The sequence below is a fragment of the Bos mutus genome, chromosome 13, assembly GCF_027580195.1.
Source record: "Bos mutus isolate GX-2022 chromosome 13, NWIPB_WYAK_1.1, whole genome shotgun sequence".
Taxonomy (NCBI): Eukaryota; Metazoa; Chordata; class Mammalia; order Artiodactyla; family Bovidae; genus Bos; species Bos mutus.
Window position 1 is genome coordinate 47,141,972 of NC_091629.1, and position 130,891 is coordinate 47,272,862.

The window sequence follows — 130,891 nt, forward strand, 5'->3', positions numbered from 1 at the left end:
CCCCTGCTCAAGAGGGAGGAAGAGAAAGGAAGCAGGAAAGAGAGTCCCTAAGAAGAGAGGGACCACAGGAGACAGATGTTTGGGAGGCCCTGAGCAGAGAGGGAAGCAGGCAGACCCCCACGCAGGTAAGTGCTTGTGAGACAGCCACACCTCAGAGCTCCCCTGGCCTCAAAGGTGTGGTGAGCAGCAGAGTGATTTTCATGTGCCCAAGAGCAGGGCCTTCAAGGGAGAGATCCAGAAGCATCATCACCACCAACCTGCCAGCCCCATATGGCCCAGGCAGAGCAAAGCAGCGAGCAGAGAAAAGCCAGGCACCAGAGGGCTTTGCAGTCTGAACTGTAAAGAGCACCATGGTTGCCAAGGATGGAGGGATGGCCAAGCAGAGGGACGCCCCCTCCCACACCTGGGCACCTGTCAAAGCCCACAGCAGGTTGGGCCCTGCCCCAGAAAAAGGCAGATGGGGGGAAACTTCAGACTCATAGAGACTCATAGCAGGCTCTGTCTTGGAATGAATAGGTAGTCAGCCACCCAGGAACCCCAGCTGGCCTGTGAAACTGGAGAAATTGCTGGGGAGGCCGTCCTGGGGGCTGATTCTCTACCATACAGCCCAAATTATGGGGGAAGCTCACCAGTCTCCTGCAGGGTCCCTGATGGTAGGAGGAGGTGGGAGCCCAGAGCAGACCACTTGTGAGTTCTTTACCTGACTCCTCAACCTGTTTTACAAGCCTCACCTTGAAGGGAAAAAGTCGCCCACAGGAGCCCCCAGTGCAGGAGCCATCAGGAGGACTTTAGGCAGGAGGGCAGGACTGTCCTGGTCTTGGACCTCACCCTTGATGTGTATATGACACACCTAAGATAAGGTGGAGGCTGGAACACGCTTTCCCAGAGAAGACGCGAATCTTTACCCCCAGCCCAGAATTTTCCCACCTGTGTGTGATCACATTGCCCGGCGCAAGGTAGATACTAAGCGCAAAATGATTGAATGGAGACTTCCTCAGGACCCTGGCTTGCTCGTCAGCAGGAATGACCTGTCCAAGCAGGAGAGAGCCTCTCCCTCGAGCCTTAGAAGATCCTCATTCCTCTCCTATGGCTTTACCAGATGCATGTCACTCTGCAGTCTGCAGACACTGTTATCCCATTAAATCTCGTGATAACACTGGGTGCTCCCTGATAGACTGTGAGATCACTCCCATCAGCCAGCAGGGCAACACCACTTCTGATGCTAGAAGTCAAGACAGGGGCTCCAAAGACCACCCTCCTGCTCCCTCCACCCCTATGGTCCCTCCCGCTGCCACCCCCATCCCAGGCCTCGAAGCTCAGCTAAGGAGCAAACAGCCCAAAACACCTCCTCCGCTCACCTGCTTGGTGACCTAAGATCTTCCCCAAAAAGATCCCCCCTGAAGGTCTTCTTAAGAAATACATCTTTTTAAGAAGTGATTTTCAATTTTTGAAGGCTCATGATCCATGTCTTCAAAGAAAAGCTTAAAAGAAATCTGATACATAAAACAGATGACAAGGGAGCTCCTCTGATAGAATGAGACAGGGGGCTTGATCTCTGCCCTCTCTCGTTCCACTTTCTAATCCCCAAAGTGGGCACCTCTGAGAAGCCTCTATGCTCCATGGAGTAAAGTCACTGAGTCACCCAGGAGGGAGGCCACCGAGAACCAAGAGTGTTGAGGGACATGACACAGGATGGACGTGTTTTGACCAACTGGGATAGTAGCCTAAAGAATGGGGAGAGATTTATTGAAAGAAAGAAAGGGGCCCAGAAGGAAGAACATGGAAAGCACTGACTCTTCCCCACCCCGACCACTACTCCCCAGGTAAGGGCTCTGATTCCTCCACACCCAGTCCAACGCCTGGTCCAATCCTGTGGTCCTGACCACAACTCCCCAGGTAAGGGCTCTGATTCCTCCACACCCAGTCCAACGCCTGGTCCAATCCTGTGGTCCTATTTTCTAAATAGTTCTCAGATCCATCAACAGTACCACACTGAACAAGGCTTCCACCATCTTTCACCTGGATTATTCTGGCTGCCTTCCCCCTGGACTCCAAGTAGCAGCCAGAATAGACTTTTCAAAACATAAACCGAATCATGTCACTTCCTGGTTAAAACCCTCTAATGGTTTCCAACTCAGAAGAAAATCCATGGTCTTCACCACGGCCCACGAGGCTCCTCCTGACTGGCCCCAGGTCAGCCCTCCATCCTCCTCAGTTTCGTTGTCCTGTGAGCTGCTCAAACACACCAGATCTTCCCTATAGCAGGCTGACCCAAGCTGTTCCCTCTCCCTCAGCCCCTCACCCTGTCTTGGGTGGTTTCTTCTCATCCTTTAAATCAACTTAGGAACCATCTCCTCTGAGAGGTCCTCAACTACTGCCATCTCAGGCTTCATTTCTTTCAAAACTCTTAACACAACTTGTCCTTTATTTCACTGAATTTTATTGGTCTGTTTACTTGGCCTGTGTCTGTCTCTCTGACTATAAGTCATGAGGGGAGAGACCATGGCTCATTAATGCATTCATGGTGCCTGGTACATAGCTGGTGCTTAATAAATGTCTGAGGAATACATAAATAGATGAACTGATGGATGGATGGATGGCTGAACTCTCCTTGCCTCACATAAGGCTGTCACTTTACACACTCAGAGCCACCGTGTCATCTGACTCCCATAATGCCCCATAAGAGAAGCAGGCAAGGAACTGATAGCTGATTTGACAGTCAGGGAGAGAAAATGAGGCTCTGAGAAGTCGATCCATTCATTTATTCGACCATTACTTCATTTGTTCCATGTTTACTGCACACTGAGTGGAGACAGGGATGTACAAGGTGAGTGAGACATGCCCCAGCCCCCAAGAATCTCACAGACCAGGGGCACGAGAAGACAAACGGCACGTCCTAGGTCAAGGCTTTGGTTTCAGGCACATCTGTGCTTGAATCCCAGCCCTGCCACTTTTGTAGAGGAATAGCAGCTTCTCTGAGCCCCAGTCTCTTCATCTCTAAATGGGGATGTGGGTGATGGTAATGTGCTGCCGCTGCTGCTGAATGCAGGTTGTTGTAAGGATGGAAAGCATTTTTTGAGTGCTTATTAACAGGGGTTTGGTGGTTGTGGTCGCAATCTTGTATCTTTTCAGTGTGATTTCCATGACATGATCCTCTCTCCATCTCAGGCAAAGCTAGATCCATCTACCCACCCCAACCCCTACACCCGTAAAACCCAAGCTGGCTGATATGTAAAATGCCATTAGAGAAACACCTATAGCTATATAGGGAGCCAACTTGTTGCACTTTCAAGCAGCAAAATGTAGCCCATGGATGGTAAAGTCACTCAGTGAGAAAGCAGCAAAAACAATGTGTAGCCCCTCGGGGAATGAATGAAAAACTCCTCTAGGCATAGACACATTCAGCTTTGACCTATTAACAAAGCAGAGACCATAGGCCTAACACATTGACATCTGTGGGGCAATTGGGTGGAAAAGAAACAGAGTCAAAACAAAGACATCTGCAAACATGTCTTAAATACTTAACCTTTTGAAACCACTCATGCATCTGTGACAAGATATATTCACACGTATCATTGTGGTAGGATGTGTCAACAGAACTCTGTCCTCCCATTGAAAGCAAAAACTCTAGTGACATTAAAATGTCTCTATGCCTGCCTTAATTCTGGTAAAAGCATTATAAAGAATCCAATATTTCAGTTAAAAAAAAACCCCAAATCCATATTTTCTTATAGCAAATAAAGTATAAATAGTTGCCAAAGTCTAGGAAAACGGTATAAAATTTGAAAGGTAGACCAAAAAAAAAAAAAAATCCTGAAAAAAATGATGCAAAATTATATGATGATGATGACGGTAGTAAATTATGGAATACTCATATATGCCAAGGGGCTTCCCTGGTAGCTCAGACAGTAAAGAATCCACCTGCAATGCAGGAGACTCATGTTCCATTCCTGGGTTGGGAAGATCCCTTGGAGAAGGGCATAGCAACCCATTTCAGTATTCATGCCTGGGAAATCCCATGGACAGAGGAGCCTGGTGGGCTACGGTCCATAGGGTCGCAGAGTCAGACACGACTGAAGTGATTTAGCATGCCCACACGCATATATGCCAAGCATGGTGCTAACTGTTTGATTTATTCACCTCATTTGATCCACAAGGCACCCCTATGAAAGGGACAATATTATCCCTACTTTATGCACGAGGAAACGAAGGCACAAAAAAAGTTGGATGACAGCCCAAGGCCACAGAAGAGTAAGTAGCTGAACCAGGATTCACAGACAGGCCTGTCTGGCCCCAGAGCCTGTGCACAGAAATTTTGCCTCTTTCTAAAACACTAACCTTTCACCTTTGATAAATCACAAAGCTCACTGAAAATCTCATGAAAGATATGTACCCTACAAATGAAAATTAACCCAAATTTTACAAGCAACCGAAGAGTTCAGGGAGGTAAGTTCCCTACAGGAGGCCTCTGTGAATTCCCATTGCTGGCAAAGATCTGAGAGCAAGTGCACAAGAGAAGGAAACTGGGGAAGGAAAGCCACACATGACTGACAAGTCCAGGGGACTAGATGACACAGACAAGCATATATTCAGACAAACATACAAGCATGCACACGGCTCTATGCAGGTCACTAAAAAACACCTATGGGACTTCAGTGGTTAAGAATCTGCCTGCCATCGCAGGGGACATGGGTTCAATCCCTGGTCCAGGAAAATACCACACGCTGCAAGGTAATTAAGCCAGTGCACAACTACTGAGCCTGCAAGCCACAACTACGGGAAGCCCATGTGCCCTAGTGCCCCTGCTGTGCAACAAGACACACCGCAATGAGACGCCCAGACATCGCAACTAGAGAGCACCCGCGCTTGCCACAACTAGAGAAAGACCACACACAGCAATGAAGACACAGCACAGCCGTAAGAAATGAATACATTAAAAAAAAATACCTCTGAAAGGTCAAAACTCTGATGCCAACCATGGCTCAGCCAGTCCTATTAAGACATCTTCACACAAAGGTCATTAAGAATTGGTCTCTGCCTTATCTTCTGGAACTGTGATCCAGCCAAGACTTGGCCGGACTTGAAAAGGCCCTGCTCTTCAAGAATCAGCAGGTCAAATCACGTAGAGCTTGGGAACAAACATGTCCTTGTGCGTAGCCTGATAAACCAACCATACCTGCCTGAAACACTTTCCCATGAATCCTGGATTAGCAGAATTCAAAGGCTGCCCCACCTCCGAAAGTTCAAGGAGGGAGCGAGACAAAGACCTGGGAGGCCCCCAGGGCCTTCAGAGACTGCATTCCGGATATGCCCCTTCCAGACCATGGAGTTGGATTCATTCCTTGGCACCAAAGAATCAATGGAAGCACCGATATCAAAGTTCACACCCACCAACAGGCATGACAAATTTCACCGAAAAGATGATTCCGTTTCCCTCAAAGGTCCAAGAAAAATAAGAGCCAGGACAGTCGGCTTTGTCTTCTGCTATCACCAGCTACACGTTCTGCCCTCTGAGAAAAGGTCAGCTGTCACTTGTTCTAGGCATCCGACATTTCAGCAAAGACGAAAACGGGACCTTTGGCAACTGGAACTGGAGCTGAGCTTCACAGTACGAGAACAGGAAGGTTGGAGAGCCCTGCAGCAAAATGCTGAGCCTGCCTGAAGTCAGGGCCCAGCCCAACCCCCACCCCAGCTCCCACTCCCCACTTAAGACATTAACCACCCCATGAGTCCAAATCACCCCCTCTCCCCGACTCTTACATTGTAAAGCTGTGGGAACACCACAGCATGATCATGCCAGGACGGCACCCCATCACAGAACATGGAGTGCTAGGAACCTAACAGATGACTGGGGCTTCTCTAAAATACAGAAAAAGCCTGAGGCCCACAGGATAGGCTTTAGAATTGAGGGAGCCATTAAATGAGATAATAAGTGAGAAGTCTGGGCTAGAGACTGGAAAATCCTGAATACAGATGAGCTCTACAGCAATCTCCTGATACCCTTTAAGCCTCATTCCTGCATGCTAAGTCACTCAGTTGTGTCTGACTCTTTGCCACCTCCAGGCTCCTCTGTCCATGGGATCCTCCAGACAAGAATTCTGGAGTGGGTTGCCATGCACTCCTCCAGGGGATCTTCCCAACCCAGTGATCAAACCCACATCTCTTAGGTCTCTTGCATTGGCAGGTGGATTCTTTACCACTAGCGCCACCTGGGAAGCCCTCAAGCCTTGTTCTGGGGCAATTAGGGAAAGAAAAGGGGGCTGAGCAAATCATGTAACAAGCATGTTTAAAGCTCCCAGGCCTGCTTTCATGCTCTTGCCCACTTAAGACACAGTGTACTTTCATCCTGCACCCATCCTTCTCTCCCAAATCTCTGCATGTTTGGATCCTTCATGTCACACATTTCTGATACAATAATGTCAACTGACGTGGAGGCCATCCCTGAACGCCTTGCCTAAAGGGACCCCACACCCTCTCCCTCAGATCCCCCACTGTAGTGAAGGTCACTCAATGCTGAGTGCCAACTATGACCAAGGCATGGCACTGGCACCATGGAGTGACTCTCCCAGACTTCAGCCGTAACACCTAAAAGCCTGCCAGGGCTCGATAATGTATTCATTTCCATTAAGTCTAATGTACAATCCCTGTGAAGCATTACGGCAATGCCATTTCCTGACCAGTAGGACATGCCCAGCACATGTCCAGACACTCAACAGACAATACCTAAGAAAACCAAGAGTGCTGACTCATCCCCCACCCGTCTCAACCAGCAGGGAATGCAAACCTAGACCGTGAGGGGCACTGAAGAGAGGCGAGGTTTTGGGCCCACTTCTGAGAATCCGTCTGTCCTAATCATCCTAAGAATAGATATATTAAAGCACGCGATGAAATACAGATACTAATGAAGCGGAAAGAAAAAAAAATACTAGAAAAAAATAAAAAGGAAATATTCGAGCCAAGTATGAGATCATTAGGGGTTTCCCCAGTGGCTCAGTGGTAAAGAATCTATCTGCAATACAGGAGACTCGGATTCAATCCCTGGGTTGGGAAGATCCCCTGGAGGAGGGCATGGCAACCCACTCCAATATTCTTGCCTGGAGAATCCTATGGACAGAGGAGCCTGGCAGGCTACAGTCCAAGGGGTCACAACGAATCAAACACGACTGAAGCAACTTGGCACACGCACTCGTGAGATCATTAGAAAGTTTTCCAAAATTGTAACGATATACAAAAAATGCTTTTGATGGTACTAATTTTTCAAAAGCAAAATAAAAATTATACTCGGTATGCAAAAAAAAGAAATACCAATGCTGTCACTCAGAATCTCTTTTCCCTTCTTTGTATTTCTCTGAACTTTCAAATTTCCTGCCATGTGCTATTTGCATCTTATAAATAGAGAACACAATGCATATGATAGGAAGAGAAGTTATTCAATGGAGGCCAGAATAGATAACTAGTGGGAAGTTGCTATAATAGCCCTGTGCTCTGTGATAACCTAGAGGAGTGGGATGGGGGTGAAAGGGAGGGAGGCTTAAGAGGGAGGGGATATATATAGTTATGACTGATTCACGTTGTTATATGGCAGTAACCAACACAACAGTGTAAAGCAATTATCCTCCAATTAAACGTAAATAAAATTTTTTTTTTAATTTTAATGGTGAGATCCTGGAGAGAACATCACAGGGTTGTGATGTTGAATTTTGAGAGTTCTTTACATGTCCTGGACACAAGCCCAACTTCAGATTCTCTCCCAATCTGTGCCCACCCCCACCCCACGTGGCCCTGTTTTTCATTCTTTTGCCAAATAAAACTTTGTTCTTCTTTTTCAGAATTGTTCTGGTTATTCTAGTGCTTTGGGTTTTCAATATTAATGATAGAATCAGACTGTCAATTTCTAAGAAAAAGTCTACTGGAATTTTTCTTGGGATTGCAATTTGTAAGGAATGCATTTCTTAACAATATTGCACCTTCCAACCCATGAACACGTGTCTCTCCATTTTTTTTTTAAGGTCTGCTTTGATTTATGTCATCAACTCTGTAGTTTTTGACACAAAGACTATTCAGGAACAGGTTTTGAGGGATTTATACCTAAGTAGCTTATTTTTTGTGCTACTGTAAAATATAGTCTTCATTTTAATATACAGCTCTTACTTGTCAATATACAAATGCAATTGATGTTTGTAGTTTCACCTTCTATCCTATTGTCAACTTAAAAAAAATGCACAACATGAGAGTTGCAAGTTAAGTTTTATTTGGGGCACTATGAGAACTGCAGCCCAGGAGACAGCACCTCAGATAACTCTGAGAGACTGTTCCAAACAGGGTAGGGGGGAAGGACAGTATATATGTGATTTTGGTAAAGGGGGACTACATGAAATCAAGCATGTCTATTTCTTAGAAAGCTTCTTGTGGCCACCTGTTGCAAAGAGCCAACTCTTTGGAGAAGACCCTGATGCTGGGAAAGACTGAGGGCAGGTGGAGAAGGGGGCGACAGAGGATGAGATGGTTGGATGGCATCACCTACTCAATGGACATGAGTTTGAGCAAATTCTGGTAGATAGTGAAGGACAAGGAAGCCTGGCGTGCTGCAGTCCACGGGGCCACAAAGAGTTGGACACGACTTAGAAACTGAACAACAACAGTAATCAAAGAATATACTTTGATTTTTTTAAGTTTGTTTTATGGACCAGAATATAGTCTGTTGGTGAATGCTTCATACAATCTTGGAAACATTGCATTCTACTGTTGCTGGGTAGATTGTCCTGTACAGGTCAGTTGGTTCAAATTAGTTGGAAGTGTTGTTCAGCTTCTCTATGTGTTTGATTTTTCTGTGTACTTTTTCCATCAACTGAAAGAAGAATGTTGGTTAATCATTGGTTAACTTGTTGGTTAATCAAAGAAATCTCCAAATGTAATTGTGGGTTTCTCTATTTCTCTTTTCATTTCTGTCAGATTTTCCTTCATGTGATCTGTTGTTAGATATAGACATGTTTAGGATTACTATGGCTTCTAGGTAAACTGACTCTTCTATTATTATATAATGTCTCTCTTGATCCCTGATACAATATCTTGTTCTAAAATTTACATTGGTTTGATATTAAGATAGCCCCTATAGCCATACATATATATTTCCTAATCTTTCAAATTTTTCTTTTTAATCACACTTATACATGCCCACAGTTTAATGTCCTTCAGACACTGGTTGCATCCCCAAGCTGTTATCTGTGCTTCTGACCAACCAGCTACAAACTGAAGGTTCCCATGACCCCCTTCCTTAGGTTTGATTAACTGGCTAGCACAGCTCACTGAATTTAAAGTAACTCAGTTCATAAACTCAGTTTACAAAAGGATATGATAAAGGATACAGATGAACAGCCAGATGAAGAGATGCAGGGCAAAGTCTGGGATGGTCCCAAGCCCAGGAGCTTCTGTTCCTGTGGATCTGGGGTGCATCAGCCTCCTGATGTAAATCTGTTTACCAACCTAGAAGCTCTCCAAATCCTGTACTTCTGGGATTGTATAGGAGGCTCCTCAATTTGGCATGATCAATCATTAACTTCATTTCCAGTCCATCTCCCTTCTCTAGAGGATGGAAGGTGAGGCTGAAATTTCCAACCTTCTAATCACGGCTTGGTCTTTCTGGTGGCCAACTCCTATCCAGAAACCACCCAGGAGCCACCATCCAGTGTCACTTCATTAGAACAAAAGATGCTCTTATTGCATTTATCACTTAGGAATTTACAAGGGTTTTAGGAGCTCTGTGCCAGGAATTGGAGGCAGAGACCAATATACCTATTTTCTATTATCTCATGAGCTCAAATGAAGCCCATTTATCCAGTCCTCTAGCCAGAATAATGGAGAAGGGAATGGCCACCCACTTCAGTATTCTTGCCTGAAGAATCTCATGGACTGAGGAGCCTGATGGGCTACAATCCATGGGGTCACAAAGAGTTGGACACGACTGAGTGACTAACCCTTTCACTTTCACATGACTTGGCTCCCATGGTGGCTCAGACAGTAAAGTATCTGCCTGCAATGTGGGCGACCAGGTTTGATCCCTGGGTTGGGAAGATCCCCTAGAGAAGGAAATGGCAACCCACTCTAGTATTCTTGCCTGGAGAATTCTATGGACAGTACAGTCCATGGGGTCGCAAAGAGTCAAACACAACTGGGCAACTAACACTTTCACTTTCAGCCAGAATATAGAGGAAATCTTATGGAGATTTTGTAGTCCAATGTGCTGCACACTTTCAGCACAGGGGCTCCCCAGGAATCAAAGAAGAAAACCTAAGGGAAAAAAGGAAGTTTATGCCTGAAAAACTTTACCTCCTTCCCTTACCTATTATTATTTACTCTCAGAGCTTTGGGGTATTTTCCTTTTATATTCTGTTCAGAGATTTAAATTGTGATTAGTGGGCAATATAGCAGGTGGTTGGCTTACATCATCTTGGCTCATGCATAGCCAAAGAGCTCATGAGTTCTTCGTCAAGACAGACCACATGCTGTGACATAAAACAATACTCAACGAATGCAAAAAGTTTAAATACATAACCACAATATCATTAGTTAAAAATCAGTAACAGATCGATACATTAGGAGACATGAGGATGATTCTAAATTAGACTACAAACCTCTAAGTAACTCAAGGGACAATGAAAGCAAAAGGAAAATTGGAAATGTTTAATTTTTTAATTGTTTTATTAATTTATTTTTGGCTGCACTGGGTCTTCGTTGCGGCATCCATGGGCTTCTCTTGTTGCAATGCACAGGCTCAGTAGTTGCAGCACACAGGCTTAGCTGTCCCGAGGCATGTGGGATCTCAGTTTTCTGACCATTGGAAGGTGGATTCTTAACACTGGACCACCAGGGAAATCCCTGGAAATTTTTATAACAGAGTAGTCATGAAAAGACAACATACCAAGAATCAAAGGTAACACTTGCCAATATAGTCCTCCCTTACAGTCATTCTACCCCTCTTCTCTCCTCTAGGACTAGGACTTCTGGGATCCAGTAGAGAAAACAGAGGGAGGTGGCAGCATTTGCATCAGAACTGGGGTCTAAAAAACATTAAATCCAGTGTCATAAGTGAAAACCCCAGAAAAAATAACTCATACAAAAATGAATTGAGAGAGAGAGAGACAACTGGAAACAGGATGCCCCCAAGTTGACCTGGTTCATTGTGACATCTTCATATAGAAGCCGTCAAGGGCTGGCACTTACCCAGCCTCCTGTGGGGCTAAGTCTCGGCCAGACTGGAAAGGGCCTACCCTCCAAGAGTCAGCAGGTCAAATCACTGAGAGCTTGAGAACAACCGCATCCTTGTGTCCCGCCTGATAAACCTCATCTGAGTGAAACACCTCCCATGGATCCTGGATTAGCAGAATTCAAAGACTGCCACATCTCCTAAAGTTCAAGGAGAGAGAGACAAAGACCAGGAGGCCCCATCAGAGGTTGCATTCCGGATATGCCCCTTCCAGAACATGGAGTTGGGTTCATTCTTTGGCTCCAAAGAATCACTGGAAACACTGAAATCAAAGTTCACACCCACCAACAGATGTCACAGATTTTCACGTAAAAGGTGGTTCCATTTCCCTCAAAGGTCCAAGAAAAATAAGAGCCAGGACAGTCGGTTCTGTCTTCTGCTATCATCGGGTACACCTTCTGCCCTCTGAGAAAAGGTCAGCTGTCATTTGTTCTAGGCATCGACATTTCAGCAAAGACGAAAATGGGATCTTTGGCAACTGGAACTGGAGCTGAGGTTCACAGTATGAGAACATACTGTGGAGGTTGGAGGGGCCCTGCAGCAAAATGCTGAGCCTGCCTGAAAGCAGGGCCCCAGCCCAATCCCCACCCCAGCCCCCACTCTCCACTTCAGGCATTGAGTCCAAATCAGCCCCCATCCCATGAGTCCAAATCACCCCCTCTCCCCGACTCTTACATTGTAAAGCTGTGGGAACACCATGGCATGATCATGTCAGGATGCACTCAATCAATCACAGAACATGGAGTGCTAGGAACCTAATAGATGACTGGGGCTTCTCTAAAATACAGAAGAAGCCTGACACCCACAGCATAGGCATAGAATTGAGGGAGCCATTAAATGAGATAATAAGTGAGAAGAAGTCTGGGCTGCTGCTGCTGCTGCTGCTGCTAGAGACTGGAAAATCCTGAATACAGACGAGCACTACAGCAGGCTCTTGACACCCTTCAAGCCTCATTCCTGGGGTAATTAGGGAAAGGAAAGAGAGCTGAGCAAATCATGTAATGACCCTGCTTGAAGTTCTCCTGAAAAAGCAGTTCTAGCTCAGGGTAGCACGGAGCACGCCCCTGGGCCGAGGCTCATATTTGTTTCCCTTCACTGGTGTCCAGCGCAGGAGTAAAACCTATACTTGTCTCCCGGGCAGTTTTCTCTGCCTTCAGCCAGGAATCTTTCCTCCCACCTCTTGAACTAGTCAAGTTCTTACCCATGTCAGGTTCTTTGTACTTTTCCAAGCCCCAGACCTCTGCAGGCCTGGACCCCTCATATTTCCCCCATCAGGGATAAAATGTCACTCATCACCTGACACCCTGTCCAAAGAGAACTCACTCCCTCTCTCCATCTTTTTTTTTTTTAATATCACTATCAGAAGTCAACCTATTAACAGTGTCCCCCACTAAGGTGTGAGCTCCGTGAAGGAGAACCTGTGTGTCTGGCCCACGACCTAGTCCCCACAGCCTACCTCAGTACATGGCAAAGAGAAAGTACTCAGTGATATCCACCGAATGAACGCAGGCATGAACACATGCCAAGGGTCACTGAGAGCGTCACACTTTACTTCAGGGATAGGAAAGAACTCACTGACGATCCCATCTCCCTGGCTCACAGCAGAAAGTAACAGTGGGTTTGGGGGGAGATTTGATATCTATTAATAGCAAGAAGATTTGAGTTCAGATCCTAAATCAGCTGGACTTCTTGGCGTCCTGAGGCACATACATAACCTCCTCTCTAGAACTCAGTGTTCTCATCTGCAAAAAAAAAAAAAAAAAAAAACAAGGGCATGGAATGGGCTAGACCAGTGGTTCTCAAACCTGGGCCACTCGCCTGGACCATTTGTGGAGGCTTTTTCAACAAATTTCTTCAACTCAACCCTGACTTATTAAAGTATTTAAGAGTTAGGGAAGGGAGGATCCAAGAATTAAAACTTTTAACAAGGACCCCCACCCCCAGGTGATAATGATCCCTGCAGGGACAGCCAGTTTTCTCCACTAGGAAAAGAGGGCAGGGCCAGGCCCACACCTGCCCTGAAGACTCCCAGAGAACCTTCCAGATGCTCTGCCCAATGCAATCCCAACTAGTGAAGCTTCCAGAACCAGCTTCATTTGCTTCAGACCCTGATCCATGATCATCCACTCATCTGTGGGTAGGTTGGCGAGTGTCAGTCTCTCTCACTTGGACCATCAGCTCCATTAGGGCTGGGACCCTGTGAGTTGTACACCCTTCTACCGCCTCCAGGAAGAGTGTATATGTGTTAGTCGCTCAGTCGTGTTTGATTCTTTGCAACCCCATGGACTGTAACAGCCTTCCAGGCTCCTCTGACCATGGAATTCTCCAGGCAAGAATACTGGAATGGGTAGCCATTCCCTTCTCCAGGATCTTCCTGACCCAGGGATCGAACCCAGATCTCCCGCATTGCAGACAGACTCTTTACTGTCTGAGCCACCAGGGAAGCCCCCAGGAACAGTGCCTGGTACAATATATATTTGTGGCAATATAGGAATGAGTGAGCACACAGGTCCTTTATGGTAGACAGCTGAGAGGCCTAGAGAGGCAAATACACTCAGAGAATCTCCAGGAGAGGGCTCACCATGATGTTACTACCCAGCTCAGTTGGACTCAGAGCCCTTTATCATGAAGCAGCAGATAATTAGCATGTTACAGGGGACAAAGACTGCCCAGTGAGGGGCACGTAAGAGGCAGACAATACTAGATGAGTGCAGGGGAATTTCATGTGGCTGGAGAGCTGCTTAAACCCAAGAGAGAGGGACCATCTAATCCCTTTGAACTGAATTCTTAACCCAGACTCTTTTTTTTTAATTAAAAAAATTTTTATTTATTTCTTGGTTGTGCTGGGTCTTCACTGCTGCATGTGGGCTTTCAATAGTTGTGGTGAGCAGGGGCCACTCCCTACTTGTGGCACACAGCCTTCTCTGCGGGGGCTTCTCTTGTTGAGGAGCACAGGCTCTAGAGTGCAGGCTCCGTAGCTGTGGCCCACGGGCGGGGTTGCGCCGAGGCATGTGATACCTTCTGGGACCAGGGATCAAACCCAAGCTCCCTAGAGCCCCTGCTCCGCAGCAAGAGATGCTACAGCAATGAGCATCCCATGCACTGCCACTAAAGAGTAGCTCCCACTTGCTGCAACCAGAGAAAAGCCCAGACAAAAAAAGATAATTAAATGTAAAAAAAATTTTAAAGCTAACAGGCCTGTGAAGATTAAAAAGAAGGGAACAGTTACTTGGCCTGCAGAACATCTCAGAAAGACACAGACAGACATCAAAACCATTAGCAGGTGCTGATCTTGGAAGTCAGCCTGTATCACATCACCCTTATCAGTAGGCTTGGATGGTGTCCCTACATGTCCAAAGACTTTTCCGAGAGACACTGGTCTATAAAAATGGGATGGAGCTTTTCCTCTGACAGATCGGAGGCAGAAGCAGGAGTAAGGCACCTCCTGAAAACTTGTGCCCACCAACACCAACCGATCGGCACCGGACGAGGTAAGAACTCTCAATAAACAATACACAAGAGAAAAGGTCAAAACTCCAGGAGGGAAACAAGCATAGGCCAGCTCGTCAAAGGATAGATGACTTGGGTTCTGTGTTTTGAATCTCTTTCGCCATACCACTTCCCGGCTAAAATGTACATTACTCTGCTTAGCGCAGTAGGTGTTAACAGGGGCCTGTTAGGCAACTGCTTTTAAAAAAATGGGAGATTTATTACTAGAATTATCAGCAGGCTCCTCTCAAGACAATGTCTAACAATACTGCCATCAACTCAGTCACAGGCACAGAATTTCTTATTTTTCCCTCACAAGACACTTACATGTTTCCTGAGACACTAATTCTAACTCCTCACTGATGAGGATAAAATTAAAAATAATGAAGAGGTGAGTTTTTTCAAAAGCCAAACTTATCCAATGTGAAGGATTGTCAGTGGATTCCCATATGTCCTTCCCAACATTTCTGCAATAGCGGTTCTTCCTATGGTGTCAGTAAGTAACAGGCAGCTTGACTTGGGCAATGCCGGCACATGGCGAAAGTTGACAAGCCCAATTTTACAAAACTTGACTGATTAGGAAATCCAAACAGAGAGGAGCTCAGAGTCTACTTGCTTCACTGAGGGGAAAGGCCCCAAGACACAAACCTCCATGTTACCTAAAACATGAGCAAAGAAAAAGACAATAGACTCCTGGGAACAGAGGAATCTGACCAGCAGGGGAGGGAAGTAATCTCCACTGGATCACACAGCTGAGCTCAGAGTCAAACAGGGCTCTCCTGCCTGGGTCTAGACCCTGCCTTCTCATTAGCACTGAGGCTCCTCCGCTGCAGAGGATGATAATAATATTGTCTGGTGCCAGATTCGCTGGGAGAATTGTTGCAGATGAAGGGCTTAACACAACTGACCAGTATGAACATGAACCAATACTCACTAAGGAAATACCTATGGACACATCCCAAGAAGTAGAGTGGAGATTTACGCAGCTTACACATTCACAGTCACTAAGGCTGCTCAACGTCAGCCAAGAGGAAGATGCCCCACAGCCAATGGTCAGCGGGAGCATCCAGTGCCCTGCCCACAGGAGGGCCCCAAGAAGTGGATGAATAGGTTAACTTAGTCATTCAATACACACAGGTGAGCTTCCTACATTATGGCTGCCACCAATATCATAGTGTGGACTGACCAGTGCCACCATCAGACAAAGCCAGCGGCTCTCCCAGAACAAGGGAATGGGCTTTAAAAAGAGAGAAGCCCCGAAATGGTCTCACTCATAGGGAGATGACTCCGGCCTTGGTACACTGAGCTAACACGCTAGGATAGCCCAGTGACCAAGTGAGTGGAGGCTGCCAAGCCGAGGGCTGATTCCTGGGGTGGTTTAGTCCTGATCAGGCAAAACTACCAGCTGGGGGCAGACAGTGGGTAAAGGTGAGCATACTGGCCACTCTGTAAACGCGAGTTTCACCAAGTAAAAAATGAGAACACAGGCCTTCCATCTCAGCACTGTGTGGAGTTTAGAGCAACTGACATCCATTCACACTCCACAAAGGGACCGGCATGTGATAAGCTCACATCAACAAGGACACTGCTATACATTAGCTGCCTGAAAACAAGCAGAGACCTTGACTACCACAGGAGTGACAACACTCGCAGCTTGATCATTCAAAACACTTGAGTTCCCCAGCTGGTGACTCAGATCACTGAAAGGCTATTTGAATCCGGAAGACTGGTAGGAGAATGTGGGACCGTACAGTTAAGATCTGGGCAGGGCATGGCCTGTACTTAAAGGGTGCCACCAGCCCATAGATACCTCTGCGCAAAGTTAAATAAGCTGTAGAAAAAGGGGCCCTTCCTCAAGATACTGACTGTCATGGGCTAAAACGCCGTCCCTCGAATACGGTATACTGATCAGAATATTGACAATGTGAGTGGCACCTTCCTATAAGAGCTAGGACCCTGGCATGTGCACAACCAATACAAATATACTGGCAGCCCTGTGGTCCACTGGGAATGTGGTGTCTGACTAAGCCCTCCTTTGCAGATATCGGCCACAAGATGCTGACCCTGTGGGCCTTGGCCATCATGCTAGCCGTCCAGGCAGGAGCGCTTGACCTATCGACCTCACCTTCACAGGTGGGAGCCCCTCCTGACAAAATAACCTCTGGGTTTCCCGTTCATTTCCCGATCAGTGTGCCTGACCCACAAGTCCCCAGAATTTCCTCAATCAGAAAAGGCTCTCTACCTCTGAGACGTGCAGCTGGGACCTCAGGAGCCAGATGTTCACCCGTGGCCAAATACCTTGTGTCTAGCAGCAAACTCAATGACTGTAAGTAAGATTCGTTTTACCTGCACAGCTTTGACTTTCTACCCCTTCACACATGCTTTTCATCTCCAAGCCCAAAGGCTAGTTACACCTTCTGGACAGGTGGTTCTGAAATAAGAGGTGATAGCCGTATCACCTTTGGGGCTTATTACCAATCAGCTGCCTGGACCCCACTCACAGACATTCTGGTGCAGCAGTACCGCCGCGGGCCGGAGGGCAGTTCAGACAGTGCTACACGTGACAGTTGTAACCCATCAAACAGCGACTTGGTGGTAGAGGCTGTTAATTTCACTGTCAGACATAAAAAAAAAAACTTAAAAGATATGAATATAGAATTAACACCCTTGTGGGGGCTTCCCTGGTAGCTCAGTGGTAAAGAATCTGCCAGCCAATGCAGGAGATGTGGGTTGGATTCCTGGGTCAGGAAGATCCCCTGGAGAAGGAAACATCAACCCACTCCAGTATTCTCGAGTCGGAAATCCCATGGACAGAGAAGCCTGCCAGGGTTACATTCCAAGGGGCCTCAAAAGAGTCAGAGAAGACTTAGTGACTAAACAACAGCAACACGCTTGTACCCACCACTGAGACGGAGGAATAAAATGGGCCATAGGACTGAAGACCCCTAGGCTCCTACTGGGGCTGCACTGCTCCACCCTCCATCTCCTCTCCTGAGAAGGCCTCTGGCCTGATTCTTTTCCTCCTGCCATTTCTTTATATTTTATGATGTGGATATTCCTTCTCAAGATAAATACTTGCACTAAGTGCTATAAAGTTTTCTAAAGGTGACCTGCTTGCACTGTCTCTCAAACCTAAACGTTTCTGAGGTAGTTCATTCGTGCTGTAATGAGAAATTCTGGTCCGTTCACTTTTGCTGCAGTATTGTACCCAGTGAATCCTCCATGATTCATGCAGCTAGTCGATTTCCTTTTAAAAACAAAATTGCAGTATAGTTGATACAATGTTTCAGGTGTACAGAAAAATGATTCAGTTTCTTATATATATATTTTTCATAGTCTTTGCTATTATGGTTTATCATAAGGTTTATCATAAGATATTGGCTTCCCTGGTGGCTCAGATGGTAAAGACTCTGTCCGCAATGCAGGAGACCTGGGTTCAATCCCTGGGTTGGAAAGATCCCCCGGAGAAGGAAACAGCTACCCACTCCAGTATTCTGGCCTGGAGAATTCCATGGTCTGTATAGTGCATGCGGTCGCGAAGAATTGGACACAACTGAGCCACGATCATTTTCACTTCCATAAGATATTGAATATAGTTCCCTGTTGTATACAACAAGCACATGTTGTCTATCCTTTCCCCCACCCACTTGGTAACCATAGGTTTGTTTTCTAAGCCTGTAAGTCCAGTTCTTTTTTGTAAATATTAAGTATGTTCACTTGTATCATTTTTTTAGATTCCACATATAAGTGATATCATGCATTTGTCTTTGTCTTACTTCAGTTAGTTTGATAATCTCTAGATCCATCTGTGTTGCTGCAAGTGGCATTATTTCATTCTTTTTTATGGCTAAGATTCCATTGTGTGTGTGTGTGTGTGTGTGTGCGTGTGTACCACATCTTCTTTATTCATCTGTCAATGGACATTAGGGTCACTTCCATGTCTTAGCTATTATAAATATTGCTGCTATGAACATTGGGGTGCATGTGTCTTTTTGGTTTTTTGTTCGCTTGCTTGTTTTAATTTCCATTTCTTATTTATTTGGTTGTGCCAGGCCTTAGCTGTGGCACACGGGATCTTCAGTCTTCACTGCACCATGCACAATCTTTAGTTGCAGCGTGTGACCTCTTAGACACAGCATGTGGGATTTAGTTCCCCAACCAAGGATCAAACCTGGGCCCCCTGCATTGGGACTGGGGAGTCTTAGCCACTGGACCACAGGGAAGTCCCAGCATGTATCTTTTTTAATTAGTGTTTCTGTCTTTTCTGGATATATGCCCAGGAGTAGAACCGATGGGTGAAATGGTAACTCTATTTTTAGTTTCTTAAAGAAACTCCATACTGCTCTCCACAGTGGCTGCATCAATTTACATTCCCACCAACAGTGGAACCCTCTCCAGCATTTATTATTAAATGTAAAAGTCTACATTTATAAATGTAGACTTTTTGATGCTGGCCATTCTGATTGGTGTGAGGTGCAGAACCACACGGATGGAGAACAGGAGATCCAGATCAGTGAGCTCCATTACCTCTCTAGCCACCTCCTGCCCTACACAGCACTTAAAATCAGTGCTCGCTCACTTGGCCTGCCCCCAGGGAATCATGCTGCAGGTTCCATCATATACCCCTGGTACCCCTGAGGCAAAACTTGGCCTCAGAAAAGAGAAGAGCCTGCCCCAGGCCACTTGACCTTCAAGGGGCAGAACCTAGACTATATGTATATACTCTGGGCTGCTAGGCTCAAAAGCTAAACTAGGTCCTTTCATGCCATGCTCAAATTGCTTTAGAGTAACATACTCAATACCAGGTTGGTCTCAGGTAGGTGCTGCTGCTGCTGCTAAGTCGCTTCAGTCGTGTCTGACTCTGTGTGACCCCATAGATGGCAGCCCACCAGGCTTCCCCATCCCTGGGATTCTCCAGGAAGAAACACTGGAGTGGGTTGCCATTTCCTTCTCCAATGCATGAAAGTGAAAAGTGAAAGTGAGGCCACTCAGTCATGTCTGACTCTTAGCGACCCCATGGACTGCAGCCCACCAGGCTCCTCCATCCATGGGATTTTTCAGGCAAGAGTACTGGAGTGTGCTGCCATTGCCTTCTCTGCAGGTAGGTGCTAGTAGAGGCTAACTCCTAAGAGGGGACAGGTATGTTTCTGGAACACCAGGCTGTCCTTGTAGGGAGCAGTGGCAGGAATTGATATTTCGGGGAGGCATGATATTAAATGCCTATGGGTCCCACAACTCAATGGTGCTGGCTCTCCAGCTGGAAAGCTTCCTCTGGCTGAACCGGCTGGGCAGCTAGCAGCAGGATCATTTCTCTCGACCCTTTTCAGATCTGAATGCCACCCTGACCCCGAAGATAGAGAACATGCTGAAGTGCGAGGAGATAAATCTGGCCGGTGTGTTGGGAGAAGTGATATCCACAGTGTCCAACTCTGGCCTGCTGTCTGTGTTAGATCTTACTTCATCCCTTGATATCCTTGGAGGTGGTGGCCTTGGTGGTATTCTGGGAAAGGGGAGCAGCAACAAGTCCCCAAAGCATCCCCAGTCATTGCTCTCAGAAGCCACTGGTGCTGTCAGTGACCTCGGCCAGGGGGCTCTGGGCAGTCTGCCACTCCTTGGTGGAGAGAATGCTGTCAAAGAACTTGTTGACAGCACTGGTCTCTTGACTGGTGACAAACTCAAAGAAACCACTGAGGGCATACTGAACAGTGTGGTGCCAAAAGACATCAACAGTGCGCTCACTGGCCTGCTGGGAAATATCGACTTGGAAGATCTCTTGTTAGGGTAAGTGCTTCCTTGACCCTAATGTCTGGCACAAGACAAAAGCTACTGTTTGGAGATACCAATGTTCAGCCCCCAAAAGGGCAACCACGTTTTCATGAAGCAATATTTTAACTCGGTGCTGAAAGGCTATACTTTTGGGGGGAAATATGATCAAGATTTGTTGACCTTAAAGAACTGGGCCACCTTTTTTTTGAGAGTGGCAGTGATGTCTGTGGAACTTCCCCCAAGAGCCAGAACTATTATGTTTAAAAAAAAAAAAAAGGAAGGAGGAAAGAAAGAACCAAGTGGGTAAGGGGGCTGGGGAGTCCCAGAGATAGATGGGTGGGTAGGTTGTTAACTGCCTGCTTCAAAGGTGTTTCTCTTGTTACCCAGACTGATTCCTTGAGCCAGGACTGACACTTATACTTGATGCTGTCACTTTACAGATTAGAGGTTGAAAAAGTGACTGTGGAGAACATGACGTCAACCATGACAGGCAACGGAATCCTTGTCCACGCCGTGACTACTGCCTTCATAGGTGGAAACGGGTGAGCCTATTTCCAAATCAGTCAGCTGGGACAGGCTGGACTAGTGACTTAAGATCTAGTGTCCAAGAGCCAAGCAGAGACAACAACGAGTAAGGCAGGATGGTTGAGGATGGAGCGAAAGGGGCACCAGGCCCAGCTGCCTCTCTCCTCCAGCCCCGAGGAGCAAGGTGGCAACATAACACCACAGCACCCCACTCTCAAATAGTACTACAATAAAAGCCAGAAATCCAGATCTCCATGTGAAATCTGCATAATTTGATAGATGAGCAATGAAGACAGAAACCATGGAGAACTCATTTCATATCAACATGTACACTGGTCTTAGGGGAAATTCAGTTCAGTTCAGTCGCTCAGTCGTGTCCGACTCCTTGTGACGCCATGAATTGCAGCACGCCAGGCCTCCCTGTCCATCACCAACTCCCAGAGTTCACTCAAACTCACGTCCATCGAGTCGGTGATGCCATCCAGCCATCTCATTCTCTGTCGTCCCCTTCTCCTCCTGCCCCCAATCCCTCCCAGCATCAGAGTCTTTTCCAATGAGTCAACTCTTCACATGAAGTAGCCAAAGTACTGGAGTTTCAGCTTTAGCATCACTCCTTCCAAAGAACACCCAGGACTGATCTCCTTTAGAATGGACTGGTTGGATCTCCAAATATGCCTTCCAAATAATCTTGACCCTCCAAGGAGAGTCAACTCACTCTACAAACACTTTGCTAGGAAGCTGAGAGGAAACAGAGATGGTTAAAATGCCCTCAGGAAACTAGAGATTTAAACACGCATGCGTATACACATTCACTCATCCACCTAATGGGTAGTTAATAACCGCTGCTCTGTACCAGATGCTGTGTTGGGCAGAGGGAAGACTAAAGGCAGGCGGTCCCTGCCTTCAGTGGATGTCAACATTTGGGGGAGGGACAGGTTAACAGAGGAGGCCCAGGGCACCCAGGAAAATGTGAGAGGGGCAAGGGAATCCATACTGGGAAGGAGATTTCTTGGACTAATACATTCATATCCCTGATACTTATCACTGATTAAGCTCCAGCCAGGCCCTTAACTGAGGTAGTCTGAACTCATGAAGCCTCTTGACAACCTCATCAGGAAAGCAGTCCTGTTTCTAAACTAGAAAACCAGTTTAAACTAGGAAAACCAGTTATAAACCTTGCTCAAAGTCCCTCAACCAAACGACGGCAGTGACAGGATTTGAGCCCAGGTGTTCAGCTTCCAGAGTCCATATCTGTGACCACTACAGTTAACAGTGTCAGGGAGAACCATCTATCTTCTCCAAAATATCTGACTCAAAGAAGACCAGGCTCTGGAAAACTGTGGGTTTTTCCTGTCCGTTGTCACCCACACAACAGACAAGTGGGAGTGCTGGGCACAAAAGTGAACTTGTAATGGGCATCTTGTTACCAGTCAGCCTGGTGCCACCCAACAAAAAAAGACCCTTGAAGCCTGGTTTGGAGGGTGATTTTGACAATGTTTATTGAATACCTTTGAACCAAGCTCTGAATTCTATGCACAGGAGATTGGCCAACGATGGGGCATACTTATTGGAAAGCACCGAACTTACCCTCACTAAAATAACCTGGTGATTCCCAAAATGCCTATCGCTTGGCTGAGTGACATCTTGCAATGGGACCTGGGTTCACCTGCGTCTTGTTCTCCACAGCCTAGCAGGACCTGTAGTCAGCATACTGGGATTTCAAGTGCATGCAGATGTAACTCTGGAAATTGGAATTTCCAGCAACAACACACAATGTGTCAGCCTCCTAGTCCAGGAGAAGAACATCGAAGTCAAGAACGTCAACCTGCAGATAGCAGAGGTGTATGTGAGACCATTTTTTCTCATTTTCTGGATCAAGTGGCCTATATGTCAGGATATCCTTGCTTGTACCACACCTAGAGACCAGCTCAGCCAACCCAGTGGTTTGAACCATCAATAAAGGAGGCCCAGAGAAGGGCCTCTGCTTGCAAATGGCCCACTGGGCCTGAGCACAGCCTTCTCTCACTCTGCCCGTGTTCTCTTTGCTAAGCATACTTTTGTACTCAGTTCTATTTTCCTGCATAAGCAATCCATTCACCTAGATCAAAATTCAAATGACTCAAAAGCCATACAATACAAGTCTCCCTCTCACCCATATACACCGGCTAATTATCCTTCCTGGAAGCAACCAATGGATCCAATTTTTCCATTGGCTTTCAGAGATATTATTTGCTATGCAACAAACATGCATGTGTATACACACACAGAAATGGGCTGGTTTATTATATACAATTTTCTGGCCTCTGCTGATATTTTTAAAAATTGCTTGGAATTGGCCATCAGAATATAAATAGCTTCTTGATATTTTATGGCTGTCTAGTACTCCATTATGAAGATACACTATCACTTACTTAACAGATCCTTATCAAGGAATAATTGTTTTTTTTCCAGCTACTAACTTTTGTACTCAACCGGTGAATAAGTTCCCAGACAAGTCTGTTTACCACTGTCATGGTAACTGAAGGATAAATTCCTCCCTGTGAGATTGCTGGGTCAGCCCTCTGGCTTTGGTAGTTTTCTTAGGTATTCTTCCATCTTCCTTAGTGACTAAAACTGAAGGCAAAAGAGCTTAGGGAACAAAGTAAATAGCAGGACATCACTGCCATTGGTTCGTCAATGGATGTTGGGCAAATGTTAAGGATCACACAGGTATACACGTGTGATACGTGTTCTCCACGTGTATCTTCCCCAGGGTCACAGGTGTCTTGCCTCTGCCTCTGCCCTTGGATGATACCATCTCTCAATTGCTGACAGTAACTATGAACGAGAATGTAAGTCGTGGGACGGGGAGGGCACTGCCTCGGAGGTCTATGTTGCTGGGGGACACAGGAAGAGGCCCTTACCTCAGATACAGTCTGGTGCTAGAGGGACATCAGGCCTCAAGAGGCCTGTTTCTACGGAAGCATCCCCTGCCCCACCCCCAGCCCCAAATACCCCAGTAGCAGGATAGGATAATGCTCCAGGTTGGGGCAGGAGTAGGGGAGGATGAGCTCTGGCAAAAAGGAAACCAGGAAGTAGGACAGGGAGAAGAGGAGGACAGACGGAAGGGGACAGGAGGACAGGACTGCTGCTCTCCCTTGGCAAAGCTAACGATGAGCCCTTTAACAGATTGAAGGATCAAAATCATGTGGCATTGAGCTCAGTGACGTCAACGAATGCAAGAACTGTGAGTACAAACACCAGACCCCCACCCTCCCCAGCGGGGCTGCCCAGGTCAATGGAGGGAGGTGGCCCAGGCTCCTTTGGATCCTATAGGTGATAGGAGAGGACGGAGCTGTAAGGTGCATCCCCAAGCACCCAGGCTGGAAATGTGGCAACTTAGCAGCTTCGCTGAACCACAGTGACTCATTCTCCAGGACACAGAGCCCCTCTGGAGTCTCTGGTAGCTCCTCAGTCCCAGTGGTGTGCAAAGTACACAGTGTGGAGCTTGAGCAAGGAGCACCCTCACACCAAGGAAGCTGGGAAGCAGAAATTCCCTCTCACGTCTCCTAACATCCAGGAGACCAAGATAACAGGACGCAGTAGGATGGCAGTTGCCAAGACAGTTCAAGCAGGAACCTGTCGACATTTCCCAGGACCCAGAGCAGATGAAATATGGGGCCTGGGCAGCGAGACTCTTTTAGTTGTCACATCACCTTCCTCTCCATAGTCTCCTCCTAGACACATGTGAAAAGCTAGTGAGGCAGCAGGTTTCTGCCTGGGACCAAGGGAGAGGGAGGCGCCCAGGGCACAGCCTCCAGGGGACTGCGGCGCCTCCACAGGCTCTCTTTCCCTCTCACCTGCAGCTACTGGCTTGTTCAACTACCAAGTCAAAAGTCCCAGGATTTCTGCAGAAGGTCTTTCAATCCTCTACTGTGTAAGTGTTCTTTGTGCTTATGAATGGGTTCTGTAAGAGGGCTGGAGACATCCCTGAACTCACCAAATAAACTCCAAATCATGACAAACCAGTCTTCCTCCCTTCTCCGATCCCCAGACCTCCACCTGGGGCGATCTCCAGGCTTCTACCGTAACAGCTGAGTGCCTGCTACATGGGCCAGCCGTGTTTTCCCTTCCAGTTACGTCTAATGCACAGTGCCTGAGATGCATACCCAACAACGACAACTTTTTCTTGACCAGTAGGATGTACCCAGCAGCGGTTAGATATTCAACAGACTATATTTAAGGAAAGAAGAAGTGCAGACTCTCCCACCCACCCTCTCAATCACTGAAGGAATGGAAAACTAGGCCATGAGGAGTACTGAAGAGAGGCAAGGTTTTGGGCCCACTTACTCTACTCGTGGGATCCCTCTGCACAGACATCCCAAGTACAGATATATTTAAGCACAAAGAAATACAAGTATTAATGACAAGGGGGGAAAAAACTGGAAATGAACTAGAAGGAAATAACTAAGCTAACTATGAGATTATTAGAAATGTTTACACAGTATGAAGGTACGGTTAATTTTTTAAAGCAAAATACAAGTGATATTATGTACAGGCAAAGAAAGACAATAAGGTGAAATATTAGTGATATCCACTTAAAATCTTTTCCCTTCTTCGTACTTCTCTGGACTTGTCAAACTTCCTGCCATGTGCAATCTGCATTTTATAAACAGGGCACAATGGATACAAAAGGAAGAGGAATCATTCAAAGGAGGCAGAATTCCATAGATAAGATGAGCCTTGAGGGTGCTTGACAAGACAGTCATTGCAAGCTTGGGAGAACTGTGAGTTAGGTACAAACACGCATATACACACACATATTACCTGAGGCAACATTGAAATGGAGGAACTCGCTGGAAAATGAAGACATGTAGCTTCTCTTGGAAAATCGGAGGTCTGGGGGACCGAGGGGCACTGTTTCAGGGCTAATCGGCTGGAGACGGCAGTGCTTCCTCCTCTGTAAGGGGCTCCTCTCTCCCACGACTCCCCTACAGTCCCGCAACAAGGGGGCAGGGAGGTCACCTGTGCTTTGTCTTCATGCTCGTCCACTGTGGGGTTCACACGGGGCCACCTCACTCCTCAGCATCACAGACGGGCCTTCAAAGACCCTGAAATTGATGGCAGTCTCACACGATAACAGGGATGTTTCTCTTGTTCTCTCTCTAGGCCTACTTTAACCAAAATAAATCCCCTGTGCCTGGAAGCCATCTTCCTCCAGATCCTAAAAATGTCAACACTGCCGTGATTTTGTCCCAAATGATGCTCAGGGAGATTGTCACTAAAAGCGCCAAGGAGAGCTCTGTCAAGGTGAGCCTCATCCACATGGCCCTTCGACCCTCCTGTTTGCTTAAGTCTAGCCTATCAACCTCTAAGTGTGAGAAGGTAGAAATGCCAAGTGGGTTCTGGACTGCTCTTCCAGAGATAAAGACGAGGAACGCTATGGGATACAGATTTTCCCTTAATGATCGTCTAGTTGGGTCTTGTATATAATGCACTAGGGGAAAGGAGAGAGCAGGGCACAGGGGGAGCAGGAGCTCTGGGAGGCAGAGCTGCTTCTCTCCATTTTACAGGCAACCAAAGTGAGGGAAGCAACTTAACCAACACTCACAGCATGTGCAAGGGAGTGGGTTTATCTATAGGAGGTATTCACTTGCTTCCTGCCCAGAAAGTGGTAGAAGGCAGGTAGTTATAACAAAATCATAATCTTCAGTACTCTCTATGTGCCAGGCTCTATTTCAATGCTTCCTTAACACAGTCTCCCAAAATCATCAAGTGCAGAGCTATCTGCTACAAGAGCACAGAAAGAAATGGGCTCTAAAATGGATGAGGAGTAATAGAAACACGCTTCTGTGTCATGGGCCCCACTGTCTTTTCGAGAAAGGAAATAAGATAAAGGGAGATGTCTGGAATGAGATGGTGTCTGTGTGCTCATATCAGCTATGGCAGCACCCAGCAAGGTGACCAATGCATACCACAGGATCCATAAAAATCTGAATGATGGAATCGAGCAATGCATGGATATCTCACCATACAACATCCTGCAGCCCTCTCCCTCTCCATACTCTATAAACGATGACTTCTTTACCACAGATAAACAACCTGGAAGCGGCGATCACCAAAATCGTTTACCACCACCTGCCGAACAACAAAATCAATGCCGCCTACTGGGTCACTATAGTGAAGGATGGTGAGAACATAGCCACTGGGCAGACGGTGAGTGCTGAGTAACAAATCGGGAACGGCTGTGAGGAGGAACAAATAGGAGCAGAGGTCCCATGGAAAGAAGAGTGCTCTGGGGGGGAACTACTACCAAAACTCTGGGGGTCAGAGTGCCTGGGTGTCCCTAGGAGGAGGAGGCCAACCAGGCTGGTGGGCTGTCTCCTAAGACCTGGTCGCCTCCACGCCAGGCCTCACCTGTCACCTTGCTGGTCATATCACACCATGACACGTTTGCTGAGTAGCCTGGTGAAGGTATTTTCAACTCATGTTTGTTTTATATTCATGTAGGAAGTCACCATCTCCCATGCAAGTGAGATTTCAAACAACAAAATCAAAACAACCATCAAGACTGACAGGTACGGTCTATAACTACAAACTCCTCTTGCCATTCATCAGCATAGGATGCAATATCAAGAAACCAATTCAGAAACTACTGTATAGGCACAGGGAGCTCAAGCCGGTGCTCCGTGACAACCCAGAGGGGTGGGATGGGGCGAGGGTGGGGGTGGCTCAAGAGGGAGGGGACATACGTATACTTATGACTCATTCATGTTGTTGTACGGCAGAAGCCAACACAATATTGTAAAGCAATTATCCTCTAATTAAGAAAAAAAGAAGAACCCAATTCAAATCACATGCAAAGAATAATGGACAAGGCCTTTGAGAAATACTTGGATTATTACAGGGAAATCAGAAAGTTTTACTCACATGCTGTTATGCACCTTAAATCTGCTCTTTCTCCTCTGTATTTATTACAACATTTTATAAGTGACTTCAAGAAGGAACTGAGCTAATACCTAAACTCTACTTTAGAATTGGTTAATAATTGTTATTTGGAAATAATTTTTCCTTGTCTTTCCTGACAGTGCTAAACACAGCGTGATACCCCCTGAGGCTGTAAGTCAATCTGATTTTTCAAAATATTTATCTATGATAGGTGAGAAATTATTTTCAAGCCAGGCACTCAGGACTCTACAAAAAAAAAAAAGTCACGCAGATTGGATCACAGACGCAATGTGGAGCAGGACTGCAGGTTCCAAACCTAGGTTCTCTCTGGGAAGCTATTAAAACCCGGTTCCCCAAGCTCATTCAGTGACCTCAGTCAATGACCTAAAGGCAGGCCTAGAATCTGTGCTCTTTGTGTTGGGTGATTCGGATACACCAGGAAGTCTTGAGGATCCACAGAAAGGAAGAAAAGATGATGTGGATTCTAATTACGCCTTGGCTCACCAGAGCATCTCACTACCCCCACCTTTATGACACTTGATCTTCCACACACATAAGTATACTTTCATTCAACAAACATTTAGTGAGCGTCACTACATGCTGCTGCTGCTGCTGCTGCTAAGTCGCTTCAGTTGTATCCAACTCTGTGCGACCCCATAGATAGCAGCCCACCAGGCTCCCCGTCCCTGGGATTCTCCAGGCAAGAACACTGGAGTGGGTTGCCATTTCCTTCTCCAATGCATGAAAGTGAAAAGTGAAAGTGAAGTCGCTCAGTCGTGTCTGACTCCTAGCGACCCCATGGACTGCAGCCTACCAGGCTCCTCCATCCATGGGATTTTCCAGGCAAGAGTACTGGAGTGGGGTGCCAACATGTATGACCCTAAATCTGTAACATGAAACAATGGTGAGGTCCCAGATTCCGGGAGTGATGCTCTAGTTTAAGCAGGAGGACAGGGACAGATTAAAACCATATATAAATTAAGCCCCATCATTAAGAGTCTGGTAACCACACACTGGCTGGAGGCACACAATATGCACTCAGAGGCGAACAGCCTTATGTCTGTGTCCCAGGTGTCAGCCCTGAGACAGGGGGATGTCAGCTGAGAGGTAGACTTTGGGAGTCAGTGTAAGCCTGGGTTGCTTCACCTTATCTGTACTGGGCCAAGCTCTGTGCAGGGGAAGGATCACAGAAGGCATGAACCCTGACCTCATGTAACTACCCACCTAACAGGGAACAGAGACTGATGAAATAGCTATCAACTGACCATGAAAAAGACAGAGGGCAGAAAGCATGAACTGGTAGGCAGACCATGGGTTCACTGAGAAAATGATGCCTGGACTCAGCCCTGAAGAAGGAGCAGGGGTTTACCAGGGAGCAAAGGTGTAAACCAGGTAGAGGAAACAGGACATTCAAAGGGTAGGCAGCGTGGACTTCTAGGCCTGTTGAGGGGAATGCAAAAGAAGGGAGGTAAACAGAGCACCAGATCCAAGGGGACCCAGAACAGATCCCGAAGAGTACAGTCCATCCTCCGAAATACTCAAACGGCATTTGGCCTGAGGGCACACAGCTGCATCTCAGTGCCTACAGCAATGTCTGGAACATGACAGGAACCCAAGAAACACTGGCCAAGGAGCCACCCAAGGCATCAAAAACCTACTTGAAAGGCCTTTGAAAATCCCCAAAGAATTAGAGGCCTGAGGGATAGATTGAGATCCACCTCCCCACATAGCCTTGTCGAGTACCAGGAAAAAAAAGAGCCCACATGTCCAGAGGAACCCAAGACCACTTTCCACTATGTGAGGACGAGCTGGGAGGCTAGCAGATGTACTAACAAAAACACTCCACCCATCTCTTTCAGGAGGAGGAAGAAAGAGGTGTGCTACGTGAAGTTCTGAAGAAGCTTCTATTTGCTGTTACCAGTACGTGGAACTAGTAACATGAACACCAGAAAAGTCAGTGTCACTGAAAGGCAGGGACGGGACAGCACCCTGCAGCCTGTGCCACAGCAGCGAGCAGAGTATCATCTGGTCATTGCGGGGCTGAAGAGCACGTTTTTATTTTCAGATAGGGACCGCAGCATCTTGAGATGGCAAAACGTGAAAACCAAATCAAAATGTTTCTTCTCCCGGTCCAAATGAAATCCAGCCCACTGGGTGTCTTCAGAACAGCATTATGCCACTTAGAGGAAAGAAACATGGGCCTCGTCACCTAGTCACATAGATAACAGAGTTTGAGAAATTTAGAAGTATGAGTTCATAACCCTGATGATCATCAAGAGATAGAGCACAAAATGCCATCTAAGCATATTAATGATGAACTCTAGAGGGGTTGATGTATTGCAAATGAAATCAAAAGAGCAAGGATTAATTCTTCTGGTTTCTTAAGAGAAAGAGGGCAGACATGCCAGCATCTCTCTTGGTTTCGATTATACCCATCAGATTTCCAGTTAGCTCTAGGGTCCTTGAGAACTCACCCTCACACACACACAAGACTGGGAGAAACTGTGTCTTAACTCAGATCCCTCTGCTGAAGGGGCGGGGGAGAGATTTCCCCTAGAGCCACACTCTGCCCAGAGACATTCTCCAGTTGACTGTGGCTAAAACAACCCACCCTAGCCATTGTTTCTTTCAACTCACATCATAAGATGTGCCTTCTTTTTTTCAGGAAATGTAAATCAATGGAATATTCCACTAGGAGTAATCCCAAATTCTCTAAACAGTGCCAAGCTTCAAGTGCTTAAATCGGTAAGAGAAAGAAATACAAACATTTTCCTTTCACATTAAAGTCCACTCTGCACCTCAGTCTTCAGAGTAATGAATAAGGCCAGTGGGCCCTGGCATCAACGTCTGTCTGGGCTGCCTTACCAGCTCCATTCAGTCTCCCTAGTCTCTCCTAAGCAGATTCATTGCCTACTGTCCCTTTCGTTATCATGTAAGTTCTAACCCTGAGACTGGAAACACGTGCACACATGCCCAGTCATGTCCAACTCTTTGCAACCCCATGGACTGTAGCCCACCAAGCTCCTCCGTCCATGGGATTTTCCAGGCAAGAATACTGGAATGTGTTGTCATTTCCTCCTCCAACGGATCTTTCCAAGCCAGGTATCGAACCCATGTCTTCTGCATCGGGAGGCAGATTCTTTACCACTGGGCCATCGGGGAAGCCCTGCATCCCCACTACACATTCCCGATTCCTCCACACCGCCGCCTTGTGACTGAAAAGCCTCTTGTTCTTTACCACCCTGACTCAGACTTCCCCTTCTTCCCATCTATCTAACCTCACACTTAGGGAAAAGTGAAAAGAGAACTTGCTTTCTGAAAAATAGTTAAAAGGATGGAACCTTTATGTAAATTTGCCACCAGGAAAACAGTGAAAGAGGGATGGAACTAGAGAAGATATACCAGAGAGTAAAGAAGTTTAGAATCTCCATCACCCTTACAATGTTCCATTCTTGATAAACATGTCTAATGAGTATGCCATCTGACTGGGAAAACATTAATTTCTTTCATGTTGGCTCAAATTTCAGAAGCCTTACATTCCGATTTTTACTTAATCCCCCAAAGTCCATGAATCTGTGACCAAATCAATTACTACAGTGTAGAGGCTGGTAAAATCAGCACTTGCCTCAATGTTAGCTTTCTACCTCCTACTCTTAGGCTCCGTAACTATGAGGGGCCTGGACGTATCACTTTGCCTCCCGCATTCCGCCTGAGTTAAGGGACTGGATCAGATGAATGCCAACTGTGTTTCAGCTGCAAGTGACAGGAAGTTCAACCAAAACTGGTTCAAGCAACAACACAGAGTTATTGGTCCTAACACCAAGGATGGTGCCAACTTCAGAGGTGGCCCAAATGTGACGCCAGAATCCATCTCTTGACTCTAAATGCTTTGGGGTGGGCTCTATTTTGGCTCCGCGCTGGGGGTCCCTCACTATCAGGAACTTCACCCTATTTCTGGAATAACAAATGAAAGTCATCCAGAAGTAACATCTGGGGCTCCCATTGGCCTGAACTGTTCCACGTCCCCATCCTTAAAGCCAGTGCTGTGGTCAGGGGGATGGAGTCCACTGGCTGGCTCAGCCTGTGCCTGCACCAGCTTATGTATTTAAGAGTATAACTCGCTGTCTTTTGTCTCCCCCCAGAATGATTTTCAAGCCACAAACTAAACCCAGCACCGGAAGCCAGGGAATGTTTCAGAATGAAAGCAAAGACACTCTGTAATCCCTCTCTATGAAACACTGTGGAAAAGACATCCTTTGGACTAAGGAATTAAGTAGAGTTAGTGTTCTCAACATGTCCAGCTATGCTTTGGAATTTCACCAACAATACCCTGAATTAACAAGTGTAAGAAAGGCAGGAATCCAGGGATAGGGGGGGACTTTTCTAATTATCTCACCAATAAATAACCTGTTTTCATGCAGAAAAAAAAAAAAGTGACATGTCTTTAATTCTTACAAACAGGAGTTCCATTGTGTGTTTATGACTAGTAAAAGCACTTCTTACTGGGGACAAAAAATTAGTAATATGAGTGATGAGGCCACAAAACTCAGGATTACTTTACAGAGTGCTCTAGGGAACAATCCTGACAATGATTAAGACTTTTCTTCCCATAGCTCAGGCCTCCCCTCCCCAAACACCAAACGTTCTCTTCTGCCCATTGGCCCAAGACGAAAATCACACAGGGGCTAGGCTCCAACTTCCCCATCGTCACATGTTAAAAACTGAAGGGCACAGTCCAAATGCTAAAAGCTGGGTGGAACAGAGCAGATAAGAGTCCGATAATACCATAAACAGGGCAGCAAAGGATCTAGATCCCAGCTCAGGGACTACAGGCCAGGCCAAGTGGCTGAGAGGAAAGCCAATCAATGTTAGGTCAGTAAATGCAGAGAAACCCAGAAAAATACACAACAGGGATAATGAGAAACACAACTCTGAACTCTATACCAGGCAGAGACTCTCTGCCCTATGCCAGTGTCTTGCACAACTGTGTGCTCCAGAACCAAAACAGCTCAGGTTGTAGACACAAAAGATCAGAAAGGGAAGCAAGGCCAGAGACTGGGCGTGCCTTACAGCAAGGACAGCACCGCACAAGACAAAGACCCAATCACACTCTTAATGGGTATGGGGTTCTATTCTGGAGTGATGGTTTGGAACCAGATAGAGGTTGTAGTTGAACACTGTGCCACTAAACTATCTCCTTTACCTTAGTTAATTTTATGTTATGTGAATTCCACTTCCATTTAAAAACAAAAATGGGACTTCCCTTAGAAGGTGAGGGTTTGATCCCTGGTCAAAGAGCTAAGCTCCCACATGCCACACCAAAAAACCAAAACATAAAACAGAAGCAATACTGTAACGAATTCAACAAAGACTTAAAAAAAAAGGTACACATAAAAAAAATTTTAATAAATAAAAAACAAGAAGCCTTCCAAATCACATTAGCAACGAGTATATCAAGTACCCAGATGTTGATTTCTATACCATTCTTTATCAAAGGAACCTAATCAGTCCCCTTGGAGAAATGGCTAATTCTAAGACTAGAGACAAAATATGAAAAATGACCCAGAACAGCTCAGATGCAAGGAAGAAGGCACTCATACAAAGGCGGAAGTGTGTCAAAGGGATAGAGGGCCAAAAGAAAGAGCTTCCAGAGCTGAAACAATTTGGCCAATGAAATATATAAAGGAGTATTGGATTATTGATCCTGGATATTCATTAGAAAGGATGCTGAAGCTGAAGCTCTGATACTTTGGCCACCTGATGTGAAGAGCCAACTCACTGGAAAAGACCCTGATGTTAGGAAAGACTGAAGGCAAAAGGAGAAGGGGGAGGCAGAGGATAAGATGGTTAGAGAGCATTACCAACTCAATGGACATGAAGCTGAGCAAACTCTGGGAGATAGTGGAGGACAGAGGAGCCTGACATGCTGCAGTCCATGGGGTCACAGAGAATCAGACATGACTTAGTGACTGAACAACTGGATTATAACCCATAGAATAAAAAAAATATCTAGCAGCCTATACTAATATAAATAAATGATTCAGTAAATATACAGGTGAGAACAGGCAAATCTCCTGTGCAGAAGAAGCCAAAATGATTTACACAGCTACTGCACCCTTGAGGAGGGAGGGCATAGCTTCCATTCACTAAGCTTCAGCTGCACATGGCGACTTTTCTCCAAAGTATAGAAAGGGGAAAAAAGAGCAACTGTACAATGAAAAAATCTGACAAACTACCTGAAGCCAGGTGATCAAGGTTAGTATAAACAGTGATAAATCATATTACTAGTATGTACCCTTATGATGGAATGAGAATGGTATTTTACCTTTGTGGTCTTCCTTCCCAAAACACGTAATTCCAATCTAAACATGAGAAAAACATAACAAATCCCAACAAAGGGACACTGCAAAATATCTGACCAGTTCTCCTCAAAACTATCAATGTCATCAAAATTACAAGTCTGAGTCAAGAGGAACCTAAAGAGACATGATTGTAATGTGGCCTCCCAAATGGGATTCCGGAAAAATAAAAAGAGATTAGGGGAAAACTGAAGCTGTCTGAATATGGTATGGCCTTCAGTAAATAATGCATCACTACTGATTTATTGTTAACAAATGAACCATAATAAAGTATTAGAATAGGGAAAACTGGGTACAGTGTATAGAGAAACTCTCTGCACCATTTGTGCAATAATTCTATAAAACTATTTAAAAATTTATTTAAAAACATGAAACAAAACATTAACAAAAACTAAGAAAAATCAAAGGGCACAGGAGCAACCTGAAAGAGCTCCCAATGCCCAAACTGGGATCAATTTGAGCAAAATTAAATATCAGAGTATAAACCAAAATATAAACACCCATGAGTCCATTCTGACATAAACGATGGAATAAATACATAAATAGGGGGAAAGAGGCATTTTTCCTGTAGAATTCCAAATAATACATATAAATAACCCCCCACTTTGGAGTTTGGGCTTAATCCCCACCATCTAGTAGGTGACAAAAGATTAACTTCAACAATGATGTTATATCATGTACACTCTGGTATGATTTGATAATAAAGGCACTAATCATAAGAAAATAGCAGAAAAATCCAAACAGAACTTGTGACTAGTACTCTTCAGAAGCGTCAGTGACGAAAAACAAGGGAAGACTGAGTAACTTTCCCAAATCACAAGAGACTAAGGAGACATGACAACTAAATGCAATGTGGTATCTTGAATTAGATATTGGAAAAAAAAGGTACATTCATCAGAGGAAAAGCTGGTGAAATCTCAATGAAGTTTTGCTCTTAGTGAATAGCAATGTGCCAATATTAATTTCCTAGCTCTGACAAATGAACACTGTGCTGTGTGATGACTTAGGAGAATGCTCTATGAACTCACTTTGCAACTTCTCTGAAAGTCAAAAATATTTAAAAATTAAAAAAATTAAAAACCATCCAATGCCTCCCCACTGTATTTAAATAAAACCCATCAGGCCTCAAAGGTTCTGGACAATGCACCTCAAGCCAACCATTCCCATCTCATCTCATATTAGACCAGTCTGTCCCTCCCTGACAATATCTCATCAACACTAAGCTCCCAGTTTTTTTCAACTCTCCCAACTCACCACCAAACTCTTAAAGATGACACCAAGACCTGCCATCCCACATACTCTTCAGGAACCCAGCCACTTCCTATTAAGAGGAGGAACCTAATTTTCCTTTATTTAAATCTGAGTGCAAATGTGAGTTTCTGAAAATCAATAGTAACTCCTCTTTCTTTACCCTGTAAGATTCAGAAGTGAATTAAGTAAAACAAGAATTATAAATCTATGTTAAGGGGTACACAGTGCATTAAGATGTATTTTAGAACAATAACAACAAAAAGGGATGGAATGGTACCCTTCAATGTTTTTGAATCCTATTGAAACTAAATTAATATTAATTGGGCTATTAATAAATTAAGATATTATAATCCTCAAAGCAACCATTAAGGGCTTCCCAGGTGACACAGTGGTAAAGAATTCGCCACAGGAGATGCAAGAGATGCAGGTTCAATCCTTGGGTAAGAAGATACCCTGGAGCAGGAAAGGGCAACCCACTCCAGTATTCTTGCCTGCAAAACTGCAGGGACAGAGGAGCCTGGTGGGCTACAGTCCATGGGGTCCCAGAGAGTTGGACACGACTGAGTAATTAGCACTTTCACTTCTCACTTTCACCTACTATACATTAGGCACCATTCTTTTTTCAATGATTGTCTGTTTATTTATTATTTATTTTGGCTGTACTGGGTCCTAGTTGTGACATGGGAGACTTCTTAGTTACAGCAGGCATGCAGGATCTAGTTTCCCAACCAGGGATCCAATCCAGGCCCTCTGCATTGTGACTGCAGAGTCTTACCCACTGGACCAGAGAAGTCCCAAATGCTGGCCTTTTCCGATTCAGGAAAAAAGTAAAAGGCAGGAAACTGACCAATTACAGATACCTGTTGTATTGTTTGAATTATTTACCACATGTATGACTTACTTTTTCATAAAAAGTAAAATAAAATTTCCAAAAGTTTTTCATGTCTTCTGAATAAAGACTGAGGTGAAGAGCCATAACAAATATTTCTTGAGTAGAAGATGGATTTTTTTAAAATATTTATTTATTTTTATTTGGCTGCGACAAATCTTAGTTGCAGCATGCAGGATCTTCAACCTTCATTGTGGCATGTGGGATCTAGTTCCCTGACCAGGGATCGAACCTGGGCCCCCTGCATTGGGAGCTCAGAGTCTTAGCCACTGGACCACCAGGGAAGTCCCAGAAGATGGATCTTGAGGACAGAAATCAACTCCCTCAACCATGCCAACAGATACGGAACAGGTTCCCAGCCTGGGATTCCCAAAGGTTGCCATGCAGGTCAGTGGGAAGGTGTAAAAAGGAGATCATAGCCAGACACACAATAAAGGCCTCGGCATATCCTAATATACACAGTGTGTTTTAGAAGCAAAATCTTTCAATGATCACTCTTCATCTGTTAAGATTTTACTGTGTTCCACAGACAGTGCTAAGTTCCTCCCAAGTACAATCTCACTGAACTCCAGATGAGATAAGCATTGTATTATTATCCTCATGTCACATGAGAAAATCAAGGCACAGATAAATAATAAAATAACTACTCAAGTTCACACAACTCTGAAGCAATGGAGCAGGAACTTAGACCAAAGTCCTTCTGACTCCAAATATTCTATACCACCATCTTTTGGATTTTTTTACATGATCCCCACAGAATGACATAATCTTGGCAGATTAAGGAGCCAAGAATGACTCCTCAGAGCCTACTAGAAGGTAATGATGTTTTCTAAACTTCAAATGCTGTCAGAACTGAAGGCAAAGAATACTCTGACAAGCTTTAAAAAAAAAAAAAGGGTCCATGAGGGAATTTCTCAGGTAAAATAGTGAGGAGATAGGTAGCTGAGTCAATGTTATCAGACCAAAATGTTAGAAAGATCTAGAGCAGGTTTTCCTAAGCAAATGGTTCTCTCCACCTTCCCTGCCCCTTTTGTCTCCAATTCCTAGGGTACATGAGAGAAAACCAGAGAAGTGTTACAGTCCACAATAGAAACTGGGTTGGAAAACTAGGGAAAATCTCAGAGACACTCACCAAGGCAAAAATGAAGTAAAAGTAGATAAAAATGAACTACTTTAGGTAAATTTAATGACTGTAAAAGCTGTTCACAAAGCAGCAAAGAAATGCATTTTCCATTTCATAGAAAGTTGCTTCACCACTTGAGGCCTGGCTCCAAAGCTTCGTCTTTCATTAGTGACCACTCGTATTTCTCTTCCTGCCAGAAAGGATTGACATCAACCACTCAGGTCAGCAATATGCTGTAGAGTCCTTCAGAGTGGTCTTGCAGAGAACATGTCCTTTAAGTGTCTGAGAACTGGCTGAGGTGATCTGAAAGAAAACCAATCAGAAGAAGGCAAGGTAACTGGGACTGAACTACAGGGACTTATGTGAATGGTCTAAAGGAGAGGCCACCAAATGGAATCTAATGGGAGATGACAGGCCAGCATCTCGAGACTGCACAGTTCCTCTCTGCCCCCAGAGACGTCTGATACAATACTAATGTATATAATTTAAGACACAGCATGGTTCCTCTCTGCCCCCAGAGACGACTGATACAATACTAATGTATATAATTTAAGAAGTCCAAAATAGGTCAGTCCCAAACAGCCACTACTCCCTTTTCTCTTGGGAGATGGTCTTCCCCGGAGGCAACCATAAGGTTCATGTACGAGCTGCCTAACAAAGACATGCATGCATGGTAAGTCACTTCAGTCGTGTCTGACTCTGCGACCCTATGGACTGCCAAAGTCCTCTGTTCATGGGATCCTCCAGGCAAGAATACTGGAGTGGGTTCTCATGTACTCCTCCCGGGAATCTTCCAGACCCAGGGATCAAACCCGAGTCTCTTGCACTTCCTGCATTGGCAGGCAGGTTCTTTACCACTAGTGCCACCTAGGAAGCCTACCACAGACGCTGCCCTCCCAACCCAAGGCAGCTGTGATCCAGGCTGTATCAGTCAAACACCTTCCTAAGACATTTATTGTGTCAAGATGCATTACTACGAACAAAGTTAGTGTACATGATGGAATTCCAGTTGAGCTATTTCAAATCCTAAAAGATGATGCTGTTAAAAAGTGCTGCACTCAATATGCCAGCAAATTTGGAAAACTCAGTAACGGCCACAGAACTGGAAAAGGTCAGTTTTCATTCCAATCCCAAAGACGTGCAATGCCAAAGAATGTTCAAACTACTGTACAATTGCACTCATTTCACATGCTAGCAAGGTAATGCTCAAAATTCCTCAAGCTAGGCTTCAGTAGTATATGAACTGTGAACTTCCAGAAGTTCAAGCTAGATTTAGAAAAGGAACCAGAGGAAGAGGGATCCAGAGATCAAATTGCCAACATCTGCTGGATCACTGAAAAAGCAAGGGAGTTCCAGAAAAACATCTATTTCTGCTTTATTGACTATGCCAAAGCCTTTGTGTGGATCACAATAAACTGTGGAAAATTCTGAAAGAGATGGGAATACCAGACCACCTGACCTACCTCTTGAGAAATCTGTATAAAGGTCAGGAAGCAACAGTTAGAACTGGACATGAAACAATAGACTGGTTCCAAATAGAGAAAGGAGTACGTCAAGACTATATATTGTCACCCTGCTTATTTAACTTATATGCAGAGTACATCATGAGAAATGCTGGGCTGGATGAAGCACAGCTGGAATCAAGATTGCCGGGAATAACTTCAGATATGCAGATGACACCACCTATATGGCAGAAAGTGAAGAAGAACTAAAGAGCCTCTTGATGAAAGTGAAAGAGGAAAGTGAAAAAGTTGGCTTAACGCTCAACATTCAGAAAACAAAGATCATGGCTTCCAGTCCCATCACTTCATGGCAAACAGAAGGGGAAACCATGGAAACAGTGACAGACTTCTTTTTTTTGGTCTCCAAAATCACTGCAGATGGTGACTGCAGCCATGAAATTAAAAGATGCTTATTCCTTGGGAGAAAAGTTATGACCAACCTAGACAGCATATTAAAAAGCAGAGATGTTACTTTGCCAACAAAGGTCTGTCTAGTCAAGGCTACGGTTTTTCCAGTAGTCATGTATGGATGTGAGAGTTGGACTATGAAGAAAGCTGAATGCCAAAGAACTGATGCTTTTGAACTGTGGTGTTGGGAGAAGACTCTTGAGAGTCATGGACTTCAAGGAGATCCAACCAGTCCATCCTAAAGGAAATCAGTCCTGAATATTCATTAGAAGGACTGATGTTGAAGTGGAAACTCCAATACTTTGGGCACCTGATGCAAAGAACTGACTCATTTGAAATGACCCTGATGCTGGGAAAGATTGAAGGTGGGAGGAGAAGGGGAAAACAGAGGGCGAGATGGTTGGATGCCGTCACTAACTCAATGGACATGAGTTTGAGTAAACTCCTGGAGTTGGTGATGGACAAGGAGGCCTCGTGTGCTGCAGTCCATGGGGTCACAAAGAGTCGGACACAACTGAGTGACTGAACTGAACTGATGAAGATAAAATGGGTTAAGGCCCAAACAGTGACAAGAGCAAGGCCGAGGGAAGTTGCTTTCAGCACTAGTGAGCTTTTCAAGGAGGTGACCTTTAAGAGAATTTGGAAGGTTTAAAAGAAGGCAGCCAGGCAAAAATCAAGACCCTCCTAAGTGACACAGCATTTTCAAAGTCCCTAACACTAGAACTAAGTCTGAGAGGCAAAAAAAGAGGCCACCAAGACTAGAGGAAAGAGAATAAAAAGAGGACAGAGGACATGAGGTTGGAAAGGTAGCTGGGAAAGACCATAAAAGGCCCTGGATACCCTGTGGCTCCAATGAGAAACCACTGGAGGGCTTACGCAAATGAGTGAGTGATCTGATTTAGAAAGATCAAACTGACTGCTATGGGGCAGGAAGACTGGAGGAGGGCAAGAATGAAAGCAGGAATACGAAGCCTCTGAAATACTCAGGTACTGTTGGTGGGAGTGCAAAACGGTATAATCATTTTGGCTCTTTCTATTATATATACCCAGTTTCCCAGCAACTTCAAACCATATACCCTATAGAAATGCACTATAACGCATACATAGCAGCTCTATTCATAATAGCTCCAAACTGGAAAACAACCAAAATGGCCATCAAAAGTACAATATATAAATTGTGGTATATTCATATAATATGGATAAATACTATCATAGATGAACTGCACAATATCCGTGTTATCAAAAATCTACACTGTATGATTCAATTTTATATCAAAAATAAGCAAAACTGAACTATGGTATTAAAAATTAGGATGGAGGGAAGAAGAGTATGGTAGGAACATGAAGGGGGTTTTGGAGGTTCTGAAAATATTGTTTTTTGATTCAGGAGCCAGTCACATGGATAGGGTCACTTTGTGATGATTCATCAAGTATTAAGTACACTTTGGAGCAATTTTCTACATTTATGATATGCTTCAATAAAATAATTCACTTTCAAAATACAGAAACAAGAAAACTTATGAAAAGGCTGCTCTAATCTAAGCTAACCAAGAAGACAGCTTAGAGAAAGAAAGAGACCCAAGATACATTCCATAGGTAGAGCTGAAACAGATGAACTACTGAAGGGGAGTACAAGAAAATAAATATCTAGAATGATTCCTATATATTTGGTTTTAGCAACTGAGTGGTGCTATTTGCTGAGATGGAAGAGGCTTCAAAAGAAGAAAATTGCAGGAAAGTGGGAAGAATTCATTCTATTTTGGCCACATTAAGTTTAGGACACAAGAGAGAGAGAAGAAAAATGCAAATCTGGAGAGGATGTGAAGGCATGGAAGCAAAAAGCACAAGCAGCAGTGTGACAGAAGACGCAGACACTTCCTACACAGCCCACACGAGCAGACCGCAGGGACAGGCGGAGACGCGCCGGAGTGGGTGCAAACAGCAACGAGACGGTGAGACGTCACGCGACTGCATCTATTTTCTCTACACAAGATGAGACAAAGACATAGCTGCGACTAGGATTTAAAGACATGAGTGAAGACTTAGGGAGAATGAAGAGTTCTGATCAGTTCAGTTGCTCAGTCGTGTCCGACTCTTTGTGACCCCATGAACCGTAGCACACAGGCCTCCCTGTCCATCACCAACTCCTGGAGTCCACCCAAACCATGTCCATTGAGTCGGTGATGCCATCCAACCATCTCATCCTCTGTCGTCCCCTTCTCCTCCTACCCTCAATCTTTCCCAGCATCAGGGTCTTTTCAAATAAGTCAGCTCTTCGCATCAGGTGGCCAAAGTATTAGAGTTTCAGCTTCAAAATCAGTCCTACCAATGAACACCCAATGATCTCCTTTAGAATGGACTGGTTGGATCTCCTTGCAGTCCAAGGGACTCTCAAGAGTCTTCTCCAACACCACAGTTGAAAAGCATCAATTCTTTGGCGCTCAGCTTTCTTCACAGTCCAACTCTCACATCCATACGTGACCCCTGGAAAAACCATAGCCTTGACTAGACGGACCTTTGTTGGCAAAGTATTGTCTCTGCTTTTTAATATGCTGTCTAAGTTGGTCACAACTTTCCTTCCAAGGAGTAAGCGTCTTTTAATTTCATGGCTACAATCACCATCTGCAGTGATTTACTGGGAAAATACTGTAAAATTAGGATTTCAGGGCCATGCTGAGCGTTCAACTAGAACTTCATGGAATAAATGTGAACTGAGTGCAGTTGGTTTCTGTGAAGAGACCGTTTCTTGTCCCCCAACAGTTCTCCTCTTCCTCCTCAGTAACAGAATTACCCATTTTTAACTGGGCATGAGGTCTTTCAGAATGAAGACCATACTTCCCAACTTCTTTGCAGCCTTTTTGTGCAACTTCTGCAAAGTGTCTTGAAAGGAAGAGGGCAAGCCCTTCACCTCTCTTCTTCCTGCTTCCTACAAGCTAGGATATGGACATGGTTGCTGCAACAGCCATCTTGAATCATAAGATGACCATGAGAATGGAGGCCACACAGAGAAGAGCAAAGGATAGAAGCAGTTGAGACCCTTGGTGATCATGGAGCCATCACAATCACCAGTCCTGGACCTTCATATATCTAGATTTTTATGAGAAAGAGAACTTCTGCTTATTTAAACCAGTGTATTCTGAGTTTTTCAGTCACCATCATCTGACTTAACCTATGTCATACAGATTAACTGGGTGCTCTTCCCCAACAATATTCAGCTGTTTTCACGCAGATACAAAGTAAGCAGATAATCATTTTCACCAAGGTTGGAGACTAGCCAAATAAGCACCACAGAAGAAAGGGCAACAAGAAAACGGAATTTATGAGGAAATGGTTCTAGTACAGCCCAGAGACTTTCTCAGTGGAGAGAGATGAGAAGAGCAGACACGAGTGACAGAAACAGCCAACAGAGCCCTGGTTCCAGTTCCTCCTTTATCTTGCTCCCTCCACTAAATCTTACTTGTCGGGTTTATTATGTCACTTTGGAACAACAACAAGAGTCCCAAGTATCACCTTTCTGTCTTTCTTGACAAATGCAATTTTTCCATTTTACAGAAGAATATCATCATTCTAACATTATAACCCAACCCACTAATGTCATCCCTTTTATCAAGTAACCTTTATCTATAGTAGAAAGAGAATAGGAAGAGGCATGAAAAATCAACTTGAAAATCAAAGAAGCAAAATTCAGAAGATGAAGAAGAAAATAAGACACTGTCAAAAAGAAAGAAAGAACAAGTGGAAAAGCCTATGAGAGACTTTCCACATCAATCAGGTGGCTACCTAGTAGGAATTCCTCTCCTGAGGAAACCTCTAGGCAATGCTGAAAGTAAGACAATCCCCTGTTCGAACAAGGCCAGAAAGGAATGAGATCACAGAAGTCCCCCACCTACAAAATCACTGATTTTATCAGATGGACAGAACAGAAAAGTTCTGAGCGCTGGTAAAATTTCCAGGCCAATCTACAGAAGTTACACACCAAGGAAATGAGACTCCGTCTGCTGCATACCATGAGCCATGGCTCCTATGATGATTCAAGCGGGAGGTGAAGTAACAAGGACAGAAGAGTAGAGGGTGAGGCACCAAGGAACAGGGCAGAGAATATAACTCTGAATGACATCAGTAGAAGAATCACCCTCTTGCCACCTCTCTTTTGCAGATGCCTCAGAGATCAGTGTTGGAAAAGTACTTGTGCTCCTGCCCACTTCATCAGCACATGTCCTGCCAGCCTGGACACATTAGCCACACGTCCTGGCACTGGGGCAAAGTGGACATGAGGAAAACAAAGGAAGATGGCAGTGGCAGACCTGCGGTAGTAAGAGAAGGAAGAGAAGAGAGAAGAAACTCAGGAAGGGGGAATGTCTTCAGTGAAATGAGAGGAAAAAATCCCACAGCCATTCAACTAGACCTATAGTCCAGGGAAGGGAGGCAGGAAACTTGTAAGTTAGGAACGTCTGGGGCATCAGAGACCTCGAAGGGAATGCTCTTCTCTGCCAGAGAGAACTATCAACTCACATAAGAACTTACTCTTCCTGGCCTCTCTCCAGCAGAAAACTACTGGCTACTGTTATTCCAACCTCACTAAATTCCCAGAAATAATCCTTTCAGGGCAGGAGAGAAGAGAATAAAACAGAAGGCCTAGTCAGGAGTAGTCTAAAATTTAATTCAAGTGCCCTTGCATTGGTGGGGTTGAGAAGAGATTTTTATCTTACTAAAGAATTTCTCCAGGAAAAAAAAACTTCATTCCCTCAAATTATCCAATCCAACTCCCATTTCAAAGTGCAAGTCAAAAGCACAAAAAGAACCCCTTACCTTCACTAGCACATAGTCCCCAGGCTGAGCTCGGACCCTGAGCCCAGAGTCAGTGGCATCCTCCATCTCTACATCAGCAAAGATCACCTTAAGGTTTCCATCATTCCGGCCACACAGGTCAGCAGCAGAGCGTTTACTGGGCTGCAAAAGGACAGAGGAGAGGTTACGAATTTGTCAGTCATCAGTTGTTGGTCTGTCTCAGATCCCCAAGGGTCTGAGCCATAGAGCGCTTTTTAACCAAGGAACCACCTAAGACTAAGTGCTTCACCGCTGCTTTACCAACGAGGTCAGTAAATGGCACATGACAGAAAATAAAGTTTTGCTGACAATATGTCCATTTAATAAATGACTCGATCAATGAGTCTTTGATTACAGAATTACCTTTCACAGGAATGAACCTCCAACAGGCTTGATGCCAATGGCTTTTGGGTGATATATTCAGTAAAATGACTCTCACTTCACAGAGTTTCATAGCAATCACTTGGGAATGTTCTCGGGTTGTCTGGCCTGGGTTACAGGTCTCAGTGAATAGAAGACTGGAAGCCAGAGCCTCCATTATAACACGTAAACGACTGGCCCAGGAAAATAATAAAATCAGTATACAGTATGCAGTTCTGGGTATTAATCCCCAGAACATACACAAGCCTTTCTCTTCCAGTCATGAGGAAGTGACAAGAATGAAATTCATCCTCAGGCCTTAAATAACCAGGAAATTGGACAAAATACATGAAAAACCTATTTTCTGATATTGGACAACAGACTGTGTAAAACTATGATCCCCAAGAGAAGGAAAACAAATGGAGAGAATCACCCCTGCGTTCTACCAGAAGACATGTGCCAGACCAGAGAACACAAAGCTGGGAGGGAGACCTCAGGCAGAACATGGTGGTTCTCTCTGAACTGAGGAAAAATGGATCAAAGTCCAGGGAACCTGCAATAGCTAGAAACTGCAGAGCAAGTTCTAGAGAAGAGGGGGTGAAAAGCCATGAAGTCAGACAAAGAACTGGTTAGCTGAGAACTGTTTAGCTCCCAGATCTCACACTGGGCTGGGAATCATTTGATCTAGCAACAAATAGTCCTCATTGACTCTTTGGGACATGCAGCAGCAACTCTAGAATCTACAGCCACATCTAGTACTAAGGCCAAACTTTTCCTAGAATAAAAAAACTTTTCTAGCAAAGATTAAAAACAAACCTTAAAAGGATCAGACAAAACCACGAGTAATGAAACTGCTTTTTAAAACAAAGCCCAACACAAATCCCAGGCATTCAAAAATAATGTCCAACAATACACTGTCTAACATCCAATCAAAAGTCACTAGATACGCCCAGAAGCAGAAAAATGTGACTCATAATCAAGAAAAAAGTCAATGAAGCAGACCAAGAAATGATGGCAATGATGGGGTTATCACAAAGATATTAAACCAGCTATTATAATTAAGTTCAAATACTAAGTTTCAAAAGAAAACAAGAACGCAGGAGAGAAATACTAGATGTTTTTAGAAAAACCAAATGTAACTTATACAGATGAAATATACATCTGAATGTATTAATTCAATACATAATAGCAAATGAGACACTGTCAAAGAATAACAAAACTGAAGACAGAGTAATAGAAACTGAATTATTCAAAGTGAAGCACAGATATAAAAAAAAAAAAAGATAGGGAAAAAAAAAACCTGAACAGCCTCAGTGACCTACGACACAATATCAAGTGGCTGGACACATGGGCGATTGGAGGAGAGAAGAAAGGGGAGGCGGTGGGAGAAAGCAGGAGGGGTACAGAAAAATATCTGAAGAGTAATAAACGAAAGTTTTCCAAATCTGATGAAAAGTATAAACCCACAAATTATGTAGCCTTGATATATTCCAAACAAAACACAAACAAAGCCATGCCAAAACACATTAAATTTCAACAAAGTGATACAATGACAACACATGTGATACTGAACTGAATCTTTTTCTTATAAATGACGGGTTCTTAGATACGTGGAGAAACTTAAGTGAGGTCTAAGGACTGGATGGTAATCATCTAACAAGCTTAATTTTCTGACTCTGATGGTTGTACTATAGTTATTTAGAAGAATGCTCCTGTTCGCACAAAACAAACACTTTAATGTTTGGGGAGTTGGGACCATCAGAGCAACTTATTCTCAAATGCTTCAAAGAAAAAAGTTCTTTGTACTATACTGCTACTTTTCTGCAATGTTTGTGACGGCTTTACAATAAATTTTTTTAAAGAGACAGCATTCATGTTCCATGATTTGAACAAACCAACCAAGAGCATTTATAAGACAAAGAGGGAAACTAGAACATTGACTAGATATTTGAAAATAATAAGAAACTACTGTTGGGACTTCCCTGGTGGTCCAGGAGCTACGACTCTGCACTTACAATGCAGGGGGTCCAGCTTCGATCCCTGGCCAGGGAACTAGATCCCATACGCTGCAACTAAGAGTTCACATGTCACAACAAAGATCGAAGAGTCCTGTGCTGCAACTAAAAATCCCACATGCCACTAAAAAAAGACCCTGCATGCCAGAACAAAGACTGAAGATCCCAACTGAGTCTCCACACAGCCAAATTAATTAATTAAATAAAATTTAATTTAATTTAATTATAAATAAAATAAAGACCCAAAAAAAAAAAAAAAAAACCTTGTTTTGGTTGAAATAATTACCATGTGCTCTCCATGGGGCCAATGATGTCATGGACAAAGATTAGTAACCTGAGTACTTATTCATTCAATCAAATGGCAAGTACACTATTCTGTACCAGATCTTGTACGAGGAGAACTGGGGTTACAGTAAGACCTAATTCCTACTGGACAAAATGAGGACTGCTAATAGACACGTTCATGTACGGAGATCTTCAGAATCATAGCTGATACCCTAAATAGCAAAGCACTTATTAAGGCAAACACTTTGGGGATATTTCACCAGCTCAGTATCATCAACCAACAGCAACTGCTGGACCAGACCATAGGAAGATTCCTAGCCCAAGCTGAGCGGATGAGACTCCCTCTCCTGGAAATTTGAATTGGAGCTGAAAAACACAACGTTGGTCTGTGAATAGCTGGAACTATATACCATGAAACACAGAACTATAGGGCTGCTGTACTCTGCCACACAGATGAAGAATCAGGAAAAGCTGACCTGAGGAGAGAAGGAAGTCTGAGCCTCGGGGCTTCCCAGATTGGGTACGGACGGTACCCTCCAGACACCTGGCAGTATTCTTGCCATTGGGCTCCACAATATCCTCCTGAAGTCTTACACAAAGCAGAATTACTTTTGGCTTGAACAAATTTTCCACAGTTACTCATTACTGGAGAGCCTTAACAAACACAAATAAGCAATTGGTGATTCTGAAGCTGCCATATCCTAAGGCATGGAGCAGGACTCGCTCAACTCAGGACTTGTGAGGAGTCACAGAAAGGGCGCTGCCTCTCTCCTTCCCCTTCTCTTCAAGAGCTGAAACATGCAGCCTCACAGAAGGTCAGGTTCTCTAACACCCCTTCTTATCCTAACTGTTTAGTGCACCAAATGATGGCTAGATTCCCAAGCTTGACCATGGAAGACTACAGAAGCCCAAACTTTCTGAAACGCAGTATATTTCTAAGACAGTGTGATTTTTTTAAAGGACTGAAAACAGACAATAAAATTGGTTCTCAAAATACACACAATACTGCTTCCAGAAAGATGCAGCAGAAAAACTTTTCCCCAATCCTTCCACTAAATACAAAAATATCCTTCAGGAATGAAGAAGAAATCAACATTCTAAGATGAAGGAAAACACAGAGAATCTACTACCAGAATGTCTAAAGGAAGTTCTCTAAGCAAAAGGAAACAATAAAAGAAGGAACCTGGAACAACAGGAAGAAACAAAAAACAAATAATAATATGATAACTTGCTAAGAAAATCCCAAGGAACCTACCCAAAAAACTCCTAGGACTATTGAGTTCAGCAAGATCATGGGCTACAATATAAAAATTATTTTTAAAAAATCAATTATTTCTACATACTAACAGTGAATACATGGTCACCCAAAATGAAAAATACAATAGCAATTACAATAGCTAAAAGAAAAATGTATAAATCTAACAAAACATGTACAGGACCTATATGCTGAAAACTTCAAAAACTGATAAGATAAATCAAAGATCTAAATAAAGGCAGATATACTGTGCTCTAAAAAACAAAAAGACAAACAAACAAAAAATATACATATACACATAGCCTCACCCCCTCCACCAGCACCAGCTGCGTACAACCCACAAAGGATTTGTTGGCTTTTGTTGCTTCTTCTCTGAAGACAGTGATAAGTTCCTCCAAACGCCTTAATTTTACCTCTTCTGGAATATCATCCTTCAACCTGTGATACGCCCGTGTTTTCTATTTGAAAAAAGAGAGATGGAGGTCACCAAGGACTTGTAGAGTCCATTTTTAAGGCAGACATGCTCATCCAATCTGCAATTTACAGACACATCTACAGGAACTCAAGCCACACCATGACGGTTCTCTAGTTCAGAGGCCTTCTAAGAGAAAAAGGTAACAGTGCAATAGTCATATTTTTACAAGGGTTAAACTCTAAATTTAGCATATGAAAACCATAGACTCAAAAATTGTTCTTGATACTTCTATAGCACACATATATTAAATAATTCATGTACCAGGTTTCTGAGCAGCAGTTTTATAAAGACACAAGATGCAAAGCAAGTAAATGTTTATCAATAAGTAACCTGTGAAATAAATTATGGTTTATCTACACAATGGAATATTACACAGCTGTGAAAAAGAATGAGATAGCTCTGTATATATAGTTATGATTGCTCTCCAAAATATACTCTGAACAGAAATAAGCAAGGTACAGATCATCATGTATAGTGAGTTTGCTGTAGAAACAATACATATAAATATACTTATAAATACACGAAATATCTCCAGAAGGTTACACAGTAAGTTGCTAAGAGCAGTTGCCTTCAGAGAAGGAACTGAAAAACCAGGCAATCTCGGAAGAAAAAACAACTACTTTGCACTGCACACTACTTTGATGTTTTGAATTCTATACCATGCACATGTATTACCTAGTCAAAAGATAAAAGAAAAGTTATCCTTGAAAAACTTTTAAATCATCCAAAATCATAGTGTACATACATCTTTATATATAAATATATACATACACACGTTTACACGTATCTTTATTAACACAAGCTCATAATAGAGCTGGAGAACCACAGAACTAAACAAGAGGGAAGTCTATACACCAGAGTCTGGACATTCAAACCAATCTGCCTAACTCTAATGCTCTAAGAGAACTACCAAATCCAGAGGGAAATGAAGAACTGGTAGACAATTCTACAACAGAATTATTTTACAGAGCTTACTCAATTCTGTCTTATTATTAACAATAATAATTTACCTCTGTTGTGCACTCAACTACTAAATAGCACTATTTTAAGTGCTTTATATATAATTGAGCTAATATATTGCTTCAAAATAATCTGATCAGGTTGGTATTAACATTATTCCCTTTCACAGATGAAGAAAGCAAAGACTTTTTCCAAGGTCACATAGCCATTAAATGGCAGAGGCACAATTTGACTGTTTGTTCTTACCCACTATGCTACTTGATGAAGTCTCTATGACTTTCACTCTAATCTAGGAATTATTAAACAGATTCCTAAATCAACATTCATAAGCAATGCCTGTAGGACATGCTTCCACCACACACTGAAAACTCATCTCCAACTCTAGAGTTAAAGAGAAATTTCTCTTGCACATTTGTGACTCCTGATATGAAGCAAATTGGAAGCCAACAGCTCCTCTGATGCTTTATCCCTGAAACAATCTGTAAGAGGCATCAATACACACACTGGCCCACGTACACTGTCTATAGAAACCTTGGCAGTGGGCTTTAAAAGACATGAATTCGCTTGGGTGATGAGAGACAGCTGAGTGACATTCACAGCTCAATCATTCATCAGACAGCTTTTCCCTGGCCATGGAAGTCCCTCAGTCTCCAGCCCAAACACAAACCAAGTGACCCCTGAGGTGACTGGGAAGATGACAAGAGACCCAAGCAATTCATTCCTGCTATCAAGAAAATAGCAGGCAACCAAGACTACTCCTCTCTGCAAGAAATACACATTACTCGCCCTTTTCTTTCTCATCTCCTTCTGCTTTGTTTTCCTGGGAATTGTTTTATAAGAGAAACTCTAAAGCAGGTATCAGTGGGTTCACTTGGCCTAGAAAAATGGAAATTAAAAATGGCTGAGGATGAGACTTCCCTGGTGGTCCAGTGGTTAAGAATCCTCCCTGCAATGCAAGGGACATGGGTTCAATTCCTGGTCAGAGAACTAAGATCCCACACGCCGCAGAGCAACTAAGCCTGAGTGTCACAACTACTGAGCATGTGAGCCACAACGAGAGAGTTCATGTTCCGCAACAAAGATCCCATGTGCCACAACCAAGACCTAATGCAACCAAGTATATAAACACTAATAAATATCTTTTTTAATGGTTGAGTATGGCTGGGAGGGCAACACGGAGCTTCCATAAAACAAATCACATCTGTAGGCCAAAAAAGTTCTGCATGTTAGTAAAGGATTTGCAGTTTCTTTTAAAGAGAACGGTGTCCCTCCTCCTTGCACTTTCAAATTCTAAACAATACTTCTAAATATTCTAATAAAGGGTGGACTCAGTGATAAAAAATTGCCTGCCAATAAAACAGACACAGGTTCAATCCCTGATCCAAAAGATCCCACATGACACGAGACAACTAAGCCCATGTGTCACAACTACTGAGCCTGTGCTCTGGAACCCGGGGGCTACAACTCCAGACACTCTAAGAGTCCATGCTATACAGTGAGAAGCCTGTGCAAGTCAACCAGGCTTCTGGTTGTGTCTGCTCGCCACAACTACAGAAAAGCCCGTGCAGCACAGCCAAAAGTTAATTAACCAATTAATTTTTTTTAATATTCTAATAAAGAGGAATACTAGCAGAAGCAGTTGTTTTTCAACTCAAATTGCTGAACTATGTAAAAGAGTAAATAGGTTTATTAGAAAAAAAATAATGAATGTAAGATCCCTGTGGTTTCTCAAGCAAAGCCTTGCTGTCACTTTCTTTTCTTCCAGCAGTTCACAATCAATCAGAAACTGGTCAGGAATGATGTCTCATAATTAGAATGAGCTCTTCCCCCAAGTCCAGGACTCACCTGTCTCATGCTATAGGCAAAGAGGAAGCCTATGTTGTACTGAACTTCCCGAAGCAAGGACACTGTCTGAAGGTGATCTTCCTCCGTCTCACCACAAAAGCCAGCAATGAAATCACTGCTGAGGCTCACACCTGTGACACACGACAAATGACAGCATGTCACTGTCACAGCTTACCTTCGAGAGAGGCCGTGGCACTCGGAGATTTCAGAGGGAGGGCTAGTGACTATACAGCCTTCCCGGAGCTATTTAACCCAAGTGGCAAGTGAAACAGAACAATCAATACAGAGCCAGGAGGGACATGACTGCTCATCGACAAGATTCCCAAGCCAAAGCCTGGCTTCTCAGTCTACATTCCCCTCAGCTTCATATCAGAAAAGGTATTTTTCACTTCAAACATTGGATTGAGGGACAGGGACACAGTAGGAGTCCATATTTTCAAATCTGTCCTGCTTTTACTTTTTTTTTTTTAATCTCTTATATTGGGGTATAGCTGATTTACAATGTCAGCTTTAGGTGTACAGCAAAGTGATTCAGTTATGCATATACATATTTCTACTCTTGTTCAGACTGTTTTCCAATATGGGTTATTACACAATATTGAGATCACTGTGCTATAGAGCGGGTCCTTGTTGCTATCTGTTTTATATATAGTAGTGTGTATATGTTAATCCCAAACTCAGAATAACTCTCCCCACCACTTTTCCTCTTTGGTAAACATAAGTTTGTTTTCAAAGCCTGTGAATCTGTTTCTGTTTCATGAGTTCATCTGTGTCACCTTTTTAGATTCCGTATATAAGTGATATCATATATTTGTCTTTGTCTCTCTGACTTACTTTAGTATGGTAATCTCTCAGACTATCCATGTTGCTGCAAATGGCATTATTTCATTATTTTTATGGCAGAGTAATATTCCTGTGTGTGTGTGTGTGTGTACACACCACATCTTCAGCCATTCCTCCATCAAGGAATGAGACATTTAGGGTGCTTCCATGTCTTGACTATTGTAAATAGTGCTGCAATGAACACTGGGATGCACTTATCTTTTTGGATTATGTTTTTTTTCCAGATACATGCCCACAAGTAGGATTGCTGGATCATATGATAGTTCTATTGGAGAAGGCAATGGCACCCCACTCCAGTACTCTTGCCTGGAAAACCCCATGGGCGGAGGAGCCTGGTAGGCTGCAGTCCATGGGGTCACAAAGAGTCGGACACGACTGAGCGACTTCACTTTCACTTTTCATTTTCATGCATTGGAGAAGGAAATGGCAACCCACTCCAGTGTTCTTGCCTGGAGACTCCCAGGGACGGGGGAGCCTGGTAGGCTGCCGTCATGGGATCACACAGAGTCGGACACAACTGAAGCGACTTAATACCTAGTTTTTTAAGGAACCTCCATACTGTTCTCCATAGTAGTTACACCAATTTCCATTCCCATCAACAGTTTAGGAGGGTTCTCTCTTCTCCACACTCTCTTCAAGATTCACTGTTTGAAGACTTTTTGATGATGGCCATTCTGACTAGTGTAAGGCGATACCTCATTGTAGTTTCCCTCTGCATTTCTCTAATAATTAGCGATGTTTGAGCATCTTTTTATATGCTTTCTGGCCATTTGTATGTCCTCTTTGGAGAAATGTCTATTTATGTATTCTGCCCATTTTCTGACTAGGCTGTTTGTTTTTTGATACTGAGCTGCACAAGCTGTTTGTCCATTTTGGAGATTAATCCCCTCTTGGCCGCTTCATTTGCAAATATTTTCTTCCATCCTGTGGGTTGCCTTTTTGTTTTGTTTATGGTTTCCTTTGCTGTGCAAAGGCTTTTAAGTTTAACTAGGTCTCATCTGTTTATTTTTTATTTTCATTACTCTAGGAGGTAGATCCAAAAAGTAGTGCTGTGGGAATTCCCTGGCAGTCCAGTGGTTAGAACTTGGTGCTTCACTGCAACAGCCCAGGTTCAACCCCTGACTGAGAAACTAAGATCCTGCAGGCCAAGCAGTATGCAAAAAAATATATATATATTGCTGTAATTTATATCACAGAGTGTTCTGCCTATGTTTCCCTCTGTAAGTTTTATAGTATCTGGTCTTACATTTAGATCTTTAATCCATTTTTAGTTTATTTTTATGTATGGTGTTAGAGAATGTTCTAATTTCATTTTTTTATATTAGTTGGTGCAAAAGTAACTGCAGTTTTTGAATTTGCTGTCTGACATGAATACATTCTGTATAAATGTAGATGTTACAAATAATTCTAATGTGCATTTCTTGCTTTATGTTTTTTTTGGGCTAATGATTTATTATATTTTTTATTTTTATTTTTTATTTTTTAGACTTAAAAAGTTTATATTTATATAAGTTTATATATAAAAATTTTATATTTTAAAAATATAAAAATATATTTTTAAATAAATTTTTAAATTTAAAAATTTAAATAAATTTTAAATAAATTTAATTTTTTAATATATTTTTATTTTAAATTTTTATATTATATAAAAATTTTATTTATATAAAAGTTTATATTTATTTTAGACTATGGAAATGATGTTAGACCAAAAAACCAATTCAAGCAATTCTCTTATTTGAGTTCAAAATGGCTCATAAAGCAGCAGAGACAACTCACAACATCAACAACGCATTTGGCACAGGAACTGCTAACAAATGTACAAAGGAGTGGTGGTTATGAAGTTCTGCAGAGGCGATGAGAGCCTTGAAGATGAGAAGCATAGTGGATGGCTATCAGAAGTTGACAACGACAACTTAGAGAAATCATCGAAGCTGATCCTCTTACAACTTCATGAGAAGTTGCTGAGGAACTCAGCACTGACCAGTCTATGGTTATTCAGCATTTGAAATCGGAAAGGTGAAAAAGTTCGACAGGTGGGTGCTTCATGAGCTGACCTGAAATTAAAAAACCATTGTTCTGAAGTGTTGTCTTCTCTTATTCTACACAACAATGCCGAACCATTTCTTGATCAGACTGTGATATGTGACAAAAAGTGGATCGTATACAAGAGATGACCAGCTCAGTGGCTGGATCAAAAGGAAGCTCCAAAGCACTTCCCCAAGCCAAACTTGCACCCAAAAAAGTCATGGTCACTGTTTGGTGGTCTGCTGCCAGTCTGATTCACTACAACTTTCTGAAGCCCAGCAAAATCATTACATCTGAGAAGTATGCTCAGCACACTGATGAGATGCACCAAAAACTGCAATGCCTACAGCCGGTATTGGTCAACAGAATGGGCCTGCTTCTTCTCCACAAGAAAACCTAACTGCATACGAGACAACTAACACTTCAAAAGTTGTGCTACAAAGTTTTGCCTAATCTGCCATATTCATGTGACCTCTCGCCAACCAACTACCACTTCTTCAAGCATCCTGACAACTTTGCAGAGAAAACATTTCCAAAACCAACAGGAGGCAGAAAATGCTTTCCAAGAGTTCATCGAATCCTAAAGCATGGATTTTTATGCTATAGGAACAAAGAAACACCTTGTTGGCAAGAATGTGTTGACTGTAATGGTTCCTAATAAATATGTATCTGAGTGCAGCTATGATTTAAAATTCAGTTCATTATACTAACATATAGTTGTCCAATACTCCCAGAACCATTTATTGAAGAAATTGTCTTTTCTCCACTGTATATTCTTGCCTCCTTTGTCATACATTAACTGACAAAAGGTGTGTGGGTCTATTTTGGAGTTTTCTGTTCTGTTCCATTGATCTATTATTTCTGTTTTTGTGCCAGTACCATACTGTTTTGATGACTATAACTTTGTAGTATGGTCTAAAGCCAGGGAGCCTGATTCCTCCAGCTCTGTTTTTCTTTCTCAGGATTGCTTTGGCTATTCGGGGTCTTTCTGTTTCCAAATAAATTTAAAACTATTTGTTCTAGTTCTGTGAAAAATGTCATTGGTAATTTGATAGATTGCACTTTTGATAAGGACTGCACTGAATCTGTAGATCGCCTTGGGTAGTACAGTTGTTTTGACAATACTATTCTTCCAATCTAAGAACATGGTGTATCTTTCCAACTGTTAGTATCACTTCAACTTCTTTCATCAATGTTTTATGCTTTTCAGAGTACAGGTCTTTTGCCTCCTTATGTAGGTTTATTCCTGGGTATTTTCCTCTTTTCAATACAGTGGTAAATGAAATTGTTTCATTTCTCTTTCTGATCTTTTTGTTCTTAGTGTATACAAATGCAAGAGATTTCTGTATATTAATTCTGTATCCTGAAACTTCACTGAATTCACTGATAAGCTCTAGTAGTTTTCTGGTAGCATCTTTAGGATTTTTAATATATAGTATCATGTCATCTGCAAACAGTGACAGTTTTACTTCTTCTTTTCCAATCTGGATTTCTTCTTTTTCCATCTCTGATTGCCACAGCTAGGACTTTCAAAACTATGTCAAATAAAAGTGTTTTGTTCCTGATCTTAGAGGAAATGCTTTCAGCTTTTCACTCTTGAGTATGATATTAGTTCTGGGTTTGTCATATATGGCCTTTGTTATGTTGAGGAAGGTTCTCTCTATGCCCACTTTCTGGAGAGTTTTTATCGTAATAGTTGTTTCAGTTTTGTCAAAAGCTTTTTTTCCACATCTATTGACATAATATGGTTTTTACTCTTCAATTTGTGTGGTGTTTCACACTGATTTGCAGATATTGAAAAATCCTTGCATCCCTGGGATAAATCCGATTTGATCATGGTATATGATCCTTTCAATGTATTACTGGATTCTGTTTGCTCTTATTTTATTGATGATTTCTGCATCTATGTTTGTCAGTGATATTGGCCTATAATTTTCTTTTCTGGTGGTGTCTTTTCTTCTCTGGTTTTGATATCAGGGTGATGGTGGCCTCATAGAATGAGTTTGGGCACATTCCTTCCTCTGCAATTTTTGCACTAGTTTCAGAAGGGTAGGTGTTAATTCTTCTCTTAAATGTGTGATAAAATTCATCTGTGGAGCCATCTGGTCCTGGACTTTAGTTGGAAGTTTTTTAATCTCAGTTCAATTTCACTACTTATGACTGGTCTGTTTATATTTTCTTTCTTTCTGGTTCAGTCTTGGAAGATTTTACCTTTCTAAGAATGTGTCCATTTCTTCTAGGCTGTCCATTTTACTGGTATACAGTTGCTTAAAGAAATCTCTTATGATCCTTTCTATCTCTGTGGTGTCAGCTGTAACTTCTCCTTTTCATTTCTAATTTTTTTTAATGAGCTCTTTCCCTTTTTTCCTTGATAAGTCTGGTTAAAGGTTTATCAATTTTGTTTATCTTTTCAAAGAATCAGCTTTTAGTTTCATTGGTCCTTTCTATTGCTTTCTTTGTCTCTATTTCATTTATTTCTGCTCTGATCTTTATGATTTCTTTCTTTCTAACTTTGGGTTTTGTTTGTTCTTCTTTCTCTAGCTGCTTTTGATATAAGGTTAGGTTATTTCATTGAGATTTTTCTTATTTCTTGAGATAAGATTGTATTGCTACAAACTCCCCTCTTAGAATTGCTTTCACGACGTCCCACAGATTTTGGATCATCATGTTTTCATTTTCTTTTGTCTCTAGGAATTTTCTGATTTCCTCTTTGATTTCTTTGGTGATCCACTGGTTGTTTAGTAACATTGTTTAGCCTCCACATGTTTGGGTTTTTTACAATTTTTTTCTTGTAGCTGATTTCTAATTTCATAGAGTTGTGGCTGAAAAAGATGCTTGATATGATTTCAATTTTCTTAAATTTACTGAGGTTTGCTTTGTGGCCCAGCATGTGATCTATCATGCAGAATGTTTTGAGTACCTCATACAAACATATACTTTTGAAATGAAACACAACATTCCAACACACTTTAATTATCTTAATAATCCAATAAGGTGAGTACTATTAGTTCCACATTATAGAAGAGGAAACTACAGCCCAGAGAACGTCCACACTATCCTGTCCCATCCAAATGGAAGTTTTAGTGAAGAACACATTAATTAGAAATTTGTAAAACAATGTAGACACTGTCAACAGATCTAAAAAACTACAGAGTAAAGGGGTATCCAACAAGGACCTACTGTATAGCACACAGAACTCTGCTCAATGTCCTTGGCAGCCTAGATGGGATGGGTTCGAGGGAGAACACATATATATATACACATACGGCTGAATCCTTCACTGTTCACCAGAAACTACCACAACACTGTTAACTGGCCCCAGTACAAAACAGAAGTTTAAAAAAAAAGATATCAATTGCTCCAAAATCAGAACTAATTTAGACCATAACTTTGCTGCTAACGAGCAGAAACAAGGTCTCTCTCATGTTCAGAAACATAAAAACTCTAGAAAAGGAATCTCTTTAGATTGAGGCCACAAGCTAATTCATATCTCTGAGTATTTCTAGCAAGACCAAGATATTTGGTCAGAAAGAAGTAAGAGAAAGAGAGAAATGAAGAACAGTAAAAGAAGTGTTGAAGGCGACACCATGTACTTCCACAAGTGTTGCCTGTATCCAACCAAAAAGACTGGGGGTCACTGGTGAAGTAACATGCCCAGCAAAATATGTTTCTTAAATGTACCTGGGATAGATTCTCTGATATGATGAATTAATTCCACATAAGCTTCTCTTGAATACCTGCAATAAAAAAACAAAAAGAAAAAGCTCAAATGAACCAATCTTCTTTAAATGAATGCTATAAGAAGATAATACTATGAATTACTTCACATAATCACTTTACATTCACACAGGACAGTACAAGAGTAAGTTAAAATATTCTAAAGAGCCCTTCAGATCCAAATCCTGTACTGTAACCTAATCCAGAGCCTATAAAATTTTAATTCAAGAATGCAATTTTAAATAGCCATTTTTATGTAACTAAGAAATGAAGACAAATTAATACTTAATATTTCTAAGATTCTTTGCCAATGTGGAATATAAGTGGAATATAAGGTAAATCACTAGTTCTATACAGTGTCATCTGTCACTTTCTCCTTTCAGTCTTATCTTTGCTATACTATTTCCAGAGTAAGTAAACACACAGAAGCTATAAAGATTAAAAGTCTCAGTGTGCCACACAGTAGGTGCTTAATGAGACACATGTTAAACAAATGAGTGATCCAATCCTCAGTCTATACTTATAGAATGAACAAAGCAAGTTATAAAGTCCATCAGTTTACTCATGTGATAAATCTTTACTGAGCAGCTACCATGTGCCACACACTATCCTAGGTTCTTAGACACTGCTTGGTCCTTAAACATGGATTGGTATGGAACACCCCTCCCCAAGCAAATCTGACCCCCTCCGCATGGCCTCCAATACACGGCTGCTTCCACTCTGGGCTGGTAGGTGGATCTGTTTACAGATGTTGTCCCTCTCACGAATCAGTTGCAGAACCTGGTCAAATATAACACACTAAAGGTCATCAAAATCTCACCAAAGAATCACAGAAAGGAATACCACTCCCACTGTTTCTCCACCAAGGTTAATTTTTAAGAATTAAGAGGCTGACAAAACCAAATATATAAACCACCCAAATTCTTTACTTTTGCTCAAGCCTTGTTCCGTCTGTCCCAGACATTTCACCTGATGGTATCTCTCTACTTTTACTACTTTTAAAGAGTGAAGAAAGCAAGCAGAGGTCAGATTCAGGTCACGAGGCTATACAAGGACAGTGCCAACACAGATCAGAAAGGAAAAACAGCATTTGTCTCACCTAGCTTATAAACTAATTAGCCCCTTTAAAAGATACAATCAAGAAACTAAAACCAGGAGAAAATACTTGAAAAAATGTATTGACAAATGATTCTTACCAAGAGTACATAAAGAACGTTCACAACTCAATAAGACAAATATTTCAGAGGGGAAAAAGTAGGGGTGGGGCCAAAAGACAGACATTTCACCAAAACAAAAAACTTTCCCAACAACGCAAAGCAGGCAGTGATTATTAACCATTTTACAAATGAAGATGACAAGTTGAAAAGGTCATCTCTACTGGTAAAGAGTTAGTGACAGACAGGGAAGCCTGGCGTGCTGCCGTTCATGGGGCTGCAAAGACTCGGACAAGACAGCAACTGAACTGAACTGAACTGAACTGGTAAGGCAGTGGAAGAGCCAGGACTGAACTCAGCTCTGTCTGAGGCCAAAGTCTAAACTGTTTGCTGCTGCATCACATTGCCTCCCTACCTGCCCTCCCCTTACCATCTTGTAATAAAACCTCTCTGCACAGCCCTCACGGTCCACTGATGGCCTCACTATCGATCCTACACCTTCCTCCACCTTGGTGGACTTCAAATCTTTCCATAAGGGGGTAGATTCAGAGGGCAACACAGTAACACACCTCAGGATCCCCCGACCTCTGAGGACAGATGCCTCTGCCACACCCTACTGGCTCCAACCTCTGGCATTCTTAGGGACACTGATGTCAATCTGGCACAGTAAACTATCAATACTCACCTCATCAGGGAAGTCCTTAGGGTGGGGAGAGGTGAAACGAATCCTCATTTCGGGATCTATTCTGGACACCTGATCCAGAAGATGAGCAAAACGAAGGCCTCCCTGCTTGGCTTTATAGTTGGTGGAAAAGCCACGGCTGAGGTTGGTGGACACTGCATTGTTGAACTGGACCTCTGAATTGTCCCGAAAACTATTAACATTCTGACCAAGGAGTGTCACTTCTTTCAGCCCCTGAAAAAGGAAATATAAATATATTGGAAGCAATTTTAAAACTTGTATGGCAGCGTTATGCCAAATCTCCAACTAAAATTAGCTAAACCTGCCAAGAGTCATCCATAAATATACTCCCTCTTTAACTCAATAATTTCATCTTGGGCATCGTGTCCAAAGAACTGAACTTCAGGATAAAACCATATGTAAAAATCTTCAAAGCATTTTTAAAAATAGCAAAAAAGCTGGATACAAACCCAATATTCAAAAATAACAGCTAATTTATAACACCAAAAATCAAATTATGATACCATTCTGTCCTTTGAATGTTATATAATCATTATCTATGCAGTACTGTTGCCAAAAATATTTAGTCTAAATCCAATCAAGCTTTTACACCTAACTTTCAGTTTACCACAATTCAGGGGAATATTTTAAATAACAACATGAGGAAACAAACAAATGGAGATATGTCTAATGCATCGTTTAAGACAAAAAACAAAAAAGTGAAAGGACTGTTTTAGGTTAAGAGAGATTGAAGGTATATTATATACAATCAAATGAAACTATATAAATCTTAATGGGATCTTGGCTTAAAAATAGAACAGTAATAAGACATTTTTGGATAATTAAGATATTTTGAATATGGGCTACATGTTAGAATATACTAGTTAACTGTTTCCTACTTATGATAATGGTATTATGGTTATGAAGGGAAAAATTCTTCCTTCTGAGAAGATGCATACTGACAGATGCAGGGCAAAAGGGCCTGATGACTACTACTTACTCTCAAATGGTTCAGAAAAAAGTATATTTATATATCTGCAGAGATAGGCAGATAAAAAACATACGACAAAATGTCAATAATCAGTTTATTAATCTTTCAACTTGTCTGTGTTTGAAAATCTACACTGTAAAATTTCAGAAAGTAAAAGAAAAATGGTTGCTATAAAGACTATTTTTTATTATTTTATTTTGACATAATTTCAAACTTACAGAAAAACTGAGATGGTATAAAAAACGCCCATAAACTATTTGCCCAGACTCAGTAATTGTTAACATTGTGCCTCATTTCTTTATCATTCACATTTACACATCTGTTCTCTCTACACACACATCAAGCCAGAGAATGGTGGAGCCCAAATTCAAAATCACTTCATTCATGCTCTCTCCATTCTACCGTACTCCCTCCTAAGGAAACCTCTCTGTGGATCTGCCTAAACTTTGTGGGCAGCAACCCAAGATGTATACCCAGGAATTTCTTTCTGGTCAGGTATGGTTCTAAACATGTACAGCTGAGAGACAGCACAGGCTGTAAAACTATAGAAAAGTTGTCCTCATCCTCCAACAAACACACTCACAGCCAAAAGGGCTGGAAGATTTCTCACCTGCTCAGAAAGCTTCCTCACTTCCTCCAGAATGGAGGCAACAGGCCGACTCCTCTCCCGGCCACGTGTGAAAGGAACGATGCAGTAGCTGCACATGTTGTCACAGCCTCGCATGATCGACCTGGGGAGGAAAGCGCCAGAACTCAGTAAAGGAGCAGGACGATCTGGTCCAACCCAAGGAGAAGGTCACAGCTCCCTTGGCATTTATCCTTTAGCTCTGAATTCTCTTGGCAACATGCTCACACAGGACCAATCTGAGATCTAAGAAGCAACAAAGCAGACATTTTTATCTTTAAAAACTATTAGTTGGGAGTTCCCTGGTGGCCTAGTGGTTAGGATTACAGGCTTTCACTGCCATGGCCTGGGTTCAATCCCTGCTCAGGGAACTGAGATCCCACAAGAAACATGACACGGCAAAAAAAAATTATTATCTGATAATCACAGGATGTAAACCAAACTGTAACTGTACTGTGGTTACCCCAGGGAAGCACAGCAGTGGAGGAAGGGGTACAGAGCTTGCACATTTGGACTTTCTACTGTTCATATTTACATATTTTTGAATTCCTTAAATCCAGACCAGAAAAAATAAATATTACCAAAGAGTACATAACGAGTAGAGACCTGGATTTAAAATGTAAGGTTCTGCATCTCTCACTCATTCCTGATCCAAATGCCAAGTATCTAAGCTACATCACTCTCTTTCATTTGTGTCCTATATATGAAAGCCTCAACTTATCTTAGGGAAACAATTATGGATAGCTATGTATTGAAGATGTTCACTGAAGAACTCGAATAAATATTAGCTATTAATTTTTTTATTAAGCATTCCAACAACAGAGTATTGGATAGCCATTAAAATGAGAGGTTGCAAACTTTTTCTGTAAAAAATCCAGATAGTAAATATTTTAGGTTTTATAAACCATACTAATACTGTAGTGGCAAAAGCAGTCACAGGCAATATGTAAACAAATGAGCATGACTGGATTACAATAAAACTTTATTTACAAGAACAGGCTATAAGCCTATTCGCCAATCTGTTACAGAAAATTTCCTAACAAATGTTCATCATTTTAAATAAGAAAACGTATAAAACCAAGTATATCAAGAGCCAATTTTTATGAATAAATACATACAAAGCATACACACGCAAACACAGAGGAAAGAACAGAATGATATACACCAAAATGATAATAGTGTTTATCATTAGGTGGTAAAACGTGTAAGTAATTCTTACTCACTTCTCTATGTTTTTCTATCTTTCCACATATTCTTCAACAAATATGAACTATTTTGTCATCAGATCTTTTAAGTTAAAAGATTAAGGGATGGACAAAAGGAGCAGTTAAGCCCAAAACATTTTCTTAAGTAGAAAAAGTAAGAGACGGGAGGGTAGAAAAGAGTCCATATAATATATATGAATGCATGTGCAAAGAATACTTCTGAAAGGATTATATAAGGAACTACAAACACGGCTGCCTCAGAGTTAGTCTAGGAGAGTGAGGATGAGAGTTCTGAGGAGTCTTACTATACCATTTTTTGTCTTTAGTTTTACTATGTGCATTATTTTTTAATGTAATAAAGGTAAGATGTTACTTTAAAAGTAAGGAAAGAGAAGCTGACTCCCCATCTCCTGGTCAGTGACTCACACGAAGGCAGAGGTAGCACTGGGGCTCGTCTGGACTGGCATGACGTCAGCATAGGTCTCATCCAGAGACAGCAGCACATTGGCAGCTTGCTGGCCTGACTCAGCAACAGCCAGCAATCGAGGAAGGTCCCTGTAGGCATCTGGGCCAGCCAAAATATCTACCATTTTCTCCCTGTTGAGGATCTCCTCCTTCAGTCTCTCAGCCATGCAGCCTGGGAGGGAAAACAAATACGCTGAGACCCGTTCCCAAATTCATCTGGTCTCACAACTTCTTTCCAGTACACATTCTCTCCAGGTGGATCAAAGGCGAAAGCATAGAAACTTCTCCAGGAATTTAGCATCACTCCTTAAATTTGCCCAACACTCTATACCTCTGGAACCTACGTATTTCTATATAAGAAAACCAGGAAAAGGGCTCTACAGCAATTCAATTACGTGCCTGACAAAAATTAAACCACCATCCAAAAACATTTCTAGACATGAACCACCTCTTTTTTCAATTGAAAATTACTTGGTACTATAAATAAAAACTATTTTGTGTCAAAAACTTATTTTTTTAAATAAAATTCACCTATATACAACTGCCCTTACACTCTTTTTCTTTCTTGTTGCCCATGTGTACGTGTGTGCTCAGTCGCTCAGTCGTGTTCAACTCAGTGACTCCATAGACTGTAGCCCACCAAGCTCCTCTGTCCATGGGATTCTCCAGGCAAGAATACTAGAGTGGGTTGTGATGCCCTCCTCCAGGGAATCCTCCCAACCCAGGGATCGAACCCACACCTCTTGTATCTCCTACACTGGTAGGTGAGTGCTTTACCCACCTGGGAACTCCTCCTATCACCTGTAATACTTATCAAAACCTGTAAAAAATGAGTTATCATCTATGCTGGCATCTTCCATAACCAAGAAAACCATTGCCATTAGTAAAAAAATAGAATTTGAAAGTCCATTTTCTTAATAATACCCTTTAAAAACATTTAAGAACAATTCTTGATTGTATAATCATGTTTATAGCAGCATCATTCACAATAGCCAAAGAGTGAAAGCAACCTATGTCCATAAACAGATGTCATACATACAATGGAATATTACTCAGCCTTAAAAAGGAAGGAAATTCTGATACATACTACCACCTGGATGAACTTTGAGGACATTGTGCTAAGCCAGTTACAAAAATACCGTATGATTCCATTTCTATGAAGTACCCAGAGCACTAAAATTCATCAAGGCAGAGAGCAGAATGGCAGTTGCCAGCAAGTGAACTGAGGGAGGAACGGGAGAGTCATTACCTAATTGGTATGGAGTTTCAGCTTGGGAAGAAGAAAAAGTTCTGGAAAGGGATGGTGGTAATGTGTGCACAACCATGTGACTATACTGTATACCACTGAACTAACTGTGCCTCTGGAAGAGGTTCAAAAGGTAAACCTTTTTATGTTACATATACTTTACTACAATTTAAAAAACAAACTATTTTGGAGATTTCTAACACTCCAAACAGATATATGTAAGTCCTATGATGAAGGAACTGAAATGGAACAAAACATCCTAGCTAATCCGTCCATCTTTCTGCTTCACTTAGTACATTAATCTGTGTAAAAGAATAAGCTCCAACCTTTGTTTTGATCCATCATCAAGAGGACTTAACTATTCCACAATGGACACAATCTATTTTTAAGGTTAAATACATTGACTAAATTCTGGGACCACAAAGGTACCGAATATTTATTTTTGAAATATGCCTCCCAGCTCTCTAGATCAGAGCTGCCCAATAGAACTGTCTAAAGATGAAGGAAATGTGCTTTATCTATGCTGTTCAAACTGGCAGCTACTAGTCAAGTGTGACTAATAAGCAGTCAATATGTGGCTAGTGAGACTGAAGAAATGCATTTTTAATATTATTTAAGTGTAATTAAATTTAAATGACCACATGTGACTAGTGGCTATCATATTGGTCAGTGCATAGCTGGATCTTCACTTGGGCATGTTTTAGGAGTCAAGATGAAAGAGATCTACCTGATAAATTCAAACTGTCCCTTCAGACTCCAAACTCTCTCCTATCCATTACTCTGTGCTACCACAAGCCACATTAGACTAGGAAGGACAGATCACTTGCTGAGTACCTGTTATTTTCCAGGCACTAAGAAAAGCCCTTTTATGAGCTTCATCTCATTTAATTCTATAGCTTCTGACATTAAGTACAAGGGCTGAATGGGATGTATAAGACTGAGAATCTAGCATCTAAGGGAAACTCTAGCGTATGAAGCTACACAGTGCCCAAGTCTCAAAAAGCTCACAAAACCTGCAAATTACCAGATACCTAGAATCCCAATCCTCAGAGGCACTCGGGAGCGGAGACGTTTGGACTTCAGGGATTTGAGTTGATGTAAACGATTCCAGATGGTCTGTTCAGCCTTCTCCCTACAAAGATCAAAAAAGGTAGACCTGAACCTGAAAATCAACTACAGAGCAACCTAAAAGAGCATGACAACGGGAGGAATGGGAATTCCCTGGTGGTCCAGGGGCCAGGACTCCAAGCTTTCACTGCCGAGGGCACAGGTTTGATCCCTGGTCAGGAGCTAACATTTCACAAACAGTGCAGCCAAATCCATTCCTAAGATGAGTCCTCCCTACACATCTGCGAATCCTGACGAGCCTTTAAGCCAAACTTAAAAACAACCTATTTCACAAAGACTTCCCAAACTCTCCTTGATTGGAGAGTTTGTTCTCCTATCACTTTAACTATTCTTTTCCCTGTACTCAGCAATTTCTCCTTTTTACTGTTTTTTTTTTAGCTAGTGCTTTCTGCCAGATGTTAGAGCTGTTTGCGTATCTGTCTTAGTTCCCATATCAGACTAAGTTCTGTAAAGTCGGGCTCCATGGAGGAAAGGTTCATTTCTGAATCTCCCAAAGCGCCTAGTTCAATGTCCTGCAAGACTCTCAGAAAAAAATGCTGGATTGACTGATTATACAGCCAGCTGAGGAAACAACACTAACATGCCATGTACACAGGAACAAAGTAATAAGCAGGGTATGTTCACTTGTGATGGATGCCACCCATCTCTGTCAGAAGAACTCTGTCCCTAGCCACTGACTGGACCTAGCCCTTATGATGTGAGGTACAGCATAAACATGTGCAAGAAAAACCCCAGGAAATGTTGGGCGACTCAGCACACTCTCGGTTTCCTCATCGATAAAATGAGTTCAATAACAGCACCTACTTCAGAGGGTTGTCATGAGAATCAGTCAGTGCACATACAGTGCTCAGCACAGGACCTGACGCAAGGTATACGCTCAGCAAATGCTGACATTCTATCAGTAATATATTCACTTGGAAAACTGCAAACCTGCTGCCTCATCTCCACGGGTTGGGTCACCCTGGCACTGCTGGCTCTGGCATTTTACACAAGATTTATTCACTCTCTAGGTAAAGAATAAATTCCCACCTGATAGAACATGTGACGAGGAGAATCACATCAGCCTGGGTAGAGAGCAAGGAAAAAAGGAAAATTATGATCTTTAAAATCAGCCTTGTAGAATCACTGCCCACAGTCCATTATTTTCCCCCAGATTATGGTGAAACACACATAACATAAAATTCACCATTTTAACCATTTTTAAGTATACAGTGCAGTAGCATTATGTACACTCACACTGTTGTTCAACCATCACTACCATCAACCTCCAGAACTATTTCACCTTCCCCAACTAAAACCAATAGGCATTAAACACTAACTCCCCATTTGCCTTCTCCTCGCAGCCCATTTTCAACCTAGTTCCTTGCCTGAGGTGAGCACCACCATAAAAGTTTCAAAAATAACTGCAACAGAAGTACACCTCAGTCCCATACTCCTCACTTCCCTCAAAGGAACTCATTCTCACAAGGCCACAGCCTGTTCCTGAAACTCCACCTAAGAACCAGCACAAATGCAGAATCTCGCCCAGGCCCAGGAAACAGGGAAAAAGGGAAATGTGTATACCTCCTGAAGGTTACTGGTCCGCAGGTAGCCACTCTTCTGTAAGATGGACCAGGCTATCTCTGTGTCATTCACATTCATCTGGCAGCCATAGGTCTCAAGGTAGACTGCAACGAGAGGGCAATTCCACAGGTAAGAAGACAAAAAGGGACCACATGTCTCAAAAGGCTGCCTCCCCAAACGCCCCAGAAACACCTGAGGCACCTGGTTAGTCGCTTAAGTCCCCTGATGCCTCAATTCAGAGACACCATTAATTGCCAGATGTACCCCCAAACTATTAATAATGAAGCCTTTCAGAACAAAAGAAATACTTCATTATATACACACACCAACTATAAGTCAGATCATTTAAAAGTGGGGAAAACATGCTCTTAAGACTCAGGAAATAGAGTTATACAGAATGAGGTTCTCCAGCCTCTAGAGATAACAGTGGTGGCTAGAGGGTCAATAAAGCCACAAAATAAAAATGAGGCAACTTCCTAAAGTAACTCCAAACATATCAAAGGAAAGTAAGTATGGCTAACATGACATAAAACACATCTGCACAAAGTTTTAAGAACATCAATTTCACACCCAAGCAAACCCTTTCAAACTAAATCCCTCTATCAATCCCTATCCCACCAACACACTTAATCCACAAACCCAAATAAATTCTAAATGGAGCTAAGAGCTAAAGGACAATCACATGAAAACCAATAGAAAATAGCAGTAATTTTTTAAAAAATAAACAATCAGGAAATTTTCTAAACGTTCCTTGGCTCCCTTTCTTTGTCTAAAAAGAGAAAACACCAAACTTATGTCAGCGAGAGACAGAAGGGAATAACAAATTTTAAAGGACTACAAAAATCTGAGAAGTCGTGAGGTATACAGGCTCCTCGATTTACCAATTCAATGCCTAGACATTTACTCTAGAAAAAAAATTTTGAAGAAGCAAAACTATCTCTATACGTGTGAATATGTGTATCTGTGTGTGTATACATACAAAAGCACTTTTAATAGTGTTATTTATAATATAAAAATTTGTGAAACAACCCAATGTTCCAACAATTGGAAAACATCATGGTACAGCATGTGGTATTTTGCAACAACTTTTTAATTTAATTATGAAGACTGGTATTTGGAGGAATATTAAATGAAAATAGCATATTACAAATAATTTGCACCATATGAATGCAACCAAATCATTAAGAGTTATAAACGGAAGCTTTTTTTTGAAACAGTGCAAAAGGGGAGAGGTCTGGTTGTCTCTTGATGTCTTTTGAAATGTTAACACATTTTAACTGAGTGCATTATGTTTTCTAAGAAAACCTCTGCATAAGCATAATGATTTTCTATAGTACCAATTGCAAAACCTGCCTTGTAACTTAGGATGATCTAAAACTCAGAACAGAGATTGCAGGGTTTCCAAAGGTAACCAAAGAGAGGACTCCCCAGGACTTCCACCCGCAATTTGCGTGTATCAGAACTGTTAAGTTTCTTTATATTATTGCTGCTTGGTAGAGGCTGATGATTCCATAACTTAGCAGCCTTTCTACTCTGTTAACCCAACCTTCTACTGAGTTAACCCCGTTAACTCCAAAGCCAGGTCTATAAAAGATCGGTTAAGACTCAGGCCATGAGCACTGAAAGGGAGTAAAGCAGGAAGTCCAAAGAGAAGTAAAGTTAAACCAACCTCTTCTCTGCCTTCCTAAAAGTTCATCCACCGTGAGATACGGGGGTGGGTCCTCCACTTCTGAAGAGGACGGTTGCTCTGGAGGAACTGAAGCACTTCTTAAAAAATCCTGAAACGTCGGTCCAGTGGCCAGCCTGGAGCTGAAATCCTTCCAAACTCCATCCTCCTGCTGCCTCTGTGGACTGGGACATGCAAAGCTGGGGACACTGCTGTGTGCCCTGCAGGTCCTGAGCAGCAGCCAGGACACAGAGGCCAAGGGCCCCCGCCTCAGACACCTCCGGGCTCGGAGAACACACTGAAAAGGATGCATGGCACTGAAGGAGCCCACAGTCTGCAAGCGGATGACAGACATCGCTAAAATTATTGAGCACTATTCACAGGGCACTGCTCTAAGCATTTGACATATATTAATACATTTAATCTCATAAAAACCCAAGAACGTACTCTTAATAATACTGTCCTCTTAATAATATTTTAAACGTGGAAAAACTGAAGCAACTTGACAAATATCATAAAAAGTGCTAGAGATGAGATGCAAATTCAGGCGGTCTATTTTCAAAAATAGACTCACTCAATACTCTGTAATGATCTATATGGGAAAAGAATTTTAAAAAGAGAGCATATATGTACATGTATAACTGATTCACTTTGCTCTATACCTGAAACTAACACAACATTGTAAATCAACTATATTCCAATAAAAATTAAGAGGAGTGACAGAGATGAAATGAGAAGCCTTGACAAAATAACAAAGTAGCACCTTGAGCCAGGAACAGTTCCAAGGACTTTAAGTGATTAATTCTTTAAATCTTTACAGCAATCTTGAGTAACACAGGCAACAGACACTATTATTATCCCCATTCAGAGAGGAGGAAATAGACACAGAGAGGGTGAAGGACTTACCTAAGCTCCCACAGCCAATAAGCAGCAGGTGGGGATCCAAATAAAGGTCTGAATTAACATAAAGCTGAAGCTGAAGCTCCAGTATTTTGGTCATCTGATGAGAACAGACAACTCATTGCAAAAAGTCTCTGATGCTGGGAAGGACCAAGGGAAGAAGGAGAAAAGGGTGTCAGAGGATGAGATGGCTGGATGGCACCACCAATCCAATGAACATGAACTTGGGCAAACTCCAGGAGCTGGTGAGGGACAGGGAGGCCTGGCATGCTGTAGTCCGTGTGGTCGCAAAGAGTCTGACATAAATGCCACTGAACAACGACAATTACTACAAAGACTGTGCCCCTAACCACCCTGATACACTGCCTCCCCACATTGTGAAAACTACTTAGCATCTTCCTCTGTCTTCCTTCAAAAGGAAAGTATCTGACATGGGGGCACCATAGGCCTGATCAGTGACTCCTTCTACCCTCCAAGAGTTTCACATTACTGCCTTCAAACTTCCCACCCAGACCCTCTCACACATGGCTGGGAGGCATAGAAGATGGCACAACCTTTACAGTGACCATTTTGCCACCTTCCATCAAAATCACAAACATAACAATTCCTAGATAATTAATAAGGACCTACTGTATAGCACAGGGAACTCCACTCAATATTCTGTAATGATCTACATGGGAAAAGAAATTTAAAAAGAGAGCATATATGTACATGTATAACTGATTCACTTTGCTCTATACCTGAAACTAACACAACATTGTAAATCAACTATATTCCAGTAAAAATTAAGAAAACACACACACAAACCTTTGACCAAGCAGTTCCATTCCTAGGTATTTATCCTACAGATAGACTCTTGCGTATACAAAATAACCTATGCCTAAGGATACTTGATGCAGCGGTGTTTCTAACAGCAAAGAAGTGGAAAAGATCTAAACGTCATCAACAGGGGACTTTTATATAAGTCATAGCACATCCATACAATGGAATAAGATGCAACTGTTAGAAAGCGAGGTTGAATGACAAAAGCAGGGAAGTAAAGTGCTATACTAGATACAGTAGGCCATCCACAGATCCGTGTAGGAAAGAAAGCATGAAAATTCAGGTACATATTTGTAATGCACACAGTATCTCGAGAAAGAGTGAGAAACAGTGGGTGCCTGATCTTCACTAGCTTCTAAGCTTTTACACGTGCTGTCTTCTCTGGATGTTACATCTTATCTCGACTGACTTAACCATCTCCTACACTACTTTTAGTTTACTTCCTCTTGGACGCCTTTCCAGGCCATCACAGCCAAAGTCTAGAGGTCCTCCTCTGGGTTCCCAAACACTTCTCACTATCACAAGACTCATCACACCTTGCTGTTAATTGCTGCTTATCCCTTATAAGCCAGAGGTCCCTGAAAGCAGGAAACAAATCTCATTCATTTCTACATCCTTGGTATCTCCCATTCTAGTAACATGGCAGGTGCTGTACATGTAAAATGAGACAGACGGGGCTTGTTAATTCTCCAATCTGATCACCTAATGTACATGCTACCAGCACTTAGGAGCAATGCCAACCTACTTTCAAGTGACAGAGAACAGCAGACTTTCAGTGTGAGCTTTAAAGTTACCTGTTTCTGCCCCTTACTTGTGTGACCCTGGGCAAGTCAAATACCTATCTGAGTCACCAATTCCACCTCTGTTGAGAATTAATGATATCAAAACCTAACTTTGCATACAGTAAGTCTTCAGTAACCGCACCTTCTGCAGCCCACACCTCCTTTGTTGGTGGATATTGTTGTTGTTGTTCAGTGTCTGACTCTTTGAAATACCACGGACTGCAGCAAGGCCACTTCCCTGATGGTGGATATAGAACATTGTGATTAAGGTCTTAAGAGTAAGCGTCTGACCCAACTGCTTCACCAGGTAACTTCGGGCACCTGGAATCAAAGTTTTGGGACCTTCCATTTCCTCATATGTAAATGGGAATAACAGTACCTATTACAGCATCTATCTCCATGTCTTTTGTGAGGATGAAATGTGGTAATACAAATAAAATGCTTACATAGCACAATGTAGGCGCCTCTGTGCGGCGCTACATTAATTTGTAGTTGACAAAAACGATGTCGACGATTTCGATAGCCTCTTGTCAACATAAGCTAACAATCAAGCATCCCAAACCTTTTACTGGGTGATTACAACGTGATAGGCGGTGCTAGGCGCTTTCCACGGATTACCGTATTCGATCTTCACAGCAAATGTGAGGCAGGTTCTATCACCCCCACTTTTTCACAGGTGACAAAGCTAAGGTTCAAGGGGAAGAGAGGTGACTTGTCCAAGGTCACAAACGAATAGGCAGCGAAGCTAGGGTGAGAATACTCAAGAGTCTGACTCTAGGATCCGCGCCATAACCACCGCCCCATTCTCCCCTTGGACACTGCGCATTCCCGGGGCACCGTGGTCCCTCTAGACCCAGTCATGGGCCACAGGCGAGGGCGCAGGCCACCTTAAACGCACGCCGCTCACCTTCCGCAGCCCGACAACCCAGCTTCCAGCCGCGGATTGTCCTCTGGATCAGCAAGCTCCCGGCTAGTCCGTCTGCGGCTGCGCGCGCATACACGCAACTTCCGTTCCGCCGCAATTTCGGTCCAGGGTGTTCCGTCCGGCAGAAGTGCGTCGTCTATAGCGTCCGGGGTGGGCCTTTTCTAGTTTTGAAAATCCTCCGCTGCTTCCCTGAACCAAGTGGTAACCCCTAACCGGCATATGGCAACGGAGCGCTTGAAACGTAGCGAGTGCGAGTTAGCTATGCTCTAAGTGTAAAACACACTGAATGTCGAAGAAAGAAGGCCAACTGTCTCATCGATAATTTTTATTTTGATTCAATTCAGTTCAGTCGCTCAGTCATGTCCGACTCTTTGCGACCCCATGAATTGCGTGCTGAGATAATATTTAGGACCTATTGGGCTAAGTAAGTATATTATTTAAGTTAGTTTCAACTGTTTATTTTTCCTTTTTTTTTTTTTTTAACTGTGGCTACTGAGAAATTTTTAATTATTTACGTGGCTCACTTTCTTTTTCTGTTGGACAGTGCTGCGCTAAAGACTTCGCAATTCACGTTTCCAGCATAGACCACCCCCTCTTGCCGCCCCTGCTGGAGTCACAGACCCAGAGTTCCACTGTCTATGGGGCACCTCCCCTTTGGGTACGTATCGACCGCCTCTAACTTAATACAGAATTCGTCATTTCTACACACACATCCTCACCCAAAACCTGTGTCTTCCCAGTCTTGCCCATCTCAGACCCAAGCATCCTCCCAGTTGCACTAAGAGAAACTCATTTTTGTTTCTTCCCCCTCAGTCTCTACAGAAAGTTCTGTCAGCTCTAACTCCAAAATGTCTCAAATCTGTCACTTTCTATTCTCCCGTTCTACCCCTGTTGCAACTTGTCTCAGGCAACCATTATCTCATCAGAACCGGCTGTAATAGCCTAACTGGTCTCCTTGCTTCTGCCTTTAACCTAGTCTCCTACTGACTTCCCTGGTGGCTCAGATGGTAAAGCGTCTGTCTACAATGAGGGAGACCTGGGTTTGGTCCCTGGGTCGGGAAGATTTCCTGGAGAAGGAAATGGCAACCCACTCCAGTACTCTTGCCTAGAAAACCCCATGGACGGAGGAGCCTGGTGCAGGCTACTGCCCATGGGGTCACAAAGAGTCGGACACGACTGAGCAACTTCACTTTCTTTCTTTCCTACTGACTTATCTCCCACACAGGGCCTAAGGGAATGTATTTGTTTTTATCCTGAGGTCACAGGAATTCGCTGGCAGTCCAGTGATTAGGGCTCTGCCCTTTCACTGCAATGGGCTAGAGTTTGATCTGGATCCCTGGTAGGGAACTAAGATCCCGAAAGCTGCCCAGCCCCACAGGAAAAAAAAAAAAAAAAAAAGTCAGATCACATCACTCCTCTGCTGAAAATTCCCAGTGGCTTGTCATTGCCTTTGCAATAAAATCCAAATTTCCTACTGTGTCCTAGGACCTGCAAGATCCAGCTACTGCTTTCTTTTACTTCTCCAACCCATTTATTTCTTTCTTTTCCTAGCATGATCTCTCTAGTTGAATATACTTCAACTACATAATTTTATTTTGCTTCTTCAATACCCCAAGCACCTATTTATCTCAGAGCCTTTGTATTTAACTAGCTTCTTTCTGGAATGTTCCCCCAGAATGTTTCAAGGCTGGTGCCTTCTCGTCCTTCATGTCTCAGCTTAAATGCCAGCTCTCCAGAGAGACCCTTTCTGACCATCCCATTTAAAATGCTCCCATTATTATCACATCATTTTCTTTTTTTTTTAATCACATCATTTTCTTCACAATACTTGTCACTATCCATAATGATAGCATTATTTGCTTACTTAGCATTGCCTAGTTCCTAGACGTTCAGCTCCCTGAGAGCAGAAACACAATCTGTCTTGTTCATTGCAATATCCCCAGGATCTAGCACAGATCCTGACTCATTGTATGGCTTAATAAGTATGCGTTGAATGAATAAATGACTGCTTTATGTATTAGTTTGAGTTCCCCAGAAGCAGACCTTGTGTATTTGAGTGCATGCAGGTGATCTCAGAAGACACTGATAAGGTAGTCAGAAAATGAGACAGAGAAGGGGAGACATCCAATAAAGAATGTGTTACCAAGCCAGTTACTGAAGTGGGCATCTGGGTCTTAATTCTGTTGCAGAGATCTAGGAAACAGTAAAACACAGATCTCAGAATTATTTCACCCAAAGGGGTAGTTATATACTAGCAGCCATGGTGGAAGTATACTCCTACATATGTTAATGGGGAGGCTGTGGTTTGGGAGAAAGCCCTCTGACTATAAGATGCAGACAATGGCTCCAGCCACTCTGAATTACTAAGACTCTGAGGGCCCTGACAACCCCTGTTACAACTAATCTCTTTGATACCTGATTAGAAGTCTATGAGACTTGTTGGTCCATTTTTAAGGTGAGAAAACTGAAAAGACAAACAGTCATGTGCTGAAGCTCACACAACTAGTATATGGTGGACTGGAATCCACCCACAGGCCAGTCTGATCCAAAAGTCCTGTCATCAGCTGACTAGTTCCAAGTCAGACTGGCTGAGTTCATATTAAGGCTCCAATGCTTATGATAGCCATGGCCAAGTGAGTCATCCCTGCTGACTTTCACTTTCTTTGCATATAAAATGGCTGCTGTGTGGGAAATATGCTGCACTGCGGGAAGAAGGGTGAGGAAACAAATAAGTAGATCATTTAGGAGCTGTGGCAGCTGTCCAGGGATTGTGGAGTCCTGGGCCAGTGTGGTGTCTCGGGGCAGTGAGGAAAAAACAAACCCGGATTTTAGAAGTTTGAAACATACCATAATAAATTTCAGGGGCTTCCCAGGTGGCATTAGTAATAAAGAACCCTCCTGCCAATGCAGGAGATGTAAGAGATGCAGGTTTGATCCCTTGGTTGGGAAGATCCCCAGGAGAAGGGTATGGCAACCCACTCCAGTATTCTGGCCTGGAGAATCCCATGGACAGAGAAGCCTGGCAGGCTACAGTCCATAGGATCACAAAGAGTTTGAAACAACTGAAGTGACTACGCACGCACGCGTGCATAACAAATTTCATACTGTCTCATACTGCCCTGGGAGTTGATGCTCATTCATCCTGGGGTCCAAAAGGAAAAACATAGAGTAGACCTGAGCCCAACCCACAGTCCGGACCAAAGCCATCCAGCCAAGCCCAGCTTTGAATAGTCAAACTGCAGTCAACATGCAGCCCCAGAAGTGTGAAAATAAATGCTTGTTTCTGGGGCAACAGAGATTGGGGTTGTCTGATTTTTAGCATGCTCCTTCAGATGCACATCAGCTTCAGGTCTCCTCCTTAGAGAAACCTGCCCTCACCCTCAGAGATCAGGTCCCCTCTGGCCTCTCTGATATTTCCATGTGTCTACCCAATCAGAGTCACACATTTGATTGTGAGAGCTTCTGCTGAATTTCTTTCCCCTGCACATGGGGACCTGTCAGGCTTGCTCCCAGAAAAGCAGCTCCTGGCCCCAAGGATTAGCACAGACTAGGTGTGCACTATATATTTCTTGAATAAACAGTGCATTGACAGTGGGCAGATTGAGGTGGGCAAAGCTGGAATATCTCTGCTTACGTGCATTTCCCCAGGGAAATAATTTCAGTTATGGGAAAACTTTAGTATATTTGGAAATAACTTGATTATGTGAATCTAATTTTTTCAACTGTAAATTTTATGAAAATACCAATCGAAGGTTTCTAATGAAAATTTGACCTCTGAATAGAGATGTAGGTATAAAATACACAGATTTCAAAGGCTTACTAAGACAGAAAGAATGTAAAACATTTCATTAATGAATTTGTACATTATGTACTGAAGTTCTAACAGTTTGGCTCTATTAGGTTAAATAAAACATTATTAAAATTGTTTTCACCTATTTTTTCTTACTTTTTAAAAGTTGGCTACTGGAAAATTAGTAATTACTTACGTGGCTTGCATTATATTTCTAGTGGATAGTGCAGGACCAGAAAGTCTCTAAGGTGAACAAGAGGTCAGAAGTCGGAAAGACATCGTTTGAATCCAAGCTCAGAATTTCATAACTGTGTGACTTTGGGCAAGTGTCTCTCCCCCTCTGAGCCTGTTTTCTTACCTGTGAAATGGAGATTGTTGTGCTTACCACATAGGTATGTGGTGAGGACCCCGTAAGGAAATGCATGCACAGTGCTGAGCAGATAGCACGCACTCTCCGAATGTACGCTACAATTACTGATGTCATGGTGGTTTTCTGTGGACAGTGCAAGCAATTAAGGCTCATATGTAGCCAGCTGCCTGGTACAGCTTCCAAAGAAACATTCCAAGAAGAACACGCCAAGCATCCTCTCTTCTGCAGGAAACAGGCCAGAGGCTCTCAATGATGGTTTTTAAATACGTCCACAAATTCTTTGACATTCCTTTTTTCAAGAGGTAGAGCCTAATTCCTCTCCCCTTGAGAGTGGGCTGGGATTAGTGACTCACTTCTAATGAATAGAGCAAAAATGACAGTATGTGACATCCAAGACTAGGTGATAAGAGGCACAGTGGATTCCTCCTGGTTCTCTCGTCTGTGTCACTCACTCTGGGGGAAGCCAGCCACACTGTCATAATGAGGTGACTATGGTGAGGAACGAGGGCTTCCTGCCAACAACCATGAGTTAGAAATATTGAAAACAAATCCTCTGACCCCAGTCAAGCCTTCAGATGAGTACAACTGACACCTTGATGATAACCTCATGAAAGATCCTGAGACAGAAACAATCCAGCTTAGCCCCTCTCAAATTTCTAACTCCTCAAACTTGAAAGATAATAAATGTTCATTGTTTCAAGCTGCTAAATTTGGGGGTCATTTGTTCTGCAATAGTAGATAACCAATAGACTCTTTTTCCACCCTACGGTTAAAGGTCTGCTCTTCTCTAAGGAAAGGGACTCCAGTCTTCAGTCTGGTCCATCTTGGGACTACAAGGGCCACCACAGGACCCACAGGCCAAGGCACAAACCACAGACACTGGGCCAGGCTGCCTGTGTGCTCACAGGCTGTTTATTTATCCAAGAGTAAGGAGGAGAGAGGATGAAGAGAACCTGATGCCCCAAGGTGGTGGAGCTGAGGGGAGAAATGAATGAAAGGCTTCTCTGTCTCTTGCCATGGGCCCCAGGGAGCTCCAGCTTCAGGTGGGGCCTCTGGGGACAGTTTAGGGGCCTCTAGGAAGGCCAGCAGTTGTTAGCTGGGGTCAGGATCCCCAAAGGGGCACATACTAGGCTCGGAATGGTTTCTGTGTACACAAAATATCTCTCCACGAAAGGCACTGGTGGGGGTGGGGGGAGCTGCAGGGACACTCCCCCATCACTGGTGAGATCCGCTGTGTCCTGAGCTGGGTCTCCGCCTTCTTGCTCTTCTCCTCTCCCTTCCCTCAGCCCAGCGGCAAGCAGGCAATCAGCGGAGGGCCAGGTCAGGCCATGTGGTGGACACTCCCTCTTCAGGGCTAATGCATCTGACCACCTCTAGGCTAAGAGCCCCAGACGGGTGACCTTGGCCGAGAGGAAGGAGTGGATGATGAACACCATGGTTTTGGGGCACGAATGCAGGTCCAGCTGCTACGGGGTGAACAGAGAGAAGGGTCAGGAGCCCACCCAGCCTGACCTCCAGGAGAGCATCACCCCTCAACCCCTTCCACTCACAATCTCGCCTTCAGCGCCCCCGAAGTCCAGGAATAGGAGACTGGCACCATCGTCCGAGGACATCTGCAGCTTCTCAAAGGGCTGACGCAGCAGCACGGCTCGGGCCGCACCCGGCTCCGCCGCCCACAGCGTGAAGCCGTTGTCAATGTGCACGGAGAGGCTGCAGGCACGGCCGTTCCATGTACAGGCTGTGGGGAGGGCGTGGGCACGGGCACAGCGACACCTCAGAGATTGCAAGCCCTCCCTCCAGTCCCCACTGGCAGCTCCAAAAGTGGGGCTTGAATGCCACCGGGGGTGGGAAGCTCACTGTCTGTCATGCCATTTGTACACCCACCCTACAGAGAGTCACCCACACTCTAAAACACAGAAGGATGAGTGGACAGAAAACCTATACCCCACTTCCAGACCCACAGCCAGCAGCACCAGAGGAGGAAAGGGGAATCTGCAACTCTGCCTTGGACAGGAGGCCCACTCCCTGTGAAGGTAGGCCCACCAAGCCTGGCCTTTGGAGACTTTAAACGCCTACAGACTTCTTGCCCAGTTAAATGTGAATTTCAGATAAGCAATGGGTAATTTGGATCTCCCTCAATTAAACAATTATTTGCTGTTCACCTGAAATTCAAATCCAAGTGAGTGTCCTGTACTTTTTCTGCCAACCCTACCCCAAGTGCCACCTCTCATATCCTCACCAGTGGAGTCACAAAGCCAGGACAAGAAAACCCCTGGGAAGCGAGTCTCACTACCTTCCAGGACACCTGCACATCCGAAACAGAGGGCCCTCGGAGACCCCAAATCCCACTCTTGATCCCCCTCCTGAAGCATCCTAAAGAAGGAAACGAATGCCCCTGGGGACAAGCAGCTCATTACCAGAAAGGCACTCCCATATCCACCCAGCCCACCTGTCGACACCTCCTGCACACCCTCAGCGGCCCGGTGACAGCCATCCACCAGCTGGCGGGTCCAGGCAGCCAGCTCCTGCGGTGACTCCACGCTGAACAGGTGAGTGTCCACACCGTGGCGCGTGCCCGTGCGCAGGGCAAAAGAGAGCTCTGCATCGTAGGGCACCGAGCCCTTGGAGGGGCCTGAGTGCACCAGCCTGGGGGCAGGGGGCAGAGGGCTAAGCATGAGGCCTCGCAGCAGGGAAGTAGTTCTGGGCCAAGGGGGCAGTGACCTGGGAAGGGACCCTGCGACTCCTTTTCCACCCAATGGGGGGACAGGACGTCCAGATGGTCACTGATGGAGTCACAGGAGACCATCTCCTGCCACCCTCCTCCTGGCCCCCCTCAGCTCCAGCCACTCTAGCGTCTTCAAACACTCCAAGCACACTCCTGCCTCAGCCCCTCTGCTGTTCCCTCTGCCCAGCAAACTTTTCCCTGATTATCTGCATTGCTTCCTCCCTTACCTCCTTCAGACCTTTGCTCAAACGCCAGCTCCTCTGAGAAGCCTTCCCCTGACTTCTCTGCCTAAAATGACACCTCAGGACTTCCCTGGCGGTCCAGTGGTTAAGACTGCACTTCCACCTCAGGGGGCCCAGGTTTGATCCCTGGTTAGGAAACTAAGATCCCACATGCCACACAGCCAAAAAATAAAAATAAAACAGCGCTCTCCCCTATCACTAGCCGCACTTTTCCTTATGGTACCAGAAATTATACTTACTTTTTACTGTTTCAGTTGGCTTTTGATTGCCTTTTTCTCTAGAATATCATCAAGGGTACAAATGTTTGTCTAGCTTGTTCACCGCTATAGTCCCAGAAACTAAAACAATGCCTGGCACAAAGTAGGTGCTTAGTAAAGATTTGTGGCCTGAATTAATGAATCACTTGATTAGGTAGAACGTTCATGACCTGCTCATCCCTAGTAGGCAGCAGGCTCCTGACACGTGTGCCGGAACGCATTCTGGAGTGAGGAGATGTGAGCAGCAAGGGCCCACACCTCTCAGCTTGACTCCCACTTGCTGTCTAACCTTGGGCAGTTCACCGCCCCTCTCTGGGCAGCAGACCCCAGAGTTCTATACCTTCGCCCTCTTTGGTCCTCCACAAGCTTTCTCTTGTAGCTTCAGTTCCCCCTTGGAGCTGTTTCTGATGCCCAGTCTCCTACTTGGCAGCCCTAAGCAACAAACTCACAAGTTCCCCAGTTTCCTACCCAAGCTCCCTACCTACCCGCCCCCCACCAACACTGTGAACTCGACATCTTGATCCAACCTCCTCCCTTTGCACTCCCACCCCCACTCCTACTGCCCACCCAGACACCAGCTCCAAAACTCCCGTTCATCCATTCATCAGGACGCCTCCCTCACCCTCCCCATCTGGCAAGTATGAAGCCTGGTTAATTTTCCCACCATGTGTTTCCAATGCAAATGCGGCCTTTCTTCCCCATCTGCTGCCTCTACCCACCTCCACTGTCTCTCCAGCATAACTTCTCCCATCCCCCTCCTCCAGTATATTTTCCGCATGGCAGCCACACAGATCTTTTTAAAACAGGACCCAATGAGACACCTCACTCCCAGGTTAAAGCTCTTCTCACTCTGTCTGCCACAGCTCTTAAGATAAAGCTAACAGCCCTTATCCAGGCAACAGAAGCTCTGCAAGATCGGGGCTGCCAACTCCCTGCCTTGTTTCTCTCCACTTCCCAGACAGAGTCTACACCCTGGTTACGGCACACTCAGAGAGCTCCGTGAAGCTGCGACAGCTCTGCATGCTTCTGTCCCTCTGACTATATTGTTCCCTCTGTGTAAGATGCCTCTCCACCCTTCCTTAAATGGCAAATTTCTACCCACCTGCCAAAGTCCAGCTCAGATGTCATCTTCTACCTGAAGCCTTGCCCCACCCCCACCTGCAGGCCAGGTAGAGTTAAGTGGTTCCTACACTCTGCATTGTAAAGGCTGTTCCCAGGCCAGTCTCCTCACCAGGCTGGGTCCTCCCTGAGGACAGAGACCTCTGGGGACTGTCTTTCATCTGAACCAGGCAGCACCTGGACATTGCACCTGGACAGAGCAGGTGTCAATGGGTGAGTGACTGATAGGACCTCATATCCTTCTGTTCCAAGTCCCCATTTTACAGATGAGGAAACCAAGGCCCAGACTGGGCAGAGACTCGCTTCAGGCCACCTGGGGAATAACTCAGCATAGAATGGGGCTGGAGTCCCCAGCCTCTGAGGTCCATCTACAGCATCGCCCCCCAAGCTCTGGGTGGGACACACAGTCCTGCCCTACCCACAGATACCTGGTGGTGATAAGAGGGGCAGTACGCGCCGGCCGGCTCAAGGCCTCACGGGTCTGGGGCAGACAGCTGTAGAGGAGCAGCTCCTTTTCGGTCAGCAGGGCCAAGGTGGGTGCGGTGCCCCCGCTGGGCAGCTGCAGGAGGCAAGGCAGCAGTGATGGGGGATGGGGAGGGGAGAAGAGAGGTGAGAGGGCCAGGGCGGGGTGAGGCAGTGAGGGGAAATGGGAGTGGGGTCGCCTCTGGGAGAGGGGAAGGGAGTGGAGGAGGGGTCCCCGGGCCCGGCAGGCACCTGCTCAGTCAGCCAGCCGATCCGCTTGATGTCCTGACTCCCGGCTGTGCTGGTGGCCGACAGCAGCGCCTGCAGCTCATCCTTGACCCGGGGCATCAGCGTGTTGACCTGGGCTTGGATGGCAGCCGCCCAGGACTTGGCGCTAGCCTCATCCTTGGCCCTCAGGAAGAGGGTATCCCGGCCATCGGCCGAGCAGATCTCCAGATACCTGCAGGCACAAGTGAGGTAGAGGGGAGTCCCATCCACTGGACAGGTGCCCAACCCTGAAACCTGAGCCAAGGGACCCCCATCTACCCCAAAACCAGAGGAAACCACAGGGGATGTCCACGAGAGAATCAGGAGCGACTCCCACTGCAGGGCTCCGGCCACAGTTGTTGGGCCTCATGGGGTTTATCTATCTTATCTTATCTTGGGATAAGAGACTATATCTCTCTCTCCAACACACATACACATACAGGCATATATACACAAATACACACACTCCAAGTGTAGTAGTAGTAGTGTTAGTCGCTGGGTCATGTCTGACTCTTTGAGACCCCATAGACTGTAGCCAGCCAGGCTCCTCTGTCCATGTAATTTTCCAGGCAAGAATACTGGAGTGGGTTGCCATTTCCTACTCGAGGGGATCTTCCCAACCCAGAGATTGAACCTGTGTCTCCTGCATCGGCAGGTCAATTCTTTACCACTGAGCCACCAGGGAAGCCCCGCTACAAGGCACACTGTATGATTAAAAAAGAAAAAGCCAGGGTATGGCGAAGGGAAAGGGTGGGGAGACAAAAAGCCACACAGGCAAGTGTAAGGGGACGGTCTCAAGGAGTTCCAAGAAGAGTCAGTGTCAGGGAAAGGACCTTCAAATGTTCTGTGGGGCTTTAAAGAATCACTCCCCTTTGGTATTTCCGTAACCAGTGAAGTGGGGCAGAAACTGGAGAATGGCTCACACATATCCATTCCAATGCCTTCACCTCTGCCTTCCTCCACCACAGATCTCCCCTGCTGCTAGCACTGGCCATCAACCCAATTCTGACTGATGAAATAGAAAGCGAAGTCTTTGAGGAAGGTGTCCCTTCCCAACTGAAGCGTTCCTAGCTGTGGCCGTTAGTTTCCAAAGATGGCCTCCACCAAACTCATCTCTCCCTATATGCACAGTGTACCTCCCTCACAAAGAGGTGAAGCTTATTTCTCCTCTCCTTGACCATCTGACTTGGTTTGACAGACAAAATGTGGCAGAAGTGCCATTTTGGCATTCCTAAGTGATCACAAAATCCAACTACCCCAAGGTCACCTATGCTAAGAGGGAAAACAAGCTACCCACTGGAAAAGCCCTACAAAAAGAGGAATGCTTAGCCAGCTGCCAGCTGTTCCAACACCCCTGCTGAGGAAGCAGGCACATAGGTGAAGCAGCTATCCTGGATTTGTAGCCCCTGCAGATGGCACAAGGAACAGAAGAACTGCCTGGCTAAGCCAGCCCAGATTACAGAATTGTGAAAAATATTAAACTGCTATCTTCTAAGCCACTAAACTTTAGGATGGCTGTTCATGCAGCAATAGAACAAAATACCAGGGGAACAATTCCTTTGTCTTTTGCCTTCTTCCTGTCTAGAATATGGACACATGCGTAGAGGTGCAGGCACCAAGCTATTTCCAAGAAGAAAATCCATACTAAAAACGGCAGGAGGGGAATTCCCTGCCATTAGGACTCCATGCTTTCACTGCCAAGAGCCTGGGTTCAATGCCTGGTCTGGGAACTAGGATACCATAAGCTTCATGGTGCAACCAAGAAAAAATTTTTTAATAAAAATTATAAAAGATGGCAGAAGAAGAAGCTGGAAGCCTGATGCCTTGAGGGTATTCTTGACCATCAATTGCAGCCTAAATAGCTGACTGCTGGATTTCTTTTTTACGTATGTGTGTATTTATTTTTGGCTGTACTGGGTCTTCATTACTTTGCACTGGTTTTCTTTCTAATTGCGGCAAGCAGGCGCTACTTTCCATTGTGGTGCTCAGGTTTCTCATGGCGGTGGCTTCTTGTTGCGGAGCACAGGCTCTAGGCACATGGGCTTCAGTAGCTGCAGCACCTGGACTCGCAAGTTGCAGTACACAGGCTTAGTTGCTCCACAGCATGTGGAATTCTCCCAGACCAGGGATGGAACCCAGGTCCCCAGGTCTCCTGCTTTGGCAGACATCTTCTTATCCACGGTGCTGCCAGGGAAGTCTTGGACTTCTTTTTAAACATGTGGAAAATTAACTCCTCATTTATTAAGCCATTGCTTGTTGGGGTTTCTGATGCCTGCACACCAATGTAATCTTAACACTAAGTAAAAGTTCAAAACATCTTTCATTATGCTTTAGTTAGCGAATGGTGCTCCTTTGACTGGGATATTGTGCTGATATGGGACCCCAGTTATATTCAAGTTACACATGTGTGCACAGGTCAAGCACACGTACATACATGCATATACACATATGGATATTAGCACAAAACATACAAACACATATGCACATCCCTGCCTGTGCAAATGCTCACATATACACACAAACACTTGGATTTACATGCCATCCACATGTACACACATATAGAAATACAGGTTCACACATGCTTCAGGTGATGTCTGGGATCAGGCTGGGAACCACAACTAACCTAAAGTTCTGTGAGTCGCAGGAAGGACTGACACCACCTCACCTTCACCCAACACAAAAGGTCCCTAAGTGGAGCACCTGTAAGTAACCTGTGAATCTCTAGTTCTTGCCTCATAGAGGAGGCTGGGGCTAGGGCATCAAGTAGGGATAGGAGGTCTGAATGCTGAACATTAATCAGACCCCCCTGGCCAATTTGGGCATTGACTGGGCATTAAACCTCAGCTGTAATTAGCACCCAGAGCACAGGCCTCTTACCCCCACCCCAATACTGCACACCTCATTTGATCAACATGGACTGCATTCACCACTGCCATCACTCAGGTAGCTTCTGAAGCTGAGAGGGCTACCTGGAATGAGGCAAGCTCCATTCTCTTCCTGGCTGTGTGATCTTGGGCAGGTTACTTCCTCCCTCTGTCCTCATCTATAATAGTGGGGTGAAACAATAGGACTTTGCTCATAGGGCTGCTGTGAGAGTTACATTCAATTGTGCATGATAAGTACTCAATGATGCTGGCTAGTATTAATCTTATCATCAATGTTAGGGCTGCTCAGCTGTGAGGGATGGTAACCTTCCATGGCCCTGAGTGAAAGTTACCAGGTTATCTTGGAACCTCGGCAGAGTTAGAAGAGACTTGAGGGGATCACTAAGTCTGATATCCTTCTTTCGTACGGGAGAATCTAAAGGTTAGTGAGAAAAAGGGTCTAGTTCAAGGAGAACCAAGACTGGAATCCAGGACTCCTCTGCAGACCAAGTTCCTCCTCAGATGTGAACTACCCAGAGGAAGAAGAGAGAAGAAAAGCACACCATCATCCCCATAACTTCACTCCTGTCTCCATTCAACAAGCATTTCTTAAGCACCTACTACGTTCGGGCATTGTGCTTGTCACTTGCAACACAAGGGATCTTTCCTTTGGCCCCACCACCTAACACGAGGGCACGTCTGTCTGAGTCGCCCCCTATGCTAGGCTTACCTGGTTTCTGGGTCTGTAGGGGTGCACCTCCTTGACACATATGCCATCTTCAAGGACATGTGTTTGGCATCACGGAGGTCCCGGGGTGGGGGGCCAGGGGAGGAAGGCTGCCGCTGAAGGGGTGAGGCAGGAGGCGAGTCCCAGCCAACCGAGGTCCCGCTGGCAGAGTTCTTGAAATATGGTGAGACCTCTTTCATGTACTTGACTGGTTAGGGGAGAGGTCAGCAGTTACCACCATGGCGTGGGCTCCCATGTAGCACATGTAACAGCCGTCACTGATTCATTAAATTTTAATTTATGTCCACTTCCCTTCCCTGGTGGCTCAGATGATCCACCAGGAATCTGCCTGCAATGCAGGAGACCTAGGTTGGATCCTTGGGTCAGGAAGATCCTCTGGAGAAGGGAATGGCTATCAACTCCAGTATTCTTTTTTTTCAACTCCAATATTCTTGCCTGGAGAATTCTGTGGACAGAGGAATCTGATGGGCTACAGTCCATGGGGTCACAAAGAGTCGGATACAACTAAGTAACCAACACACACACTTTGACATCACTATCCTCCTCTAGGCTAAAGTCTCTGACAGGGCTGCACGGTAGAAAATTCTGGATGCAGGCCAACATTCATCCTTTTGCCTTTGTTATTCATAGACCCATGGCCACCTGGTGGACTACATTTCACAGCCTCCTTTGCAGCTAGGTATGGCCACAGGACTAAGTTCTAACCCCGTAAGTTTAAGTGTTTAGAGTTTCAGAATGACCGCTTAAAGAGAATGGGCAGCAACTATAACAAGGCAGTGAGGAGCGCCAAGACAGGAGGCAGGAGACAGAAGTGCCCCCACTGTCCCCTGTTTGCCTCTCTCTCTTCAGTCTTCTCATCTGCTGAAGGAGGGGCTGCATGAGATAGTCCTGCGGTGGAGGCTGCCAATTTTCCTCCAAAACAGTGATAACCTTCCAACTTAAGACTTCAATTTGCAGGTTCCCTTGCAGCTGTAAGTGCCCATGTGACCAAGACTGGCCAACAGGATGAGAACAAAAGAGATGTGTTAGGCTACCAAGTCCTGCCCATTAAAAAAGGGGGCACGCCCTTCCTTTCCCTGCCTTTTCCCCTCACAGGGTTGAGCTGGCTGAAACACAGACTGGTAGAGCATCGTCTTGACCAGGAGAACATGAGCCACACTCCAAAAGGCTGACCGATAAAACAGAAGTAAATGGATGCTGAGACTTTGGAGATACCACATCAGACTTGAACTGCTACCTGAGAAAGCAAGGAGCTTCTGTTATATTTGTGCCTGTACTTAGTCCTTCAGCCTGACTCTTTGCAAACCCATGGACTGTAGCCCGCCAGGCTCCTCTGTCCATGGTATTTCCCAGGCAAGAATCCTCGAGCAGGTTGCTATTTCCTTCTTCAGGGAATCCTTCCAACTCAGGGACCCAAGCTGCATCTCCTGCACCGGCAGGTGGATTCCTTACCCCTGAGCTACCTGGTAAGTCCATGGTAGCCATTACCAATCAATTAAAGCTGATTGATAATAAAATATTTTGGTCCCTCTTTCTCTATCAATTAGCTGGGTTTGGCTACAAATAATAGAATATATGATACTAGTGCCTTAAGCAAGAAAGATATTTATGATTTCATGTGACAAGAAGTCTAGAGGAAAGCAATGTCAGGGTTGGTTCAATGACTCAATGACACTGGATCCCGGATGGGCATCCCTACCATTCTCCCGGCCTTCCCCTCATGACCACAGGATGGCTGCAACACAGTCCAGCTGACGATCCCTTACATGACCAATCCAAGAAGGAAGGAGATAGGCAGCAAAAGCTCTGTCAACTCATACCTCCCTCTTATCAGAGAGGTAAATACTTCCATGAAACCTTGTATTTCATTGGCACAATTGGACTGGCATGCCAACTTCTAGCACAATCATTAGTAAGAGGGAGTAGTCATGATTGATTTAGACCAATCACAAGTCAGCCTCTGGGGCTGACTGAACATTAAAGTGAAAGTCACTCAGTCGTGTTTAACACTTTGCAACCCCATGGACTGTAGCCTGCCAGGCTCCTCTGTCCACAGGCTTCTCCAGACCAGAATACTGGAGTGGGTAGCCATTCCCTTCTCCAGGGGATCTTCACAAGCCAGGGATCGAACCCATATCTCCCACACTGCAGACAGATTCTTTACTGTCTGAGTCACCAGGGAAGCCCTGGGGCTGAGCAAATTAAAGCAGGCTCTGGTAGCATGGAAGAAGGGGAAATGGTTGAAAGGCAGGCAACCAAGGTGTCTACCACATCTGACCCAGCATCTGGACTGTCCCCAATTCTGATGAGCAGCAGTCTCCTTGTCTCTGAAATGAGCTACTAGGAGGACAATGTATATGTCAAGATGGTTGAAAGTCTTGCCCAAGGGACTTCCCTAGTGGTCCAGTGGCTAAGACTCTGCGCTCCTAATGCAGGGGGCCTGGGTTTGATCCTGGTCAGGGTACTAGATCCCACATGCTGCAAGTAAGACCTGGTGCAGCCAAATAAATAAATAATTTTTTTTAATGTCTTGCCCAAGCACTGGTCTCTCTTCTCCCTGTCAGGCTGTCCCCTCGGCTGCCCTACTGAAGAATGCCTATGCCTGCTAGCCCTGGGACAGCCTCTCTTCCTCTCTTCTCAGCCACCTCTACCTCCACGGCCATCTGGTTTGTTGGCCATCTGATGCCTGCAGTCAAGGCCCAGTCGGTATGCTCTGGCTGTGAGTGGACAGACCAGGAAGTAGGGGGAATGAGTTCTTGGCTCAGCTCCCTGGAAGAACCAGATAAGAAGTTATTTCTGTCACAAGAGACTGCTCAGATAAGATCCAAGGCAAACAAGGGTGAAAGTGAGAGGGACGGTGTTGGAAAAGAAGTTATGCTGAAAATAAGAGCAGAGTTTTTTTGAAAGAACTAAGCCTAGGTCTAAAGACTGGGAACTTAGGCTAAAAATGACTCATCCTCACCATTACAGCAATGACTTTCCCTAAGACTATGTCTCAAGGGGTGATAGAGGTGGGACACATCACAGTCTCTCTGTCAGTTAAACCATTTTTTTTTTTAAATCCTACTTTTTTTTCCTCCTTGCTAACAGAACTCTAAGCCCTAAAGGCTGGGCTTCTCCCCAGCTCAAAGGGAAAATCTTAATTGGTTGAAGCTAATCATGATCATTCCATCCTTTTTAATTGTGATTGGCCTAGAAAGGGGCAGATAATACAATTCTGTCCAATGAGCTGTGAGGGAAAATATACTCCCTTCCCTTCCTCTCCTCTAGCCTTTAGAAGTTGCTGGAAAGCAGGGAGTTTGTTCTAAAGCAACGATAGTCACTTGGACCACAGGATTGGGGTCCACACATTGCAAAGCCGTAAGTTAATCTGGAACCATGCTGACTTTAGGTATTCTGGAAGAAAACCTATTTTCTTCAATGTTTAAACCTCTTTGAATGGGGTTCCTGTTCCTTGCAGACAAAAGCATCCTCACTAATGCAGCACCCACCCATCCCCCACCCCCACTCAGGGTGCAACTGATATATCTCCCTACTATATTTAGCTACTCCCCTCCCCTGCTCAAAGCCATGCTCTGGCTCCCGCACTCTTCATCCAACTTCAAGGTTTTCCAGGACCTGGGCCCTGCCTACCTTGCTGGCTTCACCTCCAGCCACATCTAGCCCTCTAATCCAATCATACTGACCTGCTCAGAGCTCTCAGAAGGTGTAGGAGCTTCCAAATACCTTTGAAAATGCAGTTCCCCTGTACAGAATGACCTTAGTACATGGTTAGGGGACAGGTATTCTCAGACTTGAATTCCAGCTCTGTCTAGCTGTGTGGCCATTGTTGTTGTTGTTAAGTCACTAAGTAGAGTCCGATTCTTCTGCGACCCCATGGACTGTAGCCCACCAGGCTCCTCTGTCCATGGGATTTCCCAGGCAAGAATACTGGAGTGGATTGCCATTTCCTCCTCCAGGGGATCTTCCCAACCCAGGAACTGAACCCACGTCTCCTGCATTGGCAGGTGGATTCTTTACCACTGAGCCACCACGGAAGCCCCTGAACAAGGTAATTCACCTCCCTGTCCCTCAACCTGAATAACAATGTATACCTTAGAGAGACAGTGAATTAAATGAGATGATGTGAAACACGACACAGGTTCTGCCCACACTCCTTAGAACTCTGCAGTGCTTCTGTGTGTTGGGGCTTTCTTTCTCACCAAACTGGGAGCTCCTAGAGAACAGAAGGGGCTTCCCTGCTGGCTCAGATGCTAAACAATCTGCCTGCAGGAGACCCAGGTCCGATCCCTGGGTCAGGAAAATTCCCTGGAGGAGGGAATGGCAACCCACTCCAGGATTCTTGTCTGGAGAATTCCATGGACTGAGGAGTCTGGCAGCCTACAGTCCATGGGGTCACAAAAAGTCAGACAGAACTGAGCAACACACACACACACACACACACACACACACAAAGACGACATAAATGGGGTTTGATTCGAACTCAGAGTCAGTGTTCTGGGAATGGAGAAATGAATGCCAGGACAGAAAAGATTCATTCAACGAGGAGAAGTTGTCACAGCCCAGGAGGTCCCAGCTCAGCCCAGACATTGCCCCTCAAGAAAACCTTCCCGGATGCCCACTAGATCCTGCACACCCACCACCTCTGCAGGTCCCTAGATCCCACTTCCCTATATGTCCATGTGGGAATCTGTGTCCTTCTCCAGGTTGAGAGCATGGGAGGGCAGGGACCTTGACTGACTGGTCTCTGTATCCCTAGAATTCAGCAGGGATCTCTGACGCTATGTACTCAGCAAATGGACATTTGTCAGTTTTGCAACCAAAGAAACTGCTAGAGGCCTTGCTCGCTCAGGCCATCCTGGAAGTGGGTCCTCCTTCTCCTTGCCCACAGGAACACACTATAAATGGACAGCACACCAGCTGATGTCTGAAACAGGGCTGGCATTTCACAAACCAACTGGCCCATCCCAGGGTGGGGGTGGGGTCCTGAGGGCCCCGGAGTGTGGCCGTAAATAGCCCAGCTCTGAGGTCTCCTCCCTGCCTCTGATTTCTGCCTGAGTCACCCGACCAAGCAGGGCGGGGCTGCCCAAAGGCAGTGGCCTGGAGAGCTGAGGGCAGGAACGTGGCCATGTGGCCAGGATTCTTTGAGCCTCCAAGTATAGACCCAGTTGGTATCCACACCCTCTCCAGCCAAACTCTGGCCCAGGAACCTGGTAAACAGTGACACTTGGGCCCTTCCTCCTCAGGGAAGCAGAAGCAGACACACACAGGACACCCTGCCCTTTCCAGAGGCCCCGACTCCCAACTCTGCCAAGGAGAGAAGCCAGCACTGACCCCAAGGAGCCAGGAACAGATTCCACAAGAAACACAAGGAACTGGGAGTTCCCTGGTAGCCTAGTGGATAGGATTCTGGGCTTTCACTTCTGTGGCTCGGGTTCAATCCCTGGTCGGGGAACTGAGATCCCGCAAGACACATAACATGGCCAAAAAAAAAAAATAAAGAAACACAAGGAAGAGAGACAGGGCAGGACCCTTTGCCTGGCCCAGGACAGTTGGGAGGGAACCTATGTGCTGCAGAGAGAATGGGATAAATCCGTTCTGGCTCAACACAGCACACCCAGTGCATATCCTGGTGCTCAATAAAGGTGTATGACTGAATGTCTTGGTTTTGAATCTTGGCTCAAGCCTGTCCTCTAAGCTCAAACTGTTCCTTGTCTGTTCAGTGGGTGGTCACTTACTTGCCCCTGCCTGAAAATACATGATCCATCCACTTGCTTACTGTCAACAGCCTCTCTCCTCAATACAAAATGTAGGTTCCACGAGGGCAGGGGCCTGTTTTCTTCATTTATTAGGATATCCCCAGCATCTAGAATAGTACCTGACATATCCAGGTAATCAGTAAATAAGAAATACATTAAATAAACGAATATTGACGATCCTGAGGCTTCCCAGGCTAGAGACATTGAATTGGGCTCTCAAGTAATGCAGGCTTGTGTTTAACTTCCCTGTTCTGTGACTTTGAACAAGTGACTTGACTTCCGTAAGCCTCTATTTCTGCATCTTTAAAATGAGAGTAAAATATATCTACCTCCTAGCATACTGAGATCCAACACTTGTAAAGCACTTTGCCCTGCCTGGCACAGAACAGGTCTTCAGCAAATCGTAACGTGGCTGGTTATTATTTCTGCTGCTGTTCTTAGTACGACAGTATAAGGAGATGAACACAGATGACAGACAAAGATTTCAGTCCAGATCCTGTCACTTGCATCCTGGCCTTGGCAAGTTCTGATGTCTCTCTGAGCCTCAGTTTGCCTGCCTATATAATTGGCACTGATATGCCAGCTCTCTAAGTAGGGCATTGTGAGGATTCAAGTCCAGGCTGCCCACCTGTCCACTCAGGATATCGTGACATCCCTTGGGAAGGGATGGCCTTTGAGGTCCTGTTAGCCCAGCAAGGCTGGACTATAAATAGTCCCCAGTCATTGGCAGGCCTGCAGCAGAGCCGCCTGGGTTGTCTGGGGCAACACTCTGGGGAATAAAATCTCAACTTCCACACCCTTGTGCAGTCGTGTCCAACTCTTTGCGACCCTATAGGCTGTAGCCTAGCAGGCTCCTCTATCCATGGGATTCTCCAGGCAAGAATACTGGACTGGGTTGCCATGCCCTCCTCCAGGGGATCTTCCCACCCCAGGGATCAAACCCCCATCTCTTACGTCTCCTGCATTGGCAGGCAGATTCTTTACCACTAGCGCCACCTGGGAAGCCCTATATGTGCAGTTTAAGAGGCACTATCTATCAAGATCCTAAAGGCACAAGAACACTTTGAACTTGCAATACCCTTTCCAGGAATCCTCTTCAGATAAACGTTCACAGGTGCATGAAGGGGACATGACACCATTGTCTATGGTGCAAGAAGCTAGAAACAACATGAATTCCTTGAATATGGTCTTCCTAAATACAAGAAGTGAGTTCTTTGGCAGATCACTCAGTCCTGTTCACAGCTCTGTCCCCAGTGCCTACATCGAGTCTTGGCATAGAACAGGGCCTCAGGCTATATTGGTTAAATGGACATCTGAATCCCAATAATGGGATATTGTGCAACCATTAAAGAGAATGAAACAGAGCTACATGAGCTGAGTTGGAAAGAGGTCCTCAACTTGCTCAATGATAAAAACAAATATGGAAACTTCTCTCTGGAAGTGTTTGAAAATATTAGCCATGGGTACCACTCCAGTGCTCTTGCCTGGGAAACCCCATGGACGGGAGAGCCTGATGGGCTGCAGTCCATGGGGTCGCTGAGAGTCGGACACGACTGAGCGACTTCACTTTCACTTTTCACTTTCATGCATTGGAGAAGGAAATGGCAACCCACTCCAGTATTCTTGCCTGGAGAATCCCAGGGACAGAGGAGCCTAGTGGGCTGCCGTCTATGGGGTCGCACAGAGTCGGACACGACTGAAGCGACTTAGCAGCAGCAGCAGCAGCAACATTAATCTATGAGAAGACAATTGCTTTGCACTTTCCTGAGGTTTTTTTATTTGTGCTTACTCACTCAGTCGTGTCCGACTCTTTGCGACCCCATGAACTGTAACCTGCCGGGCTCCTCAGTCCATGGAATTCACCAGGCAAGAATACTGGAGTGGGTTGCCATTTCCTTCTCCATTTTTTAATTTAGGTGTATATTATTTTTGACATTTTTAAAATTCTATTTTTCAAAAATATACCACATTCCAAACCATCTTAGCTAGGATTCAAAGACAAGGCCCTCATCAACTCAAGAAGCCTACTAGGATCTTAGTAGTGGGAGAAAGAAGCACTTATTAAGCATCTACTATATACCAAGCATGAAAGCTCAAATCTCACTAACACATCATCACTTAACCACACCAAGTCAATGAGACTGATCCATTGTTAAACTGTTCTATTTAACAGTTGAATAAATTGAGTAAACTGAGTCTCACATGGATGACATGGCTTGCAGTGCAGGATAAACACTGAAGAACATGGGCTTTGACATCTGACAGATCTTACTTCAAATTCCATCTCTGCCTCTGTGTAACTTTGGGCAAGTAGCTTCACCTCTACAAGTTTTAATATTCTTATTTGTACAATGAGATGAATAATGTACCTTGAATCATAGGGGTGGTTTTGAGGATCCAATGAGAAAACATACAGAAGGCATTTAGCACAGTATCCAGGACATTGTAGGTGCTCAATAAAGAGCAGACATACCAACACTATTATTAACATTCTTATCATTACTGTTAGAATTCCCTCCGCTACCATCAGCAACCAGCTCATATTGTAAATGGAGGCCAAAACCTGCCCCCAGAGTCCCACAAGCATTTTAATCAAAGATCCAAGGAACAGGCCAGAGCTGATTAAGCCAAGTTTTGTCTGTGGGGAATCATATGGCCCTAAGCCATGTATGTGCGCAGCCAAATTAACGTTTTCTTGAGAACAATGATTAGAACAACAGGTTTTTGCAGTCATGGAGGGGACTGGACAAGGGCTCCATTCACACCTCTGTTCCCAGGACAAGAGTCCCTCAGGCACCTCTCAGGCACAGCTACACTCACCTAAACTGAACAGGGTGACCTCGGATTAGCTGCATCGGTTAACAACATCCCACTTTTGACAGTGGTGATATATGGAGCCAAATTTCAGGCAGGATATCAGGCAGTACCCATCTGCCAGAGGACAGGCTGGCAGGGACCTGGTCTTGGAGTTCTGAGGACTCATAACGGAAACTCTCAGGAGTCAGTCAAATCCAGCATGAGCCTGGAACCCCCTTTTAAACATTTACGAAAGTCAACTGCAACTGAGCAGGTTAAAGGCAAAGTAGAAAGAGTCAGAGATGTCCCCTCCTAGGGATCACTTCCCCCAAACTCACCAGCATCTAGGCTTGGCGCCAGGCCTGGGGATCTGAGACAAACTACACATGATTCCTGCCCTCAGAGACCTCCAAGTTTACTGGAGAAAACAAAAATTGCTGCTGCTGATACGATGATGACAAAGGTTGACATTGATCAAATGCTTACCATGTGGAAGATACCGTGCCATAAACTTCAAATGCACTGTCTCATCCTTATAAATAGCAAACAAAATAAACATAAATGAGTGCCTACTTATGCACACTGGCCTCAGCACATAACATGCCTTATTTCTTAATCTTGCAAACTACCATGAGAAGTGGGTATTATCCAAGGCAGGGTCAACAGCGGCCTCTGCAGTCAGAGAAACCTAGGTTTGAATTCTTTTTTGTTGTTGTACCGCAGAGCATGCAGGATCTTAGTTCCCTGATCAGGGATTGAACCCCTGCCCCTTGCAATGAAAGCACAGAGTCTTAACTATCAGAATGCCAGGGAAGTCCTTAGGTCTGAATTCTGAGTCTGCCAATTTATTAGTTGTATGACTTAAAGGAAGTTACTTATTTTTAACAAATTTGGTGACTTTGTCTGTAAAATGGGGATTATAGCAATTCCTACTATTCTTTGTATTTTTATGTGCATACTATTCTCTGCCTGTATCTTTTTAAAAGCCTGATCTTTATGTGAGGTGAACCTTCTCTTCTTTGTACAAAGTACTAAAATTGACTTTATCCATTTTTGTCCTTTAGCATTATTTTTTAATGCATCAAAGGCTCCCTGTTGCCAGCCTTGCTGGGGGGCTGTGGAGGGAATGGAGGCATTTGACCATCCCTCCCTTTTCCCCCAGGCACAGTCTCCAAGGGCCTGGTTCCACATCCGTGCACACAATGGGCCTCTCTAAGAAGCAGACAGATGAGTAACTGGCTGCCAGCTTGGGCCCAGACTGTGGTCACAAACACATCCCTGTAACTGAGAATAGGCTCAAGACACTTGTGCAAAATCCTGACCTCACAGAAGAAAAGGTCCAGAAGGCAGGCTGGGGTTGCTGAGTCCCTTAGGCTGGGGGTATAGGGTTCTGGCTGGCAACAACAATTTGCCAGTAACAGTTTTCTTTCTAGGATGTTGTCAGACAGCTCTGTACTCACCAAGCCCCAGACCTCAGGAAAGATGCCCTACTACCCTGCCAAGTTCACATCCAAAGGATAGGCCATGGCTCCTTGGAAAGTGAAAGTGAAAGTTGCTCAGACGTGTCCAACTCTTTGCGACCCCATGGACTATACAGTCCATGGAATTCTCCAGGCCAGAATACTGGAGTGGGTAGCCTATCCCTTCTCCAGGGGATCTTCCCAACCCAGGAATTGAACCTGGGTCCCCTGCATTGCAGGCGGATTCTTTACCAACTGAGCTATCAGGGAAGCCCTTGGCTCCTTGGAGGTGGCCTTAAGGAGTGGGATGAGGGCGGGAAATTCTGAACAATGTGATCACTGATTGGGTGCTGGGGAGGAACCTAGGCCCAGAGAGGCTTCTAGGAGCTCTGGTTCCAGACTGGGGCAGCTGCCTGTTCTCCACAAACTCCCCCAAGTCTCAAGGACCAGCCACAACCCAGCATCTTAGCTTCCTCACATCTTCCAGGCTCTTCAGATCACCCATGCAATTCAAAGATTCTTGACCCCAGTTCTCAGCCCCAGCCCTTTGCTGCCTTGGGTGGAATTATCTCCTTCTATAAGCCTACTGGAGAGCAGCTGAGACAGACTTCAACTAAGAAAAAGCTGGGAAAAAAAAAACTAACAAGAAGGCCACAACATCAAGTGCATGTGTGCGTGCTCAGTCATGTCCATCTCCTTGCGACCCTGTGGACTGCAGCCTGCCAGGCTCCTCTGTCCATGGGATTCTCCAGGCAAGAATACTGGAGTGGGTTGCCATGCCCTCATCCAGGGGATCTTCCCGACCCAAGGATCAAAGCCTCAGCCTCCTAAGGCTTCTGCATTCACAGGAGGTTTCTTTAATGCTGAGCCAGTTGGGAAGCCCCACAACCTCGAGACTCTTCTTTTATCCAAGCCTGCTTAGGTCAAACCATCATGATCTCCCTTCTGCTCACGGCCCCAGCCTCCTTGCTGCCATTCTTTTCTCTTTTAATATTTATTTATTTATGTGGCTGCCTCGGATCTTAGTTGGGGCCCACTGAATCTTCACCGCATCATGAGGGATCTTTCATTCGGTGCACGGACTCTTGTTGCAGCACACAGGCTCAGTAGGTGCCGCGCACAGGTTTAGTTGCTCCGGGTATGTGGGATCTGAATTCCCCGACCAGGGATTGAACCCACATCCCCTGCACTAGAAGGTGGATTTTTAACCACTGGACTGCCAGGGAAGTCCCTCCTTTCTGCCATTCTGCACCTATTGTTGCCTCCTTCCAAACCGGGTTGATGCTGTAAAGCCCAAAGCTGACCATGTGAGCCCCTGCTGAAAAACCCTTGAAATAGCTCTCTGTTTCCCTCCAAATTCCTTTATTCTAGCACTCAAGGCCCTGCAGGATCTGTCAATCTGAATAGCCTCCTCTTTCTCCACCCACTTCCTCACACCTAAGCTCAGATAAAGCTGAATTACTTCCCAGGCAGTTCCCCAGGTAAGTCAAGTCATTTCACCCTTCCCTTTTGCTCAGACAACTTCCATTCCTGGAATGCCCTTTCTCTATCCCATTCACATCTCTGCTTATTGTTCATAAGGTGCCAGCATCCCTCCTCCAGGAAGTCGTTCCTGACCATTTAGAGAGAGGAGACCACTGCTTCCTCCCACCTCTAGGCAGACTCCATCTCAGCACCCATGACAAGATGGTGATCTGGTAGGTTTGCTTAGCTATCTGCTCCATGAGACAGAATCCCCTTGAAACCACTGAGTAAAGCAGTATAAAGGGAGGAGGAGAGAAAGAGAAATCAGGAGAGCGCTTTCATCCAAAAGGGAGGAAAAAATACGCGAAGATTATAAACAACTTTATGCCAAGAAATTTGGCAGCTTAAATGAAATGGACAAATTCCTTGTAAGACATAAACTACCAAAACACATTCAAGGAAAACATAGATCATCTAAATTGTCTTATTAAAGACATCATGACTTCCCTGGCGATCCAGTGGTTAGGACTCTGCACTTCCACTGCAGGGGGTCTGGGTTTGATCCTTGGCGGAGGAGCCTGGTGGGCTGCTGTCTATGGGGTCGCACAGAGTCGGATACGACTGAGTGACTTCACTTTCACTTTTCACTCTCATGCATTGGAGAAGGAAATGGCGACCCACTCCAGTGTTCTTGCCTGGAGAATCCCAGGGACAGGGGAACCTGGTGGGCTGCCGTCTATGGGGTCGCACAGAGTCAGACCTGACTGAGGCGACTTAGCAGCAGCAGCAGGGAACTAAGATCTTATATGTTGCAAAGTGTGGGGAAAAAAAACTTTCTATAAGGGTAACTTCCCTGGAGACTGCTGCTGCTGCTAAGTCCCTTCAGTCATGTCTGACTCTTCGCAGCCCCATGGACTGCAGCCTACCAGGCTCCTCCGTCCATGGGATTTTCCAGGCAAGAGTACTGGAGTGGGATGCCATCGCCTTCTCCGCTGGAGACTGCTACCAAACATTTAAGCAGGAAATAATACCAATTCTATGTAAATGTAATGGGACAGGAGAGGAGTTACTAACAGAAAAAAGTGAAAATATTAGTCTGACTCTTTGCAACCCCATGGACTGTAGCCTGCCAGGCTCCTCTGTCCGTGGAATTCTCCAGGCAAGAAAACAGGAGTGGGTAGCCATCCCCTTCTCCAGCCTACTATGTGCCAAATCCTATGCTGGCAAGAGACAGGCCAGGCTCCACCCAACAGCCTGCAGCAGGGCTTGCCAAGGAAAGATCTTGCCCAGAGAAAAGTTTTAGAGAACACAAGTTCCAGAGACCCTCAGTCCTGGGACAGTATGTATACTATATCTCTTCCCTTCTCTATCTGCACTAAACATTGCAAATCAATTCTAGCTCCTTTCTGCTGAGTTCAGATAAGACCTCTCAGTGTTTCCAAATATGGAACTCCCAGGAGCCACCAAGGAAACTGACACTCAGAATGAAAGCTGTTGGGTATCTCTGATCTAGCTCAACCCCAGCAGATATGAGATCTGAGGCCCAGAGAAGATGAGGGTCTTGCCCAAGGCCAGATTAATTACAGAGCAGACAGGATTGTAGATGCTGATTTTTAAATGGCTTGTGTGGAATCAGTTCCGTCGTTCAGTCGTGTCCAACCCTTTGTGACCCCATGGACTGCAGCACACCAGGCTTCCCTGTCCATCACCAACTCCTGGAGCTTGCTCAAATTCATGTCCATCAAGTCGGTGGTGCCATCCAACCATCTCATCCTCTGTCATTCCATTTTTAGACAGTGTTCATGTTTTGTACCCCCATTCAATAGAGGGCTCTTTTAGGCAGGCCCTGGGTCCAGTTTACCTTCTACCCCAATGCTCTGCACATCGGGTACATAGTAGGTCTCTGGAAAGGCATCTTGGCTTTAATGAGGAAGGAATGGAATGAATGAGGTGTCAGAGGCTTGGGTATTAGCCCCAATACCAGGAAATGCTTCAAATGTCTAACACTCAGAGACACTACCTTCTCAGAATGATCCACACTAAGAACCCAGAAAGAGACATTCTCTACCTAAAGATGAGGAGGGGAGGGGGACCTCAGTGTAGATTAGAGACGTATCTACAGTAGAAATTTTACCATCTATGAACTAAATTTTCAAACAGCAGAGACTAAAAGAGCTTTTCAAGTCAACCGAAATATGACATTTTGATGAATTTCAACTATTTCAAACTGCATTACTGGCTATAAATATCAAAGTGATGAGGCATGTGGAAAGAAAGTCTCCTATATCCATCTCCTTTATGTGTGATCTCGTTATTTAACTTTGCTGTTAAAATATGATTGATATCCTTAAGCTTTCAGGGATCAATCCCGCAGAGGCAGCTTTAAGTGTATATTTAAAAATGCAACAGCAGCATTTGAATAGACACACAGTACATTTAAATAAATAATAAAATGTAAAAATAAAATAAAACGAAATGAGAGAGAATCGAGGTCAGGGCCATAAGAATGCCAAAGATCACCCAGGCATCCAGAGCCTGTTGGTTTCTGTGGCCTCTTGGAGACATCTTTGGCAACCTATCAGGACCTGGGCCTGGGCCTCAGCACAGCAGCTTCGTTGGCCATGGCATTCTCCATCAGCCCCCGCCACCTCCCTGTGCCTGTTCTGGGCCAGGAGCCAAAGACACATTCCTCGGGCCCCCATGGTTTCCGGAACTGACAGAGTAGAATTTGATGAATGGGCTGAGCAAAGCAGAAACCTCCTGACAGAGATGGCAAAAGGCAGAAGCGGGACCACCCCAGCAAGAGACTATAACAAGTGATGGGAAACCGAGGCCGGGAGAAAGCAAAGGTCTCATCTAAGACGACACAGTGAGGGGAGAGTGGCAGGGAGCCACCAAGTTTCCCTCCCCTCCAAAACACATTCCTCTTGGATCCTAGCTAGAAGTAGCCAATGTCCTGCTACATAAAGGCCAAGTACCCTCCCAAGGCAGGATGGGTCAAAGGGTTCTAGGGCCCCTGGGTGATAGGAGGATTCAGAGTTGAGAGCTCCCCTGGTTTCTCAGGCAAGATTCTAAGTCTCTCCTTCCCTAGTCCCCACCCGATTCTTCCCCTGTGTCACTCACCGAGTGGCAGTTCCTACCATGGATCTTTCATCCTAGTCCCACAACCCAGCAAGGCTGAAGTTATATCCCTGCCCTACAGATGAGAAAACTATGGCTCAGGGAAATGAAGTGACTCATCCAAGGTCAAACAGCTAGGGAGTGGGAGAGAGGAAATGAAGTCCAGATCTGCCTGGCTCTGAAGCAGCTCTATCCCCACCACACCAATATCTCAAGGCAGGTCTCCAAGTTCTGTTTCTGTTTTCAACCCTGCCCACCTCCCAGACCCCACTGGTTGAGGCCTGGGGGATGTAGGGAAGAACTGAACACCCCTGGGTCCCCAGTGCTTACCCTCCAGCACCACCTCTTTGCCTGTCTTCTTCAGGACTTGCACCGCCTCGTCATGGGTGGCAGAGGAAAGGTCCTCCCCATTTACGGACAGGATGGCATCCCCCACGAAGAGGGCCTCCGTCTGGTCAGCTGCCAGGCCCTTGAAGATCTTGGAGATGAGAATAGGCATCTTGTTCTCTCGGCCCCCTGGACAAGCACAGAAAGAGGAAGAAATTGAGGCAGACACTCCAACACTTGTGAGTCACGACAAGGCAAAATTATTTCTGAAGGTCTCCCACTGTGTCCAGCCCAGTACTGGGAAAGCGGCAGTGTGGGGCAAAGAGAATCTCAGAAAAGAGCCTTAGAAGTTTGGGGCACTAATGATACCTAAAAGACATTTTCTAAATTTATAGTGTTATAATGGATCTTTTGGGTAAGTGCTTTGGGTGGTCACCAGTGTTTGAAGAACTTACAAGATGCTTCAATAACTTCTTCTTATTTTTTATTTTAAGTGAGTTTCCCATAATGGGGAAACTCACTGATAACCTCTAATCGAGAATAAAAATAGAAGTCAGTTACTGCTATGGCCACAAAGCTGAAAGCTTCACAACCTAGGTCTCAGCATGGAAACCAGGGCTTTAAAGTCTAGAGATTTCAAAAGCCTATCTGAATTGCATCTCTGATGCAAAAAGACAAAAAAATCAAATAGTAATACATTTTACCATGTTGCTTTATTTATAAGCTCTTGAATGTCCTTTTAAAATAATAAACAGTGATAACAGTTCACATTAGTTCCACATACCAAGTGCCAAGCACCATGTTAAATGCTTTCAATCTTGTCTCATTGCATCTTCACAACACCCAATCACACAGGCATGCTCAGATTCCTATTGGGAAGGTTGAAGTGTGGAGAGAAACCCCTTGTCCAAGGTCACCCAGCTAATTAGTGGCAAAGACAATATCTGAACCTAGATCTCCAGGCTCCAGAATCAACACTCTTAACCCTCTGGTAGGCTGCAAGTCAGGCCTTCAGATACCACACTATTGCTCCATCCTCAAAGATGAGGAACAAGTGGCCCAGGGAGAGGCGGTCATAATTTCAAGGTCACTCAACAGACTGGTGGCAGAAGTAGGACTGGAATGCCTCTCTGGACCCCCACATAGGCCCAGCAGTTTGCTCACTGCAGTGCGCAGAGCTTGAAGCCTAGGAAAGGAAGGAGTTTCTATTTAAATTGAGTTGGCCAAAATGTTCATTCGAGTTTTTCTATAAGATGATATGGAAAAGCCCGAATGAACTTTTTGGCCAACCCAGTATCTATCTGCCCTCTTCCACCTGAAACTAAGGACTTCAAGTCAGTTTGAATCCATGGCCATTCCTCGATGCCTCGGGCTGGGCTGGACCCTAAAGGAGAGGTCAACACACCAACAGGAGTCCAGTCTCCATCCATAAAGAATTGAATGGAGCTGGCATTCCCCGACACCTCCTAAAAGTCCCTTTACCCCCACCTGGGAGTATGAAGCTAGGGAGTAACTTTATGTGACCTTGAAGAGTCCTCTTCCTCTCCAAGACTCAGTCTATCTACAAAATGGAACGCTATATGAACATTAAGTTCCTTCCTGCTTTAACACAGAGTGTACAATTTCTGCATTGATCTGTTGTCCTATCCCACGCTGGTGTTTGAGGGCAAAACAGGTGTCCACTCCCTGGCTTTCTCATTACCCCGCTTTTAGATCCCTTTGGTTGGTTGCATGGAAGTTTGCCCTTTCCTGGGGAAAAATCAACTTCTCTGAACACTCTTTAGTGACTTGATAATTGAGGTTCAAATCCCAGCTCTGTCACTCACTGACTGTGTGATCCTAGGAAAATCATTTTCCTTTTCCTTTTCATTTTTTTTCCAGTTTTTTACTTTTCCTTTTCAGTTTTTTTTGTTTGTTTCCTTTTCATTTTACTTTTACTTTTCAGTTTCCTCACCTGCTAAATGAAGATTATACTTCCTATCTTTTAGTACTTGTTGCCAGGATGAAGTGGATCCTGAGCCTAGAGTACTGGGCATAGCACTCAGCACACGGTGGTAACCAAGTCACCACCATCCCCACCCCCTCAGGAAGGAATGGTGAACGCAGCGGCTGGGGTGTGCAGACTTTTCAGCACCAGGTTAGTTACTCTGGGAGTCTTTCCTGACCTTCATTTTTCCTCTCATCTAACAGCAATAACTATCTAGGCACCTATTATGTGTTGGCAGAGTGAGTATTTTGGACACCTATTTTCATAGAAACATCCCAATTCTATCACTACTCTCATTATATAGTTGAGGAAACTCAGGGCCAGAGATGGGAAAGGGCTTCCCAGGTGGCACTAGCAGTAAAGGACCAGCTTGCCAATGCAGCAGACATGAGAGACGTGGGTTTTATCCCTGGTTTGGAAGATCCCCTGCAGGAGGAAATGGCAACCCAGTATCCTAGCCTGGAGAATCCCATGGACAGAGGAGCCTACCAAGCTACAGTCCATGGGATCTTACCACACAAGTTCACACAGGTGATTCTGGACTTCAGTCTGGGTTGCACCTTAAAGAAAGCTGTCAGTGCTGGGGCTGAAAGCCCATCTCAGTGCTGTGATGGTGGACACTTAGGACTGTTCACCCACACGTACAGGTTTCCTAGGTGCTCAGATTCCCAGGTCCTTTCCGGCCCCCTGTCTGTGAGCCCAGCCCAGTTGGCACCTCCACCTAGTCGCCATCCCAGCCATGCTTCCCACTCCAGACCTTACCCCTCCTTCCCTTCTACTTTGACCGTATCTTGAAGACTTCCTCTTCCTTTCCCTAGTAGCACCCCAGGCCTCAGTCTCCCTTCTCTATCCTTTGCTCTCCTGGGGTCCCTCTTGTCCTTGATACCCATGCAACTCCTGAGAGGCAGTCTCAGACCTCTTTGCCTCGGCACACAACTCCCCACCCACTTGTCCTTGGCGTGCCCCCAAAGCCGTCCACACCTGTGCCTTCTGACTGAGACCTCAAAGCCCTCTCCGACCTTGGTGCTCTGGTGCCCTCGGTTCTGTCCTCCCAGACGCCGTTACCCCGGACAGAAGTCCACCAACTCCACGTCCTCAATACGCTGCCAGCCCCCGCGATCCTTGCGCCTTAGCGGTCCCACAGACACCAAGATCCGTGCCCTCGGTGCCCCCGCGCCCACCTTTGATGCTGATACCCAGCCCGCCGGCGTCGGCCTTGCGCACCGTCACGCGGCGCGGCTGGAGCAGCAGCGCCTCCGGCAGCGGCGGGGACGCGGCGCCAGGTTCGGCGGCGCCGTTGAGCTGCGCGGGCTCCGGCTCCCGCTGGTCACCGGGCTCCGGTCCGGGCTCGCCGTCGGCGGGGCTCACGGTCAGCGCGTCCTCTTCTAGGCTGAGCAGCACCCGCTGCCACCGCTCGCCGCCAGCCCCCGAGCCTGCCCCGGCGCGCAGTTCCAGCAGCCCGGTGCGCGGGGCGCGTCTGCCTGACGCCATCTTCGCCTCCGAGCCCCCGGGCCGCCGCGCTCGCCCTGCCCGCGCAGTGCCCGGCCCGCTCCGGCCCAGCGCCCAGAGCTGAGGGCACCGGGGGCCCAGCTGGGCCAGCCACCACCCTACCCCAGGCCGCGGGGGTGGAGCCTCGGTGGGCGGGGCTGTATGTGGGTGCGGTTAACAGCGAAGGGCGTGGTCACCGGCAAGCTAGAAGGGGCTGTGGCGGGTTCCAAGAGCCAGAGGATATTCTGTGAGACTGCATGACTTTGCCCACAAAGGTCCATATAGTCAAAGCTATGGTTTTTCCAGTAATCACGTACAGATGTGAGCGTTGGACCATAAAGAAGGCTGAGCGCCGAAGAATTGATGCTTTCGAACTGTGATTCTGGAGAAGACTCTTGACAGTCCCTTGGATAGCAAGGAGATCAAACCAGTCAGTCCTAAAGGAAATCAACCCTGAATATTCATTGGAAGGACTGATACTGAAGCTGGAGCTCCAATACTTTGGCCACCCAATGCGAAGACCCGGCTCATTAGAAAAGACACTGATGCTGGGAAAGATTGAGGGCAGGATGAGAGGGGACGACAGATGATGACATGCTTGGATGGCATCACCGATTCGATGGACATGAGTCTGAGCAAAATCTGGGAGATGGTGATGGACGGTGAAGCCTGGCGTGCTGCAGTCCATGGGGTCACAAAGAGTCGGACACGACTGAGCGACTGAACGACAACAACATGGGCATGGGGACATAAGGGTGTCCGGACGGGACCCAAAGTTAAGGCAATGAGAGCGTGAAGTGGGGTGGTCGGGGCCCTGGGGGCCCGGCTTCGTGCCCGGGCTGGACCCTAAGATCCTGGGCAGGAGACAGCCCGGCGAAGCTGTCGAGGGCCGAGGCCGTAGCTCGCAGCCATGGGATCACGAGAAAAAGAGACAGAACCATGGATCGTGGTGCGAGGCTTTGGGCTTTAGAGTGGGGCTGCATATGGCGGAGCGCCAGACTGCAGGGACACGGCTTGAGTTTAAGAGGTAGACCTCGAGCTGCAAGGGAGTTCTCAGGCGGGCGGCTAGTGCAGGAGACTTGCGGGTTTCCGACTGTGGGGCGGGAACTCTAGGCCTCAATTACCTCATCTGTGAAATGGGGGTCCTAATAACCCCTATAACCCTCACAGGGACTGTGTCAGGGTTATATCAGTGGGGAAATATATTTTACTCTGTGAATCTTATGCAATCAATATAATCACTTTTATTTGTTGAATCCTTACTTTTACTGAATCCACTTTTTTTATCTGTTGAATTGGCCAGGCCTAGATCTGAGCATTTTCATGTGTTTTCTCAGCTTTACAGTAGCCTCGTGAAGTAGCTACAGTTAAGAATACTCCCATTATACAGAAAGGAAAATTTTGATTCAGAAGATCTAATTGGCCCAGTTCACACATTTGTGAGTAGGGCAGAGCTGGGATTCAAACCTAGTCTTGTCTCACACCAGTGCCTGGGCACTGATCCTGGGCACTAGACAGATGAGGTGTGATCTTTACCAGAAAAAACACACTACCTCACAGACCTCAACCAGCCCTCATATCTGCTCCTTGTTTCCATCTTCCACTCCTACCTGGGATGCTGTTGGACAATAAATAGGGCCACATCCGTGTATAGATTCCCTGCAAGTAGAATCTTCCACATAAGATACTATCAAGGGGAAGAACAAAAAAGCTCACAAGAAAACAGGTGGAGTGGTACAGAGGAGCCTGTTTTCAGGGCAGGAATAGAGACCCAGACAGAGAGAAGAGACGTAAGGACACAAGGTATGAGGGGAAGGAGGGGGTGAGCTGAACTGGGAGCGCAGCGCTGACATGCATACACTACCATGTATAAAACAGAGCTCATGGAAAGCAGCTGAATAGCACAAGGAGCTCAGCTCGGGGCTCTGTGATGGCCTACAGGGGTGGGATGGGGGAGAGGAGGAGGAGGTTCAAGAGGAAGAGGAGATATATATACACATACATACACATATCACTGGTTCACTTTATTGTACAGCAGAAACTAACACAGCATTGTAAAGCAATTATATGATTACTCCAATAAAGAAAGAAAACAGGTACATATACAAGTTGTCCTCATCAAACATCTGTTTGCAAATAACTAGGGATGAACCCAAGTATCCAACAATTTGGGAGTGGCTCTACACCACTGAAAACCTCCTAAGGCTACATGCATAATGCAGATGCATTATATGTGCATGTACATATAAAAATAGATGTCATTTGTGCAGTTTGCTATATACATAGGTACATGAGGTGGCTGATTAATATACACTGTCATTTAAACTTCACATGAATTCTGCTCAGTCTGTATATTATCCCCATTTTATAGGTGAGAAAACTGAGGCACAGCGCTAGTAAGAACAGTTCTCTGTGCAAACCTTGGGTCTGTCTGGCTTCCAAGCTCATATCCCCCCTACTCCTTTCTGCAACACACATAGCAGCAAAGGATGATTTCACAGTTCATTCGTTCAATCAGTAATGCCTATTGACTATCCACTCTATGCCAGACACAGTGGTCGGTGTATAAATAAGTAGTTGTAAACAAGATAGCCAGTGTCTCACCTCGTAGGACATACAGTCCGCTGTGTGGAGGGAAGGATCTCATGTGCTTAAGAGCAGGAGCTTTGGATTCTGATTTTCCGAGTTCAAATCCCTACTGTGCCTTTTCTTCCTATCTTTACTGAGATATAATTGACATGTAACACTGTACCACTTTCCAGCTCTGTGGTCCTGGGTGACTTTTTTAACATATAAGCTTCCATTTCATAATCTATGATATAGGAATATTAAAATTTCTCTACCTTGGATTATTATGAGAAATACATAAAATAATATTCATAAACCACTTAACACAGTTCCTGTACTACATAATTAGCATTCAAAAATATGAGTTATCGGACTTCCCTGGTGGTCCTGTAGTGAAGACTCCATGCTCCCACAGCAGGGAACACAGGTTCAATCCTTGATCATGGAACTAAGATCCCACATTCCTCTAGGGGCAGCCAAAAAACAAAACAAAAAAACAAACAAAAAAATGAGTCATAATAATCTCGGAAAACAGGCATCAATCAAATAGCTTTAAGTTAGAGTGATAACTACCAAAATACCATAAACACAAGTAAAACAAAGAAAACCTAGGGTCTGACATATACCCGATACTCAATAAATATTGGATAAAACCCAAATGAACTTTTTGGCCAACCCAATATATAGAAGAAAGAGACAAAGTGAGAAAGAAAGGAAGGAAGAATGGGAGGAAGATAGAAACAAATTTAACACTATATATACACACATATTTATAATCATGGAACTAAGATTCCACATTCCTGTGGGATCATATATATATATATGTGTGTGTGTGTATGCATTGATATTTTTAAAATATGCTTTTGCTTCAAGATTGTAGAGGAACCTGAGAAAATTGAGGCTAAACAATGATAAAAGAGAACAGCATTTTATTTGGCTTTTGAAAGCTTCATTCTGAAGGAGGGGGGGTTGGGGGGGAGGGAGGTGGAATCAGGCAGGAGGCAAGAAACCAGAGGGAAGATGAGATTCCTTTCCCAGGACCAAATCCGAAAGCCAGATCCTTAAAAGTCACCCCACGTACTGCCCTGCTTAAAAAAGACTTAATGAGCCCCAGACAAACTTGGTGAGAAAGAGTTCCTCCCCTGGGGGACTGTTTTCTATGATTATAAAGAGAAAGGAGGAAGGAGAGTGGTGATGTGTATAGAATAAAAGGAGGCTAGCAGAGAAGGAAGAAGGATGTAAAGACAGAGAAAACAGTGGTGTGTGTGCGCGTGTATATGCGTGTGTGTATAGATGTGTACATGTATTTTTTCTGTGTATCTGTCAGAGAGAAAGAATGTATGTATGTGTCTCCATGATCATGCAGTATGGGCAATGCCAATCAGCTGTGCCCCCGTCAGTCCACTCACAGCAGTGCTATAGCTGGAGGAATACACTACCCCTCCACTATGTCAGCTGGTGCCACTCTGCTGTGGTTCAGAAATTGACCTTCCAGACACACACAGGCAGGACTGGCTCCTCACCAAACCCCAGGGCAGAGCTCCCAAGAGAAACCAGTTCACTCTCAAGAGATAAGAGAGAGGGACAGGGAAAGGAAGGAGAGAGGAGCAGGTCAGTTCACCAGTCTCAAATTCCCATAGAAGGTTCTGTAGGCTCAGGCTTTTGGACCAAGAACCTCAGGCCCTCATCCAGACAAGGAGGCCTCTGTGCTTCGGCTCCTAGGCAAATAGCAGAGATTCCTACACTCCTGGCCTCCCAGACCCAGTGAAGGCTGTAATAATGAGAGTTTACATAACCAGCATGCTTTTGTGGATCATCTCATTTAACCTTCAAGAAAATCATAGGTCCTGTTATTATCCCCATTAGGCAGATGAGGAAACTGAGGTTCAGCGACAGGAAGTACTAAGCCCAGCAAGTCTGGCACCAGAGCTCGCTGTGACACCATACTGCACCCAGGGAGACATTTGGATCTCTGGGATCCAAAGAGGGTGGAAGATTTCCAAAATCTAAAACTGTGGTATCTTGTGGGATAGAAATCAAACCAAGTGCTGCCCTTACACACCACGTCTTAATCTTCTTGTACCTTGTGAGGCAGGCACTGTCATCTCCATTCTACAGGCCAAGGCTCAGAGACAGAAAGCAATTTGTCCAAGATCATATAGCTAATAAACAACAGAGCCTGGGTATGAACCAAGTTATTTCTGATTCCAAAGTTTTGGCCATTTCTGAGCTACCCTAAGATCCAAGTTAAAATCAGACTCTCAGAATGTTTAGGGAATTCAAATTGTAGGCTTGTGGAATTTAGAATAAAGGAATGTTAGCATCCAAAAAGGAGAAGGCAATGGCACCCCACTCCAGTACTCTTACCTGGAAAATCCTATGGACGGAGGAGCCTGGTGGGCTGCAGTCCATGGGGTCGATAAGAGTCGGACACGACTGAGGGACTTCACTTTCACTTTTCACTTTCATGCATTGGAGAAGGAAGTGGCAACCCACTCCAGTGTTCTTGCCTGGAGAATCCCAGGGATGGGGGAGCCTGGTGGGCTGCTGTCTATGGGGTCGCACAGAGTCAGACATGACTGAAGCGACTTAGCAGCAGCAGCATCCAAAAATCTTGATGTGGGGCTTCCCTGGTAGTCCAATAGCTAAGATTTGGGCTCCTTATCAGTTCATCTATTCACTCATTCAAAAATATTATTAAGTCTCTACTCTGAGCCAGACACTGGCTTTTGAATTTATTCACTCAAAAAATATTTATTAAATCTCTACTCTGAGCCAGTGAGGTGCTGGTCATAGACCATGAACAAGATGTATATAGTCCCTGCCATAATGGAATCTACAGTCTAGTGGGGGAATCTTTATTAAGCAAACATGCGTGCCTGCTAAGTCACTTCAGTCGTGTCTGACTGTTTGCGACCCCATAGACTGTAGCCCACCAAGCTTCTCTGTCCATGGGGATTCTCCAGGCAAGAATACTGGAGTAGATTTCCATGCCCTCCTCCAGGGGATCTTCCAGACCCAGCGATCAAACCTGGGTTTCTTAGGTCTCCTGCATTGACAGGCAGGTTCTTTACCACTAGCGCCACCTGGGAAGCCCTTATTAAGCAAGAAAACAAGTCAAATAACTCCCAAAACTGATGCGTGCCTGAAAAAAAACTAACAGGGCACAATGATGGAAAACAGCAAGGAGGACCTATTGGAGAGTGGTCAAGGGAAGGGGTATATTCAAACTAAGATGTAAAAGTTAACAAGGATCAAATAATGCTGAGAGGAAACAGCCTGTGTCAAGGCTCTGAGGTATGAAAGACCTTGGCTTCTTTGGGTGGTTGTAGTCTAATGGCCAAGGGAGAAAGTGCAGAGAGGTCATGGGAGCCAGATAATGCAGACCCCATGAGGCAAGGAAGGCATCTAGAGTATTCCAAGCTGTCAGGCACTGGAGGGTTTTCGTAGAGAACTAACATGGTTTGTTTTATGGAGTTACCCTTTATTTTTATTAAGTATTTAAAATATTTAGGGGGGGGACTTCCTTAGTGGTCCAGTGGTTAAAAATCTGCCTTCCAATGCAGGGGACCCCAGGTTTGATCCCTGGAGGGGGAACTAAGTTTCACATGCTGCAGGGCAACTAAGCCCGTGTGCTACAACTACTGAGCCCCTGCACTCTAGAGCCTGGACTCTGCAACAGGAGAAGTCCCCAAGCACAGCAACAAAGAGCCCATCAGCCAAACTAAAATATATACATACACATTTATAAAAAATTTAAATATTTAGGAGAATTCCTTGATGATCCAGTGGTTAGGACTCTGCTCTCTCGCTGCCAAAGGCCTGGGTTCAATCCCTGGTCAGGGAATTAAAATCCCCCAAGTCAGACAGCGTGGCCAAAAACTAAAAATAAATAAACTAATAATTAATTAAACATTTAAAATAATGGAGACATCTAGCTAATGTGTAAAGAATAAGAAAACAAGGACTTCCCAGGTGGCTCAGTGGTAAAGAATCCACCTGCCAATGCAGGAAGATGTGGGAGACTCAGGTTCGATCCCTGGTCCAGGAAGATCCCACATGCTGCAGAGCAACTAAGCCCCTTCCCCACAACTATTGAGCCTGTGCTCTCGGGCCCAGGAGCCGCAACTGCTGAAGTCCCCACACCCTAGAGCCCATGCTCTGCAAAGAGAAGCCACTGCAACAGTTAGAGAGAGTGGCCTGGGCTCATTACAACTAGAGAAAAAAGCACAGCAGTGAAAATTTTGAAAATTAAAAAAAAATTTTTTTAATAAGAAAATAATCATGTAAATAGCACCCAGTTTAAAGAATAGAACATAATCAAACCACCTGTGACAAGCACCCCCCTCCTTTATCACATTCCCACATCCAGAGACGATTTGCTCTAATCATGCCCTTATATTTTGTTACAGTGTTAATGTATATGTATGAATCCTAAAAAATCTATTGTTTTACTTTTTTTCTTTTTTTGCCTGTGCTCCTAGCTTGTCGGATCTTGGTTACCTGACCAGGGATTGAACCCAGGCCCTGGAAATGAAAGCACCAAGTCCTAACCACTGAATCACCAGGGAATTCCCTATTTTTTAAACATCTTACAAATGAACATTTCTCCTTCTATTATTTAGAAGTTATATCATCTAATTGTATTCACTCCAATCTCTGATCTTCAGTTACTCTCTTTCAAAGTATTTGCTGAGTTTGTTTAGTGTTTTAATGCTCGTTCTTTCTTAATCCCGCAAATTACATACCATGGTCACTTTATACAGTCAGTGTCTATTCAGCAGTACATACATGTTCACCATTTTCTTTACTCTTCACTCTTTCTTGCGTCAAAATTTTCTTTTGGGACTGTTTTCTTTTTTTCCGATTCCAAAGAAAATCTTTGAGAATTTCCCTTAGTGAGAGAGAGAGTATGCTAATGGTAAACTCTCTGTTTTCCTTTACCTGAAAATATTTTTATTTTATGCTTTTATTGAAAGAGAGCTTCATTGAGTAGAAATTCTAGGTTGGCAGGTTTTCCCCCTAGCATTAAGGATACTCTGTCCCTGGTCTTCTGGCTTCCACTGAAGCTATTGAGAAGTCAGCTGTCAATCAAATACTTCTTTCTGTACATAATCTGTCTTTGGGGCTTCCTTTCAAAAACCAGCAACCCAAATTTAATCATGAGAAAAACATCAGACAAATCCCTATGGAGAGACATTCTACAAAATAGCTGACCAGTTCTCAAAACTGTCAAGGTCATCAAAAATAAGGAAAGTCTGAGAAACTGTCAAGAGGCAGGGATCAAGATGATCCCCAAGGAAAAGAAATGCAAAAAGGCAAAATGGTTGTCTGAGGAAGCCTTACAAATAGCTGTGAATAGAAGAGAAGCGGAAGGCAAAGGAAAAAAGGAAAGATATACCCATTTGAATGCAGAGTTCCAAAGAATAGCAAGGAGAGATAAGAAAGCCTTCCTCAGCAATCAATGCAAAGAAATAGAGGGAAATGATAGAATGGGAAAGACTAGAGATCTTTTCAAGAAAATTAGAGATACCAAGGGAATATTTCATGCAAAGATGAGCACAATAAAGGACAGAAATGGTATGGACTTAACAGAAGCAGAAGATATTAAGAAGAGATGGCAAGAACACAAAAAAGAACTATACAAAAAAGATCTTCATGACTCAGATAATCATGATGGTTTGATCACCAGCCTAGAGCCAGACATCCTGGAATGTGAAGTCAAGTGGGCATTAGGAAGCATCACTACAAACAAAGCTAGTGAGGGTGATGGAATTCCAGTTGAGCTATTCCAAATCCTGAAAGATGATGCTGTGAAAGTGTTGCACTCAATATGCCAGCAAATTTGGAAAACTCAGCAGTGGCCACAGGACTGGAAAAGGTCAGTTTTCATTCCAATCCCAAAGAAAGGCAATGCCAAAGAATGCTCAAACTACTGCACAATTGCACTCATCTCACACGCTAGTAAAGTAATGCTCAAAATTCTCCAAGCCAGGCTTCAGCAATATGTGATCCGTGAACTTCCTGTTGTTCAAGCTGGTTTTAGAAAAGGCAGAGGAACTAGAGATTGAATTGCCAACATCCGCTGGATCATGGAAAAAGCAAGAGAGTTCCAGAAAAACATCTATTTCTGCTTTATTGACTATGCCAAAGCCTTTGACTGTGTGGATCACAATCAACTGTGGAAAATTCTGAAAGAGATGGGAATACCAGACCACCTGATCTGCCTCTTGAGAAATCTGTATGCAGGTCAGGAAGCAACAGTTAGAACTGGACATGAAACAACAGACTGGTTCCAAATAGGAAAAGGAGTACATCAAGGCTGTATATTGTCACCCTTCTTATTTAACTTATATGCAGAGTACATCATGAGAAACTCTGGGCTGGATGAAGCACAAGCTGGACCCAAGATTTTCAGGCAGTCAGTTCAGTTCAGTCGCTCAGTCATGTCTGACTCCTTGAACACCCCATGAATCGCAGCACACCAGGCCTCCCTGTCCATCACCAACTCCCAGAGTTTACCCAAACTCATGTCCATTGAGTCAGTGATGCCATCCAGGCATCTCATCCTCTGTTGTCCCCTTCTCCTCCTGCCCCCAATCCCTCCCAACATCAGGGTCTTTTCCAATGAGTCAATTCTTTGCATGAGGTGGCTGGTAGAAATATCAGTAACCTCAGATATGCAGATGATACTACCCTTATAACAGAAAGCCAAGAGGAACTAAAGAGCCTCTTGATGAAAGTGAAAGAGGAGAGTAAAAAAGTTGGCTTAAAACTCAACATTCAGAAACCTAAGATCATGGCATCTGGTCCCATAACTTCATGGCAGATAGATGGGGAAACACTGGAAACAGTAACAGACTTTATTTTGGGGGGCTCAAAAATCACTGCAGATGGTGACAGCAGCCATGAAATTAAAAGACGATTGCTCCTTGGAAGAAAAGTTATGACCAACCTAGACAGCATATTAAAAAGCAGAGACATTGCTTTGCCAACAAAGGTCCATCTAGTCAAAGCTACAGTTTTTCCAGTAGTCATGTATGGATATGAGAGTTGGACTATAAAGAAACCTGAGTGCCAAAGAATTGATGCTTTTGAACTATGGTGTTGGAGAAGACTCTTGAGAGTCCCTTGGACTGCAAGGAGATCCAAGCAGTCCATCCTAAAGGAAATCAGTCCTGAATATTCATTGGAAGGACTGATGCTAAAGCTGAAACTCTAATACTTTGGCTATCTGATGGGAAGAACTGGCTTATTTGAAAAGACCCTGATAATGGGAAAGATTAAAGGCAGGAGGAGAAGGGGATAACAGAGGATGAGGTGGCTGGATGGCATCACTAACTCAATGGACATGAGTTTGGGTAAACTCCGGGAGTTGGAGATGGACAGGGAGGCCTGGTGTGCTGCGATTCATGGGGTCGCAAAGAGTCAGACACAACTGAGCGACTGATCTGAACTGAGAAACTGTCAGAGCTAAGAGGAGCCTAAGGAGACAGGACATCTAAAGGAAATGTGGCATCCTGGATGGGATCCTGGAACAGAAAAAAGACATTAGGCAATAAAAACAAAATTTTTTTTAAAAAAAAAAAAATGAACGTCCCTAGTGGTCCAGTCGTTAACACTATGCTCCCAATGTAGGGGGCACAGGTTTAATCCCTGTTCAGGGAACTAAGATCATGCCATGAGGCAGGGTCGAAAAAGAAAACAAAAACCAAAAACAAGGGGGCTTCCCTGGTGGCTCAGTGGGAAAGAATCTACCTCCCAACGCAGGCGACATGGGCTTGATCCCTGATCCAGATCCCACACACCTCAGAGCAACCAAGCCCATGGGCCACATATGGAGCTTATGCTGTAGAGCCCAGGAGCCACAAGCACTGAGTCACCACACTGAAACTCCTGAAGCCCGTGGGCCCTAGAGACGGTACTCTGAAACAAGAGAAGCCGCTGTGATGAAAAGCCCGCACACTGCAGCTAGAATAGCCCCTGCTGCCTCGACTAGAGAAAGTCCAGGCACAGCCAAGATGACTCAGCACAGCCAAAAACAAGCAAATACAATTATTAAAAAATAAAAATCAAGAAAACCTCTAGCCTATGTCAACATCAAACAAAACAGTCAAAGTATCCAACAAATGTGTGTGAAGGTCTACTCTTAATTGGTCAAGGAACTGCACCCTCAGATCACAAGACAGAAAAAGGTAAAACCTATATTTTTTTAAAAGTTAAGAGGTTGTTTAACAAAATAATTCCAGGGACTTCCCTGGTGGTCCAGTGGTTAAGAGCATGCCTGCCAACGCAGGGAATATGGGTTCGATTCCTCCAGGAAGATCCCACATGCCGAGGGGCAGCTAAGCCCGTGCTCCACAACTGCTGAGCCCACATGCTGCCGAAGCCCATGCACCCTAGAGTCCGTGCTCTGCAACAAGAAAAGCCACCGCGGTGAGACGCCCACACACCACAGCTGGAGAGTAGCCCTCGCTTGCTGCAAAGAGAGAGAGCTCACTGGCAACAACGAAGACCAAGTGCAGCCAAAAGTAAACTAAGTAAATAAATGTAAAAAAATAAAAACAATTTCAGTTTTAGGGTTAGGCAGTTCCTTAAATGTTATAAAGCATAGTTATCATATGATCCAGCAATTCTATTCTTAGGTATATGCCTGAGAGACATGAAACCAACTGATGAGTGGATAAACAATGTGATATATTCATACAGTAGATTGCTATCAAGCAATAAAAAAAGAACAAGGTACTGATACAGGATACAACAAGAAAGAACCTCAAAAACATTGTACTAAGTGAAAGTCTCTCAATCGTGTCCGACTCTTTGCGACCCCATGGAATTCTCCAGGGCCGGAATACTGGGGTGGGTAGCCTTTCCCTTCTCCAGGGGATCTTTCCAACCCAGGGATCGAACTCAGGTTTCCCATATTGCAGGTGGTTTCTTTACAAGCTGAGTCATAAGGGAAGCCCAAGAATACTGGAGTGAGTAGGCTATCCCTTCTTCAGGGGATCTTCATGACCCAGGAATCAAATCAAAAGACCCTGCATTGCAAGGTCTCCTGCAATGCAGGCAGATTCTTTACCAACTAGCTATCAGGGAAACCCAAGTGAAAGAAGCCGGTCACAAAAGACCGCATACTGAATGATTCCATTTATGTGGAAGGAATAGGCAAATCTATATCACTAGGCAAATTTTTAGAGACTGAAAATAGATGGGCAGCTGCCTAGGCTCGGATTGGGAGAAGAGAGTCTATCAAGGGGTGAAAGGGTTCTTTCTTTCTTTAACTGGGGTGTAGTTGCTTTACAATGTTGTGTTAGTTTCTGCTGTGCAATGAAGTGAGTCAGCTGTATGTATACATATATCCCCTCCCTCTTGGGCCTCTCCCCCTCCCCACCCATCTAGGTCACCGCAGAGCACTGAACTGAGCTCCCTGTGCTATACAGCAGCTTCCCACTAGCTATTTTGCACATGGCAGTGCACACACATCAATTCAAATCTCCCAGTTCATCCCACCCGCTCCCCTCCTCGTGTCCATGTCCATCCTCTAGTCTGTGCATATTGGGTCATCTGTACTATATTAGCAGATTCCACGTATAATGTGTTAATATACGGTATCTGTCTTTCTCTTTCTGACTTACCTCACTTAGTATGACAGACTCTAGGTCCATCCATGTCTACAAATGATCTAGCTTCATTCCTTTTTATAGCTAAGTAACACTATGTGATAAAAATGTAATGAAAATCCATTTAGCGTATGGTGATCGTCACACAACTCTGTAAATATAATAAAAATGATTGAGTTATACATGAGTGAACTTTATGGTAGATGAATTGTATCTTGGGCTTCCCAGGTGGTGCTAGTGGTAAAGAACCCACCTGTCAATGCAGGAGATGTATGAGACACAGATTCGATCCCTGGGTCGGGAAGATCCCCTGGAGGAGGGCATGGCAATCCGTTCCTGTATTCTTGCCTAGAGAATCTCATGGACAGAGGAGCCTGGCGGGCTACAGTCCATGGGGTCCCAAAGAGTTGGACACAACTGAAGTGACTTAGCATGCATGCAAATTGGGTCTCAGTCAAACTGTCTATCCATAGAGTTTCAGTTTAACTACAATTAAAAATTTACAATTTTCAGAACCAAAGATTCTACTGTCATACTTGACTCATATTCTCCAATATGATAGAAAAGGTCTAAAATGGATAATACAATAACTCTTTCCAAAAATGTTTGAGATTTACATGTAACCATCCTTCATGAGTTGATTTTCATGAGTTGATTTTCATGAGTTGATTTATTTTCATAAGTTGTATGACTCAGATGTTGCAGAAATACTTGTGCATGAAAATAGTTTTTGCTCTACCCCTTTCATTCTTAGCTGCTCATAGTGTATTTTTAGGTTTTACCCAGCACTTTTAGATTTTTTTGAGCAAAAGAGTTGTTCAGAAAAAAAAAAAAGAAATAGAGTTGTTCAGAGTTATCTAATCCACTAAACTGCTGGCTGATTTATGCTTTTAAAATAACTCTCTGGCCACCAAATAGAATATGGACAATATGGGGGGAGGGGGGGTGGATTAGAAACAAGGAGAGTATTTCGGGAGGGAGGCCCTAGAGAGCCTCACTAGCCCTGTTTCCGGAGCCCAGTATGGGTCACTCACAAAGGACACTGTCAACAAGCAGGAGTCAGGCTGATGCTGGGGGTCATACGGATTCCACAGCCTAGTGGCACATCTGGCAGGTGCCAGCAGAGGGCAGCAGAGAGCCAGGGCTGCAGAGTCGGCAGGCTGGCCATCCAGCTCTGGCACAACAGAGGGAAATCTAGGAGAGGGTGGGAGGCAGGCATCCTTGAGGTTGCCACTTCTGAAACATTTTCTTCTCTTCTGCAGATCAGAATTACAAATTCACTCCACAGATGGTGGTAATTATTATTGTAACCATATTATACCTGTCACCATTTGTTGAACCCAACCCAACGGCACACTCTCAACCCCCTCAGTGGAAAGAGAACCCATTTGGGTGTCAGACTGACTTGGCCTCAACCCTGGCTCTTCCATTAACATCGAATGTGCGTGTTAAGTCGCTGCAGTCATGTTCCACTCTTTGCGACCCTATGGACTATAGGCTCCTCTGCCCATGGGATTCTCCAGGCAAGAATACTCGAGTGGGTTGCCATGCCCTCCTCCAGGGGATCTAACTGACCCAGGGATTGAACTCACATCTCTTAACATCTCCTGCATTGGCAGTCGAGTTCTTTACCACTGGTGCCCCACTAACATCATACGACCTCTAATAGCTTTCTCTTCGGAGAAGGTGATGGCACCCCACTCCAGTACTCTTGCCTGGAAAATCCCATGGATGGAGGAGCCTGGTAGGCTAGGAGTCAGAAACGACTGAGCGACTTCACTTTCACTTTTCACTTTTACGCATTGGAGAAGGAAGTGGCAACCCACTCCAGTATTCTTGCCTGGAGAATCCCAGGGACGGGGGAGCGTGGAGGGCTGCTGTCTATGGGGTCGCCCAGAGTCGGACACGACTGAAGCGACTTAACACCAGCAGCAGCAGCAGCTTTCTCTTTGAGTCTACTTTCCTTGTCTATAAAATGAAGATAATAAAACAAAACGTTGGAGGGCTCTGAGAGAATTAAATGGGCTCTGTGTAGGTGCCTAGCACATGGGAGGAACTCCATAAATTTCAATCCCTTCTCTGGCTTCTATAGATTATTTTATTTAGATGAACGTTATTGATGTTACTCAATGGACATTCTCTTGGTGCATACTCTATGCCTAGATCTATCCTGGGTACTTGGGGACACATGGGTGGATCTCCTGGATTGGCAGAAGCCAGGAAAGCACCCACGAAGACTATCTGGATTAAAAGTCAGGGTTCCAAATACCTGTTGCCTTGCATTAAATTAATGTTGCACCCCTCAGTTTATGACCTTGGGCAGGTGATCCTATCTCTCTGAGCCTCAGTTGTATCATCTATAAAATGAGGATAGTTGCAGTACCTAGAGGATCAAGGTGACAATTAAGTGTACAATGTACAGCAAATGCACAAAGTAAGTGCTCAGTAAATTTAAAAACAAAACAGTGTCAGGAATTCCCTGGTGATCCAGTGGTCAGGACTCAGTGCTTTCACTTCTGGTGGCCTGGGTTTGATCTTTGGTTGGGGAACTAAGATTCCTCACGTGGTGGGGAAAGAAGCAAAAACAAAAATTAAAAAACAGAGTTAGCCTCCCTTAAAGTTACCTCTCCTTTTACTGCTCACTTTGGCCACCAAACACCTCCTCAGATTTACCAAAGCAAGATGGCATAAGAGAGGGGAAAAAACCCAGCATCTGAAGACTCATTCTATCACCGACCCACTGTGTGACCTTGCACATTCATTTGGCCTCTCTGTTCTTCAGTTTCCTATCCAAAAATTGGGGTCATAACAGTAGATACCTGTTAGGGTTTTGTGAGGGTTAAATGAAGATAATACTTAGAAATTCTTAACACAGTGTCAGACAGAGTAAGTGCACAATACATGTTCAGTTGCTAGTATTATTATTATCAATATTGTTATTGTTACTACTACTATCCTACCATGCTATCTTCCACATCCACTCTGGCATCAACTCCTATGGTTCAGCTTCCTCAAAGCCTCTCAAAGCAGTCTCCATCCTCAATTCCTGAGCCTAGCCCTGTCTATCATTTCAGGCTTCTATTAGGGGCTTATTAAAACACCAATTGCTGAGCCCCATTCAGCCATTAATAAACCCAGAGTTTTGATTCAGTGGGTCTGCCATAGACTCATTTGCATTTTTAGCAAGTTCCCAGATGACAATGATGCTGTGGTCCAAGAATTATCCGTGGACAACCTTGACTTCTGAGCTCTTCTCAGCTTCTCTGATTCAGGAGTCTCCCACCCAACCCTTCTCCGGCCAGTGGTCCCAGAACTGGGGTGACTTGGGGGTGGAGATCATTCAATGAGGGTCAGAGGTTACAGACTAGGCTATGAAAAGGGGATTGGCCTCTGGTTCCCCCATTTGTTCTTCACCCAGCCCCCTCCCCAACACACACACACACACACACACAGCTCTTCTCTGCCCCTCCTGAGGAATATGTATACATACAGCTCTTCTTCACCCACTCCAAGAAGAGTTCCAAGCTGTGGAGGGAGCCCCCCTGGGCTCAGAGCTCACCCGTCCTTGTGCTGTGTCCAGAATAACCCTTCCTTCCTCTCCGCACAGATGTTTCATTCTCCCTCCTCTCTGGTCTGAAATTCCCTCAAAAGCACTCACTAGTAATTTTTCCGAATCATAGTAATTACCTCATTACTTTGATATTAATAGACTTCACTTGGCATCAAGGAGCCAGTTGAAACATGCCCAGACCCTGTGTGGGGAGATGGATTCCTGGAGGCAGGACCTCAGGAGGGCCGGCCTGACTGCAGTCCCATGGCTCAGCTCCGCTCACCTCCCTCCCCACTGCCTTCTCCCTTCATGCTCTTGCCCACATCAGAGACTATTCTGGAACCACAGACTTATGAGAAACAGCAGAGGCCAAACCATCCACTCTCCAGAGGCCTAGAGTCTCCCAGCAAAATAGTGGTGCATCCAGAGGAAACCCAGGGCTCTTGATCATCCAGAGCAGCCTGTTCCCTTCCTTCCCTCAGCTACGCCGAAGATCTGACTTGGAGACCCTCTGAAACCCAGCCTGGGTGAGGAGGCAGGGGTGACTCCTAACCTCCTAATAGTAGTAATGAATACTTACTGAATATGGTTCATAAACCTTCCAGGTGATAGCTTATTTCATCCTCATAGCCTCCTAGGAGGTAACAGTTCTCATTTAACCCATTTTACAGATAAAGAAACAGAGTCACAGCCAAAAAAAAGGTTGCGCAAGTGTAATTGGGGGCGTCCTTGGGGAGGACTCCAGGACTGAATCAATCACCTACAGATGCTCTGGGATCCTCCTCTCCCCACCCTGAGGCTTTCTCGTCTCTAGCAGCACCTTCAACCTCTTCCTCGTTTCCGGGGACAACAGTGAGATTTAGTTCATATGTATTGAGGGCCAACTCTGTACCAGATGCTTTCCTTGCCTTGTCTTCCCTCTCCCTCAGGACTGTTCTCTATGATAAAGATTTAATTAGCCCCATTTCGGATGAGGAATGAGAGTTTAGGTGATCTGCCCAAGGACTCACTCTCAGTAATAGATCTGGATTAATTCAGGTAGGCCTGACTCCCAAGCTTATTCTTCTATCCATGAGACTCTCCTGCAAGCACCCTCCTCTGTAGGCTTCAGCTTCCCCACCTGCAGTAATCAGAGGGGCCATCAGTGAGGGCCTCCTGAGGGCCAGGCACTGGTTTGCCACAATCCCTCCATGGCCAGTTGCACTTGATCTTCTTAGTATATTTGAATTGGTGACCTGTTATAAAAACAGAGCCATACTCAGTCACATCTCCCCACCCTCAGATGGATGGTAAGTGGGTTTCCAAGTTCAAGGCTCTCCAGGAACACTGCTTGGGAAACTTCCTCCACAAATAGCACAGGGGGGAGGGACAGTTTCAGCAGAAAAGCTATGCAGGGCAAGGCAGGCCAAGGCTGAGAATGACTGGGCAGCCAGAGACTAGACTAGCCAAGCTGGTCAGGGAGAGGGGGGGCAGGGAGGCAGTATAGAGGATCCTTTGTCAGACCAGAAGCTACAAGGCTGCCCCATCCCCACCATCTGGCTCCAGCTCCAACCCAGTGATGCATGATGGGGGAAATGGGGGTGGGGTGCTGGGGGCTGCCCACCTGCTCTGCCTCCTGGGATAAACCCAACCCAAGACCTCCCAGGCCCATCTGGCCAACATATCCCCGAGCCCTGACTACCCCTGGGGACTCCTTTCGACAGGCTGGAATTGGCCGGGAGTGTGGCCAGCCTGTCAGGGTCACAGGTCACTGTTAATCTGCTAGAACAAGGGAGGGCAGGCAGGCAGGTGGGCAGGCAGCCAGTGTGGGCAAAGCCCTGGCAGTTCCTGCCTTCTGCTCTGGTGGTCTCGGAGGGAGATTTTCCTCTTCTGAAGTCAGGGAGGTGGGTTAGAAAGAACACAGACTCTAGGAAAGTTGCAAACGCTCATATCTAGCTACCTAGCAATTCCTCTTCTAGGTAAGGACTCCAGAGAAACTCTCACCCGTATGCTCAAGATGTCATTGCAACACCATGTGTAATAGCTGAACACTGGCAATAACCCAAACACCCATCAATAGGTTCTGGTAAGTCCCCCACATATGAACCTTCAAGTTTCGAACTTTCAAAGATAACAAATGTTCATTGCATCAACGTCAGGCGTGAGTGAAACTGCAGGTTGCCCTCTGTCTCCTATTGTTGATGACCCTTCCATTCTAACATCTCCCACCTCCTCTCCATCCTCCAGTCAGTCACTCTTCTTGCCTGCTCACTCGATGCCAGCCCTGATATGCTAGCTGTTGTTCGGTACTACTGTACTTTTCAAGATACTGTACTATAAGATTTAAAATGTTTATTTGTGTGTGTGTGTTGGTTTGTTAGATATTATTTGTGTAAAAAGTATTATAAACCTATTACAGAGTAGTACTATATAACCAATGGCATTAGTTGGGTACCTAGGCTAACTCTGTTGGACTGACAAATTGGACTCATGAATGTGCTTCCTGAAAGGAACTTGTTCTTAGGTAGGAGACTTACTGTATAAGAACCTAGACTATTTCCTCACTGTTACTCAGTTATTGGGTCTGAGAACTGAGGTCCCCCTATGTCAACAGGACTTGACCATTTGTTCCAGGAAATTCTTGCCCAGAAAGATAAGACTGTAAACCAGTAAATAACTTTGCTATTTGCCTCAGGAAATTCTTGCTAACCAGTTTGTTTGGGCAAAGTTTGCTCACCTTGGCAAATACCTCTCTTATCAGACGTCAGTTCATTTGTCGAAGTTTCAAGAACCTCTTCTCAGGTGTCCACCAACTCCAAACTGTTTTGTCACAAACTTTGCACAATCGCAGCCAGTTTTCTGCTTTAAAAGACTTCTACTTGGGAATTCCCTGGTGGTCCAATGGTTAGGACTCCTTGCTCTCACTGCTGAGGGCTGAGATTCAATCCCTAGTCAGGAAACTAAAATCACATAAGCTATAAATAACCCTATAAGTGTTCTTCCCTGATCACCCTTTTTTTGAGGCACTAAGACTCCCTGGAGATACTGCTCCCCCTTACTGTTATTTAGTCACTAAGTCGTGTTCAGCTCCTTTGCAACCCCGTGGACTGTAGCCCACCAGGCTCCTCTGACCATGGGATTTTCCAGGCAAGAATACTGTGGTGGGTTACCATTTCCTTCTTCAGGAGATCTTCCAACCCAGGGATGGAACCTGAGTCTCCTGCATTGGCAGGCATATTCTTGACTGCTGAGCCCAAGGGAAACTCACTGTTTGCCCTTGCTGCAACAGATTTCATTAACTCAGTTTTACCTAAGAGCAACAGATTTTCCTGGTGGTCTTTCTAGAGAAGTTGACAATAGACAAATAAAATGTGGTCTCTTTATATGACACAATTACTACAGGTAAAGAAATTGAACTAGAAATGGATGGATCTTGAAAAAGATAAGGTGAAAAATTCAAGTTGCAGCAAGATGTGGCAAACAATGTGACAAATTACATAACACTTTTAAAACACACAAATAATATTGTGTATGATTTGAGGACAACTCATAAAAAGGAGTACAATTATAAACAATGCATGGTGCTTGTGGAAACCCAGACTCAAGGCATTTATGAAAACCAAACTCCCCCGTGGAGGGCAGGAAGGGCAGTGGGATAGAGGAGTAGAGGAATGCAATGGAATGGAAGCTCTACTGTTTTATCACTTCTGTAAAAAACGAAAATAAAAAAATTTGAAAAAACTTGTTTAAAATGGTAGTACTTGATTATTTGGGGAAATAGGTACTCATGTGATCATTTCATTTCCAAAAATTGTTCTTTTTTTTTTTAAACTGTCTACTGGTCAAAAGCTTACTCTTTAAAAAAATTCTAGTAAAACATATAAAACATGAAATTTACCAATTTAATAATTTTCAGTTGTAGAGGTGTGTGGCTCTTTTTTCCTTTTTTGAGAATAATTGCTTTACAATGTTGTGTTATTTTCTGCTGTACAATGAAGTGAATCAGTTATATGTACACACATATCCCCTCCCTCTTGGACCTTTCTCCCACTCCCCCCACCTCCCATCCCACCCATCTAGGTCATCATAGAGCACCAAGCTGAGCTTCCTGTGCTATACAGGGGGTTCCCACCAGTTATCAATTTTACGCATGGTGGTGTATATATGTCAATCCTAACCTCTCAATGCGTCCCGACCTCCCCTTCCCCTGCTGTGTCCACATGTCTGTTCTGTAGGTCTGCTTCTCTATTGCAGTTCATTCACATTGTTATGCAAACAGCACCACTATCCATCTCCAGAACTTTTGCATCTTTCCAAATTGAAACTCCATACCTATTAAATAATAACTTCACATTCTTCCCTCCCCCATCCCTGGCAACCACTATTCTACTTTCCATCTCTATGAATTTGACTACTCTAGGGACCTCATATAAGTGATATCATACCATATTCATCCTTCTGTGACTGGCTTATTTCACTTTGCATAATGTCTTCAAGATTCATCCATGTTGTGGCATGGGCTAGAATTTCCTTCCTTTCCAAGGCTGAATAATCAGTTCAGTTCAGTTGCTCAGTCATGTCTGACTATTTCTGACCCCATGGACTGCAGCACATACTGTCCATCACATACTCCCGGAGCTTGTTCAAACTCACGTCCATTGAGTCGGTGATGCCCTCCATTGTATTTATAGACCACATTGTGTTTATACATTCATCCATCAATGGACACTCGGCTTGCTTCCACTTTTTCACTCTACTGAATGATGCTGCTATGAACATGGGCGTACAAATACTGTTTGAGATCTTGTTTTCAGTACTTTTAAGTATATACCCAGAAGTGAAATTGCTGTATCATTGGTAATTCTATGTTTGATTTTTCAAGAAATTACCATGCCATTTTCTGTAGCAGCTGCACCATTTTCCATTCCCACCAGCAGCAAGTGCACAAAGGTTTGAATTCCACATCCTCACCAGCCCTTGTTGTTCTCTGTTACTTAACAACAGCCATCTTAGCGGGTGTCTGGGGCTTCCCAGGTAGCTCAGTGGGTAAAGAATATGCCTGCAGTGCAGGAGACACAACAGACACAGATTCCATCCCTGGGTCGAGAAGATCTCCTGGAGAAGAGTATGGCAACTCACGCCAATATTTTTGCCTGGAGAATCCCATGGACCGAGGAGCCTGGTGGGCTAAGTCTATAGGGTTGCAAAGAGTTGAACACGACTGAAGCGACTGAGCACAGCACATTGGGTGTCTGAAGTGGGCTTTTTTTTAAGTGCAAATAATCTTATATGCTTTTCTATATTGAAAAAAAAGGGGGGGGGAGAAAGTAAAAAGGAAAGAAAGAAAAAGTAAAAAAGAAAGAAAACATTTCCAAAGTTAAAGAAAGGAGGACAGGTTGGCTCAAATCCATAATCAGTAGTTAGATGAACAGCAATGAACAAACACCACTTCACCTCTCTGAGCCCCAATTCTGTTACCTAGGAAAATGGAGGACTAGTAATCCCACTTCTAGAATTAAGGAAGTAACAGTTGTGCGGATATTCATGCAAAGAACGGAATCTGGCCAGAAAACCAGTACATCTCCCTGCAAAAGTCGGGAACCAGGATCTGCGTGAAGGAAATGGAACCTCACTAGCCCCTTACTGAGGGCCAGGCATTTCCAAACTTTAAAGTTCTCCCCATTGTTCAGAAAAGAAAGTGAAGGTGCAGAGGGTCCAGGGACCTGCCCATAGTCACATATGGCAGAGTGGGGACCTGACCCCAGACTGAAACTCTCAGCCCCTGCTTTGTATGTGACCTGATCCTAATCCCAAGTGTTCACTGGAATAGGGCCCTGTAGATCAGAAAGTTTGAGTACCTCCATAACTGTAACTAATATTTAAAGAGCACTAGTCCTATGCTGGCGGAGAAGGCAATGGCACCCCACTCCAGTACTCTTGCCTGGCAAATCCCATGGACGGAGGAGCCTGGTGGGCTGCAGTCCATGGGATCGCTAAGAGTCGGACACGACTGAGCGACTTCACTCTCGTTTTTCACTTTCATGCACTGGAGAAGGAAATGGCAACCCACTCCAATGTTCTTGCCTGGAGAATCCCAGGGACAGGGGAGCCTGGTGGGCTGCCGTCTATGGGGTCACCCACAGTCAGACACGACTGAAGTGACTTAGAGGCAGCAGCAGTCCTATGCTAGGGCTTCCCGGGTAGCTCAGCTGGTAAAGAATCCAGCCACAATTCAGGAGAGCCCAGTTCGATTCCTGGGTCAGGAAGATCCCCTAAAGAAGGGCTAGACAACCCATTCCAGTGTTCTTGGTCTTCTCTCGTGGCTCAGATGGTAAATAATCTGCCTGCAAAGCGGGAGACCTGGGTTCAATCCCCTGAGAGGGGCATGGCAACCCACTCTAGTATTCTTCCCTGGAGAATCCTCATGGACAGCGGAGCCTGGAGGGCTACAGTCCATGGGGTCACAAAGAGTCGGACACAACTGAGCCACTAAACACAGCACAGCAGTCCTGTGCCAAGCACCACTCCAAGCTCTGAATCCTCACAATCACCTTGAGTAAGTGTACTTCCTGCTCACTTATTTGGAAATGGAGTCTCAGATAAGTCAGAAGATTTGCCCAAAGTCACACAGCTAATAATAGTGTCTGGTCTATATGGCTGTAAAGCCACAACTGCCCCACTAAGTGGAAGACTCAGTATTCGAACTCAGAACACATCAGGACTCTAAGCCAGTGCACATTCTTGGTACCCTCTGTCTCCCAGGGAATGAAGTGGCCTCACCTTGCTCCCAGTCCTGGGCAGAATGCAGGGAGAGGCTTCTCCTTCAACTTGGAGGCTGGACCTGCCATAGGTGCTTTTTAGGCCACAAACCATTTTTTCTTTTTTTGGCCACCCCATGTGGCATGTGAGCTCTTACAGAGATCGAACTCACCTCCTCTGCAGTGGGAGTGCAGAGTCTTAACCACCGGATCGCCAGGGAAGTCCCAAGAAACCATTCTTTGAAAGCAGGGGAAAGAGTGCTAGGCTAGAAAGATTATGAATAATTATTAATACAGGCTAAATAAGTAAATATTAAAATAAGAAAATAATAATAGCTGACCTTGAGAAGTTATCTATGTACTAAGCACACATTGTCTCACTTAATCATTTAATTCTGTCAAGAATGCTATTGAGAAAAGAAAAAAAAAAAGAATGCTATGAGGTAAGGTTGCTCTGTTTGCATTTTGAAGAAGTAAAAACCAAGCTCAGAGCGGGTAGGTACCTTGCCTGACATCACACAGATGTCAGGTGGTGAAGTCTAAAGAGGCCTGGTGACCTAAACCTTACCCTCCCTGATGCTTCCTGGGGGACGTTGGGAAAGTTAAACGCACTCAGAGCCTCAGTTTGCCCAGATGGAGACAGGGAGAAAAGACAGAGAGGACAGGACCATAGAAGCATGGCGCCATGCAGTTCGGTGGACTGGGGCAGAGGGAAGCAGTATGCTAAAGACTGTGAGCGGAATCTAATTAAGCCTAGAGGTAGGAACTTTTCTTAGTCGCATTTCACAGATGAGGACTTAGAGGCACAGAGAGGTTACATAAATGCCCAGTGCCACATAGCTATTGGACACAGATTTGTCAGACTCAAAAGGCCTCACTTTGTGACTGCTAGACCAGAAGTCCGTCAGCACTTTCCTTATCCAAAACCAAAGACCTTAAATGCTGTGTGAGGTTTGGACTTTTTCTCTCAAGATCTGCACTATCCAGTACAGTAACCATTAGCCACCTATGAAGGTGAAGGTGCTTGTCACTCAGTCGTGCCCAACGCTGTGCAACCCCATGGACTGTAGCCCACCAGCCTCCTCTGCCTATGGGATTTTCCAGGCAAGAATATTGGAGTGGGTTGCTATTTCTTTCTCCAGGGGATTTTCCTGACCCAGGGATCAAATCCAGGTCTCCTGCATTGTGGGTAGGCTCCTTACCATCTGAGCCACGAGGGAAGCCTATATAAGCCACAGGTACTTATTTATAATTAAATAAAACTAACAATTCAGTTCCAGTGTTGCATTTGCCATGTTTCAGGTGCCCCGTCTCCATATGTGGCTACTGACTATATAGACCATTCCTGGCAACCCACTCCAGTATTCTTGCTTGGAGAATCCCAGGGACCGTGGAGCCTGGTGGGTTGCCATCTATGGGGTCGCACAGAGTCGGACACGACTAAAACGACTTAGCAGCAGCAGCAGCAGCATCCAAGAAACCTCTGTTGGCAAGTGGTGATCTAGATGTTGCGGAGGGAAGGCATCAACCAGTAGCCGCAGCAGGAATGTCACCAGGGTAGGTCTTTGTGCTGCAACCATCACTAAGGAGTCAGGAAGGGAAACAGGCAGGTACCCAGGAGGTGACAGTGACCAGGTTATGGTGAAGAGCCTGAACCCAGATGGCAGCGGGGATAGAGAAGTGGACGCCAGGAGGGAGAAGGGAGATATTCCCAAGAGTTCAGCTTTCCTGGAATACCCTCCCTGTTACTTGCTGTGTGGCTTTGGGCACTGTGTGCATGCCACTTCTCTGAGCCTCAGTTTCTTCAACTATAAAATGAAAATAATTAAAGTACAAGCTGGGAATTCCCTGGCAATCCAGTGGTTAGGGGCTTCCCAGGTAGCTCAGTAGTAAAGAATCTGCCTGCCAATGCAAGAGACATAGAAGACACGGGTTCAATCCCTGGGTTGGGAAGATCCCCTGAAGGAGGAAATGACAGCCCACTCCAGTATTCTTGCCTGGAGAATCCCATGGACAGAGGAGTCTGACGGGCTACAGTCCATGGGGTTGCAAAAGAGTCAGACGTGACTGAGTGACTGAGCATTCTCACACCAATAGTTAGGATGCCACACATCTACTGCAGGGGGCACGGGTTCGATCCCTGTTCAGGAAACTAAGATCCCTATGAGCCACATGGCACAGCAAAAAAAAAAAAAAAAATGTACCAGCTGCACAAGGGTTGTTGTGAATTTTGAATGGCTGATGTGAATAAAGCAGAGCTTTTCCTATCTATAATAAGGGACCAGCTTACTGTTTCCAATCCACCTGTGGACTGACATTTTATAAAATACAATGAAAATGAATTATTTGAAAAATAATCACATGCTCAAATGTCAGAGCAATGTCAAATTGCCATAAAACTTCTAGACATTCTTTTCTTACTCATTGTGCAGTAACAAACAGTTTAGGGACTTACAGTAGCAGTGATTATAGATCACTTGGTTTCAAGACTGGCACGGTTAATGGCAGCCATTGCTATCATTAATAATAATACTGATGGAGCAATGAATAATTGTGGGGATGGGGAGAAGAAGGGGTCTTGGATGATACCCTATTGTGGCTAATACTCACAAGGGGGAAGGGCAGGACCGAAGCCCAGATACAAGTCACTCCAGAGTTCTCTCATTCAATGCAGTAGGGAGAAGACTACAGAGGCCACAGGACTGACTGCAGGTGATGTTGTCTTGTCATTCAGTCGCTAAGTCATGTGTGACTCATTGTGACCCCATGAACTGCAGCATGCCAGGCTTCCCTGTCCTTCACTATCTCCCCGAGTTTGCTCAAACTCATGTCCATTGATTCAGTGATGCCATCCAACCATCTCATCCTCTGTTGCCCCCTCCTCCTGCCCTCAATCTTTCCCAGTGTCAGGATCTTCTCCAATGGGTTGGCTCTTCATATCAAGTGGCCAGAGTATTGGAGCTTCAATTTCAGCAGCAATCCTTACAAGGAATATTCAGGGTTGATTTCCTTTAAGATTGTCTGGTTGGATCTCCTTGCTGTCCAAGGAACTCTTTAAGAGTCTTCTCCAGCACCACAGTTCAAAAGCAATTGATGCTTTGGCACTCAGCCTTCTTTACGATCCAACTCTCACATCCATACATGACTACTGGAAAAACCATAGCTTTGATTATAGGACTTTTGTAAAGTGATGTCTCTGTTTTTTAATACATTGTCTAGGTTTGTCAGAGCTTTTCTTCCAAGGAGCAAGCATCTTTTAACTTCATGACTTCAGCTACTGTCTGCAGTGATTTTGGAGCCCAAGAAAATAAAGGTAGATGTGGAATTGGGGCCTGGCTCATCGAGAGGTATACCTCTGGGCTTGTTATTTTTACCAGCCTTGCTGCAGATGAAACTCAGGTGTTACGACTCAAAGGTGGAGAAATGGATCCTTTTGCGATAGTCTTTTCAACTGAATGCCTGGGTGAGGGGCAGGTTCCAGATCCCAGCTTTTCCACCTTCCTGGCACAGGACCTTGGTACATGCTGTGCGTCCCCTCCCCCTGAGCATTTTTCCTCCTTTCCCCTGGTTACTCCCACTGATCACTAAGGTTTTGCCACGCCCCCTCCATAGCTGGTTTTACAGGGAGGTTAGGAAATGGCAACCCACTCCAATATTCTTGCCTGGAAAATCCCATGGACGGAGGGATCTGGTAGGCTACAGTCCATGGGGTCGCAAAGAGTCAGACACGACTGAGCGACGTTTACTTTTACTTCCCAATTGATAAGAATTTCAGATTCAGAGTTCTATGAGTTAGAATTTCACAACCAGAGAATTTTATTGACTGGAATTTTATGGCACCAGAAAAGTATTGATTAGCATTCCATGGTCCCAGAATTCTATTACTTAGAATTTCATGACTTAAGAATACCATTGATTCGAATTTCATGGTTAGTGTTCTGGTAATGAATACTTCCCCCAGATACCAACACAGACTGCTCAGCCCTCTGCTCAAACTGTCACCTGTCACCTTCTCAGGAGGGGCCTTCCTTCACCTCCTTATTTCAGATTGTCTGTCTGCCACTTGCTCTGTTTTATTTTTCTGCATGGTGGTGATCACCGCTCAACAGACCAAACTCGTTACTTTCTGCCCCCTGTAATAGAATGTGAGAAGATCCACTGGACAGGGATTTTTGATATGGTTCACTGCAGTATTCCCAGGGCCTAGACCAGTGCCTGATGCCCATTAAATGCTCAATTAATATTTGTTGAATGTTTATAAATGAATCAACTGCAGAATTAATAAACTGTTTTAATTATTACACAGTTATCATATAATAATTTTTAAAAGCGTGACTGCCCATTTATCCACCTTCCTCCTTCAGCATGCTGCCTCTCACTCATTGCCTCAACTTACAATGGAGAGGAGAATGCCTCTCCTTTATCTTCACTGCCTAAGACAGGGTTCTCATTTGAATCAAGATCTATAGGCTTCAAGGAGAGGGGAAGGAATTGAAATGAAGGACAGACAGAGATGAGTCAAAAAGGAGATGTCCTAACATCTGCTGCTGCTGCTAAGTCGCTTCAGTCGTGTCCGACTCTGTGCGACCCCATAAACGGCAGCCCACCAGGCTACTCTGTCCCTGGGAATCTCCAGGCAAGAATACTGGAGTGGGTTGCCATTTCCTTCTCCAATGCATGAAAGTGAAAAGTGAAAGTGAAGTCGCTCAGTCATGTCCGACTCTTAGCAGCCCCATGGACTGCAGGCTACCAGGCTCCTCATTCCATGGGATTCTCCAGGCAAGAGTACTGGAGTGGGGTGCTATTGCCTTCTCCAATATCAGATCAGATCAGATCAGATCAGTCGCTCAGTCATGTCCGACTCTTTGCAACCCCATGAATCGCAGCACGCCAGGCCTCCCTGTCCAT

At 44.7% G+C, this 130,891-nt stretch overlaps 2 protein-coding genes, 1 long non-coding RNA gene and 1 other non-coding gene across 11 annotated transcripts; 1 reads left to right on the forward strand and 3 right to left on the reverse strand.

The window, feature by feature from the left end:
* Positions 1-10,712: 10,712 nt before the first annotated feature.
* On the reverse strand, positions 10,713-72,361 carry CDK5RAP1 (CDK5 regulatory subunit associated protein 1). Of its 3 annotated transcripts, none has more exons than XM_070381588.1 (15): positions 72,246-72,361; positions 69,741-69,874; positions 68,838-69,168; positions 67,169-67,272; positions 66,635-66,669; positions 65,509-65,609; positions 63,193-63,403; positions 61,547-61,667; positions 59,949-60,179; positions 58,792-58,889; positions 58,074-58,129; positions 51,525-51,655; positions 48,553-48,702; positions 44,312-44,452; positions 10,713-11,403 (listed from the first exon to the last, which is right to left on the reverse strand). In XM_070381588.1, exons 3-15 carry the CDS (start codon positions 69,145-69,147, stop codon positions 11,341-11,343), a joined length of 1,752 nt encoding a protein of 583 aa, XP_070237689.1. In that variant the 5' UTR covers positions 69,148-69,168; positions 69,741-69,874; positions 72,246-72,361; the 3' UTR covers positions 10,713-11,340. The 3 variants fall into 3 exon arrangements, with proteins under 3 accessions (XP_070237689.1, XP_005896983.1, XP_070237690.1); XM_005896921.3 differs by lacking the exon at positions 10,713-11,403 and adding an exon at positions 36,583-37,895 and having other exon boundaries at positions 72,246-72,359; XM_070381589.1 differs by lacking the exon at positions 10,713-11,403 and adding an exon at positions 36,583-37,895 and having other exon boundaries at positions 68,838-69,019; positions 72,246-72,357.
* Positions 36,681-36,753, reverse strand: TRNAG-CCC (transfer RNA glycine (anticodon CCC)). Its single transcript has one exon. It is a non-coding gene; the product is annotated as a tRNA-Gly (tRNA).
* Positions 72,362-72,393: 32 nt separating the features above from the next.
* On the forward strand, positions 72,394-86,497 carry LOC138990452 (uncharacterized). 6 transcript variants are annotated; one of them, XR_011466586.1, is made up of 5 exons: positions 72,394-72,687; positions 72,808-72,921; positions 78,315-78,456; positions 78,642-78,972; positions 79,385-79,523. It is a non-coding gene; the product is annotated as an uncharacterized lncRNA (long non-coding RNA). The 6 variants fall into 6 exon arrangements; XR_011466584.1 differs by lacking the exon at positions 79,385-79,523 and adding an exon at positions 86,065-86,196 and having other exon boundaries at positions 78,315-78,972; XR_011466585.1 differs by lacking the exon at positions 79,385-79,523 and adding an exon at positions 80,606-81,204 and having other exon boundaries at positions 78,315-78,972.
* SNTA1 (syntrophin alpha 1) lies at positions 77,307-103,626 on the reverse strand. Its single transcript, XM_014478583.2, has 8 exons — positions 103,202-103,626; positions 100,037-100,222; positions 85,090-85,294; positions 81,481-81,688; positions 81,195-81,325; positions 78,873-79,069; positions 77,974-78,161; positions 77,307-77,889 (listed from the first exon to the last, which is right to left on the reverse strand). Exons 1-8 carry the CDS (start codon positions 103,509-103,511, stop codon positions 77,797-77,799), a joined length of 1,518 nt encoding a protein of 505 aa, XP_014334069.2. The 5' UTR covers positions 103,512-103,626; the 3' UTR covers positions 77,307-77,796.
* Between the last annotated feature and the right edge of the window lie 27,265 nt (positions 103,627-130,891).

What these genes read in the sequence shown, in the direction of transcription:
- CDK5RAP1 (XM_005896921.3), bottom strand. Translation starts at nt 69,147, where the DNA reads ATGCATCCTTTTCAGTGTGTTCTCCGAGCCCGGAGGTGTCTGAGGCGG. An exon ending in TCTGAGGATTGGGATTCTAG is followed by an intron (nt 63,404 to 65,508) that starts GTATCTGGTAAT and finishes TTTCCCTCCCAG; the next exon opens with GCTGCATGGCTGAGAGACTG. An exon ending in TGAGGAAGCTTTCTGAGCAG is followed by an intron (nt 60,180 to 61,546) that starts GTGAGAAATCTT and finishes TTCCTTTTTCAG; the next exon opens with GGGCTGAAAGAAGTGACACT.
- SNTA1 (XM_014478583.2), bottom strand. Translation starts at nt 103,511, where the DNA reads ATGGCGTCAGGCAGACGCGCCCCGCGCACCGGGCTGCTGGAACTGCGC. An exon ending in GCTGGGTATCAGCATCAAAG is followed by an intron (nt 100,223 to 103,201) that starts GTGGGCGCGGGG and finishes GTGCTTGTCCAG; the next exon opens with GGGGCCGAGAGAACAAGATG. An exon ending in CCTACAGACCCAGAAACCAG is followed by an intron (nt 81,689 to 85,089) that starts GTAAGCCTAGCA and finishes TTGTGCCTGCAG; the next exon opens with GTATCTGGAGATCTGCTCGG.